At 37.6% G+C, this 123977-nt stretch overlaps 1 protein-coding gene and 1 long non-coding RNA gene across 3 annotated transcripts; one reads left to right on the top strand and one right to left on the bottom strand.

Moving 5' to 3' along the window:
- Nucleotides 1–2906: 2906 nt before the first annotated feature.
- Nucleotides 2907–72349, bottom strand: ACVR2A (activin A receptor type 2A). Of its 2 annotated transcripts, XM_061445421.1 has the most exons (12): nt 70510–72349; nt 32372–32579; nt 29927–30036; nt 28399–28553; nt 19191–19214; nt 13035–13178; nt 11643–11786; nt 9865–10010; nt 8695–8809; nt 7274–7412; nt 4745–4875; nt 2907–3763 (listed from the first exon to the last, which is right to left on the bottom strand). In XM_061445421.1, the coding sequence occupies exons 1-12, from the start codon at nt 70562–70564 to the stop codon at nt 3569–3571; spliced, it is 1566 nt and encodes a 521-aa protein (XP_061301405.1). In that variant the 5' UTR covers nt 70565–72349; the 3' UTR covers nt 2907–3568. The 2 variants fall into 2 exon arrangements, with proteins under 2 accessions (XP_061301405.1, XP_061301414.1); XM_061445430.1 differs by lacking the exon at nt 19191–19214 and having other exon boundaries at nt 70510–72348.
- Nucleotides 72350–72537: 188 nt separating this feature from the next.
- On the top strand, nt 72538–76329 carry LOC133265043 (uncharacterized). The gene is made up of 2 exons (XR_009741855.1): nt 72538–73600; nt 74964–76329. It is a non-coding gene; the product is annotated as an uncharacterized LOC133265043 (long non-coding RNA).
- Nucleotides 76330–123977: the final 47648 nt, after the last annotated feature.

The following is a 123977-nucleotide window of genomic DNA, read 5'->3' as shown; positions in this document are numbered from 1 at the left end:
TCTGTCCTCCCTGTGTCACAATATGAGAAAAGGCATATGCAAGTCATAGTAGTCACATTTTTTATTTTAACTTTTTGGGGGAGTGGGGGAGAAAGAGTATACATTTCTATTTGTACAATATTTAACAATCACTTTATTGAGGGGCAAGGGGGGGTTGGTTTGTTTTTAGTACTTGCAGAAAAACAGCAAGTACCTTTTGACAGTAGTACAACAACCTGTGCCCAAAACACTGACAAATACAAAGAGTAAAGTTAAAATAATTGCTTACCAAAATCTCGAGAGGTAACGAATAGTATATGGACTGAAACGGCATTAAAAAAATAAAAACAAACAAAAACCCCAAAAAGAAGTACTGCTGGTTGAGTATCTGAGGTAAATGATGTTCCATCAAGGATGCTACGTCAATCATTTTGCCCAGGAACATATATTGCAGCTTTCTGCACTTTGTACCAAATGTTCCTAATGAAAGGAAATCCATTAAGAAAAGATTAAAGAGAAGCTGGAGAAAGAGCAAACTAGCAACCCTGGCTGTCCTGTTAAACGCCAGTCAGACCAGGAGAAGGCTGGTGACTGGCCACAATTTAGTGTTAGCGCACCCAACATTGGCGTTTAAAAACCACACTAACCTTCTAAAATCTCAACTGGCAGGAGCACAGTGGTGGATTCCAGTCCTCAAGGTGTAGTTTGGAATATCGTCACCAACAACAGCTCTACTTCAACAGCAACTGGGGCATGGGCTCTGCTCTGAAACGCTATAGTACAAATTCATGCAGGGTGCCGTACAGAAGCATCTTGCCCTGTAATGTTACGCGTGGAGTTGTGTACGGTTGAAGCTTCTGGGTAGGCCCGGATGGCAGCAGGTCTGGGTCGGGGTTTCAGGAGATGTGGCTTAATGCTATGCACAAGGCACAAGCTGCTCCTCACCAGCCACAGGACCTGGTGACCCTCAGGAGCTCATGGCCACAGGACCTCAAGGGACAATGGCCACCACCTGCTGGTATATCACAGCAGACACTCCACTGGCACCAGCCTTACCAAACCCTGCCCTCTACCCCTGCACAGTGCCATGAGCTCCTGTGCAAGCAGCTGCACACAGCAGCTCTGAGGACATGGATTATTTTTAGCAATCATGTTAAAAGCACTTACTTACACTATGAACACCCTTTTCATATTGACACTTACTTAAAACCCAGGAACCTGGGAGCAGCACAGCATTTAACTAGGGAGAACCAAAGGCAGCTTTAAAATGCAAAGACAAGTTGTCTCAGTTCTCCTGCTGCCTTGTTTGCCACGTGAGGGAGCACAGACCAGTCCCCACCATGTCTGCTGCAGGCACCTGCAGCTGCTGAAGTTTGAAGGGTGACATCACAATGATGTGTATTCTATACCCAACCAATTTTTCCATTGCATCTTGAGTAACACATTATTAAACAATCTGCATTGACTCCAGTTTTGCTACTGAAGGGTTACAACTCATTAGGAGCACCAGCAATGTATGAATGGGTTCTTACTTGTTCAGAACTCAGCAGCTACGTTCACCTCCTACTGTGTGCATAAAGTAACACCCCTGAATTAAAAATGGAAGCTAAAGGAAAGCATCAATCTAAGAACTGGCCACAAACTAAGTTTCTTTCTTTTTATAGCCAAGCCGAGCACCACCAAGTTGCACCAGAGCATGTTTCCCCTGCTGCAGGACAGCACAGGCCAGGCAGGCAGCACTGCACACACAGGCAGGTGTCACTGCTGCACCCTTCTCCCCTCCCTGCCACCAGCCAACAGTACCTTAGGTCCTTTTCACCCATAAGGTTTCTTACTGTTCCTAGAAGGTCAGTTTGTGTACTTGTAAAACAAAGAACCTGTGGCTGCATGGATCAGTTTTCACACAGCATTCCCAGTGAGCTCCTCACTGCAGCATTAGCAGCTTCTTTCAAAAGACGCTGAACACACGATGTAAAAACAAAGAAAACACTGAGGGAGCACACAGCACGCTATCAGCTCTTGTAGGTTCTGCGCTCTAGAGGTTTATAAAGCTTCTTTTACTTGGAAGTTTGTGTAAGGGATCAAATAGGTGTAAGTCAAACAGAACTTCTGAGAAGCGCTTTGGCACCTACCAACCTACCAGTCGCTTTGCAATTTAAATAAGGCCCAACTTCCTAAACTCAAAAAGAAAGTTAGAGTTGTAAAAGCAATTTCACTGGGTTTTCCTCAGTTTTTGAGAGTCTATGCTATGGACACTGGTATTCGTTACCTCTAAACAGTCACTGTATATTTTAAGTTATAGCTAAATTTTCCCTGAAATTTGTAAGCATTCATAATCTGAAACCTGTGGCTAGCATTTTTCACGTGACTCCAGGACAAACCTGCACCTGCAAATGACATCAAGTCTCACTGATAAGATGGCACCAAGTGTTAAGTAGATCTCAAAGCAGAGGGGTAAAGAATTTGGGGTAACTGAGCTTCCTGAGGTGATCCTGAAACAGCGATACAGAACCCACTGCATACTGTTTAGTGAAACAGAAAACATGCTATGCAGACCTTGTCACAAACATAAATAGGAAAAAGACTTTAAAAAAAAAAGAACAAGAATTCAGAGCTTTCCAGTGTCACAGCTCACAGAAAATTAAAAAAGTCATGCTTAAGTTTTCAAATATTCCTCAGACACAGCAAACCTAAATAGTATTCAGTTAAATAAATGCATGAGATACTCTGGGAAGCGGAGGTAAGAGAAAAGCTTTAAACTAAAAGAGGAAGGAAAATTTTGTTTCAATAAACAGCACTTTTTTTTTTTTTTATACACAACAAGCTAGTACAAGGAAAGGCTAAAACACTGCTTTAGGAATGGCCATTTACTATCGGCACAAAGCATAGCTTACCCTTTTTAAATAACACAGTGAATTTGCAATACATCATTTACAAAACACGGATCGATTTATTCAAATTTTGTTAGTGTTGTCAATCTCATAATTTAGCAGAGGTGGAACTGAGGTATACCTTGTTGAGGGAGGTTAAGTAATACTTGGAAGCCTCTTTGCTATAACCCACTTGATTACTTTTGTTTATGTACACAGAACAGCAGCACACTAAACATTCACAAGCTGTGTCATAGTCGCATTACAATAGTCATTTTTATAAACAACGGCAAATGCAATAAAAACAAGTTACCCTTTTTTTTTTAAATCTGAAATGAAATGTTTGATTTAAAAAAAATAACAGTAGTTCATTTAAGGAATTAGTCTCTTCTGACAGGTATTAAGAAATTGGGCGTCAGTTTTTAAAATGCTTGATTAGCCAGAACAGGTCTGTATTCTTCATGTAAGTTCCTTAACTGCATGTCACCGTTTCTCAGTCACGTGTCCTTCAGGTGTACACAGGGAATGCAGAAAGTCTCAGGGATCCGTGTTTGGGAGGAGGAAGGGAAAAATAAAGGAAAAACACCTCTTAATGCTGTTCCAGAGAGACTTACCATTCTTCTCACGCAGCAAACAGTAATGACGTGAGCAGTCCCCTTAGCTTTAGCAGCTCCAGTGAAGAGTCCGGTGGTCAGTTCCGTGACCAGTGCAACTATCTATCATAGACTGGATTCTTTGGGAGGAAAGTCAACATTTGTCACCATTGTGACCACAGTCACAATATCCTCTGTTGTTATAATGTTAGTTAATTTTTGCATCTGAATAATACGTTCTTCTACGCAGCCTGCTGACAACCTGGCTTCCGCATCATGATCCCAGCATTCCTCTATGGTTTCACAAAGCATTGCCATTCCCTGTGGGCAAACAAAGCGAAGTAAAAAAAGAATGGTATACACAGCTAGCAGCAAGTTTTAAGAAGTGATCAGAATCTAGCAATTTAATAGAAAATTGCATTTCCACAGAACAGTTTCGGTTGGAAGTGACCTTAAATCTCATCTAGTTCCAAACCCTGTCCCATGGGCAGGGACACCTTCCACTGGGCCAGGTTGCTCAGAGCCCCGTTCAGCCTGGCTTTGAACACTGCCAGGGATGGGGCAGCCACAGCTTTGCTGGGCAACCTGTGCCAGGGCCTCACCACCCTCACAGGGAAGAACTTCCTCATACTGAGTTTAAACCACTCCTCTCCAGCTTTCTTGTCGCCCCCTTCAGGCACTGGAAGCTGCTCTAAGGTCTCACTGGAGCCTTCTCTTCTCCAGGCTGAACCAGCCCAGCTCTCTCAGCCTGCCTCCATAGGAGAGGTGCTCCAGCCCTCAGAACATCTTCGTGGCTTCCTCTGGACTTGCTCCAACAGGTCCGCATTCCTCCTGCTCCCCTTGAAGAGTGCTAGGAATCAGCAGTGGTGTTACTGCAAGTCTCCAGCCATGAAGCAGACCTGGGAATCATAGAATTCCTCCCTAACTAATCCCAGATATTTCTCATACAACACTGCTTATCCTATATAGCAGTGTTCAGTTTATAGCATTCCTGTAGTAATCAAGGCTATTAGCTCTTAAATATACTAACTTGTGCATTCAAAAGTAAACCTCAAAAATCTTTCATCAAAATAGTGAAAGATAAGTAAAATTACAAAAAAAAAAAAAAAATCACTCTTTAATCACTCAGAATATTTTAAGATTAAGAACATCCCAGTTTACAGTCCATTTAATTCTTTTACTGGAATTACTAAACTTACATTCTTCCTTAAAGGCAGCAGTATGAACAGAACACCGGATTAACAAAATCTGAAATTCAAATCCTGACAGAACACTGCAGAATGTGGTTGTGTAACGACTTACAGCATGTTTTTGCCAGCATTCTCTTAAAACAGGTCTCTTCTTTTTATGAACTACAACTTCCTGCATGTCTTCGAGGGAGGGATGCTGGCCAATTTCTTCCTCAAATGGCAACATGTACTCATCTACTGGGCCTAAAGACAAAAAAAAAAGAATTTAACCCACAAATTTTGCTTGAAAAAAAGAACAACAACAAAAAACCAAAAACCTGATATCCGAGCAGTGCAGTCCGCAGTGAGACTCTTCGGGAGCAGTTTGCTTCCCACTGCCATTCAAGGCTCGTCCTGTGGCAGATTAGCAGCAAGCAGTGACTAGGATTCTAAGTAAGCACATTTTCAGGAGCCACCAGCCTCTGCTCCCCGGCGTGTGGCAGCCGAGTGCAGCTCCCGGCCCGGCTCCCCTGCAGCTGAAACCTTGGGAGCACACGGGCGGAGGGGGGCGCTCGGATCCGCGGCTTCTCCCCCACCTCCGCCAACAAACCCCAGCCGGGAGAAGAGACATCTTCGTCCCTCATTCAAGCGCGGGCTCCCGCGGTGTCTCATTACCAAGCAGGCGCCCGATCGCCGCTTTTGAGTGTCACCAATACCACAGATGCTACAAAAGACAAGTTTGCAACAGCAACTGCTGCATCCCTCTGCAAAAGAAGCATGCTGCCGCCTCCTTCAATCCACACAGGCCAGGACGTAACTGCTATTGTTGCAAGCTAAGCCTAACGGTCATCATTAACTGGATGAGAGGGACAAGGTTTACAGGCTTTACAGATTTTACGCACTCAGATAAATGTCTGAAAAAAACCTAAAGTGAAGAGAGAAGAAATGAATGTACACTATGGATGAGGCCAGTGAAACAAACCAGGCACCTTCTGAAAAAGACAACAAACCCCAAACACATTTGAAGAGTGAAAACAGCAGCTGCGACTGCAGAGCTACACCAGGCTGTGTTTCAGGAAGGCTGCTCTCCTTAACTGCAGTCTCCTTTACCTTCTGGAGTAATAACTACAATGCCAGAAACCTCTGACACATCTCTAATAGGAGGTATGTACGTATGTTTTACAGTACAGGAAAAAAATCAATACAGAATGTGGGCAGCCTGAGAGATGTGTGCAAGATTGTGTCAATCCTGTTAGTAAACAGGTTAACATTTTAAAAAGGGTAAAATCTCCCCAGTGGCATTTCCTCTCCACGAGGAAATGTCTGAAGCAGAAAAGCACTGCTTGGAGCAGAAAAACACAGTATGGCCATGTACTGATCTGCTGAGGTCTCCAACCCATCTTGGATTTTCACACAGACAGCTGTCAGCTTCACTGGGCTCCATCAAGGGAGCTTATGACAACCATCATAAGCTTGTCTCACTAGCCCAACTGAGTCAGTCACCTTTACTCGGTTGAATTTAGCTGCTTCAGACTGTACTGAAAATGCAACTTTCTCCCAAACAAAAAATGGTTTTGAGCCCTGTCTTTTACCTTGTTCTTGATTAACGCCAACTTATTCTGGGCACCCAAAAAAGATCTCCATTCACAAAATTTAAAGACTATGCATACTTGAAAAGGGTTTTTTTTCTTGGTAGTGCAAAAACTGGATCCAGCAGTCTGCTTTATGAGAAAAACACCTGTGATGGATCCATAGCTAACAAGTATCAGCTGTGGATTTGTCAGACCTTGCTGAATTTTCAATCTTTAAGCTATTGACAATTATCGAGAAGTTCTGACATCATATGAGCTGAACCAATGTTACATCAGTGACAATGAAGACAAAGGGAGGGCAGGGAAGCTCTGAACCTACATGAAACAGGCTCACTCAGGCACCTACGGTTAAACCAGACACAGCAACTTTTCTATGTCCTGCTGCTGACAGCTGACCTCCTGATGCACTGAGGAGCAGTTTCCTAAGATGAAGGGCCAAGGAGGAATCTTGCATATGCTGATGAACAGCTAGAAAATGGTTAACCTCATCAATGCTCTCTGCAATAAAATATATGCCAACCTATGAAAAATGCTTCATGTCTTTCAGCCTTGTAATTCCCTCACTGACAATCTTTGACATTAGGAAGTGTTTATGCCTGTCTTCCACAGGCAGCACTACGAGGTTGTTCTCCAGACGCTAAGGTATACAGCAGGAGACATCAGTTTTTCAGCAGGTGCTGGTGGGATATCTCAGTTACTAAGGTTAATCTCATCTGAGCTTTCGTTTATGAAAAGAAGCAATAATAAACTAACTGGCACTAAAACTGTCAGGCTGAACTTGTAAGAAATCAAACATACTAGGTGGGGCACTCCACAGTAAATCTCCCTCTCCCTTACCATGACCAGCTGGAGAAATGCAACAGGTATCCATGTATCAAGGGACACCAAGTACAGAAGAGACTAAATTATGAAGTGACTACATGATGTCAGTGTTGCCTTCATTTCCCCACAAAACTACCACCCTTATGAAATTTTATTACATACATCTAATCCATCTGCCAGTTTCCTGCTTTAAATACACCTCTCACAAGTTACACAAAATATTTACACAAATTGAATATGTTCCTTACCATCTGAGGCGGTACAGCGTGATGCCAATTCCCAGAGGACTAATCCCATGGCATACATATCTATTCTCAAAAACGCATCCCTTTGGAAGTTTATAGCCCCTTCGAGTACCTCAGGAGCCATATACCTTCGTGTACCAACCTTGAAAGACAATAAAGCACAAAAACTTGTACACCAAGAAATCAAACAAGACCACTACCGCCACACTACCTAGTACTGTTGTAATAATGCTGGTGACCAGCACCATTTTTTGGTCCAAGATTAGAAAACAGCCATGGTTATCCTCACTTAGGACTAAATCTTGGCAGTTCCTTGTATTCTTATATCCAAGTGTAAGTAAAAGGAATTAGAAAAAATCGTACAGAATGGGCCCTATAAAGGATACAAAGCAGGAAAATCTGAACAGATTTAAAAATAAGACATCTGTGTAACAATTCAACGTATTTGCCACTGCCATTCTACAGTTGATCTACTTGAAGATGTGCTTTCTTACTGAAGGCGGGCTGGGCTACACAATCTTTAACGGTCCCTTCTAACCCAAACCATTCTATGGTTCTGTGATTTTTTCATGTCATAAGGACATGAAATGTGCTTATGTTCCTCCTTGTGACAGGAGCAGTAATAAAAGGAAAAGGAAAACTAGCTACTAGAGTGCAACTTATACTGAGAAAGTTACATGAAGTCACTTGCACAAAACTGGCTATTATATTAAAACTTCAGGGATATCCATTCTCTGTGGCTACAGTCAATGATGAAATTATGTCCTCCAAATAAATCAGAACTTGTCTGGTGCCAAAACAGGATTTTCTTCACTATTTAAACCTTCGCAGTAATAGCTATGTTTCTCTTCAGCAGTTTTACTGAGGTTTTATAATCTTACTGTATGGCTTTTTTGTCACTCAACAATGAATTGTGGCCTTCTCCCTAAAATTAAACATACTTTGTTTTCCAGAAACTATAATGCTCTAAGCTCAAGTCTGTTATTTTAAAGGTACATGGTACAAAACCAGCTTCCTTGCATGACCAGTGCTTGATTAGTAGTACTGTTGTCATTTTAGCGAAGTGACTGTTGCTACGTCAGAAAGTTAGAAACTGGCTGCCAGTGTCATTCCTCAGTTTCTGCACAGTGTTTCAGAACAATGAATAAAACATGGCAAATAGACCAAATCCTCTACTAAGAACCAAAACAAGGGGAAAGACAGAGGCCATGTAATAAGATGGGGGGAAGGCTCTGATCTGTAATTATCTAAACTGTTTCATTTGTAGCTTGTGAGAAGAAAACATAAATTACCAGATTCCTTAAAGGTCAACAAAGACAAGGTTGATGATACAGTATCCTGTGCATGAAGAACACCTGAACTACTGATTTCCATTCACATGCAGTTAACGGTTGTAACATTTATGTAAATAAATCAGTGTTTACCTGTCCATGTGTATCCCCTGCAGATTTTCCAGCCTCAAACTTTAAAGCTAGACCGAAATCAGCAATACAAGCTGTAAGATTATTTTTCAGCAGCACATTCTTGCTTTTGATGTCCCTTTCAAGTTAAGGAAAAAAAAATATAAATATTGAGCTCTAGAGCATAAAATACATAAAGTTCTAAGAAAAAAGTAAAACAATAAACCCCAAAAATGTTATAATGCAAAAGGCAATAAAGTTATAGATAAGCATTCCATTTAAACAACAAAATAATAATAACAGAATAATAATAAAACCTAGGAGTACATTTGCACAACTTTATTCTTACGGAAATATATGAGACAGCAACTATCACTTAATGCTTAAAATACACACAGATTTGTAAGCATGTTATAGAACAGAAACAGAATAAAGAGTTACTGCAGGCTTCTATTACAACTACATTTTGTTTGTTTAAATAACACAAGACAAAACACTTTGGAAAAAAAAAAGAATTGTCATTGTTTCTAGCAAGGAGATACATCATCTCCTGAAGAAAGAAAAGGCAATGGACAGGATTGCCATCTGTCCTGTGTGTACCGCTGCCTCCCCTTTTACACCTCTCCCCCCCCCCCCCCCCCCCCCCCCCATTCCTTTACCATCAGTCAAGCAGTTTTGCCATGACATTACAAATTCTGCAAAATCTGTATTTCTCTTACTCTGTATCTCCATCTTTTCATTTGGTTACCACTATCATTTTCAGCTCTAGTGTTCTATATTTACCTCATTTAAAAAAAAACAACTAGCAATTACAATCAACAATAGGCATAACATGCTTACAGTAACAGTTTCTGTTTGAAGCATTCAGTATCATCTAAAGTTATGTATGTTAAGTGTTTCAGTTGTTTCAGATAGCTATAATGCTAATTATTTCATATACCACATAGGGTACTTAATTAACTGTATAGAAAATGAAATTGTGACATTATCACAATCACCACATCAAGGTCTATAAACCATCAGCTAGATTTCTGTTTAGGCTGAGCAGGCTTTTCTTACGAGGCTCTCAACAATTCCGGAAGGAAGGTATCAGGGAGTAATCATGTAAATACTTCCTCTCTATCCATGTTTCACATCCTTTAGCTCAAAGTTGAATACTAACAATCACCTGAAAACATTTTACATATACTATACCTATGTGAGATGGCAGGCTTATGTCCATCTTTTAGCCCTGGTATATCCTCATGAAGATAAGCCAAGCCTCTAGCCATAGTCTGAGCTATGTGACAGAGCTCATTCCAAGAAACCACATTAGCCTTGAGAAAGTCTGTTAATGAACCCTGCATGGAAAAAAAACAGCAAAACCAGAATATCAACAATTACAGGACCGATTTCATTCTCATCTACTCATAAACAAAAATTCTAGTTGGCCTCCATCACTGAGGAACACAATGCACCTGGCTGCCTTTCTCTGTTTTCTGATAAATCATGTAATTATACACATACATACACAAACAACTGCTAGTTTAAACAACAAAAAAATAACATTTGCATTGTCTCTAATCCATGAATAGAATCAAGGTGGCTCTACACATCACCTCTACAAGCAAAAAGTGCAGTGAGCTCAAGTACAGTGGCACACTTGACAATGAACTGCACTCAGCTGTGTCAGAAATGGGAGCTAGACTTTAGACATTTTAACTCTTTATAAAGAGAACCCTTTTTACAAGCATGATTTATCATCTTCCAGGAACAGGAAATTACAGGTTAGATTCACCTTCAAGAATCTTACTGGACTGTGTACAACCATTCTTTAGGAGCTTTAATAGCCTGTCTTTTCTTGTGGATCAACAACAGAAACTCCAGTTTCACAACATAGTTTCAGAGTGAAACATACACTCTGAATAAAGTGATAATATAAAGTAAAATATATTCAATGTAAAGCTCTTCTCTTCAGAGTCACTTCTATAGCGCACTCTATACACACGTTTTCACAGATTTACATATTATCCAGATTGTGAGATGTCACTGTGTCACATGTTGCTGTGTGAAAAGCCAAAAGGGAAAAATTAACAAAGAGCTGTCAAAGTGTAGAGGCTATACTTCAAAAATAAAACTAAAAATCCTATTTTCCATCAGTTATCTCAGATGCCATCTTTCCAACAGAAACAGCATTTTCTTTTAAACTCTTACAGACCTTTCAGAAAGGCAAATTAGTTTATTATCTACTTATCATGGAGATCTGTCAAAAAACGTAAATGGTTGCATAGTTCTAGTCTTCTAAATTATTAGAGCAGAGGCATAAGTGGGACAAAAATGAGAGGATGAAGAATTTAACATTCAGTACTAAAAATATGATCTATGACCTAACCGTAATGCACTAAAATGTCCCTATTTTCTCCAATCTGCTACAGGTAACATCGTCCTAAAGCGTCCCTGCTGTGCCACTGCTAAGTTTAAGTTAGGGTGTCTTGGCTTCCCACCTCTTTTTGTACTTAAAACTCTGTGACAGTTATATGCATTTAAAAAAAAAATCTAGGTGGCTAATATATATTAAATATATTAAGAATATGTTCACTGTTTTATATTTATTAATGTTTCTTACCATGATTATAACGATAGAATGGATACATATTACTTCACTCTTACAGACTCAAATCAACTAACACAAGTAAAATAAAAATAAAAAAACAAAGTCTCTGCAAGATGCAGTTTATTGAATTTATATATATTTAGACGGGAAATATTAAAAAATACATGTTCTAAAAAGCAAAAAGGTAGAATGATTTGTTTCAATAACATTGCCTCTTAAATCCAGCATCTCCTCATAGCCAATGAAAAGAGACAAGCTAAGAGTAAGCAAAAACTCTTTTAAATTTTATTTCTTAACTGTCTCAAGTTCACATTCGTAAGAAATTTCTAAGGCCATAATCACAAAATAAAAGAGCTATTATGCTGAGAATTAAACATACCTTCTCATGAAATGCTGTAATTAACCAGAGATCAACATCAATGCTAGTGCCTCGCTTCTCTGCGCCAATGAACTGCAAAATATTGTCATGTTTCATCCCAGGTAAACTGTAAATTTCATATTCGTTCTGCCATGACTGTTTGTCCTTTAAACAAAGAACACAAACCACATTAATACCACAATAATGAGTACAAGAGGTACTTGAGGTACTTTCCCTGACAGACATTACCATCCACAATTTACCATGCATTTGTAAGTGACCTGTCAAAATAACTAAAACCTTTTTTTTGGGGGGGGGGGGGGGGGGGGGGCAAAGACAGGCTTTACAGGGCAAAGAAAGCAAGCATGCTGTATGGTATTAACAATTACAAATGTTTAGACTAATAACTATGCTACAAACTACTGATCTAACATATAAAGAAATGATAAAAAACTGTCTTTAACATGTATTACATATTCACATTTAGTGGAAAACTGTCTGAAAAAAACTTAACTCGTTGTAAACAAATCATCAGCTGCTGAAAACAACCTTAGCTATCACAGGTATGAACCATGGCAACACAGAAATCTGTAGATCAGGACTGGAGTCTACATAAGGCAAATCATTACAGTATCTTTCATCTTAAGAGCATAGTTCAATTTTTGTATTTTATAAATCTGTAACAACCCCATAAAGAATTAGAAACAGGTTTTCCTTAGTCTTCAATATAGCTTATATTGTTCTGATGGCCAAAACCAGCATAAATACATGCCTTTTCTCCTAGAAGGATAAGAAACTGCAGATGTATTTATTCAGCAAGTCACACTTGGTTAATCATCAGAAAACACAAGCACATTTTTTTCACCTCAAACAGCAGTGAGTATTTTAAGTTGATTTAAAATCTATCCTAATGTAATTGCATATGATCACTTTGTGTTCTTTAACTAGACTGGACCTGAAAATTATGAGCAAAATCTATTCTAAACATAGCTTTTAGAGGGTACTTGCTGGGAAGCAAGTATTTCAATTATATTTAATTTGAGCAATCACCTTATAGGCTTGCATTTCAGGGCAATCCTTCTAAGTACAATTTAATTTGAAAAATATTGTCTAGTTTTTCTCATCTGATGAAAAGATGAGTGAGACTTACTTAAAAATCTTCACACCAAGTAAGTATTTTTATGACTAGAAGTATGAAAGTTCCACTGAGCTTACTTCAGTAATATGCTTGTTGCATTAAAATACTTATTTTAATTCAATAAAGCTCTACCTGCCCATTTTTCAGCTCAACATTTCCATCTAGATTTACATTATATATTGAAAAATGTCTAAAAAGCCTCTTATTGTGACTAAAAAAGCTGTTTAACATTATGATATTACAAGCAACACAGGACATTAAGAACTTCTGCTTACCTGAATAGGGAATATTTTGACTGCAACATACTCGTTTAGTAGTTGAGCTTTCCATACGCAACCAAATCTTCCCCTAGCTTTGATCTCTAGTAACTGCAATGGCTTCAAACCCATCAATGGTGAAGGTGGTGGTGGTCCAGGATCCTGAAATCAGGTTAAACTCATTAATGAATTTAGTTATTATATGTGCTATCTATGATGACAGCCCTAAAAATAAATGCTTGTAAACTGCAAGAGATTTGTATTAGGTACTCAACCCCCTTACATCAAATTATCTCAAAACAAACCAGAAACAACCCAGCAGCCCTTCTCCGCAGGAAAGTAAAATGAAATTGTAAAACATGCTCAGAATTAATGTGTGACAGCATACCAACAGTTACAGTATGAATCTAACCATGTGAAAAAGCAGAGCAGAAATGAAGGAAAAAAGATAATCAAGCTTTACTTGTTACTTTTTTCAAGACAATCAAAATAAGCACCTTTGATACATTTAAGGCTTGGGTTTTTGGTTTGTTTATTGGACATACACATGATCCTTTCAAACCTTCAGTTCAATGATCTGGTGACTTAACTCTACAAAGCCATTAACTCCATTTCTGAGTGACTGACTCTGCAACCCTCAGATATCATCTGGGAAGCAGATGAGGTCTACATCAGCAGATTGGATGGGGGCAGCAGTGCAGAGCTGGAGTGTATCCCCTCACTGTCTGCAGTGACCACATACTGGTTGAGTTCTCACAAGCCATCTGAGCTGACACCAGCACAGCTCTCTAATTCAGTAATTCTACTGTTTATGGGAGACATGAGGTTGCAAACCAAGATGAGGGCAGGCCATGCTACTAACAAGGTCCTCCAGTACATCGCAATTTTTTTTCATTCAGGCCCCACTGAACCACATGCATAGAGCAGGTATTTGGCACAGGAAACCAAGTATCATCACCTCCAGTCAGCCCTCCAAGCTACACTAATGGTGGTGTGAAGAACGACAGCATCAATGCTGCAACCTACCAATCCATTTTAACTGCTCCCAACTTTTGCTAATGTAGATAGCTAATAACTTACTGAAATACAAGTACTTGGCTGTACCCCAGAAACAGAACTAGAATTAAATTTAAGAGATCACCTTGTCATATCTCACAGTGTTTGTACTCTATTGAGGGGCCAGCCCACCAGTTGCTTTTCAAATATGACAGCACAGGCTAGGAAGCACAACTGCAAGTGAGGCAGAGCTTCCACACAGCTATCCATATAACCACCAATATTTCTTCAGATCTAAACAATTTCCCTTTCTGGGAAAGAAAACGTGAAGGCTTAAGGAATACCCTGTATTTTGTATTTTATACATCTCTTACATATCCTGTACCATGCACATCATCTGACTGTAAGAAGTAGATTTTTTAACTTTCTTGCCAAAGGCATGCTTCTATCTGGGCTGTCCTCTTTTCTCCAGCCTTTCATGGTGGATTAGCTGTACTTACGTAAGCTTCTTCCCTACCATGAACAAATGCATCAGACCCATATACAAATGCTTTTGCATGGAAGAATGTCACTCTATGCACAGAACATGATTGTCTTCTGTACGATCCCTGTTTTTTGCAGGAAGGTAAGTCAAGTTCTAGTGTATAGTGGTCACCAAGCAGAATTACCAACACTGTCAACACAAGACACGGCTCCACTTTCCTTTTGCAGTCCCCCAGATACGTTTAAACCACAATTTGTTCTTCAGTCCCAATTTCTACAGAGAAACTGTCGATGTCAGTGGCAGGGGTGATAGATTGGGAGTACACTGCCAGATCACACAGATGGGAAGAGGGTGAATGACTGCTTTTACTGGCAGTGCACGACTATGGAGACCAGAAAACTGCACCACAACTCTCAGTATCACGCATGAAAGAAACAAACATACAAATGAAAGTTAGGTGTTGCTTTTAAATGATATTCCCCCCTGCAAAATACAATTAAAAAAAACCCCAAAAGTCTACTGTTCAAAAAAGTCTCTATAATATATGTTTGGCTTCTCAACTTTTTCCCAAAGCAGTCCCAGCTGTAATACTGGTTTAAAGAGAGAGAATGAAAAAACACTGGAGGAGCTGCTTCTACAAAACAAATGAGAGTACTCTAAAGTTAAGTATTAGAGCACTTCAGTGAACAACAAAAAATCTTGTGCATGTTAAAGACACATCTTCTGAAGAACCTGGTTTTAAGTATACTTTACTATTCTGAGAATGGAGACAAGTACTTCTGTATTGAACATAGAATTTTGAGTAGTTTAAGTGCAGGAATAAAATAACCATTCACTTGTTTCTTATTAAGCAACAAATATATCCTTAAAGGATAACAAGCTTTGAGGACAGAGTTACAGCAATTTAAAGAAGCTGTAACCTAATTCCACAAATTAGTAACTGTAAAAGAAACTATAATGTTTTAAATTCAAATTAATAGACACATTACAATACTGCCTTCAAACAAATATGAAATCCTTTTGCAAATTTGACAGCAACAGATGCTTAAATCTGTTACATCAAAATTGCTGAGTTTAAAGTGGGCAAGTGAAAATATAGAAAATGAAGTTTCAGAGTTAAGTTTTCCCTCCAATGCTGACTTTCATTCAGTACCAAAGCCCTTTATATGAATATTCCACACACCAGGGAAATCACTGTCCTTAATTTGTAATAGTTACAGTTCCAAGGGAAACTGGAAACAAGATGCCCAAATCTACTCACAAAAGCCAACTAACTCTTAACTGTTATTTTAAAGAATCCTGAGCACTGTGCAGCATCTGGGGATTTAACATCCGTTAATTAAACAAGCTTTTAAAGTTTTGAACCTAGCAACTTGCCTAAATTGAGAGAACGATTTATGGGAAGTAACACCTTTGCTTTAGTAGCTAGAACCTCCATTCCTTTCTATATCCTCCACCAAAACATCTGCTGACATTCTGAAGCACACTAGATGATTATTTCTTGACAATCCAGCAAATGATCACTTAATAGTTCTCAAATATTTGGTGAAAAAAATTGCACTATCATGAGAGAAGGCACTAACTCCTCAATAAGAAGAGGCCAGCGATAACTGGTGCTTTTTACTTTCACATTAGACCATGATACTTTTCATATACCTGAATTTCTTATTTCCTAAAAAATGCTGGCATTTCAAAGTATTTTTCCACTACCTTATACAGCAACCTCCTGTGGTTCCCTGCACATTTCCCTTTTGTGTTGAAACACTTCTATGAAGTCAGAACTTTTGGTGTGCTTATGAAGCAGCAACACACACCCACACACATAAATCAAAACAAACCCAGACTTAAAATGTAAAGTGTAATTGCCTTCTGTTAACATAACTAAAAAGAATAGTTTTCCAGTTTATTATTTTAACAACTTTGTTAAAATCAACAGGCATTTACTCTAAATCTATAGGTACTATTTTTGTATAGCAACATTCTTTCACAATATTTTAAACTTGCTCTACTTCTAAGCAAAAATGTTTAATATGCCATAGGCATAATTATTTTTGTATGGCTTTTTAAAATCATCTCTGTGTTGCCAAGGATGATGATATAATGTGAGTATAGCTATAATGTGCACATATTAGTCTAACAGCCTGCCACAGCTGTCAAAAAATCAGCACCCAATTTTCCATTCCTGAACCTTCCCTGCCCCTTTCCTTGGACCGATTCTGGCATTGGTTTGACGATACCACAAATCAAGGCGATACACTATACTGCCAGAAAGCTTTTCTTTTGGGGGGTTTGTTTGTTTGTGTGTGTGTGTGTGTGTGTGTGTGTGTTTTCTGTTTGGGGTTTTGTTGTTTGGTTGTTTTTTTTTTGTTTGTTTGTTTTGGTTTTGTTTTTAAAATCAGGTAGTTTGGCAAATTGAATCAGTTTGCAGCAACATCCAGGTTAAGGCAAAAAGCACTGCAAGGCAGAGGGAAGAGGGGCTCCCTCTTTTGGTAGCAGTGAGTCACTGGCCCATCTCACTTCGTCCACACTATACCTTCTCAAAGCCACTCTGTCCTAACCCCAGGGCAGTTCACAAAGGCAACAGGAGCAGAAACACTCCTGCCACACAATCATCTACTGCTAGGGGGAAAATGAGAAGCAGCTATGTCTGCAAAAAGTACTTCAACTAACAAAGTCATATGATGCATTCTACTTGGACAACTTTGGACAACTCTTCCTATAGGTCAATGCCGTCAATCCTTAACACCGTAAGTTCATGTTGCATGTTCATCTCAAAATCATGGACATCTAGTTATGTTGTACACTCCAAGCTTTTCAAATCTCAAACAAGACTTTTTTGGTTCTGATTTTTATAGCTGGGAATTCCAGTCAGCTGCCAGGTAGTGCATACTAGTCATACCAGAAAAAGAACAGAGGGAAAATATATTCATGGAAGAATGGTAACTTACAGAAATAGGTTTCCTTAAGTGCCTTCAAGAATAGATCTTAAGATCAAAGAGAAGCTTAACAAACATAAAACTACAAATCCCTTCCAAATATGACCAACTAAACAGATTGTTTAAGGACCTGCCCCAACACAGTCTGTCAGCACTTGGGTTTATCTCCAGTTATGTCTTTCATATGGCAACTGAATCAGGTGACTCACCATGTACAACAAAGAGAAAAAAAAAAAAAGACCAATTAGCCAAACAGGGTTGTACACAGACACATTTCCCTTTCCTGGCTCCAAAATATAAACAAGTTCTCAAAATTGCTGACCACACACAATTTTTGTTAAATGGTGCAGTATTTTCCCTTGGTTATATTTATTTTACAGCTTATATTGTGAATAACTTACTGGTTTAAAGCCATGCCCCCCTGTCCTATCCCTACAGGCCCTTGTAAAAAGTCTCCAGCTTTCTTCCCAGCCCACTTAGGTACTAGAAGGGAATAGGGTCAAAAAGTTCTCACTGAAAAACTCTGATGACTGTCTTGGCTGCTTTCTCCCTTTCTCATTTGGGTCTGGTTCATTTTCACCAGCTGATCTGTGAAGTTAAGATCCAAATACTGTAAAAGCAGTCAGAATTCTTAAATTTGTAGTTATTCTAAAATTTACTACAATTTGTATCAAACTACATTTCTTTTAAATAGCATCAATTTTTCTCCTTTCACTCCAAAAAATCCTCTCTTTTATCACAGATTGCAAACATATTCCTTACAGTAATATAAACAAGGTAGTTATTTGTAGTGAAGATACTTCAGCTTCATCCCTAACAAAAATTATGCCAACTGAAGAAAAACAGTAACACAAACAGAAGGAACTCAGCTAACTCTTTACAGATGCAAGATACTCGGGAAAATATCATTTCCATTATATTTTCTTCTAAGTTACAAGACATTACAGCTTTTAGAGAACTAAAGAGACAATGGAAACTGAGCACTCACATTACAACTCAAATCTCGACTTTTTCAATATCCAATTTAGAAGTCTAGCAATAACGACCAGATTTCTGAATTAACAGTTTTCAGTTACTTGCATTTTCATATAAAGTGTCAGTAGTTTAACACAAGTAAAAATAACTTCTGGGCACTGAGAAAGACGAAGCAGAGACTTAATAGTGAAAGAGTATTTTTCTTCAGGTAATCTATTCCTTCAAGCTCCTGAATCAAAAAAAAAAACATCACTCAAATCACAACACAAAGACCACACACCTCAAACAGCTGTTGGCATTTCACAGGTGGGAGATGACAACAGACACCCAAAGACAGGACAGGAGTGGGCAGGATGTGCCATGTACTTTCAGGGCAGCCTACCACAACACAATGTGCAGTCTGTACTGGCTGAACTGCTCCCACAGCCCAAGACTGAGGTTATCAGCACATGCTGGCCCAGTGGAGCCCTCACCGCCACTCATACGAAGTGGCACCAGGGTGGAAGTGACACAAAGGCAAGTGGGTAGCTGAAGAACACAAACTGACTACGCTTCGTGTGTTTCATTATCAGTTCCTGAAGGTGTTTAACTTGATAGCCTGAGACACTACAGTAAATTTTAAGAAAGCTATGAACAGCAGACTAAATCTGTTTTTAAACCATGCATGCTTACAAATTTCTTCTCCAAAACACTGACTGGTGAAAAAAGTAATTAATACCAAAACAACTTCTTACATGTCCACAGAAAGTTCCATAACCATGAACAAATATCAATGCATCTTACCTCAATCATTATATGAAAGGCGTGCTTGTAGAGGGGAAAAAACACAGGCAAAAGAAATTACTATATATACCAATAATGGAATGAAAAACAGCTCATAAGAGACAAAATCAATTGTTTGTGAATTAACAACAAAAATATCCCTGGGGATAGCAATACTTCCTTGCACTAATAATGGACAATTTATATATATATATATATATACACACATAAAAATCCATCATTGATATGTTAGCAAAGTGGGCAATTAAAGTTATTATTCAAACCCTTTGCTGAATTGATCTTATAATTAAAACTACAGTTGTCCATTTTAGGTTTATAAACGTTCATGTTTCTACCAAACAGTATATAAAGACATGCAGAAAGTTCATACAAACACAAGTTACACAAGCTTATTTCTTGTTTCCTCACAAGTGTACAGTAGAGGGCAGGGTTGTACTTTTTAAATTCACTGTAATTAGTCACTAGCTGTGGAAAATGAAAACTTTTTAATGTCTGTGTTATAACTAAACCTTTGAAATAAATAGGTCATCATATACTAGGTCTGTATTACTAAACTTAATCAACAAATCTGGCATGCTAGAGCTGTAACTAGAACAAGTGAACTTGAAAAAAATATATCCAACATCTATAAAGGGAGATTACAGTATTAAAGATTCTTTCAAACAAGTCACACGAGTTCACAGACTGTGGAATGAAATCCATTATAAAAACCTAAGTCCCAGAGCACTGTTGCTGAGACTTAAAACCACATTTTAATGACACACGCTTGTTTGTGTTACTTTCATCTCTTTTTTATTGAACAATTTCATTGCCACTCAAGCAGAGAAGCGCTGAAACACCTTTTTTCCTCCTCCTGTACATCTGCCTCAGCCATTTTCTTTGTCCTTTATAATTTGATCAGATAGATGTTGCAAGAGCATGAAATTCAACACTTGAAGTATTCACCTGCTACGTAACAGCTTTTTCTTCACCCTTTGTCTTTACATTCTTAAGATGCTACAGAGTGGAGGGCCAACAAAAAACTTTTCTCTGCACTTTGAAAACTGTCTAGCACACACTTAAGAATTATCTAAATAATTAATAATAGAAGGGCTGAAGTATTTCTTGAAGGCTAGTTTAGTTGTGAGTCAGATTTATAAATACTATCACAGACCTTGCAGTCACTGACAGAGAGAGCACTGAAGAACACCAGAGCTAAACAGGACCACTCCATCATTCAGCAGACCACTGGAGATGAGGGTAACACCCACACCAAGAGGATGAAGCAGATTCTTGCAGGACCTGTACAGCCTCTGTAAATACTTTGGGGCATTTCATAAGTGAAAAAAAACCCATACTAAACAAAACCACCCAAATTTTTTTTCAGAGAACCTGATGATCTTCACCTTCAAATCTCTCAGAGCTGGTGGTTCCAGTAGAATGACAGCTATTCCACACTTGTTTAGGAGAACTACAAGTAAGATTCTGCAACACTAAGTCCACAAACCACAAGCACAAGTTCCTCCTCCAAGCCCCCCCATATTTCTTTGCCAGAAGCAGCAGCCAAGCAAAATAAAAGTATTAATCTGTGAATGGGATAGGGAATAGCTACTGTATCAGAGTAATAGATCTCTGTGTACTCCTATTTCTCCTAACTCAAGTAAGTCAAAGGATAGACAACTGTTAAAAAAAATGTAAAAAGCATTGCTTGTATGAAATAGTTATTCAATAAATGTCTGGTTTGTGGCTGTAAAAAAAAAAAAAAAAAAAAAAAATTATTTTCCAGGCTTATTTACTATTAAAGTTCTCCAGCTTCTGAGAATTTTTAATTCCTCAGAAATAAGGAAAAGATACACAAAGCCCACCTTTTTGCTCTTACCATAAGGAGGAACTGCAAATATGAAATTGAGAAATGAGTTCTTTTACTGCTCTCTTAAGGGGCTCAACGGCCCCCAAACACTAATAAATTAGACACACATGGAAATTTTGAAAAACGCACATCATAAGCCTCCTGGTTTGAAAATCACTGTCCTTCCCTTTAGACTACAGACCACTGCCTCAGGCTTTTCATCAGAAACGCAAGCATCACCAGTTTAAGCAGTACCAGGTTATTACAGAAACGCAAATAGGTGCAACAACTCTTATAAATTGGCGGTAATCTCCCTCTCCCATTTGTGTAGCTACTATCTATACAAATGTATATAAACACACTAACTTCCTATTTATACCGACTGAAAAATACTTCTAAAGGTTTTATCATGGATTAGGGAAAGTATTATGATATTTATAACCAACTAGAAAAAAAAAACACAAAAAAACAACCCAGCCAAACAAAATGCCCCAAAACCATAAATACCCCAAGCAAAAACACCATCCCAAATAAAAACAAACTCCACAAAAAAATCCAAGCAACGTGGTCTTCTCCAAAGTCTGGGCTACCCACAAATATATCGTGAACTTCAAAAATGTTACAAAAATATTTATAAACATGTGGAATTCTAAAGAAACGCAACTTACTGTATTATAAACTTATTACACTGATTACTTCAGGTGTTCTTAACTACTACCCTAAATATGACATCTGCATCCTCATCCCTCAATCTCTTTGGAGAATACAAGGGTAAAATTAATTATTTTTTTTAGAACTTCTGAAATGTGTAGTTCTCATCCATTTAGTGATATAAAACATTACCTGAAAGACATCAATCTGAAATATTCAGGAAAACGGACTTTATTATGGAAAATTATTAAAAACCTTCTGAAGATAAGAGTACCTGACTGCAGACTTCATCGAGACCAGTACTTTAGCCTTCCTATGATTGTTCCAAAGCACTGTTTTAAGACTATAATCTACATGTGGTCTAATGTAGATTTTGAATATTACTGTTTACAATGAATGAACAGAAGAGAAATCTTCAAGGTAAATTGTATGTAGCACTGTAAAAGCTTCCAGTGTCTTGTCAGTTGTTAAATGCGCATATGCTAAGTCAACATTTACGAGACTAAAACACAAAGTACATAGAGCCTTACCAGATGGATACACATCTTCATGCACCAGTCTCTCAGACCCACTCCATACAGGCCTAATTCTAAAGCTAAACCACCTTTATAATAAGCCAAGAATAAGATACAGTGTAGAAAGCTAAGGTATAGTATTGCAAGTATAGCATACAGGTTAGAATTATTTAGAATTCTGCTTAAATTAATGCAGAAGTAACTTGAAGCTCACACTATAGAAAGACATTTTAAAGCCTCTTTTTTTAACTGTACTTTAGAGTTCCCTTTAGGTTGCTATTCAGGATAAGTCACCTTACACCTGGATTTGTATTTTCTTACCTCTTGAGAAAATAAGAATTTATGGTTTACTTAAATGGAGACAGCTCATTCTGAAGGTGAATGGAAAACACAGGGAAGTAGTTGGGTGGGGTTTTTGGGGGGTTGGGTTTCTGGTTTTTTTTTAACGGATTTTAAAGCTATCAAAGCTTAGAATCAAAGGTCTGGATCTGGTCATACACAGAACATTTAAAAAGCAACACTATAAACTTGGTTTTCAATTGTTTGTCATACAAATTATTCCCCCTGTTAAAAGATTTTAAGGAGCTGCCTGTATTGTAAGAGCCCATAAATTAAACAAAGAAAAAGGGAAAAAGACACAGTTACAAGCTATTTACCTACTACACATTAAGGTCTCTTCATCTATAACAACTTTACTTCTGTATTCTTACGGTGTCCCTATATTTATGGTTTTTTTTTTGGTTTTGGGGTTTCTTTTTTTTTTCCTTTCCTTTATACAACCATATCATGGTTATGCCTCTTGGACCAAAACCAAAGGATAATGCCAGACCTTCCTCCTGTGTCAGTCCAGCTGTTGTTAGCAACTATAAAAGAAATTCTTATTAGCCCTCAAGATACGAAATGCAAAATTAGAGAACGTGAAATCATTCGCAGATCTAACAGTTCAAATCCAGAGGTCATTCAGCTATTCCTTTTAATACTAACACTTTATATGTTAATCATTCATTAACCACCGATATGTACCCAAAAAACAAATCCCTCCTAGCTAGCCACAAGCTCTCAGTCTTTTTTTTTAATTTTTACTCTAAGCTCCAGCTTTTCTTTGTTGATCAATCTTTTTCCCATTTCATGTAAGCATTTGGCTTCTCCTTCATGCATTTTTCAAGTAGCTATTAATCTTCCCAGGTTTGGAATAAGTCCTAAAAACACCTCTCCCTTTCTTATTCTTCATTTTTCAAGTATTATTTTATTAAAATATCTGTAACAACAAGAAAAATAGTATGGCTGGAAAACAAAATCCGGAAAAAATCCCTAACAATTTAATTTCTTCATCCTTTTTCAGCAGCCAACTGTGTGACAAAGGGATAAAGGTTATCTCGGAAATTTTAAGCATACCAGGTATTTGATGTGCTGAAAGTCAATTTAGAGAATGGAAACAACAAATGAAAACCTTTTTCCTATACCAACTACAAAAAATTTACTGTTACTAATTACTTTTTTTTTGAAAACAAACCTCAAGTTACACACACTCACCAAACTTGACACAGGTCTGGTGCCCTAGACCAGATGTATGAGGTTACAAACTACAGCTAAGAGCAGTGCTTGTTCTGTTATTTTGTTCTCATCCTTTTCATTTCCAACACAGAATTTAGTTTTCCACTCCTACATATGCTGTCGGACCTGCAGTCAGTTCAGAATCTGTCTTGCTTCTATTGCTACTAGAGATTTTTCTTCATCATTACTCCCCTTGCACTATGTGATGCCGTTTTCAATTCTAATTTCTTACAGCTTAAACCGAAATACCAAAACCATGACATAGCTACAGAAACCTACTCATACTTGGGTGTCTTCAGAAAGAGATACACTAAAGAAAGACTATCATGGTATAGTAGTGAAGGGAGCCATACCAAAATGGCATCAACTAAAATTAGAAGGGGTTTTTATGTTCAAATAACCCCTCTTCCCCCACAGAAAAAAAATGAGACCTCTTTATATATCTTTTATATATATCTCTTTATACAGATCTCTTTACATTTCACACATGTGCTTCTATACTATTCTTAATTCTTGGTTCATATAGCACGACATTGAAGACCAGGGACATTTTCCATCTATATAGGACCAGTGAGGTTCATCCTCATGGAGGAAGGGAGAAGCAACACATAAAAGATCATTGTACTTAATATTGGGAATGATAGGTGAAAAGCTTAAATGAAGTGATACATAGGGGTTAAAAGCAGAAGACATAGTTGTATTTAACTATGCAATCCTCCACTCTGAGGAGAGAAAGAAATGGTAATTCCTAGCAACTAACCCTGCTTTTATAGGCATGCTAATAGACAGGATCTGTCCATTCTGAGTTTTTAAATTTCTGGTAACACCAAACAGGCCTAGACCAGGGCTTTTTTGTGATTAGTGATTAAAAACATGAAGTATCTTTAACCCAAGTAATTTCAAATGTTCCAGAAGAAAGCACAAAAATAGGTTATGAAGACATTATGTGAATCTGTAAAGCTTTTTTCAACCCTCTCAACATATGACTCTTACTTTAAAAACAACACAAAACAAAAAAAGCAACTCTGTGATCCAGTAAGATATTCATAACTTGAGCACTCAACAGAAAGTACAAGAGGTTAATCTCTCTTTGTACAGTAGGGATGTAAAATGTTGGAAGCCACAGCTCTGTGAACTGATAAAACCCAGAAGTGTTAACTTGTGTCAGTTACACTATAAAATAGGTTAAGGCCCTATCTATCAGTTGACAAAGTGGTAACACCACAGTTGTAATTAGCATTGACTGACAACTCTGGCCCAAGCTCAAGAGATGTAAAAAAATAAATGAGCATAACATATCAACTCCTTGCCATCCACATTTGTATTTCTACCAGGAATATTAGTAGGATGCTGTGGAGATATCCAAACTAATTTAAGAGTGAAAGCCTTTGTCTGCAAAGACAATACTGCTTCATTTTCAGTGTATCTGGAATTCATGAGTGAAAATTAACTGGGTGAGAGTCTTTTTATATGAAAAAACACAAATTCAAATATTTAAAATACTCATCTATTTTTGGTAAGTTTATCAGACATATGAATAGATGTTTGCAGCACGATTAAATCAAATATAAATAAGAAAATGAAATGGTTCTTTCAAACCACTTGACGTATGCACGTATGTATTTAGCAAATTTACACTTGTTAATAACTCATTTAAGGACTGAGAGTGACAGATTTTCTACATTTTGACAGATTTAACTGGATAGCACCCCACACGATAAAGTGAAGCATACAGTTAACAGCACAAACAAGAGAGAGAGTAGTATGGAAGCAAAGACTAATGGGAGCAACAGGAGCAAGGACAGGTCCCTGCACCAACACCTCGAAGCAGTTCTGCTGTGGCTGCTCCTGAAACATGCCTCCGGACCCGGCGAGCGCTCCAGGCTCAGGCACCGGCAAGGAGCATCTCAGCAGTTACCTGCTCTCATAGCCCCCTTGGACTCTCTACCCAAATAACTGAAGGAAAGCAGGACTGAAACATGTAAGGAGCAAACAAAAATATCTGCTGCTTTCCAGTCTGAAACCGAACATATAAACTAACTCTTCCGTATGAAATTTTAAAGTAAGTATGTAGATTCAAAGGGAATATAAAGTTAACGTAAACCACGAGGCTGTGAACTCAGCTCAGTTTGTGTAGGTAATGCCTGCCTGATACATGCATCTACCATGAATTACATTCAAAGGAAAATGAATGTTGTTTGCCTTTACTCAGATGTTTGTCCTTTATATTTCACTACAGGTTCAAAAATAAAATTTCTCCTAGCATTTTTTTTTAACCATTCCAAACCATTTCTTTCCCTTTTGCACACTGATTATTTTCATTTACTTACACCTTGTCTTAATTCTTCAAAAATGTCTTTCTTCAATGCTTCCTCATTTTTATCTTTCACTTACTCATCTATCCTTTAATTTTTACTGAAAGAAAGATTAGTACCAGGGCTTGCTGTACCTAAGTACTCCCACCACCCCACCTTCTGGGAAGAGCGTAGAAGATAACCTTTATCTGCATCTCATACAGAGAAATCCCCATTTTCTAGCAAGTATCTGTTACACATGTGATCTAGCCATTTGCTACAGAAAGATTTAAAAAATAAATCATTTGCCTACAAACTCTAATCATGTCCTAATTATTGATATAATATTATTTTTAATATATTAATCACAAAAATATTTAAATGTTTGTTTCATAGTTATAAAATTACTAACACTTTTCCCTCTCTTCCTGCTTCCTCTGCCTCCTGTTCAAATCAGCTCTAATCAAATTTAAAGTGGGAAATACTGCTCTGCTGCATATAGAAGAATATTTATATAATCTATTTGCATAATAATTTAGTTTTTCAGGCAGAAGCAGCTTTTCCTGACGTTCCACATCAAACCTTAATGCCTATTTACCACAAGATAAGAAAAATGTTATTATACCATAACTAGCTCAAGCACCAACATATACTTATCCCAACAGATACAATCTGAGTATTTTGTTAACAAAACAGGTTATTACCCTATTTATTAAAAATCTATGATGTGTCCACTCCTGTACCAAACAAACCATGCAAGAAAAGAATTGCTGCTGAAAGAAGGAAGATGAAAAAAAATCCAGTTCTTGATCTCTCACACATATTAACATTTGTTTGCTTTTCTATCACTTTATCCTTTACTTATTGAAGTCTAGAAAGGAAACCACCTGCTGAATTTTTCACAGAACTAGCAGTTATGAAGTTATGAATTTGTTCTTACAGTGAAGTTTACCAGGTTGTTATCAAGTCCTGAATACATAAAAACTGAGATGGATGAAGTGATTATGCTAACAGATTGCATGAAGTTTGAGGATTTGCAATACTTTCGCAAGGACAGGAAACATACTTTTTTCCTCTAAATTATGTTCTTTTCATTTGGCAAGAACATATGCGCACTGCTTCCCCCCAAATTTTCCTTATCACTACTAAACTGAAATCAAACCAATTTTATGTATCAACGACATGCAACACTTCTTCCCAAACAACCTGAAATCAAGCAGTTAACACTGAAAATATCACAGAAACCGGGGGTACAGAGCAGATACATATTAATCCTTTTTAAATGCAATCCTACAAAAAAACAGCAAATGTTTTGATTTTATTTATCCCAAATAGCATCACTGTATGAGAGACAATGTATTATAAGTGGTCACTGCCCTGAGCTAGGAAGCTCAAGTTCAAGTCCTGCTGCAAAAACCCAAGTCGTGTGGGATCCTGGGTAAGTTGTTTACCTGTTTCCACTACCACATTTTGTTCATCTTTCCTACTTCGGTCTGAACAATTTACTGCCTTAATTCTTTTCATAAAAGTCTTCTAATCTCAACTGAATCTCTAGACATAACTGAAGGGAGAGGAATTCTGGCATTAATACTAATTACACCTCCAGAATAAGCTGGAGCCATACAACAGCAGGAACTATGCACACACAGCCATAAAGTGTTTGTTTTGATGCTTCAAATTTGGAGACCAGAATCGTAATATTTTCTAAGTAGAACACAAACACTGCTAAAGCTAAAAAATTTAGGACAAAACAGAAAATACATAAACAAGAGGAAAAAGACTATATGAATCACAGTGAGGCCATGAGCTGAGCTAAGCCCTAGAACTATGCTTCAACTGAAGTTTTCCTTTTAGCTGATACCCGTATCCCAGTCATTTGATTTTTAAAAAAATTGCTAAGCTTTTACTAGTTGCTATTTTCTGTTCACTGCAACTTGCCATTATGAATTACCATCTCTCCTTCACTTTTGTTTTAAGCTAGACATTAAATAAAGCTCAACCCTAAGTACCTGAGTGCAGCTGTACACAACTTTAAGACAAGGAGTCCTTTTAACTATGTGGGCGCACAAACTTCCTACATCTCCTGGATCTTTGCCATCTGAAGTTTTGTGTTTAGTTTTTATCCTCCCAAATACACAGATGTGTAAAAACATTTAGTTTCTCAGACATTCAAAGACCAATTAATTAAAGAGATAGGGCTATTTAAGTAAAGCTTAATTTTCTGCTTTTGTGGATAGCAAGCATTAGCACCTTTAAACCAGGAAAGTAACAGAAGACTTCAGCCACGTGGCAGATGCACACCCCTTTCTCCCCTTTTCAGAAAATGGTTTTACTGTTCAAAAAACCAAAATAATGCAGTGACTTACTTGGGTTGGAACGAGTACTGGAGGATATGCCAGCTTGTGATGTCTATACATCCAAAATGAAAAGAGCACAATCACTGCAATTCCCATTATAGGCACCAATGAATAAAGCAAGGTATTGAACAGAGGTGGCTTAGGTGTAACAGGATTGGAAGTTGCTGAAGAAAAAAAACAACACAAAAGGACACAGCTTTTAAGGAACAAAAATCATCCACTGTTTGAGATGTCCAGCGTCCTGATCTTATAAAAATTTTTGCAATCAGCACAACAGGATAACAATACTTGATTAAATACTCTAATAGAAACAGACTCATATTTATTAAAAAGTAGCATCTTGGAAAGAAATAATTTAGGTCCCCAGTACACATCAGCCCATCTAACTCTTCTTGTGCTTTTAAGCTCTGCGTATCTACAGTGTGTAAGAGATGTCTGTATTTTTAAAAGACTGCAAGAATGCCATTGCCTAATGAATAAAAAAAGAACCAATACAGAGGTTTAATCTTTGGAATGTATACAATAATATGGCATTAATAAGAAGAGGCCAGAAGTAATCTGCCAACATCCCTACATGCTACTGACTTGCTGACAGTAAAAGTTCTCTAGCTGAAGACACTTCCATGCAGCCCTGAGAAAGGCTCCAGAGAAACCCTGCCTCAGAGGCAGCTGGGGCAGGGGCAGCCACAGGCAGACCCCTGGGGCAAAAGAGCTTTCATGACAGTGAAGAAGAATGTCAATTATTGCCTTTGCAGTATTACTGACAAAAATGACAAAAATATCTCTTGGGTCAACAAAGGCCATTTTAATCTCACAGACATTTAATTTCAGAAACAACTTCCTCTATTTGGTACACAAGACATCTGCTGTTTTCAGTTCACTTATTAACATTATTCAGTTTTCCAGTAAAGATTAGATTATTGAGTGAGATATGCAAGAATAATCAAATAATTTTTATTTTTTTTTTTAAACAATTATTTTTTAAGTCTGGATATCTGATTTTCTTCATAACCTGGGAGGAAATCCTTTCTCCCTTTCTAAAGGTTATTGTGTCAATTCACAGAGGAACTCAAAGGTCCAATTAGTTCAAAGAAATAGAGCACTGTTTCAAGAAGAAGAGCATTCATAGGCTGGTACATGCATTTAAGGAAGATACAGCTTTTAGCCCAATGATTTATGGGCACTTACAGAAGCTTAACTATACAATTAAAGTAAGATTTGACAGTAACTTCTGTATCATAAAACAGCCAGTAATTTCAGATTATCCTTCCTTCTCACCCTCAGAAAAGAGCTAAAGTATCTTTTATCAATATAAATTACTTCTAGTACAGAGACCATTAAAAATAGAAGACACAAACTGGCAATTTTCTAGGTTCTTTATGTGAATGCACATGGTACTATCATGCAGGAATCGGAAACCTTCTGGCAGGAAAAGAAACATCACAACGGAAAATTCTTATCTCCTCAACATACATGCTATTAAATATTTCTGAACTCAGAAAAGCCGTTCCTTCAAAAATGCATCAAACTAACTTACGTTGTGTGACCTCCATTTCTGGAAAATAGAAAAAGCGTTCATTACACATGTTGCCTTCACAACAACAGAAAAACACTTCAGGGCTGTCTTTCTTCTCTATGCAATCATTCCTATAAAAGATAATAATAAAAATCTTACTAATTTTAATTTGGGAGGGAGGGTAGTGTTTAAGAGAAAACATACACTCGTATTTAAAATTTAAAGAGAACTTCATTAAATAATCCTGGACAACATACTACCCAATTAAGAGTAAAACCTGAAGAAACAGATTAAAATTTTGTTATTTTGTATTGCAGTGAAATATCATTGAAACTGAAATAGCACATTTTTGTAATTCTTAAGATAAAAGTAAAGAAAACCACCAACAGGATACTGAAGAACAGTCTGCAGTCTAGATTTAAATAGGACAAATGATCAAACGGCTAATGCTTAAACATAATCTCACAGTACTGGGTTGTAAGGGCTGGAGATGAGTGAGGAGGAGAATTTTTTAATTTTAGGGAAAAAAAAAAAAGATAACAAAATTTCTAAATTTCTACAATTTCCCCTGCCTACATTATGCACAGGGATAGGGCTTATTCCATCCCATCAGTTAAATGCAGGAAAGGAGTTCTATTAACAAATAAGCTGAAACTATTCAAGTCAGGAAAGAAAAACAGGCATCATGCAGGAGACAACTTGACAGCAGAAAGAAAAGAATCTGAAAATCCTGCAGAAATAATTGAGGATTGTAAATGCAGCTGAAGACTGTCAAAAAAGTTTTCGGTTCAGCTTCAAAAATTAGGGTTATTTTATAGAACCAGCTATTACAATTACACTCTACTGTAACTTCTATGAAACATTTATTCTTTGATGTTCTTAATCTGCAGTTGTTTGGAGTTCATCACACTGTAACTCGCTGTTCACTAAACCACTCTTCACTCCCAGAGATAAGATCTTGTTTATTAATGGATATTTTAGATGAACACTGCAGTATGCATTCCTACAAGATACAGCTAATGATGTCTTAAAGCCAAACAAATTTTTACTCAATTTTTAACTATTTCCTTCCCATCCTTCCTGCATTTTATTTCTTTTTCCATTGTTTTTTAGTTTGCTCAAGGAAGAATTTAATATAATGTGAAACTAATTGGATAACAATAGTACAGAACCAAATTCTTTTTCCAAATAAAAAAATTCTATTTCCATCCTGAAAGTTTTACATTTAGCAGAAATTAACTTAGTTCAGAAACTGTAACATCCCCACTTCTTCTGCAAAGCCACAACTAAGAATGGAATTTTTTATTTTTTTTTAAAAAGAAGGACCCCCAGAAAAAAAAAAGGAACACAAAACCCATGCAAACCAAGAACAAACCAATACTTTCCCATTCTCAGTGTCTTACAGTTACTAGATATTAGTAGCAATGAATAAGGTTTCTTTAAAATTGTCCTTCGCCTTCCAGCATAGCTGAATTTCAATTATGCTGTGCAAGCAAGCTTGCAGATGCTTTACTACTTCTCTGAGAAACGTATAAATCAGTACCACTGTTCAATTTAGCTTTAAACTGTCATTAAAGGACAAAACATCCTAGTGCGTGGTGAAATTTTATTTGGTTGAAATTACTATAATGATTTCTTCTACTCATTCAACATTAAAGAAACACAAGAAGAGAATTTTCTAAAATATTGCTAAAAAACAAATTCTAGGTACATTTTAATGAAGATGCTTTATGCATTTATTTTCTTCTCTCCCTTTCCAAGCAACTATTTTTTGGTCAAATAAAACTTACTACAGTACTTCAGAGAACTATAATACCACTTCTTAAGAGAGTCACGACCTTTATTCAGCCCCTATCTAACAAACCTCAAGTCCTGCTGTTACTGCTCACGGGTACTTGCTACACCATCTGCTATTAAAAAAAAAAGAAAAGACAAAAAAGACCGGAATTCTAGAATATTCAGTGTCTCCCAGTTGCCACTGAGGTGAGCTTTTTAATAAAATCAGCAAAATACTTTATGTAAAGAGCAGACACAAAGCACTGACTTTCCTACGCCAAAGATGTTGGAAAAGTGAACTACAGAATTCTGCATTCTGGTTCAGGAACTACATTTGCACTGTTGGCAATAACAGGCAATAACAAGTCATTAGAAAATCTATTATTAATGGCCAAAAAAAATAAATTAAATACGTGGATTTTAATATTTATTAAGTCAATAAGAAAAGGTAAAGCATGCTATTATGCAAACAAGACAAAGCACTTCAATAAGGTTGGGCCCCTAAACACAGCTATGCAAGGAGAGAAAAAAAAAAAAATGTGCATGCATGTATCTAAAAAGGAAACTATTCAAAATCTACTGTATTATGTCTCAAGTACTGATGGCAGAGAGGAGGATTTAAAAATTACAGACAGGTATAATAGTTTAAAATGAAAAATAAATTTAAAATTTATAGGAAAACTTACTTACCTATCATAACAATTGATGTCATCTAGCCAGCAACCCTGCTTCACAATTTCAATTGATCCAGAAATATTCTTCCATGTAGCAAAACAGTGTCGTCTTTTATCTTTATCACCATAACAAGGTTCAATACCACTGCGATTTGTCTTATCTTTTTCCCAATTAGCATTGTAGTAGATACACTCTTGTGTTTCTGATCTGCCAAGTATGGCACCTTTTAGGAATGAAAAGTAAATCACAATTAAACGGCATTCTGAAGGATAAGCCATATGAACAGTCAAAACCAGGATGTACTAAAATATACAATATGCTTTCTCCCCTCCTTTTTTTTTTTTAATAAAGAAAGAAAATATTTAGCTTTGACAAGCATTCCAAGTAAGTGTTGAAACATAAAACAAAGATCTTCTGTTAAGTCAAACAGTGACTTGGATAACTTAACAAAATTTGAAGAAATAAAGAACAAGTTATGGCAAGATTTTTCCCTGAATAGCAACAGCAGAGAAAATTTAAAATACTCAATTTAGTTATATTAGCTGAACAAGAAATTTTAGCAAGTAGACTTTACCAAAAGGCATTTTTATCTCTTATTACAAGCGCAAAAAAAGCAGGTTGTACATCTTAGAAACCTAAACCTAACCAATGAATTCAGTTTTAAACCATCAACATCTTTTCCCCTAGCTTTCATCTGTGATGTGGTTTCTTAACACAAAGCACTGAAGAATAAGACACACTATGCTAAAACAGTATTTTTTATGCCTTTCTGATTTGCCAAGTGAGCAACTGGATTGAGACTGATAGGTGTGAGGCAACAGCCCCACACTGCCAAGGACAGTGCTGGGTTTCTGTTCCCACCCAGTGAATCAGCTACAACATAAAGACATTAGATCTTGGTCATAACTCAATAACCAAACAAGTGCTGCTGCTCTCAGAAAGCTCAGGCCGTGTCTCCTCTTCCATAGTGTACACCAAACATACATGTAGTGGGATCATGCATGATGGCCAATGTGCATGATTCAGGTAGCAGAAGCACAGTGGTGTTTGGAGACCAAAGCGCTGATGCAGTCTCTATTCAACATGCTGGTGAACCACAATGGAATAGCAGACTAAGCTAACCTATCCTGCTATATCCTGATATAAAAATCACATGATTTTTATTTTTTGTCATCCCAGAATTCTTAAAAGTTTCTGAATTTCTGAAATTAATTTTGTCTTTTAAATTACAAACATAATTGAGTAATTGATGCCTATTGACAACCTACAGCAAAACCCAGCGAACAGTAACATACTGTGGCTCCCCCAGGTAGAGCCAAGTTCATAGTTCTAGCGTAGTATGAAGCACCAGTCTGTTTTTTGCAAAGGTAAACGGTTGTTAGGATGCAAAACTGTTAACAAAATACTGGGTGTAATAACTGGCTTTTATTTCTATTTACTGACAAGAGTATGTCATTAATCTTCATGCAAGCTTCATCATTTAACATGTACTAAATCTATGAAAAAACAGAGAGGGAGATCAAACTCCGAGGACTTATGTCAAAATTGGGGGTCAGGAGGACAACAATGCGCATTTACTTTGTGTACCCTTCTAATATTTTCAAGACAGTTCCATTACACATCTATACTGAAGACTAAACAAGAGGTCTTCCATAGCAGTCAATTCATACATACTTATTCTTATCACTCATTACCTCCTTTATTCACATACTTCCACAGTAATTTTGATACATCAATATTGTCTTCTTGCCATACCTGTACTTCCCTTTCTACACAAGGTTGTAACAAGCAGAGTGACTGTAACCCTGGCTTCCTTTGGGGGATGAAATCATTGTCCACCTCCATGTGGTAGAAGGTGGGGGCTGGGGTGACTGGCACAGTGGTAGAGGCTTCCATCATGTAACACCTCCTCAAACACACACAGCTGACAATAAGGTAATTTTTTCCTCAGTAAAGAGACCTATACTCTACATGGACCAAAAAAGCTGCACCTCTCCGGGTGATGAGAATCGTTTCAAACTGACAAGTGCTGCACCCCTCCTGAAGTGCAGCACACGGCACTGGAGTCGACTGCAGTGCTGACCATACTGGGCATCCCACATAACCACCTTCTGTAACTTTTGACTTTCACACATTCCCAAAATAGGCTGAGGATGCTGCTTACGCTTTTTGGGAAAGAGCCTGGATGTTCAATGGGTGAAATGCACTAGCCAGCTGGTAACACTGCAAGATGCAGCATGTTAACTATTATATTCTTTGTGCTGTGATGGCCTGACCTTTACAACTCCCAGCTATGGCAAGAAACAGATGAGACAACAGATTGAACAATTTGGTTCTGTCAGTGCAATAAAGCAGAAGTCCTGGATTTATCTCATGCGTGCCATTCCTTTCCTCCTGCTGCCAAGCCTAGCTTTGAAGGACCATAGGCAAGCTGAATCTGATAAAATTCAGAAACCACAGTAAAATTAACTTTGCACAAATATACATATCTTCTCTGTAGTCAGGTCTTCTTAACCACAAATGCTCTGAATCAGTTCAGCCTATCAGCTCGCCAGCAATCACACTGTTGGTTTAGTGACTTTGGATCTGACTGGAGCATCTACCTTAAGACCTTCTCTAGGGGTTGAGCAGACACTTGCAATAGGTCTTGCCAGACTAAAGAGATGTATGAACATACTGGGGCAATGCTGGATCAGTCTTCTCAAGCAATAAAACGGGAACCTAGTGGATGCAAGGGAAGAACAGAAGGAACCACACAAAGAAGCAGCCCTTAACCCACTGCACAAAGGCAGCATCTTCTAACCAGCTCTGCCACCCCCTCCACAGGAATCAAACTTTTAGAGAAGGGCAAGCTAGCATTTTCAGTGAAAGCAAATATTACTGGGTGCCAGTTTAGGCATAGTATGTCTATAATGAAACTCCTGTACCAATCTGGAGTGCTGACAAATTGCTTTCATATGCAATTGTCACGTCCTTGGGATACCTATCACTGAATCTCAAAAGACAAAACGCTATTGAAAGAAGCCATGAGCAAAGCACCAGCAGTATCCTATGGATGGAACTTAAAGTCTGAAAGATTCAAGAGGAAAACACGTTAAGAAAGCAAAGAATATTCCAGCACAGAGTTGAGTTTCAGCATGTTAAGACAGATCACATTTAGTATGTGCTGTTATCATATTGCAGTGAGCATGCTGCTGTATCACTATACACTTGTGTTCATCCGCAACAGCTGCAGTAAGAAAACCAACATCTGCTAGTGAACTTCTGCACTGCTGTTAATACGCTGTAATTGTCAGCAGTTACAGAAAGCAACTTACAAGCGTACATGTGCAGTCTGGAAAACCTCACCTTAGTAGGTATTTGAAGAACTGGCTACCATTTTTTTCAAGCAGAAAGACTGTATGAATTCCTGGAAATAAAATCTAGCCTTTATTATTATTAAAAATAAATGTGTCAAACAAGGAAATCGCTGCATAGCTAATAAGAAGGGCAATACCAACATAGCTCTAATTTAGAAAGGGACTACTGGAAAAAAGAAAGACAAATTTTCTATTACAGACACCACCACATTACACTCAGATGCGAAAAAAGAGAACTATAAATTCCTGGGAGTTTATTATCTGGCTTGATTTAGTAGACCTGAAACTGAGGAACACAACCCCGCTGGTTTCTACTGCAGGAATGTTTTTCTGACATTTTAAATAAAATGTCTGAAACATGATCATCTCCCTCATTTGTTGTAAGACCTTAAAACCGACACATCCTCCCCCAATCCCATGCCCTATTCCCATCCCCAAATGCCGCTTTTGCAGCATCCTTGGTTGGGGACACCACATAAAGGCAGACACAAAGGCTTTCAGTCAAAGGGAAGAGGAATCTGTCATTCTTTGCTGGGTTATGAAATCTATGAAAATTTTTAAGCTGAAGTCATAAAACCTTGTCAAAATGCTGCAGAGGTTAGTCTGATGGCACAGAGACCTAAAACTGGAGAAAACAAAACAAAACAAAACAAATCAAAAAAACCCCTCAGGCCTCCTGAAAGCCAGCCTATATATAGGTAGACTGCTCTGTAGGGCACTCCCAACATGCACCCAACACATTCTTAACCGGAAGGGAACCAAAAATAAAATACCAATCTTATTTCTGCATGTCTTCCAGCATTAGACAGAACTACAGACTTTATTTCCATGTGATATGTTTCTGAGATGCAAACAGCAACACTGAAGTCTGGAAATAGTAATCACATCTGTACTTCTTGGCTGCACAACCTACCCAAACAAGTTCACTATGCTACACTTGAACCTCATTGTATTATAAGCACTGACAACAGTATTGGTAAGAATTTATATGCAGAGATACCCATGTGATAGAAAAGGACATTTTATTTTTTTTTTTTTGCTGTTTCCTAGAAAACAGTATATAAAGACTGAAAGGGTTAAGTTCAGTGTGGCAGCTACATCTGTAAGAGTAGAAAGCTTACTTAAATTCTGTTACCTCTGGGATTAACATGAACTCATTCAGAGCACCAAGATTCACCAACACAAGGGATGGAGTAGTTTATTAGAATAAACTTGCTGAGCAGGACAGCCCAAAGCACCACAGGCACTAGACATAGTGACAGAACGGCCTGTTCACTAGAGATCTCAATTGTAACACACTGTCCTAGAGGAACAAAAAGAAAAAAAAAAAGGCAACCCAAACCAACAAAAAAAACAAAAAAAAAAAAACAAACCAACCAACCATTAAAAAAAAAACCAAACACCAAAAAACCAGAAAATCTGGCAAAAACAGAAGCAGCATCTTGCCCATAAACATACATTTGTTTCTGCAGTGGTCTCATACATACTTTTTAGACTCAAATATATCTAAAACCAGACTACAAATATGTACTCTAAAGGCCTAGGTTTGAAGTTCCAACAAGCAGGAAGCAGGTTGTTATAATTTATATACTTTTCCTAACACCCAGGAGAATGTTAGTCAAAGGAAAAATAAAGAGGCTATTTTCAACCTAATACAGAAAACTGAGTTACAACAGAACACCTATTCTGTCCTCTTTATACACACCAGTATGTCCCAGAACGTATTCTTTTGATCTTTAGACAAGTATTAATCCCATTATCACTGTCCCCTATGATGGCAGGCTGAACAAGGACTGCATAAAACAAGCAACAGTGCACTCATTAAATCCAAACACTACCGCAATTAACTTAAGCAATGCAAGAATCAAGAAAAAGATAAAATAGGAAAGTAACAGATCACCTGAACTGCAGTCACACCGCCTTATACAAAAGACGCATATCTTTTCAGACTAGCTTCTCATTATCATTCTCCGTTTCAGCGTGGTCTACCAAGTCTGTATTGCACTTAATCAAAAGTCACTGGGGAAGAACAGCAAAATGCCACCAAAGTGCTGCACCTCTGCACAGAGATCTGTGAGACTCAATATTTTTAATAGGGTAAAAGATTAAATATTTAAAGACCGACTTGATGTTTCAAAAGGTTCTTTTCCTAAAATAATATTTATAAATAAATGAGTTTGCAACTCAACAGGGGTCTTACAGTAAACCTGGAAGTTCTAGTGTAGCTTTTTGTATAACAATGGCTATATTAAACTTTAGTTCTCCGGGATTATAGTATGAAGGGGAGGCAGATATCAGGAAACCTGTATTTGCTTAGATATCTCATCATATACTTAAAAAAGATTTCAGTTTTTTTGCAGTTCACGCCTTGCCGAGATGAAAAACTTGTATGGATGCGCCTGCCATGGAAGTATGAAATTCTCTAGCTAAAATGACACTTCTGAGAAAGAGCTTTCCACAGGAAGAATCCAGTGCTGAAAAACTGAAGAACAATCTACTACACTAAGTCTTAAGAGCATAAGTTCCTAAATATGGTGGAAACTACAGAGGATCATGTCATCTACATGAGAAAGAAATACAATGCCCGGGAGAGGAGGGGGAGGGAGGGAAGAATAATATCACCCCACTACTATACTGTTAAAAGCTCCTTGCAACCACCGTTTGTTTGCTACGCAGACAGCAACAAGAAAACAAACACTTTTCTACCAGGAATGTCTCCTCTGGATTTACAGAATGGAAAGTTATCTAAAAATAGTAATCTGCTATAATTACTTGATGCTACTCTTTTATATAGATCTGTATATATTTTGTTTTCATTAAAAAAATTATAGTGAGTGTGAATACAGATTCTGCTCAGCACAGGCAATATAACAACCTATTCATCTGCTTCTGAAGTTAGGCTACTCAAGAACTGTTAGGTATTGCTCCTGGATCCAAGAGAGCTTCTAGAACAGTGTCAGATAAATACATTTTACTTTTGAAACAAATCATCAGATAGCACACATGGTATTTGATTTCTCTTTCTGTCACAGATCCAAAAGCTGGTGCTCTGGCAATGGATGGTGGAGCTGGACCATTCATTAGCTTTTTTCTGACATTAAACAGCCAACTCACAATGCATCAGTCTCTGAGGTGAGCCACAGCATTAATACATACTTGAAGAACTCTGGATACCACTTGAGTAGATCACTTTTTCTCTTCAGGGTGCAAGCAATGGGCCACTCTGACATTCTTAATCTCATCAACGTCTAGTATTTCCAGTAAGAGAGATTTAGCAGATTTAGGCATCATGCAACTTGTACAATTTTGTGAACAAAACATCACTTTACAGTACAAAATGCTACCTATACCTGACCTGCAACAGGACATTAGATACAATCAAGTGAAAGAACCAGAATTTTGGAATCTGTAGAAAAGGTGTTCTTAAAACTTTAACATCCAAGATAGAAGAAACTCTCTACCTGTGAATCCATATGCAAATTGGCCACTTGACCTTTCAAAGTTCAAGCTTCAGTAATCAGCCATGTTGAAGAAACCTGTGCATCTATAAAACTGTAAACTCATTCTGACAAGTTCTCCAGAAGAATATTTGATCGTAGAATTTAAGAGAGACTATTAAACTTTTTATTAATTTAAACAAAGAGCTACAGTACTCAGAAATGTGAGATTTTAGAAAGGGTGGTGGCAGAACTAATGAAAAGCATCTTTAAAGGCTAAGGCCACAATTCAAAGAAAAGGATGGAAGTAAAGATAAGTCTGATTGTTAGGTTGAAACTATGGTACCACCTAAAGTAACGTCTCTGAGTGTTTAAAGCAGATGGAATGAAGGGGGACAACTGTAAGTCATGGAGTACTCAGAAAGAGGCCACTGCAGGAGGCATAACAGTGGCATCTAAATCTCACTGAATTCTTGCTCAAGGAAAAAAAGATGCTGAAATTGCTTTTGCAACACATGTTCCTCTCTGTATTTTTTCCAAGCAGTTTGTCTTCTTGTTAGAAGAAATCAATAATGTCATAATAAGATTTTGCAGACAACTACCATTTTCTGCCTTGTACTTCCAGATATCTTATTTAAGACTGGATTTAAGGAAGTCGGAAAAAAATATTCCAGGCCTCTGGTCCAAATTTTCCAAAATAATTTCAGAGCAAAGCAAGTGGCAGAAAATGGACAAAAAGGGGCATACAGCAGCTACATTCTCTGGGTAGAAATTAAGATACCATTAATGGCACAACTGGCATCTACAGCATCAGCTACCTACCTCTGAAATAAAAATTGTCATCCTCTGGGAATCTCTAGAAATATAAAGTTAAGTGCTATTTTTCACACATCTTGACTTCAAGGGAACACACAAAAACACAGGCTGATGTTTTCAAGTTCAAACATGCCATTCCTGTCACCGCAAGGTGTGAACAGCACAAAACGGAAATTTTTTCATCTACCATCTAATAATTTCGTAGGGGAAAAGAAGCTTGAAAGATTCTGTCAGTTGTTTGGGATTTTTGAAGCATAGCCTTGGGACTATACTCACCTCATACAGGCTGGTAGCTTTTATAGACATTACTGGTGAAATGTTCTGGCCGCAACAAAACAGAGAATATTATGAGATGGTAAAAATCTACCACAAGGAACACAGGGCTAAATACTCACCGGGAAAGTTTAAATTCTACAGGATTTAAAGGCTGAAAAAATAGACCAAAGCAAAACAGGCACTAATGCTAGAAACAGTTTCCAATCTGGATTACCCTCCTCTCCCCAGCACAAAACCCCAAACACCAACAAAAGGGGGAATAAAAAATTAAAGAAAATAATTCACTATAGAGAACAACCACAGTAGCTGACCTCAAAGGTATAGCCGGTTCAAGTCAGCTAAAATTTAAAAAGGTAAGAGAAAAAAGGGACACACCACAGATGAAAGTGACAACTGCTCACCTTTACATATCCCTTCCCATCACTTCCCCCAGGAATACTGGCCCTCAATACCATATGCAGGTTTAAATGTATAAATAAAAAATAACCAAAACACAAACCTCAAATGAAAACTTAATTCAGTTTCTGAAATGAAAAACTTGGTAACTGGAGTTCTACTGTACCCTGACTAGGTGGTATCCCACTGCACATATGCAAATAATACCAGTTCCACGCAGTCTCAGAATGCTGTTATTAAACTGAAGTAGTAATATACCAGTAGGCATATTCCCAGACTAAAGCCTAAATAAACTACCTAAGGGTATAAAAACTAGATAAGGAAGATATGAACCCTTTTGAAGGATGACTATCATGCTGGTGGTAGCAACTAGGATTTCTATTTTGAGGCCTGACAGTGAATTTTCCAGCAATGATCTCAGATACCCATCATAGCTGCTCATCTGATTTGAAAGATCAGTGGTAAGTGGAATCCTGCAGTGCTTCACTGCCAGCGCATGTGCTGCAAGCACACCAGATACAAGATACCTTTCATTGTAGGGGCCTGCATATCCAGTCAAAGCCTCTGTACAAGCACTCGCCTAATGTAGAGGGCAGCTCTACATTAGATGAGGCTCTTCTTCATACCCTTCTCTATCATGCTAGATTTTCCAAAGATAAGTTGGTGTCAAGGCTGGTATTTGCACAAGTTCTTCTCAGAGCTATGAAACCTTGTAAGAACTTTTGAACCATGAACTATGAAATATTTTTTACAACCTTCTAAAATCAAAGTTTGAAATGCCTGCAACCTCATGAAGATGGGAACAGCTAACATACTGTTCACTTAAACAAAAAAACACACAAAAAACCACACCATCCACAAAACCAAAAGAAACCCCCTAAAAAATAAAACAAAAAACCACCCACCAAAAAAACCCTACCACAAAACAAACAAACAAGTCATCGAAATTCTATTCATCTTTAAATTTCCTCATCTGATTAGACTACATGCCAGACAAGAACAGTCAATGAAATGTTCTCCAACTCTTTTCCTGTACTGTTTCATATATCTTCCCAAATCCTGTTGGGATACAATCAGCATCAACATTTCCCTAGTATATATAATGAGAAATAAGGAGTCTCTCCTCTTCTCTGCAAGGAAAATCCCTTCACATAAGAGTTGAGTAAAGGTAATCACCAAAAAAAAAAAAAAAATATACCTTTTGCCTAGTGAACTTAGTGAAGTTCAGTGTGCATTTTTTAACAGTCTGACTGCAGAAAAACAGAACCACACAGCCAAGCAAAAACATAGTCAAGGCATATATGAGGCAAACATCCAACTTCACATTTCATGTTTCCTCCATGTGATGCATCCTACCCCCACTTCTTTTTCTATCTTTCAGGACCTTATATAACTAAAAGACAACAGGACCAGCGTGATTCTGCCTTAAACTCAGAATCTTAAGCAAGTCTCTCTGTGGGTGTTGTGTCCCACTCTGTGCTATTGCAAGCAAAAACACTACAGTTATTCTTCACATGCTGATCAAGCTTCTTATTTAAAGTAAAATTATCTTGCCTTCACTATGCTTCACTTTTTTCTGTGGTTTACAACCACAGAATCTTTAAGTTACCAGCCTAAAGATTCTCACAATCACTTTTAACTTAAAAAAAAAAACACCCACCCAAAGAAAAAACTCACCTCTGCAAAAAAAACACCAAAAAAAACCCCAACCCAACCACATCAGCTATATTCTTTTGCTTAAAAGTGGCCCAGAAAACTTCTAAACTGCTAAGCTATTTGCCTGGCCTGGCTCAGCCAGCAGCTGACTGGCAGTAGTAGCTGTCTGGCTGTGAGCAGACATACACTGACCAGCAAATCCAGACAAGATACAGCTGCTCTTGTCCAGATGGCAGCTAAACAGTATGAAAGACAGGTTCCAGATTTGTGTAAGCAGGGAGAGGGATTACTTTGGACAAACAGAATAACATGATGAGGAAAAAGCAGGATCAAGTACTGGCCTTTACAGGTTCCCCTATTCAACTGGGCTGAAAACCCTTCTTTACCCCTCCCTTATTTTAACTCTCCAACATGCTCACAGAGAACTGTCAAGTTTCGCTTCAATCTTGACTCCACACAGTCAGCGATCCAGGGGCATTTTCATATTTTCATTTTCATTCCCCTTTTCATTTCACTACCTCTTCACAACAGTAGGCCTTTCCAGGTTCAGCCAGAACTATGTTCAGTACTTAAGATATGTCCAAAGATTTGTCTGGTATCAACACTGGGTTTGTTCACCAACCATATTCTCGGCTGCATCAAAAGAAGCGTGACCAGCAGGTCAAAGGAGGTGTTTCTATCCCTCTGCTCTCATGAAACACCATTTGGGGAACCATGTACAGTGCTGGTGTCCCCAACATAAGGAGGATACAGAACTGTTGGAGCAAGTCCAGAGGACGGCCATGAAGATGATAAAGGGGCTGGAGCACCTCCCATACAAAGACAGGCTGAGAAAATGGGGGCTGCGTGGCAACCTCAGCAGCTTTCCAGTATCTGAATGGGGCCTACAAGAATGCTGGAAAGGGACTTTTCATTAGGGACTGTAGTGACAGGACAAGCGGTAATTAGTTCAAACTTAAAACAGGTGGGGAGACTTAGGTTAAACATAAGGAAGAAATTCTTCACTGTGAGAGTGGTGAGGCACTGGAACAGGTATCCCAATGAAGCTGTGAATGCTCCATCCCTGGCAGTATTCAAGCTCAGGTTTGACAGGGCCTTGAACAACCTGGTCTAGTGGGAAGCGTTCCTTGCCCATGGCAGGGAGATTGGAACTAGGTCACCTTTAAGATCCCTTCCAACCCAAACCATTCTATGATTCTACGAAAATACTCCTTCAGAAGCATTTTAGGATTAGATGCATCACAGCCAAATCACATTAGTAGCTCATGGTATCTGTCACAACGCAAGACCACATTTTGAAATACATTTTTAAGTTCTAGTGCAATCAAAAAAGCAGACTCTGCTATACAGCCTCACAAACAGCTGAACTGGCACAAATGGGTGGAAGTAATTCCTTCCTTCAGCCACTAAACTTAAATAAATGTCAGACTGCAGCATTACACATCCGAGTAAATACATATCATCATAAAAATGCTAATATGTTTCACTGCTGAACCCTCTTCCTAATGCAAAAACAAAAAACACAACACAAAAACAAAAACCTGAAACTTTACTGTATTATTTAAGTCCATTTCTACTGCCCAGTCCTATTTATATAAAATTCCAAACATTTTCTACATTGGAAAAAATTTAAAACTTGTGTCTTTATGCTTTGAAATCAGTACTGATTGTATTAAAAAAAAAAAAAAATCCTGCAAAAACTGCTTCTCTACCTCTAGCTACTTGAAATGATTTTCTGTTTGTCCCTTCTCAGGCTGCTTTATTTTGCCCACTGCATCAGACTGAAATCTGAAGATGAGGATAAAAATCCCATTTACACAGCTTGAAACAACCCACACTTTTAAGGACAAGAACACCATTGGTACTGCAAACACATATTCTATTCCTGCTTTCCAGCTCCTAAGTCAACTTGCTAAGTTTCAAGCTCCAACTCAGTAACAGAGGCAGCTCCAGCCACACTACACCACAGCTCAATTCTCTGTCAGCCCCAAGACTCATCTTCAACGGTGATGATCTGGGAACTGACCAAAGGATGGAAGAGTACAAGAATTTTTTTAAGTACGTAGTTCTGGACTTACTTTCTAGAGAAGATCAGGGAAATCCAGAGTCCAGCTCTTATGGAATCAACATTAAACAAATGTTTTCACCATATATAGAATCACAGAAAGGTTGGAAAGGAACTTAAGATCATCTAGTTCCAATCCCCTGCCATAGCAGGTATGTCATGCTTGTGATTTCAATACTTACTTACTTACTTTCAACCCCCATCATCACCTTTTCATGCTCTAAAGATACTACATCAAAGTAAGCTTTCCCTCAGGAAGTGAGAGCTGACAGAATTTCATCAGAAATCATTAATATGCCAGTTTTCATGCAGAATAAATTCTGATATAAATGACTAGCAAACTGTCAGAAACTTCAGTTATTTTGATTCACAAGATAAAAAAATGGAACAAAGCAATCTCCTAACACAGCTCAATATTAGATTATTCCGCCCTTTTGGGGGGGGGGGGGGAGGCGGTTTGGGATTGAGGTGTGGTGTGGTTTTGTTTTTTTTTTTTGTCTTTCTGGATTCTCATGAAACAGATTTTGCTATTCACTGGTCACTTTATTGATATTATTACTGATTCACCCAGAAGAGCAAGAACAACCACCAGAAGAACAAATCCAAAAAGAAAGTATCTCAAAACCAAAATGAGATCATTAAAGTCAAGATACTACCTTCTCAAACTTAATTCTATATTTGTGGTCAGAGCTTTAAGAATAACTGAATGGAAAAAGAAGCAATTTCATAGTAAGTGCATAACGCTCTTAACAGTGCTCTACAGCTTAATTCTATTGTAGTGACTTTATGAAAATGCTACATACTGGACAACTTAAACAACAGTTAAATGCAACAACTGCTGCAACAGCTGCCTTAAATAAATAAGCACTGATCTAATGTGAGAATCAAATCAATACAAAAGCAACCCAAGATAGTGGCTTTTATTTCTTTTACCTGCCTACAAGCACTTGCAAATAGTTTATGTTTTCACGTTGGGTGCTTTTCTTAAGAGGAAAAAAAAATAGCCTTTTCTAAGGATGTTTCATGTTCAGTTTGAAGCAAGGCAAACAGGTATTTGAAATATCACCAGAGCTCAGCGATACATGAGCCAACTCCCAATAAATACAACAGCACTTCATGTACAACAAGGTAACTGTGCACAGGCTTCTGAAGTTCGCCCCTGATAAAATGGCAAAAGAAACAGTAATATCTCCAGAAAGTTTTCTCAAAAGAAATTTCAAAGTGGATGAAAATTACTGATATTATTCCACTAAAAAAATACTTCTGAGTTGCTGTGTCTTAACCTATACACTGGGAGTAACAGTATGGAAACACCCTTCTCCTTTACTAGAGTAAATAGCAGATCTGTTCTAGTAATATGTAAATCATCTCCCTATTTCCCAAAATGCATAAATAAAATATTTGGAAGATTATGTATATAACCTACCAACATCAAGGTTTTGTGGGGTTTTTTTTGGGGGGGAGGGAGGGAGGGGAATACAGAAGTATTCTTATTTGTGATTGTGTATGAATATCTAAAATCTGATGTAAATCTACAATGTCTGACTTAAAAAAAAAAGTACCAATTATCCTTTAGAAACTCAAGATCATTGCTAGACTTACCTCTAAACACAAAGATACTGAAGGCATGTTTTAAAGGCTTCAAACACCTAAACATTTAGCACTTAATATATCTAATTAGATTCTCATTTAAGAACAAAGCACATATGCTTCGTAAAACTCAATTCAACAGGATCACACTCCCTGCGTGTTTGTTATTAAAAGTATTCAAAACCACACTAAAAACTTACTGCTACTGGATTTCTTTCGTTTTAGTAACTCACATTTGGTAACACGTGATAAAGCTATTGCGGTACTGCATACCCTGACTGCATAGCCCGTATCTGAAATAGCTATCCTGAACTATTTAAAGTTTATAGCATGCAAATCAATGGAAAAAAAAATGCCTTAAGGTGATCAATTAAGCCAGTTTTGCTTCATTTAACTTTGCAAGGAAGCCTTAAAAATCCATTTGTTACAAGATGTATAGAATTTTTAGGGTTAAGTTTTCAATATGCAACTTCAAAGTATTATGATAATTTACCAGAATTTTATTAATAAATTACTCTCAGGAAGCCCAGATCTATATAAGAGAACCCTACACAGTTCTCAACTTCGGAGATAGCTACATTTAGAAAGGCAACTCCGGTTCAGCCAGTACATGAATTAGGTTCTCGGTAATGCTTTTAAAACAGGGAGAATTGCAAATTTGCTGTGTGAGACTTATATTAAAATATTTCAATTAATTTCCTCTGATCACTATGTATATATTCAGACCAGATTACAGATCTCCATAATGAGAACAAAATTACTTATTTTTATATAATACTATGGTTATGGAATTATGGAATTAAAAAAAAAAAACAAACCACCACCCCACACGTCATTGAAAGACAAAACAAAACCAAAAGTTTCAGCACTGTAGTGTTAAAGATCAGAAAAAAGAATAATTAGGTAATAGCAAAGTACAGAGCACACACAAATTGCTGTTTCCTACAATAAATTTACAAGTGTTTTATGACATTCAAATACTATTTTAACTTTTTATCTAGTTATTTCTCCACCTGTTTTGCATACTTGACAAGTACATGGAACCATGTTCCCAAACTTTAAGACAGTACTGCAGTCTGAAAACTATGAATGTTTCATAAACAACTCTAACAGACTTGCACAAAGCACTCAGTTGCAGGAACAACAAAAGTCACAACAGAAAATAAACCCTATCTGCTTTAATACTTAATGCAGCTTCCCAAAATATTTTACTGACTGACCATCAAATCATTTATTAATATTAAAAGGATTACCTTGACTTAAAACTTTCCCATAAAATATATCAAATTCTCAAATCACTCATATACAACTTTCAAGTGATAAATAAGCAAATAAACAGAAAATCTGACTATTTCAAATCTTGAGAAGTTGTACTTAGCGCACACAACTGAGGAACTGATCAACTCCCAAAGTAGTGAAAGATTTAATCCAAAGCCAAAGACTTGAGAAACACTATGCTTTTAGATCTCTTCCTCTGCCATACAGTGGGCACATACCAGTTCCTGATAGATTTTATTCAGTTCAGGTATTCTGTGTGTCACTGCTGTGCTTGACCCTTTTTCACAGCTTAAAGCAGTATGGCTCAATCACCCTGAGCTGCGACAGTGGTGGTCCGGAAGAACAAAACCTTTGTTTAGTAGAAGGAAACAAATATGAACAGATCATTAATATCAGACCTGACAGAAATACAGATGACTGCATCAATAAGATCAAAGAAGCCACCACCTATCTTCAGATGTATATTCAAGGGGGGGGGGGGGAACCAAAACCTAGCCAACCCTTAATGTTAACCTGATGCACTCCCTATGAATTTAACTCGCATTTTGAATAACATTTGCTGTATCTGAAATAAGCCAAATGATAGGCTTCCAACACAGAAAATACCAATTTTTGCTACCTGTAGAACATACAAAAATGTGTAATTTTTGCAGTACTTGAAGAAGACACTTAGTATCTTAGTATATACACATTCAAAATACTAGTTAAGATAATTTTTGGCATTCAAGAAAGGAAGATAAATGTAATACAACCAGTTTTAATCAAGATCAAAGCCGTAGGAGAATGCAGACAGACAGTCTAGACTGCTTTACTTCTGAAAGCCTAAGCATATAAAGCAACATCTGCAAAGAACATTAATCATAGTCTACAATCTTATCACCTCCTAAGCAAGCAAAAAAAACTTTTACTTAAAAATTATATGCATATATATGACAAGCATTTTTAATTACCTTTAACTTAGATATTTATCATTGATTACAAAGCTATTATATTGACTTCAAAATAAGCTAATATAATTTTAAATACACTTGCATAGTTCCCTGGATAAAGGATTTGGGGACACTCAGGACAGAAGAAATTACTCATATGGAAACCTACTGAACAACAATAGAATTACTTCTGAACTGCTGGTATAAAATGCAAAGTCTCTAAATAGTGAATTAAATTCTGATCTGCTCTTCTGCATTTAAGACTAACTCAGCAAGCAGCAATAAAATGTAAGATATTTTCTACACACAGCTTTCTTATACTAACTTTGGAAATTACTTGGGTATATATACACTTATATTCCTTTAGATGTTCTTCCTATAAAATAATTATCTTGCTCCTGCTTTGTTAAGGGGAATTAAAAATTGAAAAGGTGGTGCATATATACAAATAGAGTATTTATGTGATTTAATGTACCTCCTTCAATATAAAAATAATCTATTCCTGTGTACATTTGTCTATTCTCCTGGTCCATTCTCACTTATGATTTTGTCTACCTACTAGCAATCACAATTTCTTTCATTAAAAGTGTCTTGCATTAAAGTTAGCCCTTCTGCAAAAGTTTTCATATGATCTAATCTTCAACAAGACCCTGAGAGAGACATAACCACAAAAAAAACCATCACCTCATAAACCTTAGACAACGACTGTGAAAAATTACATTTTAAACCCATAGGAGCGAAGAACTCCAACCAGTAACTTCTGCACCAAGCTCAAACCTTTTTACACAACCCCACAGCCCCCAGGAAATATTTAATATTCTAACACATTTAAAGTCAGAAATCCCTTTTCACTGTAGATAATTGCCAGCCATTATGCTTTTTCTTAAACTGAACTGGCTGAGATTTCTCAGTCCCTCAGTAACACAGGATTTGCAGACAAAAAGATTCTTGAAAGTTTTTCTGAATCCTTTCCCATTTGTCAACTTCACTTTTAGAAGTCAAAGCTTCAAACCAGACATTTTCAGCAATAATCTCACCTAGCAATATTATCTCTAACTAAAGCTTTCAACACTTCATTGATATATGGCAAGCACCTATGTTTTATTCTTCTTGCACATGCAGCAGTAGCATCTTAAAGCCCTGCAGCATTCCTGTAGTTCATTTGCCTATGAACTATTTAAGGAATTAACCCATCTTTAAACCTACCGACAACAGCTTTTAATTCTTTTTAGGCTAACTTTAACCTCCTAAACCACAGTTTAACAAAGGGATATTCTGCACACTTTTTGAGACCTGTGGGGTGCTCTAAGAAATATCCTAACATACTATGGTTTAAGTTTGTTGCTTCGCAGGAAGACAGAAGTTCACATGCATGTTCTGCAAAGCTGCCAAGGCAGTAGGCTGGCAGCAGAAAGCATCAAACAAAAGCACACTGGACTGGCACATGCAATGAGTGTACGATAACAAAAAGCACGGTGCTGTTATTTAACTGGGCCACCTCATAGTGCCACACCAAGACAATCTGTTTTTTGGCCAACTGTTCAATTTGCTTATCTGATGCATTCCACTACAATATCATAAGTTAAAAAAAAAAAAAAAAAAATCAAACAAACAAAACCCAAACCAAAAACCACCAAAAACTCTCCTTCAAAACCATGGGATTGGTTTTGGCTGCAGAAGTTTTTACTGCGCTTGATTTTAATTAGGTAAATTTGACAGGATAATTAAAACTAGAAAGGCTACTTTAGATTTGTAAAGAAAATTCAATTTCTATCATATTGCAGCTACAGAGATGTAAATTCTTACTATCTGGCCTTTTTTTTTCTTCATGTCAGAATGAATATATGGCTATACTATCCCCAGAAATCTCAAGAACATTCTAACCTTTGAAAGTTTCTGAAAAGAAAGAAAAGCTCACACTTTAAGAGGGCAACTGCATGGCTATTTACTGAAGAATTTATCAACTCAAGTGTATTTGGTAGTAATTCTACCCAACAGCCCACTACCACTACCAACCAGCCTGCCTCTGTAAAACTCATAGATATCCCTCTCTCAGTCATGCCATATTCCAGGCTGTCATTCTGGCTTCTTCCCAGAGACCTACATGACCCCTCTGCTACAGGAACTGCTGCTGCCTTCAGAAGACAAGCTTTGCTGTTTGGAAACTCTAAAGAGTCTACAGACATCTAACACAGAGTACCTGCCCATTTCATCTAAGGAGCCTGACATGAAAAGAACTACCGTTCAGTAGAAGAATCTCATGAGTGCACATTCTGTATCACAAATTTACCTAGCAAAGCTACCCTTGCGAATAAAGGATCAGCCACATAGCCTAGAAGAAATAATACTGCGGCTATATAAAGACAACTCAGGTTCTGACAGTTCACATCAAGTTGTGAGTGGAAAACAGAAATCTGGAAGTCTATGGATGAATCAAGGATGTATGCAATAGAAGAAACACCACCACAAACAAAAGCTTTCACATAAAAGTACTGCACTTGCTACTAGAAGTTAATTTGTCTTCTAAATTTACACGACAATTAAGGAAATCTATTGACCTGAAATCCTGAAGGTGCTTTCAGATTTTGACCTCCTCCTCCTCATTCAAGAACACAGTGAAAGCCAGAACATGCATGCTGTTACTACATTGAACAGTCTCTCCACACTTTAACAGAATAACAGTCTGAAATTTGATTATTAGAACTTGGTAAGCTCCATGCAATAAAACACATTTTCCATTAGCACTCCCCCTGCCCAGAGGCAACAGTACCCATCCCTCCTTACTATCAAAGGTAAGAGGACAAAGACCACTAAACTGACACTCCACTAGTTTCTTCCTGAGGGTACATGCCAGACAGGTTCTCTGCTGTCTTCAACAACACCCACAAGAAATTACAAGAATACAACACATTTTCAGTAGGAGAGGAAAAAGACAATTTTTCAGTTATACTGCACAAAAGATTACAAAAAGAAGTTATAATTCTGCCTATTAATGTCATTCTCTAAGAAGCACAAACTCACCAGAACTTCCCAATCTTAAACCATGTTAGAGGTTACATGGCTGTTTACAATAATGCCAATTTCTTACAGGATTCCTTAGAAATAGTATTCCACCTACTGTACATGAAGGCAGGTAAGTAAGAGGCAAAGAAACCTCTCTTCATAGACTGTACCACGGGCTAATACTAAGTAATTATCCTGAGTTTCTGGTTTCACAGCATTTTGGAAAATCAGACTGGCCTAGACTACTCTGTGTTGACTAAGACTCTGGGAAGGCTCAAAAGAGAACTCCTTGAATATCCACCTCAACAGCTGCACACAGTACAAAGAATAAGGAAACTTTTTAGACCATCAGCAACCCAGGTGGGGTAACTAGAAATCCAGAATTTTTAACCAAAAGTTATAAATGCCTGATTCTTCAGACCATGGAAAAGAAATCTATACTTGGGTACAGGAGCACAAGTCACAGGCTGTGCTACTACACATAAACTAGCTTTGATTATTTCACTCAAGCAACATCAGGTTGCTTGATGCAGAGGATTCAAAACATCAAAGCAACTTGAAAAGAACCCAGGATACTTATTTTGGATTAGCCTGTACCATTTGCAGTGTCTTTATTGCCAGCATGACTAAAGCCATCCAGAATAAGCAAGTTTAAAGCAAGCAGGATGTTATACTGAATATGCTTCAAACATGCAGAATGTGAAGAGAATTCAGACATTGACTAGAAACAGTAAGACAAACTCACAGAAAGAGATTAACTATCCAGTGCTTCCCATGAACCTATTACCACAGACTTAACTGTTCCCAACCTGCCTTATTTGCAATCTCTGATTCCCCTCCATGCCCTAAATACTCTTTTCAAGACTATGGAAACAAACACAGACTCACAACTACATGAGCTACAATTTAACTTTTCAAAAGCATATGGTAAGTGGAAGCAAAGTGAACTTTGCACAAGATTATAACTGCTGATTCAACACCCTCCCTCCTGCCACACAACTGCTGGGGCCAGCAGAAGGCAGGCTGTGCAAACCTGTCCTAGGGAGGGGAAGGACAGCTCCCTTTTCAGAAGGAGTCAGTAGTTACACAACAGACGCCTTAAGTGAAAGGGAATCTCAAGTGCAAGGAATAATCCTTTAATGTTGCCCTCTCAAAGACAGGTCTACACATATAAAAACTCTTAAATACAAACACAGAGGCTAGAACTTCACTCCTGTTTGCAAGAGATAAGAAAACAAATTTTTTCAAACTAGTTATCGTTCATGAACGGTCATAAAGCATTCTGCTATTAAGGTGCCAGCTCAATCTAAGTACACATGCAGGAAAACACAGATTTGCCTAATTTTCATAGAATAGTTACGGTTGGAAAGGACCTTAAGATCAACTAGTTCCAACTGCCCTGACATGGGCAGGGACACCGCACACCAAGGCTCTGTCCAGCCTGGCCTTGAACACCGCCAGGGATGGAGCATTCACAGCTTGCTTGAGCAACCCATTCCAATGCCTCACCACCCTTACAGGAAAGAACTTCTTCCTTATATCCAATCTAAACTTCCCCTGTTTAAGTTTTAACCCGTTACCCCTTGTCCTGTCACTATAGTCCCTAACAAAGAGTCCCTCCCCAGCATCCTTATAGGCTCTCTTCAGATACTGGAAGGCTGCTCTGAGGTCTCCATGCAGCCTTCTCTTCTCCAGGGTGAACAGCCCCAACTTCCTCAGCCTGTCTTCATATGGGAGGTGCTCCAGTCCCCTGATCATCCTCGTGGCCCTTCTCTGGACTTGTTCCAACAGTTCCATGTCCTTTTTATGTTGAAGACACCAGAACTGCACACAATACTCCAAGTGAGGTCTCACGAGAGCAGAGGAGAGGGGCAGGATCACCTCCTTCAACCTGCTGGTCACACTCCTTTTGATGCAGCCCAGGATACGGTTGGCTTTCTGGGCTGCGAGTGCACACTGAAGCCAGCTCATGTTCATTTTCTCATCAACCAACATACCCAAGTCCTTCTCCACAGGGCTGCTCTGAATCTCTTCTCTGCCCAACCTGTAGCTGTGCCTGGGATTGCTCAGGCCCAGGTGTAGGACCTTGCACTTGGCATGGTTAAACTTCATAAGGCTGGCATCTGCCCACCTCACAAGCATGTCAAGGTCCCTCTGGATGGCATCCCTTCCCTCCAGCGTATCAACCAAATCACACAGCTTGGTGTCATCAGCAAACCTGCTGAGGGCGCACTCAATCCCACTGTCCATGTCACCAACAAACATGCTGAACAAGACCGGTCCCAACACCAATCCCTGAGGGACACCACTCGTTACTGGTCTCCAGCTGGATATTGAGCCATTGACCACAACTCTTTTGTGCGGCCATCCAGCCAGTTCTTTATTCACCGAGTGGTCCATCTATCAAATTGATGTCTCTCCAATTTAGAGACAAGGATGTCGTGTGGGACGTGGAGCACTTTACACAAGTCCAGGTAGATGACATCAACTGCTCTACCCCTGTCCATCAGTTCTGTAGCCCCATCACAGAAGGCCACCCAATTGGTCAGGCAGGATTTCCCCTTTGTGAAGCCATGCTGGCTGTCACCAAGCACCTTGTTGTTTTTCATGTGCCTTAGCATGCCTTTCAGGAGAATCTGCTCCAAGATTTTGCCAGGCACAGAAGTGAGACTGACTGGTCTGTAGTTCCCTCGATCATCCATTTTCCCCTCCTTGAAAATGGGGGTTGTATTTCCCTTTTTCCAGTCATCGGGAACTTCCCCTGACTGCCATGATTTTTCAAATATGAAGGACAGCGGCTTCACAACTTCATTTGCCAGCTCCTTCAGGACCCGTGGATGGATTTCATCAGGTTCCATGGACTTGTGCACATTCAGGTTCTTAAGATGGTCTCAAACCAGATCCTCTCCTACACTGGGCCTAAAGTCTTCTTTCTCACAGTCCCTGCATCTGCCTTCCAACACCTGGGTGGTGCGGTGAAAGCATTTGCCAGTGAAGACTGAGGCAAAGAAGCCATTAAGAACCTCAGCCTTCTCCAAATCCAGGGTAGACAGTTCTCCTGATAGCTTCTGGAGAGGGCCCATGTTGTCCCTAGCCCGTCTTTTATTTGCAGTGTAATTATAGAATCCCTTCCTGTGATCTTTCACATCCTTAGCCAAGTTTAATTCTAACTGGGCCTTAGTTTTCCTAACCTGGTCCCTAGCTCCCTGGACAACATCCCTGTATTCTTCCCAGGCCGCCTGTCCTTGCTTCCCCCTTTTATAAGGTTTTTTTTCCTCTGAATTTTCCTCAGATGCTCTTTATCCATCCAAGGTGGTCTCCTGGCCCTCCTGCTGCACTTCTTTCTAGTTGGGATGCAAGACTCCTGAGCTTGTAGCAGGTAATCCTTGAATATCAAACAACAGTCTTGCCCCCCCCTGCCCTCCAGGGCTTTATCATATGGAACCTTACTAAGTAGGCTCCTGAAGAAGCCAAAGTCTGCTCTCTTGAAGTCCAGGGCAGTGAGCGTGCTGCATGCTCTTCTCACTATCTTGAGGATCTCAAACTCGACTTTTTTCATCAGAAATATCTTTTGAGGATAATGTTGTCTGATGCTTTTGAAACATTAACTCAAGATTTAACTAAAAGCTTTTGGCAGGAGTATTGGCAGAAGTATTCAGCAATCAGGAATTACTTACCTAGAAGTTCTACCCAGACCAAATTTAAACCCCTTTGAAGAAGTTATCCTCCCCGATTTTGTCCATCAGGGAGACCATGTTTTATTTTTGCATGTTCCAAAACTGTAAGTTATACATTTACTCATGATGGATCACTGAATTGTACTTTTACTATTTAAAATACCTCATCAATCACTTCACTCAATTCCATGTGAAACAGCTGGCTGATCAAGAGCAAAGACAAATTAGAGGTGCTCAGCCCCAAAACCATGCCTGAAATGCATTTCTGTAGATATCAAGATGAAGGTAGTATGCCTGTGTGGATTGGGATGGAAAAATCATTGGTAAGTACTTGTATCTGGGGTATATCATTGAATTCCCAACCCGATTTAAAAGAGAATGATGCTTAAAAGCCAAATCTTCCAAAGTGATTTTTAGACTTCTCAGGACACTTACAAGAGAAAGAAAACAACTAAACAGATTTCAAGCTGTTTTCATTTAGTTTAGATTGAGTTATATACGTGACCGTATGTAACTTTCTACTCCTAGTTATTGAGAAAAAAAAATAAAAATCTACTACATCCAAGAGAATGCATTTCTTTAATAGTAAAATTAAAGGAAAACCTCTTTAGGTGTTTAGGTTATGAACAGAATGCTGATGTATTTCTAGTGCTGTATGTTCTTTCAGATAGCCAGCAATCCCCACTACACTGATGCTTAGTTTCTCAGGAGAACTTTCAAAGTTGTTTTTGGAGTATCTTACACAGAAAGGGACATCTACTCATAAACAGACATTTAAGGGCTTCTACTGCCAGATGTTGTATTTGATGGAGGAGTGCTTCTGGCTCAGGCAGAAACAGGTATTTCTCTTGTCACAAGTGAGGAATTTTTTCAGCAATACATTCTCTCAGCAGTACAGAAGAGCACCAAAGCTTCACAATTACAAATTTAAAAAAGAGAGAGAGAAAGAAGCTGTGGGAGAAATTTCATGTCTTGCCTGTTCCAAGTGTTTCTTCTGCAGCAGTCAATGAGCATTTAAATGATTACATAAAAAGCTGTATCACTAAAATCAACAGAACAGCCCTTTCAAATAAGAAAAATCGTTTGCTTTTTTGTTTTTGTTTTTTTTTTGTTTTTCCTTTCAGGACAATGATTACCTATAGGTAGTCAACACAGCCAACACATTTGGTAATCAGTGGCCAAACAGCAACAGTGATTCAACTTTCCTGTGTAGCACTCTTAGGAGTGCTTTTTTTTTTTTTTGCTGTCCTATCAGGAGTGGCAAGACTGGTGTTTAAGAAACAATACAGGTAATCCCAGGCTAGTCTGAGCTACCTTTCCTACAACAAAAGCTTTCCTAAAAAACAAATGGAACCACAGACTGACACTTACCTTCATCCCAAATATACTTTAATGTTCTACAGTTAAAGTGGATGTAACATTCCAACTGCCTTTGTTTCTTCTCTTACGCTGTTTATTTGACTATAGCATTACTTATGCAGATAGACCAAGACAGGTAATGGCATGAACTTAAGTACCCAAGTTCCCTGTACAGCCAGTAAGAAAATACAGGACTCCTAACCACTGAGCAGAGAATTTCCCTAAACAAATCAGCACAGAACCCAGAACATGAACCAAAGTTAAAATTTGTAGACTTAATGCCTCCATCCAGTCATCCTTTCCAGGCTTAAGGCCATCCACTTAGATAACCAGCATATTTTTTTTGAAGGAAAACATGTACCAGAGGAGAGCTCACTCTTCAGAAGGCGGCAGTTACTGGAAATCCCATGTAAGAGCGTTTTGTGTAAAAGCTCATCAGTTCGGAAGAGAGGGCCCAGGCTTCAATTACCTTGTCAACCTCAGAGCAGTCAGACTCCACATGGGCTGAAGATCATCTGACCAGAGAATTTTAGTCATTTACTGCTATTTGCCTCAGCCTCTGTGGTTGCAGTTCAGTGGTAGCACACATCAATCCCACTGGGGTTCTTCTTTCTCGTACAAATAAGATGTTCCGTAGTGCCAAGTAGGATGAAGACTAGTCTAACAAAAAGAGGTAATATGCTTTCCGCATGTAATGTTCTCAATCTGTTTGGAAAAGGATACGAAGAGTGTGAGAGCCGGAAGTCTCACTAGTGCTCTGTCTCTCTGCTTCCACTGCCACTTATCCTGTCCTTCCTCCAGACCTTACTAGATAGACTTCTCCGTAAGACGCTTTAGTTCCTAAAATTGTTTGCTGAAAGGTGTGTTAGCAAAGGCAAATACAAAAGGAACATTATGCTCCCTGAAGAAGGATGAATGGCCATACTAGAGGGAACACAGACAGAAAAGGAAACCAATGTATATTTAGACCTCTACTTTCTGGTGGCAGTAAGTCATTGTGCTAACCTAGATGACCTCAGCAGATGCCATCACCTCAGGGAACAAAGGGTTTAAAAATTCTGCTTTGTTTAAGCAGAAAGAAACTTAAATGTCATAGTTCATTGGAAGCAGCCTAAGGAACAGGAAACAGCAGCCTAGGCCTTGGAACATTAGCTTCTTTCTTCCTAAAGGGAAGGCAGGTTTTGGGCTGAGCTGGAAAAAAACATGGCTAGGAAGAAATAATGTAACACCTAAGATGAGAATCCTCTATGCTTCAAAACTAATCTGGATTTTTAGTCATGTATTTTTTGTGGATTCATCCCCTGCCCCAGAATTTCAAAATACTGCTACTAGAGACTAATATATCTCACTTTGGCTGCCCATGCTTGGACTTTAATACAGAAGTTCGCATGTAGAGTTCCAGGGAAGGTTAAAAGCAACATGATGTCTGATGAAAGCCTGAAGCTTACTTCACCCTACGGCATAACAAAAGGCTGAAGAGTTTAGGCAGTTGCCACAAAGACTTGGTTAGCAGCTGAACTGCAAGTGCCACAATCTCCTCACTTGTCAGAGCCACATCTCTCCTTTCGGGAAGTATGCTCTGCTGTTTATAAGGTTTCCCTGGTTTATGGCATTTGTAATTTCAATGAGTCTTTATAACTGCTCTGCATTCCCAACTGCACTGGTTCCACTGGCTTGTTCACCTGGCTTTTTAAATGTGATGACTGATGCTGTGTTGAGTGTTTTGAATTCACTACATTCAGGAATTACTAAGTGACATTCATTATCTTAAGTACCTCACCTACATTTTTTCTAGATCCTTGAGTGCTCTTTATTCTATGGATCTGAATTTTTCCAGAGTTTTTGCATAAAGTTTTATGCCTACCTGCTCAGAGTAAGCTTCTAGGGCAATTTAAGGTTAAAATCCAAGTACCACAAATCAGACACTACTAAAATTATGTTGCAAGTAGTCTTCCCAAGTTGCTTTCTTAAACGTGGGATGTAACTGGATTTTATAGCCCATCGTAGCAGTCTGAACCTCCTATTTAGTTCCTACCTCACTGTTACCAGCAAAGAGATAAAAATTAATTTTACCACCTATTCCTTTGCATCAGGTTCCACAGACGTAGGTTCAAGCCTCTGCCAGTTTGTGTCATCTCTCCATAAATATGGGAACTTCGTCACCTTCTACCTCTGAAATACCCTCAAGTGCAACAGAAGTTCCTCTTTAGTTAATGAGGACAATGAAAACTTTTCACTGCTAGATTCCTGCTCTCTCTCCTATGCGAGCCTCATACATCCATGCATAACAACAGCAGTTCTGTACCAGTGAAATGGAGGATGAGCAAAGGTACACCTCAAGCAATGTTGCTAGAGACAGTGGACTGCCCTTCTGCCTGCAAATGTTTAATCTAGGGCCCTTAGAGATGAATGTGATGTGAAAATATTTAGAAAGCAATGGAAGGGAAGAAATCCTGTGATACAGACATGCACTGAGGTCCTCTGAACAACTCTGAAAAGAGAAGTTATTTTTTAAGATTAAGGTTATTTAAAATGGTAATTAATTTTGTCATTTCCCCTTTCTTATCCAATATGTACACAGAACACCTCTATTCATCAACCTTGATGTGTCATTTTCCCTTGACAATTCGTTCCTAGCTCAATTCACGCAGACTCACTGCCAGCCTCTATTCCACCCATCTCTTTCCTTGCTCCTACCACCTTTTAATCCAACTCCTGTTGAGTTTGGTACTGCTCTCATCCTGTTTTTTCAAGTCACTTTTGCCGGTTCAGGCCAGCACAATGTCAGACAGCCACAAGGGCTGGTGTATGAGGACTGAATCAACAGTGAAGTGTAACTCCACGATACATAAACCTACAGGACGCCAACAATGAAATAATGATTAATATTATATCATAGAATCATGTATAAATAGTAGGTTTTTTTTATACTACATCAAAGAAAGAAGCTCACTTAAAGTTAGAAATGCAATCTCAAATTGACATACAATAGAAATTTTAAGTAACGACACTTCAAAAATGCCTGGGAAAAGACTTAACTTCTTACCATTCGTACCTTTCTATCACACTGAGAAGCAACAAATTCTCAACAGAAGGAAACCCCTTTGGTTTTGATACCAGAAGGACATCACTGATTACATAAACCCAAGAAATATTCTTTGCTCACATATCATTAGAGTAATAGCAATACCATCATTTTTGGTACATTTTCTCATCACTGTTAAACTCAAGATTTAAAAACAACAACCACCACCAAACACAAAAACCAACCAACTAACAAATGAAAAACCCCCACAAAAACAACACCCCAAACAACAAGAACTGAATTTGTTTTATGGCTGAATCCTCATGACAGTTCCTTAAAAGATGGTCCTCCTTAGGATATGCCATAGATGAGACTACTTACAATCATACTTCTGCCTAATTTTAAGAGCTGGATTACCAGTTTATTTTGCAAATCATCTACTATATAGCCTGTGTAGGTGTTCTCAAAAGCACACGTGTGTATCAGTATATTAAAGGGATGCTAGAAAAGAACAAAAGCTTCTGCCCTCACAAAGCCTCGTGGGACACAACGGGGTAAGGGATTTCTTTTAAAAAGCAATAGTTTATAGAAATATTTGCACATCATATGAGAGAAACAAAAGGGGAATTTAAGTTCAATTTGTTAAAAGTACAGTTCCCGGATTCAGAAGGGTCAAAAGCCAACCGAAAGACATTCTGATGGATGGCAAATAAAGCAAAATTTTAAGCCCCTGGAAAAGTACAGCTGAATACAGGAGCAACAAGAATTTTTGTGAGAAATCCACTCCGTTTCCACTCGAGTAAAAAGTGGGACCTGAGCACCTCTGGCTTCTTTGAAGATCTCTGACATTTTTTTCAAGTGAACAGAAACAGAAGATTTCCACGAAACCACCAAGTTGTTTTTTTTTTCATGGGTGGTTTTCCAGTGTTGGTAAGCCACTTCTCACTGAGTCTGGGGCTGTTTTATTTAGGGAGGAGGGAATTTACTTGGCAGCAGGCATGGAGCAAAACAATCCCATTGTTTTAAATAACCTTCTCACAAATTACTCATTGTTCCACATCTTGCCCTTAGAACATACATGGCACATATGAGTTAGGATAAGATCTCATTACTGATTCATTTTACTCCAAATGGTTAGTCGAGGCCTAATTTGTTGCGGTCTGTCCCCTCCAAGTATGTGCCACAACGTGAAGTTAAACAAAATGCAATCAAATTGTAACATTTTAGAAGCCATTTAAGACAACTGTTTTGACAGTCTTTGTGTTAAATTTAACAAAATACAATTATCTCTAGGGGCAACTTGCAAAACAGACCCTTTCCAAAATTAAAGATCAGAGAATTAAAATGAATGTGTTTAACCAGTGATCTTTCCTATGCTACTTTTAAAGTAGCTTTATAAAGATGATGATGAAAAATAGATCATATAATTTATTATTAGAAGTACAGTACGTCAAACAATTGTGTACAATTTACAATTTTTGCGACTTTAACGGCGTAAATATTTTTCAACCCTGAAACATGTAAATATTTTTTAAAAACTCCTCAGTTCTGTAATTACTATGAGCTGAAGAGAACTATATGTACCCTCCACTGACAAACATTATCAAAAATTCCTAAAATTAAGTTACTTACTGCAAAGTTTAATTTTGACTCATGCATTTAACACTGTAACTGAACAACAAAATTAAACCATTTTGTTCTTTATGTGGCTCCTCCCCAAAATTCCTAAAAGTAAACAGTTTTTCAGGTTAGAAGGCCTGATAAAATGATTACTCATATTTAAAAATAACTTTTAAAAGCAGATTAAATTTAAACTTACATATTGATATTGGAAATTCAAGTATTCAAAATATATCTGAGAGAATAAATATCACTGTGATCATTTAGGCAGTATTTAAAGACTAGAGATTAGCATTATCTAGATAAGAACTCTGAACCTGAAAAAAATAAAGGCCATGCTATTACAGATTCAGTTATGAAAAAAAATAAAAATTAGAATCACAAGTTTGTAAGCCATCAAAAGTAAGGAAGCTACTAAAATTAAGTTAAATCACTTATGTGAGCTAGCAAATAAAGCTTGAGATACAGCCAGCACATAATTGGAACAGACCTGCTCACACACAGAACACATCTACAGCAGGATGCAGAGTACCACCAGCAGAGTCTCCCAAGGGCCCACCCTAAGCCCCCTCTTGTTTTCTACGTCTTATCCATGGTTGGAGGAGGTGGTGTAACATACACAAGTGTGTGTGCAGACAAGGCCAGAGGCTGGGGTACTCAAGAGCAGAAGTGTCACTCAAAAGGACCTATACAGTCTAGAGGGGTGGGCCAAGAGGAATCTCACAAAACTCAACAAGGACAAACGTGATGCCCTGAAGCCTGGGAAGGTGCACCCTATGCATCAGTACAACCAGCAACTGTCAGACCTGGCCTGCTGAAAAGAACCTGGGGATTTAGTGGACAATACTCTGCTTTGAGCACAAAGCTGGAGAAGATCGTCTGATGACAAAATGAATTTCTGCTATGATTTAAAAAATTTCAAATAGAAAAGCTACAATTTCTGTTGGGCCATTATTATGAAGTGACATTAGAAAAAGGGTAGAGTGCAAGATTACAGTAACCACCAACTGCAACATTCCTGCCTCAAAACTTTCAATATTAATCTAAAATATAAACAATCTTTAAACACAAAGCAGGCTTTCTTTTTTTTCTTCAAATCATGTAACTATACTGCAGATCACAACAGGTCCAAGAATACTGGAGAGGGACTCCTCATTAGGGACTGTAGTGATAGGACAAGGGGTAACGGGTGCAAACTTAAACCAGGGTAAGTTTAGAAGATAAGGAGGAAGTTCTTTACTGTGAGGATGGCAAGGCACTATAACAGATTGCCCAAGGAAGCTGTGGATGCTCCACCCCTGGCAGTGTTCAAGGCCAGGTTGGAAGGAGTCTTGGGTGAGATGGCTTAGTGTGAAGCGTCCCTGCCCATGGCAGGGGTGTTGGAACTAGATGATCTTAAGGTCCACTGCAACCCATACTGTTCTATGATTCTATGACTGTTCAACCCATACTGTTCTATGATTCTATGACTGTTCACTGGGCCATAGGCTACATCTCACAGACAGAGAACATCCATTCCATATAGCACCTGACTATGGACTTCCTCCTCATTGCTCCGTGTGATGTTGTTCTGGCCCCAAAGAGGTGAGCTGGTTGGTTTCGTTGTTTGGGGGTTTTTGGTTTGGTGTGTTTTGAAGGTTGTTTCTGTTGTTGTTTTGTTTGGGTGGGGGGGTGCCCCTCAACCCTCCCCTTTTTTCCTCTGCATTTTTTTCTGTAAGTGCAACTTTTTTTTGTTTGAACATCCAAAGTACCATAAAAGCTATGCTGTAACCCAGTATAAACCATTATAATGTTTCCACAGTATACTGATGGGTATATACTCCATGCTCTCAAACATGAGATGAGGACATACTGACATGCTGAAGCTGCAGGAATTCTGGTAGTCTTGACTGTGCTGACTCTTGGCACTGACCCCCTTGCCTGCACTATCCCTGAAACCGTGCTTGCATGTCATCTCACTAGACACCAGTTGGCAAAAAACAGTATCAGGACTGCACTAATAGCAAAGCAGTATGTGCATTCACTCTGCAGATTAATTTCACTAAGAAAAAGAGACAAGCCACAGATCAAACATTCTTCAGGCCTACAGTCAATCCTATATATTATTAAAAAAAAAAAAGCCAACCAAAAAAACAACCACAACCAACAACAAGACACATAGAAATCACCAAGTTACCTTCCCCCTTTCCATTTTTTACCCCAGAACAAAACCTGCATATTGATTAACCCATAAAAAGTTTGGTATCTTCCAGAAAATACAGAAACAATATCCTCCATTTCTAGAAAGGATGGATATACCATCCAACTTCAGAAATTGATCTGTTACAAGAAACTTCTCAACTTCAGTTATAAAAACTCACTCTTTTCTGGTGAAATGACAATACATTGAATGCATCCCATTTAAGAATGGAAGCTGCAAGGAGTTAAAGCTACTGAAAAGCAACAAAACTCTAAGCAATATATTCTTATTCCCAGTTTCCAAGATAATTATACAATTTCTGAAAACAAAACCTTTGGATGAAATCAGATGTCTTATGTTCAGATATTAGCTTTAAATTGTGTAAAAGTTAATTAAGACAGTATAACACAACAGCACTAATTATAAAACAATACCTACGATTTGTAGATGCAAAATAGGCTGATTTTCTGAGTTTCAGCTTAGCTGATGACTATCGCAAGTTCAGAAAACAAACGAATCTGAGAAATAGTCTTGGTTTTCATTTTAGCCAAGATCCAGCATTTATAAAACGTTGATTCTTCTCTAGCATCTTGCCTTTCAGTCAGTTCAATTCTCCAACTACAGGCAATGTTTCCCTCGTGTAATTACAGAGTTATAAAGGCAAAAAAAGCATTTTGGCATTTCTTACATACCCATTGCATTTAAGACCATATAGGGGTTTGCTTTTAATTACATTCTGCTTTCAGCATTTTGAACTGAATTACCACCTAATTACAGCTTCATGTAAATCCTTAAAACCAGAAATTATACCTTAACAAAATGAAGAATCTCAAAAGGCAGTATCTCACTATTTAAATTACTTCAACACCACATAGCCATCTTGCCAATGAAAGGTACTCAACATCATACAAAGGCCAAGTCCATGGAGTTTAATAATTACTAACAAGACTTTTCGGTGGATAACAAGAATAACACTGAAATTATTATCATTCTGGATTGATTCTGCATCCTGATTGAAACAGATTATCTTGAACCAATTGATACCAGTAGAATACATGAATACCTGTACTTATACAAGGCAAGTTTTCAGAGTTCAGCAATACTTACTTTACCTTCCAAAAAAATCTCAGTGGAACAGAGATGGCAATATATACAAGTGTTCCTGTTCTTCCACTGCTACACTGTAAAGCCAGCAAGATTTTAGGCTATACAGCTGTCATCCAGACCTTCACTGGCATCTATACAATTCTAAATATGTCACTTGCTCATTTTCTCCATAACAAAGCTCCTGCCTGAAAGCAACAGCAGCACAGTTCATTAAGAGGACCATCAAAGAGAAAGTTCCAGAGACAGAAAGATGAAGACTGCCATCCTGCTCACCCGTCCTTGTCTGTAAGTTTGAAAAAGGGATTCATTTGGGAGAACTGTGGAACAGAAGGGAGGGGGGAAGATAAAAAGAGGTGTATTCTTTCACTGAACTACCTAAAAGGAATTCAGTTCTTTGTGACAGCAGCTAAATGAAGGTGGGTACAAGGAAGTATTTCACAACTCCAATACCCATCCTCCATAGATCCCAGCCTAACAATCCAGCTGCTTCTGACTGCAGGAACAGGTAGTCCTCCCACAAATGCTTCCCTCATTTCCAAGAGTTTTTCCAATACCTCTAACCACATAACCAAAGATTTATTCCTCCAGTTAGAACATGAATTGTCTATTTTTTTTTCCTAGCCAGACTGCTTGCTTCCAGTTACAGCTTTAATTAGGAAATTCAGAAGAAACCCATGAATGTTGACCTTATTCACAGAGGCTTACTTTACTGTGAAACTATTACAATAATTACAGCAGTAGATAAAACCTTCTCTGCTCTTTCCACCAGCAACTGAAGTATTTGATCTATCCAATGTATGTCTGGGTTCCTTAGCCACACAGATATGCAATGTAAACAATACGGCAGTAAATACTCATTTTCTGAGGGATTAATCCTAAATACACTCTGCTGCTTGGCACTGTAGTCAAAAACTGTTTCTAAGAAAACCTCCACCACACAGACATTGCAGAGGAGAGAAGATAAGAGATGCCACATAAAGTCACTGGCATCCAGTAGCACTTCAATTTCCATATGGAAATAACAGGAAATAAGATGTGCTGAATTTTAAGCACCAAGGCAACAAAAGCACATTAAGATTTCATCACACAAGAGCCTGGCTATAAAATTCGTAATTTTCTTGATCTTTTTTAATAGTTCTCATTTTCAGGAACATCAGATAGCTAACAGACCATGTATTCTTCCAACCAGCTAAGGCAGATATTTGCATTAATCTGCTTTCTGTTAATTAAGTGGTGGAAATGCATCTCTCCTTCACCAAGAAAGCTCTTCCACAACCAGATGCCTTGTCAACCTTTATTTTTTACAACCATATTATAATGATTATTCTCCAGATGATTTCCTAAGGATAAGCAGCCAGGAGTTGCAGTATCTTGGCTCAGAATCATGTGAATGATTCTGAACAGCTGAGGGAACTGGGGTTGTTTAGTCTGGAGAAGGCTGGGGGGGGACAGGACCTTATCACTTTCTTTAATTACCTGAAAGTTGTAGTGAGGTGGAGGTTGGTCTCTTCTCCCAGGTAACAAGCAATAGGACAAGAGGAAACAGCCTTAAGATGTGCCAGGGGAGGTTTAGATTTGGTACTAGGAAAAATTTCTTCACAGAAAGAGTGATCAGGTATTGGAACAGGCTTCCCAGGGAAGTAGTGGAATCACCATCCCTGGAAGTGTTCAAGAACTGTGTAGATGAAGCCGTTAGTAACATGGTTTAGTGATAGTCTTGGCAGTCCTGGGGTAATGGCTGGACTTGATGACCTTAAAGGTCTTTTCCAACCTAGCTGATTCTACGGTATCCCGAAACGACGACTTTTGCAGATTGTGTCCACCACATTTGTCTGTGAACAAAGACGACTACTTATCTCTCAAGAGATCCAGACAGCATACCTCTACAGTTAAACGGGGGGGGGGGGGAGGAGTTTATCCTCATTTGCAAATCTCCTGAAGCTATCACCTAAGGAATTTCATCCCCAAATTCAGGGGAGCAGGAGAGTTGAAGTGGGGGAGAAAAGAAGAAAGAAGGGGAAGAAATGGTAGTCAAATACTCTCCATTAAAACTAGCTGAAAACTTTTCATTCTTGATAGCAGTAATTACCTTCTTGCACCCCCATATAACAGAAAGCAGTTTTCCCCTCACAGAGGACACCTCCCCCTGCCAATTTACATAACATCCAGCATTTGAAGACAAATTTAAGCTTTTTCTCTAAGAAAAGAATTGTGACTGAAAATATGCAAATAAACCCATGACAGCAGCATCTCTCCAGAAGCATTTGTCAAGCAGAGTTATACTAGAAGTATGATTACCTGCTCTAGTACTACATTAGCACAAGTACAGCTGTTTTTCATTACCCAGATTTAGGGTTTTCAACTGCTGTTAATATTTAACAGATAACATAGTAACAGAATTCTGATATGTAATCAAAGTTATAACATCAACCTTGAGCCATGATACTTTTGAACTATGTAACATTTACATCTATGTAAACTATCTATGCTTGAGAAAAGCATTAAGTAGGTTTACAAGTCCTGCTCTCAACAGCAACATCAAGAGTGCTGGGGCACTGCCTAATGGTAATACACATAAAAATTGTAGTCTTATAAAAAAGAAATCTTGAGCAGGGGTTTATTTTAACAGCAGTACCAAGTCTGAATAGCTTTACTGCTCTGCCTATGCAATAAAGTGATTAGAGTTCAACCACAATCACGGACAGCTACCAACAATTTCACAAACAATACTCCTAAACCTTTGGTAGGATTTTCAGGTGTTACCAAATTAATAATGAAATTACAGTCAAAAACACATTGCAGTAGTAGAATTAAATACTAACCCCTCACAATTCCTTTAGAACACCTACCTATTCAGCTTCTGAAACCATGGCAGTATCTTGGGCTTTACAGTTGAATCTAGAATTTTTTGTTTTGGGGGGTGGGGGAGGGAGAATTTTCAGTGAAAAAAAAATTAAAAAAAAAAAAAATCACATACTTCCTACTAATAATTGGAGATAGAAGGTTTAAAAAAAATTCAATCAAAGAAAATGTTCTCCATGTAGAGAAAGCTTCAACTACAAAGGTCTTTCTGATGTGCCATTTCCTTTAGCAAAACTACTTAAGACCTTCTGACTGGCTTGAGAATGATCCATCATTAGGAAAGAAAGAGGATTAACACTTTTCTGACGTGCAATCTTTCGCATAGATGATTTTTAGCATGAATTCAGCTTAAGTGAGTTTTAACAGATATAGGTCTCTCCACTGTAAGAGACTTTGAGCTGCAGAACTACTTTGACGATGGACCACCAGGTACCAAAGGCAAAGCAGGTAGCTCAGAAGAAATTATGGTTTGGAAAACATGGAGATTTAAGAGTAACAAAAGGAACCATGAGATGTTAAAAACTATACAGAATCCACAACGTAAGATTTTGGCTGAAAACAATCCACTCTTTCAAACATCTCCCCAATCAGCTGCATGAGGTATATATTCTGAAACATCACAGAAAAGTATGAAAGTATACATTCCCTGTTCCCAAAATTTCCAAGGTGTAACTCAGCAATCACAAAAGCAGAGGACAGAGAAGCACACTTCCTTGAGGAGAACGTAGATAATAGCTAAAGAGAAGTGTTCTTTGATGAACAAGCTATTTTATTTATGATTTTTATTTTTAAGCACCTACAATCTTACCTACAGAAGAGGCACAGGAAGCATATTCAATTGCTCCTAAGCATTCTATTACTGCTTCTGGATCTTCTGTTCTTTATTAAAGAAAGAATACCATGGGTTTACATAAAAAGTATATTAGAGGGCACAGGGAGAACACTGGCCTGGGTACAAGGTTTTAATGTTCAGTTAATACACATTCATCTCATTCTCTTGAATCAGTGCGAATGGGTGCAAACCTACACCCACTCTTATCCAAGCATCTACAAATATTTTAAAGCCTAATAACATAACACAGATGCTGTTTTTCAAATCTCTTAGTTAGAAAAGGGAAATAGCTTTCAATCTCTTAGCAAAAATTACCAGATTCACTGGAAATTCCTATCCATCTGAAGTACATTTACAGAATTTCATACAGCATTTACAGACAGTAAAATAAAATGTCTTCAACCTGAAGACCACTTCCACAACCACCAGGTATGAAAAAACCACAACATTTTCACCTCTTTAAGGAACACCAGTACTAATTGATTATGTAAACAACCGCAGAAAATAGTTCCCTATATAAATAAATTAATAAAGACAGAAAAACAAAACCCCCACTCCCCAACACACACACAGAGTAGTTGGAGACTGCATACTGGAGAAGGACGAACCAGATACTTTTACGCCTGAATTCTAGGATTTATTGAACCATTGGCAATACTTTTAAGTATACAGCCTGGGCAGACATTTTTCAGACTGAAGAGGGGAAAAGAAACTTCTCTTCCAACAACGATATTAGAATCAATTGATCAGATATGATTTTAAACCAAAACAAGTCACAGTTAAAAAAAGAAACACTGCTGTACTGCAAGCTAAAAGCTTACATCATCTTGCCATTATGAACATAAAACAAAAACTTACTGTTAAATTTATTTATTTTTAGACCTATACCAGGACTACAGATACTCTAAAATTTTAGGCAAGTAGAAAATAGTTTAGTAATTGTTAAATACCAGAACAATTCATGTGTACTACTGGAATAACCACCAAAACAATGTCATTAACATGAAAAGCAGTCCGAATTGCAGACAGTTTCCTGCTCGTTTAACAAAGATTAATTCCACCTTCCAAGCAAGAGAAACATTCGTTTTACCTCACCGAGAACAACCCGAGCAAGAAATAAAAAGACGGCCTTTGCTGCTTAACCGTTCTGTTTAATAAGTAGGCTAGGTAATGTCAACAAGATCACTACTCTGTGCTCTAGGCAAAAGGATCTTAATAGGAGGACGTGGAAGAGAGAGACAGACATGAAGAGCAGATGCCACCAAGTCTTTCAGAAACTGTCACTGGGGGGGGGGGAAATTTCCCTACAAAACATATTCCTGAATAAGAGGAATGTTGCTGGAATAACTCAAAAATAAGGCATGAGGAAAAGATGAAAGATGCATTTTCTACTGCAAGAAAAAACTGTTAGAAGAAAACATGTTATGTTTCAAGAGGAATAAATGGTATACCCTGATTAAAAAATAAAATAAAATTAAAAACCCCAACCACCAACCTTCTGCCTGTCCTTAACCTGCTCTGTTGTTTCTCTGGTTAAAACATAAAAGATTTTTTTCTGGTTTATTTCTGGTAGCGCTCGCCATTTCACAGCACATTTAGCATACACGGAATTGATCAATACAGCTACAGACATAAGACTAGACTATCCATTTACTAACCACAAGAAAACGTCCTGTTCAGCAAAATCCCGTACCTTATAACACTGAAATCTTAAAAGGCATTGTTATACGGATCTCAAGATTCCCTCACACCAGCTACACTGAAAAGCTGAGCGCTTGTCTGCTAAACAAGTGTACATTTGCACACGCTGCAAGAACATCAAAAAGTGTAGCTCAAGCTACACAGAGGACTGTACACACATTCCAAATAGAAAGTGCCTGGCTTGCCATGTAGCTACTACTACAGCCGTTAGATAACTCACAATACGGGTGTTTGGGGGGTTTGGTTTTTTTTTGTGAAACTGATGGGAGCTTCAAACAGAAACATACCAACAGTTCTCCCCAACCACTGGTTGCTGCCATAACAATTTTCCTCTTAAAGAAGCATGAGGAAGTCCTCACACACCCTAGTTCCTCAGGACGCTGCTGTTTGAAAAGTAGTAATGGGTTTTTCGCACTACAAGGCAGTGACCTCCTGAGTAGCAAAATACAAAGCGTTACAAATGATTGCTCAGAACCTGAAAGTCTTCCTTTTCAGCCCAATTTTTCGCATGCATCTACACATGCTCACAGCCCTCAACATCATTAAAAGACGAGCTAACACTGAGTATTCTAAACTAATAAGCATTAATTAAGGTTGCCATTTACCAATGAATGGTCCGGAATAAGAGATCTAATTGAAGTTAAGAGTACTTCAGTTGGGTTATTCTTATTTAAAGAAACACCACGAAACGCTAATAATTGCATTGCCGGATTACTGTGTGTGACACCAGGTGGTTATGTCTCCACATTTGTTCAACACAATTGATCTGAAATCCAAACGCTGCACGCGTTTGAAGTGCTCACATTATAAATTCTTAAGAGTAACAATGAAAATAGCTTCTGCCTTTACAGCCACTGACAAAAAAAGAAAAACAAAAAACAACAAACTTCTTCTCGTTTGTACTAATCGATGAGGTTACCTCAAGCTTTCAAGTGCTGACCCAAAACCTTACATATAAAGAGGTAAGACCGGGAACATTCACTTACCTGAAGAACAAGAGATAAGAAAAACAGCGAACGCCAACTTAGTAGCAGCTCCCATTTTCCAAAGCTGTTAAAACATTTAAGTGACACTAAGTATCCAGCTTCCTGGGTCCTGCAAGGTGGGGAGATCACCCTTCTTGCTGAACCGTTATAAAGCAATCTGTAGCAACATAATATTGCTATAACAGCAGATAATGTTCATAAAACGGTAAAATCAGATTTGTTTAGACACTGATGATTTCCCTCCGTTTCTTTCTGGCTAGAATCCGGCTTGAGGGATGGATATATTTGGAACTGTGTTTCAAAACACACGTGTCGTTTGGCTTCTGTACGAACAGTGGCAAAAAAATTCATAAAAGTATTTTACGAAACAACTTAAAAAAAAAGAAAAAATATCAACAGTTAAGCTCCGTGAAGCATCCCTCGTGGGTGCCAAGTGTCGGGAAGTCGTATCGAAGTCAGTAAACACGACGTTTTCGTCCTGGCTCCCCTTATACAACGCGTAGTGTTTGGGAGAAGAGTAGCTTCATCTCAGTTTCAAACCTCAAAAGCCTCCGGGTGAAGGGAAGAGTTTTTGTCAGTTTCTTGATGAAAACTACCTTTAAAACCAGAGAGCCACCAGCTACACCTGGGCAACACTTTGGTTTTCCTTAATAATGCTGAGGGATTTAGCGTAAACAAAAAGAGAAGAAAAGGAAAACCAGCAGTCTCATAACGAACCAACCTTCGGGCTTCCCGAGAAGAGGCAGATCTCCAGTCCTTCGCTAGTCAGTCAGAGCCGCACATCTCTTCTCTCCCCCGTCACCGCGGTCCTATCTCCTGGGCCGTGCAACAGCAGCACTCCCGAATCCCAGCAAGATTTCAGATTCTTCTAAGAGATTTCCATCCCCTCCCCCCCCACCCCCAACCCCCCCACCCCCCCCCACGAGGCTATATTTGGTATTTAAACACAGAAGAGCGACTGGAGAAGAAAAAAAAAAAAAAAAAAACAATTAAAATGCAGTATCCAGCCGCTGGGGAGAAGGATGGTATATTCTTTGTGGCAAATCCTTCCTTCCTTCCTTGCCGTGTTTCCAGGAGAATTCAGCTTCTTTGGAAGCGAGAAGGCGGCGAGTAAGACTGCGGGCACCAGAAGGAAGGATGCAGCGGGCAGCTCTGTGCTGGCCTGGCGGGCGGCGGGTTTCCTCCTCCCGGGAAGCAGGGCTGGGACTCGCCTCCTCTCTGAACTCCTCACGGACACATCGGTTCCTCGCCGCACGCCCGCCCGCACGGAGACCAGCGACGGTCCCGGCCGTCCTTGCAACTCAATCCAGTCCTTGCTTTTTCCTTTTTTTCCTTTTAGGAGAAAGGAATAAGAAATAGCAGGGGTGGGAAGGAAACGCCTGCGGGGCGCCTGCTGCCTCCTCCTCGTGCCTCCCACACGGCGAGCCCGGGCCAGAGGGCGGCGGGGGAAGGAGTCCCCTCGTCACTCTGTCCCCTAACTCTGACCCCGGCTCACTCCCAATTCCGAGGAAGCCACAGCCGAACGCAACTCTCTCGTCTCCCGGACGGCGGAGGCAGCGCGGCTGAGACCAACTTTGTCCCTCCAGGAGTGCAGTTTAGGGGTTGGCGAGGAGAAAAGGCCGAGCCCGGGGATTTTCTCTGGGTGACGGCGGCGGCAAGAGCCGTTTCTAGAGTCTCCCGAGTCCAGCTGGCAGCTCGGCACAGCCTTCCGTACCCTGCTGCTGTTGCTGCTCCCCTGTGGTAATTTCATATCTACCCATTCACTTGCGTGGCGTGGAGAACGGACCCAAGATGGCGGCACCCGGACGATTGTTTTTGTTTCCTCTCCTCCTCCCCCTCCCCCACCCTCCCTTCCTTTCCCACAATCACGGCACCCCGTCGCGCGACGCCGGGCGGCCGCGCGCCGCCCCGGATTGACAGCCTCCCTACCCACTCACGGCCTGGCGGCCGCCGCCTAGACCCGCCCACTTCCACCCCCGGCGGGGCGGGGCGGGCGGCGCGCGCTCCCTGCGCCCCTACCTGCCCGCGAGCGCGCCGCCGCGCAACGCACGCAACAAGCGCGCCCGTTCGTGCGCGCCTGCTCCCGCCTACCCTCCCGCCTCTGGGCGCGGCCCCTCTCGCGTCCTCGCTGGACACCGTCCGCTTGTGTCCTGCCCGCCGTGCGGAGCGAAGGGCGCTGTGGGCCGGTTTCTGTCGCCTCTCGCCTCGGTGACGCCCCGAGGCCACCGTCGTGCAGTGCCGTGAGGGCAGGTGTGAGGGACGGACACAGCCGCACAGTGCCCCGGCACCTGCTCGCTGCGCCTGGCCCTGTCGGCGCCGGAGGGGGAGAGCTGGCGCCTCCCGGTCCCACCCTCCCTGTATTATTAATCCACCTTTGCGGGGCTTGCTTTTGGTGTTCGGGAGCTTTTTTCCCTGAGCGCGGCCGGTCTCAGGTGTCAGATCACTGTGCAGGAAAAATCAAACCACTGTGAGAGCCGGTGTAAAGCTGTGAGTTGTTACCAGTGGTGCGACAGCTGCTTTCCCGGCCCTCCGTCTCCCACCCTCAGCCTGGAGCGGCTCTGGGGAGTCCTGGCGGGAGATGGGCATGTGGTGATCGTACCCGTGGCAGACGTGTTCCTCAGAGTAATGGCCACAACGTCCAGGGTGTGTTTTACAGCCTTGCCTTCAGATGCTGTCATGCCAAGGTTCAACGTTAATAGGTGGTTGTACCAAAGCGCCTCACGTGCAATTAACTATGTTCGCGCTGGTCACTAAGAAGCGCTGGGTGCTCAGCTCGCATGGTGGCCACGCCTCCGGCCTCTGGCACCTTGCCTCAGCCACCGGCCCGATCACAACAAACTTGTGTTTCCTATCATTGTCCTTTGGCTGCTGCGGACCAATGGCTTGCAGTATTTATTTGCAGCGAGATAGCTTTTAGAAGTTACCCGGGCGGGCACAACACCGCATTGTTTTACGTGCTGTGCAAGAGCAGAGCAAACGGTTTGTACTCCAGAAAGGCAGCTATAAAGCAGCACATGTGCTGAGTTTGAAATAGAGGACTGAAGAGAGCAGGATGAATCATTTCCCAGTGTTTTCACCTTTTGGGTAAGATGTGTGTACTTGTGGTACCTCTAGCTAAAACTCTTCTGTACTAAATTACCTCCATTAAGGACAGAGATTCTGCTCCTGTCTGAGTTTGGTGGCACTCCCTACGCTTCTGTGTGTTTTTTTTTAAATGGATGCCATAAAATATTTAATTTGTTTCTGATCAAAAAGGAAGACATGCCTCTTAGAGCACGAGATCCATGCAGGAAAGCATAAGGCCATTAATGCTGGCCTTTAATTTCTGTATTTTATAAAGGCTTGTGTTGTACAAGCAAGAAGTACCAAGTTCTCTGAAAACTCGTTATGTTGTTCACTAGCACCAGATAGGTCTCAAGTGTTTCCAGGTACCTTCCTTTTCAGTCTACTTAATAGCAATGTCTTAGGGTTTTTTTTTGTGATGTGAATACTAGGTGGTACTAGATTGGAAGGAATAGTATGCATAAGATATTTCACATATGTGAATAAACAGCAGTCTGAGCTGTGCTAATTCATCAATTAATAGAGGCATTCAATTTCTAGACCTGAAGAACTAGCACTTGGATTCAGACATGAAGAAATGTAGGTATTTAAGTATATTTATATTGAGGTGGCTGCTCGAGTTCTTAATCAGGATTCGAGCATCCTTGGTGTTTCTCTGCTGTGTTCAAACACCAACACTTAATTCATCCAATGAGGATATTTTTGATGATTTGAACCATCCAGAAAAGCGAAATAAGATGGAAGGGATTGGACGCACCTTGAAGCATCAAGATGTGGCAACACTTTTTATGCCATCTTTTATCCAAGTATTTCAGAATGATTTATAAGCATTAATTAATGTAAGTATTACAACACTCCTACTTAATCTGCAGGTTTTAATATTCTTCAATAGCAGAATATTTAAACATGACCTGTTCTGCAGGTTGTATTTCACTTGGCTCAGCTTCTTCAAAATGCTCGTCATGTTGCCACATGAGTAGGAAATTGTAGCTAAAAATATTGCTATTGTACATGTGTGTGATTATATATATATATACTTCCCATTGTAGGTATCTGGCTTTTTTTTTTAACTGACGGAATATAAGTTATGGTCCATACTCATGTTTTACCAATTATTTTTAATGAAAAATAGATTAAATATGTCACCTATGTAACATAATTTGCCTGAATGTCATAGTAAGGTGTCTCTTATTCAAATAGCTTATTATTCTTAAGCATGGGTGGTTTTTGGCTTGCAGGATTCTTTTAACAGAGTAAAGACTTGTGGCCATCCGGGAAATACTAGAAAGCCAGTAATAGTCTAAGGTTAGTCTTATCAATCACATGTTTATCAAGGCCACAAGAATCACAAATGAACCTATCCTTCTCTTTTTTTCCTTCCCAATTCTGAGGCTGAGTGGGAGCATAGCAAGTGGTATATGAATTAAGATGACTACTGGAAACTAGGATCAGGGACCCTGCTCAGACTTCCGTGCTGCTCCAAAAGCATCAGCCTCCTTTCAACCCCACTGGTGCTGCATATAAGCCTTGCATCCTTCGTAGACCTACATAATGTAGCATGTGAAAAGAAATAAGGAGAGGTACAAATATACTCAATTTTTATACGCAAATAATAGGAAACAGTTCTGGTGCATGGATGTAGCACCTTAATATTGTTTCAGTTATGTCATTATAGGTGCAATATCAATAGAGCTATCTATATCTGCATTAGGGATTTGCTCCTATTTAATTACATTAAAGTAAAACTAGGTAATTCAGTGCTAATGTTGTACAGGCCTCAGCAGAAATTGCCTACCATCTTTTTGTGAGGTACTTGATGCAAAATGCTTAAGGCTTTGGTCTTTCTCCAGGCTTTTGCTTTTATTGCTAGTAAAAGGATAAGTTTTATCCCAAGTAGGCATATTAAATGTCAACAGGGTTGTTGTCTCCTCTTTCTTTTAGCTATCTTTTTGCATGCCTTTCTCATGTGGCTTTTGGGGGTGTTTCCATTTTCTACCTTTTGGCTTCTCATTTCTATTTTCCTTTCGCCTTAAACTCCAGATCTTTTTTCCCTCTTCTCAGATCAATCTGTCTATGCATTTTTAATGAATCATTTACTGTGACATATGAGCACTGCAGCTACAGTGTCAGGGACTTAAGCATCTGCGGAGAGCTTCTGTGCTGGGGTAGCAGCAGCGAGATGAAATGGATGTGATCTTAGTTTCATCCTTTTTTGTTCACGTGGGATGGTACTTTGCCTAGAGGCAGCACAAATATAACTTTCCTTCTAGGGAAGAATAAGAAGAATCAAAACCCAGAGATGTCTCATTTTTCTCTTCAGAGCACTGCTATGAATAGAGGATTTAAACTGTGTCTCTGCTATTCCACACTTAACCACTGAGTCAATGCTCTTCTTGTAGAAACACCATTGTAGGTAAGAGGCTATTGTGCAGCACTCATTCATATTATCTATACGAGCATTTTTAAAATGTAGAATGGGAAACATGGGGTTTGTAATATCAGGAGTAACATTAACAGATATAATCCTTGTCATTATCTCATTTATCTTCCCTTATGGTCCAAGTAATTCTCGCTTTGAAGTTGTGAAGGAAAGAGGACGACCTTTAGACGCTATCTTTACATAACCAAAACAAAAATGACCAAAGAGGCAAGAAATGGATCTCTTTCAGGGATCTCTTCCTTACCAGTCAGCTGGTAGAAAGTGCAAATACTGGAGGGCAACCTAATTAAAAAAAAAAAAAAAAAATAAGTAAATAAGTGAGTTAAAGTTATTTTTAATTTGACAAGAGTATGCATAATTTATGTGAAACTCATGATGTTTTAAAAGATTTTTAATATAAATTTTCAGTTTTATTGCTGTGGACAGATAATAAAATCACTTGCCTCTTTTATGCTTTTGGATTGGGTCAGTATATACGTCAGTCAAAGTTTTCTCCTTTTAAGTTTGTAATTAAACATAAATTTTGCTTGCAGCTGTTGGGTCTAGCTGATATCCACAAAGGCAAAGTAAAGTACATGCTGAAATCATAGCCTGATTTTGGATTTGGGTATTTTAGTGTTTGGCTAAAGTGCGCTCATTTTATTAATATATATTATGTATGTATATTATGTGAGCAGTACTAATAACTACAAATGAATAGGATTTGGCATGTATCATATTATGCAAAGCTATTTCTATAGCGAGTCTGTGTGTGTGACAAATTCCTTTTTAATATAATCACATGGACCTTGTAGACCCACACTAAGTTGAATATTTCCCTGCTTCAAGTTTAAAAACAAACACATAGATATAAAATTTTACAGAAGCTAACACTCAAATATAATCTCCATCAAGTAATTTCCTTTAAAGGCTACATTTATACCAATGATTATTTTTCTTTTTCTGACCTGCTATCCATTTTTTCTTAAAATACTTGTGCAGAGAAGCGAAAATATCTACCCTATTTTCTTGGAGGACAAAGTGATGTTTCTTTCTAGGATTTGCACTGTCTTGTCAGAAACGATCATCTAGCTAGAGCTTCCAGTTGCTTTCAGACACTACATTGTCTCTTAGAGGCAGTTTGTTGTGTCACAGTTTTTTATTACTATGGCATTTATCATGTATGATTTCATACATATTTCACAGTAAAATTAATTTTTCTAGATATTGAGCTATAGTCCTCATTCATACTGTACAATACTTTTTGTGAAGTGCCATGACAAGTCCAAGATGAATTCTTGAATCCCTAGTCTGTATTATCAAAACAAGGTCCATGTAGAGATTTTCCTTCTCAGAATATAGTGTGATAATTTATATACCCCTTTATAAATGTACTCTGTGTTCACAGAAAGCAAATGCTAAAACATTGTCATGTTTCCACCATTATTTTTGATGAATTCTTAAAATGTGGCATTTTCTTTTGCTATAGTGTCCTATCAACAATACTAGAATTTAAAGAATATATCTTTCCCACTTACTTAGAAAGTCTTTATACATGCATTTATTTGTTGATAAAGAATTACATACTTTAGACTGTCAATTTGTACTTAAATAGTCGTAAGAAATGGGCAAAGTGGTCAAGTGAGGAGAGATTTTCAGATATTTAAATTGTGCTCTCTTTAGAATTATGTTGTTAACATGACTTTTGATTCTTTTGAAACAAGGAAAATACATAGATGAAATTACTTACAATGCCATCCCAAGTATACTAGAAGCTTTCTATAGTGACTGAAGAGGGGGACCAAGAGAATTGGCTCATTTTCCAAGCTGTGATGTGTGGTTTAGCTTCAGAATTTAATTACAAATTGTGTGTTTATATATATAAAATATATATAATTATTTTTTGTTCTCTGTTTAGAGAAGCACAAGAAAGTCAAACACACTGTCACAGGTAATGCATATATGTTTTTCATAAGCCAAAAACATTTTATCAAAACTACCTGAAGTGTTCTGTTTCTTACTAGCAGAAACTTTTTATGGGAGCTGATGAAAAGCACAGTACTAGTGTCAGGTAGCCAACCTAGGTTCTAGAGAAAATTAGATCTGTTTTGCTCATTGAATCAAAATGAAACACATTGAAACGTGCCCTGGGGGGTGGGTGGAGAACTTTAAGAGAGTGGGCTAGTTACAGAGCTGTGATGTGCAGTTTGGGTTCAGGGTTTGGCAGAAAATTGCATACATGCATAGGAATTTTTAAAAGAACTGACAACAGATCTTGTCCTCTGACTTTTCAGTCCTGAATCTTAAAATGTTGAGTTCTTCTGTAGCAGTAAAATTCATAGGATGTTAATAGTCGACCAACTGAAATTAAAAAGAAGAAACAAAAGCTGAGGGAAAAGAAACTCTCAGACACTTGACCAGCTATTTGGAAGTCAGAAGGTGGGTGCCATTGTGTCTGGTGTTTCAGTATCAAGGTGGATTAAGAGAATTAGGGAAGCTTAAACGCGCTCAGGAGAGAGATTCCCATGGTTTTGAAGGCTTATTCTACTGGAACAGTTGCTTGGCTGCAATTTGGGTTGAAAGAGCAGGGTTTTTTTCTCATGGAATTGTGCATAGCACTACCTAGTTTTACAATTTTTTTAAGCATACTCAGAGTTTGAATATTCAGATTACACTGTGTGCTTTGCATTTGAGAAAGCTCAGACAGCACTTCTTGCCAAGTTTCATGGACATTGCCAAGGAAGTCTTCAGGTACTGGCTAAGGCAAGTGAAAGGAAAGAGGCGGGGTTTGTTTTGGGTTTTTTATGCTTGTTTGGTTCATGTGTTTCTTTTCACAATGTTACAGCTAATAGTACCAATCTACTTTGGTTTACAAGCTTTACTGTCATTAAAATATCAGGCAATTCACTGAGTCGTGTAGCTCTTGGAGGGAAGGACTATGATGTGGTTGGATGTTTTCAGCTGTATTAGCTAGCATGGAAGAATTTTATCGAACCATGTTGTCTCTTGCAGTAGTGATGAGAGAAGCCAAATTAGAATGTAAGAACAGACTCTCTCCCTCTCATTTTCCAACTAAATAATATGGAAGCATTCAACTAATCACAGTTTCCGAAGCAGGTTTTATGTAGTTAATATAACTGAGCTGCAGTAACTTTGTGCAACTGCTGAGCATTTTTCCGCTCAGTGTGCAGTATGTAGTATGCTGTCAATTGATCAATTGCTGTGGTTTTTCATAATTACATAATGGAAATTATCCAGATATATGTAGGAGCTGGATAAATAACTGCTTTATTTGTAGAGCTTAGGATCATCAGCATTACACTGCATTATCATGCTGCTTAATATCAGTTATGTGTTTCAGTCTCAGGTGCAAGATTTGCTTTCTAGCATACTGACCATAGTGAACTTGTCAAATATTTAGCAAACAAGCTCCAACCATTTGAAAGAACCTTTTTTCAACTATTATTTTAAAATGATAGCGTGCTGTTATCTTTTTTAGCTGATTCCCACCTGAGAAAAACTTAGTGGAATATGCACACTATATAATATATGCCTGTTTACGTATGTTAGCAGGTGATTATTACTCATCTACATTATTGTTTTGCTTAAACTCTGCTTAAGATTTGTATCAGATAAAGATGTGTTTTTTTTTTGGTGAAGGTTTTTTTACTTATTTAAGTAGCATCTAATTACAACCATTTAATCAAAAGATTCTTAAAAACAGGTAGGTAAAAGAAAAATATGTAAAGCAGGTGACAAATGAGTCAGCATGAAATGTTTTTTTTTTTATGCCAGTTCTAATAGATAGCTCCTAATACCTGGAATAGCTGATACTTTTGGTAGAATTTCTATGTCCATATAGCAATGAAGATGAACTGTTCAGACTAGAATATACAGATGCAGTAAGCTTGTGGCTCCAGAAAAAGACAGCACTTACTGATATATATGCACATGTCCAGTCCGGTGTTCGTAAATCATACAAGAGCATCCAGTTTGTCTGTGGCTAGTGTTACAGTGAAGCAGTAATGGTAAAAGCGGAATGTCATTTCCATCTTGATTCTTTTGATGCGCGTGCTGTTACTTCAGTTTGATTCTCTGTAACCTGTGGAGCTTACTGGAAATTTTTAGCAGAGGCTGAAAGGCTTAAAAGTGGCTTTGTTACTGGGTTGGAAACTTGCAGACTCCAGGCAGTTTCAAAGAGGATCAAATGATGGCAGGACAGGTAAGGGTTAGGGATGTGGGAAGAATGCACTGTTTCATCAGCTTTCTCACAGAAACTGCGTTGTGAGAGGTCTGGTAAGTACATTTATCTTGTTCTCATCAATCACACTGTGATGCAAGTGACTTGGGAATCAGATTTTTGTCCTTGCTGTTGGAACATACAGTTACCTCAAAACTCACATATTTTTTCAAGTTGTTACAGCAATTTTTTAAGGTCTCCTCTGTTAGGTCTCTATGCGGAGCACATGGCAAGGCCATTTATGTGCTTTAACTATTCTTGTGTTCTGGAATGGCATTTGTGGATTATTAGCAGTGTTAGACTATAGCAGATCTATAGTTACACTCATGCTGCACTTCCACAAACACTTTAAGCCAGTATAAGCCAAGAGATGCTGCCCTGCCCTGCCCAAATGTTCATGCAGCTGCAGACTTCATTGCTGGGGAACTGATTTTTGTTAAAACTAGCCCAGTGAACAAACCAAACCAAACCAAACAAAAAAATTAGCTGTAAACTGGTTTCTGAACTCATTCATTCCTATTCTCTTATGTTGGCTGGAAGGTCTTCACTTTCCTGGTGTTAAGACCACAAGTCTTTTAGTGTGAGGTGTCCCTGCCCATGGCAGGGGGGTTGGAACTAGATGATCTTAAGGTCCCTTCCAACTCTATTCTATGATTCTAAGTGTGTGAAGAAATTCAGAAGCCACTCTTTGGATACAAAGGCTGGTTTAAAGGGCTCATGGAATTCTGGCTTAAATTGTGGCTCCTTGCTAACCAGCCAGACATTCCAAAGGAGTTTTGATGGTCATCTTCTTGCACCCTTACTCCCCAGATGCACTTTGGATACAACTCAGGGTGTGGCCTTGGACTTATTTTGTCTATATCACCTGCCTGCTTTAACCATTTTTCTCTAAAGAACTTCAAGTTATATCTACTGGGATCCAAACTGTGTCTATCCAAAACATGTTTCACACCCATTACAATATTTTTCTATCCTCTAACAACCTCTCGCAACAGATACTTTCTGTTAGGCAGTTATGTTTAGTATATATACAACAATTGGAGAAAAATGCGAGACTTGCATGAATTGTGCTTGTCAGTATTGCAATCTGTTTCTAAGTAGCTCATTCCTTTTCTCCAAAACTATGCTAAGATAATTTATATGTTTCATAAGTGTTTTATGAGTTCAGATTACAAAGAATTACAGAGTTTTATCCCAAATTACATACTTGAAAATGCATTTGTATCCCATTTATTACATTGTTGCACATCAGAATAAAATTATGGATGATGGTTGGTTGCAATGATTCCTTTCATTAGTTTTACAGGTCTCAGTAGTACTTTTGCATACACCACTATTGCTTGGAATTCCTGAGATAATTACAGCTAGTTCAATAAAAATTAAATGCCCTTTTTGGGGAGATAAATTCTCCTTAATTTAAATAACCTTTTAGTACAATGCAAATACTAGTTGTGTTATTTTCCCCCTCCATCTTTCCAGTATAAGCCTGCCAAATCTAATGAATTATGTGTAAGAGTTATTCATGTAAGTCCCAGTTTGTATTTGTCTCCTTGGAACTTTTATCTAGTGCATTGCGAGGCTGCACCACACCTGCTGTTTCTTTCTGACCTCAGATACTTGAAGTGATGGAAAGAGGCTGTGATGCTGCCTGAAGTCTGCTGCAGCTACAAAAGGCATCCCTTTGCTCAGTGGAGCTCCACTGGAAGAGTTTCTCTTCCCAGATGCATTTTCTCTTTGGAGGTCCCTTAAGGTGACCTCAGCAGCACAGATCTGTCTTTACAGGAGTTAGGCAGCAGTTCTGTCATAGGCAGCGCGTGGGCATGCTCACGGAAAAGTTTTACTGTGCCACTGATTGGAGGGTTGGTTTGTGGGGGCTTTTTTAACCGTTAACGTAAACATCTGGCCAAAGATTGAGACATTATTCTGAGTTGCATTGAGTAAAGCGTATCACCTCTGGAACTGCAAGGCCACTACAAAATCATTAATTTCTTCATCTAACATTGGAAGAATTAACTCCTACCATCTGCAAAGCAAAATTCAAGAATGTAGCTTGCCGTGTGATATCTAGAAGGTATGGAAAAGATAAGGATCTACTTATAAAGGTCGACTGCCAATTCTGTTTAAACTGTAAGTTTCCTCCTCTTCTGAAAAGTAGCTAGGACACTGTGTTATAAAAATAGGCTTACAAAATTCCATGGTGGAATGGATGTTAGTAAGCTCTTAACATGTTTCCTAGGTTATTGCTGTTTGTGTCAGTCACTGATTTATTTCTAATATCATTTTATATTTGAACAACCAAGTTATTTTTTAAATCTCCTTAAATGTTTTTTATTACAATGTAGTAGAAGATGAATAATAGTGAAAAGATTTTAATCTTGAAAATATTTGAAAGAAAAAAATGTTTTGAACTGTGTGAATTTCCAACTTATCCTGATTATTCAAGAGTTCTGGATTTTCTTTCACAAAGAGGTTACAACCCAATAGTCGTTTTCAGGTACGAAAGCCCCCCAAAATAACTGACTGGCTTACAGGTTTAATTCCTTAAAAAAAAAAAAAACTAACTAAAAATATCCAGAAGGGTGCTGCTGAAAAAACAGTTCAGCAGACTTTGAGACAATACAGATTAATATTCTAACTTTTATTTCTTAGCCCTCTTCTCTGTAATTTTCTCTAGTCTGTTATAATATCTATGTTATTTTATCTTAAAGTTTAACAGGGATATTTAAATAAGAGATTAAAAAACAACTGACCTTTCCAGGTAAATACTGAAATCACTGTTTAACTGAAGCTCCTTAATCTAAATCAATTAAGAAAAATCCTCTTAAAATACAGAATAGAGTATTTCATGTTGAAATAGTGGAATTAACATACCTGAGAGGTCAGCAGTTTTCAGAAGGGAGGACTGTGTGCCATTGCTGTTGATATGTGGGACAGAACCTGTTAGTCTGGACCTGCCAGCCAAGATACTGTGAGCCTGGAAGCCTGGTCTCCTCTATAACAGTAGTCCTTTGACTAAGGGAAGGAAAAAAAAAGCCTTCTTACATTGAGTTATCTAATGGTATTTCATTTTCAAGGTGTGAAAAACTAGAGGAGCAGATAGGTTGCTAACAGAGTACTGGGCTGAGTCAAAATTATTGGAAAGAGTTAAGATTTACTTCTCCGTGCAACATCATATATGAAAACGGAAGTTGCAAACACACCATTCTGCACCATAAACATTATAGGCAATTCAAATAAGGTACAGGAGGCAGAAGGAGCCAGAGATACAAAAACTGTTTCTTTAGATAAGCTAGGAAAGTTCAAATGAAAATTTTATATCTGATTTATTGAAGCTAATTTTTTAATATTTCTATTAAAGGAAATTTCTTAACCCCAGAATTTCAGTGCAGACTAATTTCAGTTCGTTTCTAATGTAAAAATGTTCAGTACTGTGGAAATTCAACCAGCTGCAGTTTAGAATCCCTTTAAAGCATAAGGAATATTTATTATCTTAAACAAACTTAAAGTCAAGGTGGAGGGTTTGTTTTTTCTTTATTTTAACTCATGTGAAATAGTATGAAACAAAACCTGGATGCTTAGGCTATTTTGTGATGTAGTTCTTAATTATCAGAACCTACAGTTTCAAGAAAAAATTACTACAAGCTAAGTTGCATTAAGTGTTTAAAAATAGCGGGTTGGAAAAAAAAATGCAATTCTTTCATACATGCAGTGGTAAACACTTCTTGGTGTTTAGTTTTTAACTAGTATTCAAGTGATGTTTGGAAGCAGTACGTGGAGTTAAATGCTGATATTGGGTTTTAGTAACTTAGATACTACTTTGATGTAAGAGGCAGTCTATCACAGAAATTACTTTCTCTCCCGTGTTGCAATCTGTAGCTGTAGGGTTCTGTAGGTTTTTTGCACTGTGAATGCTTTTCTGTGTCTGTCATGTACCCGCCTACCTCTCTGAGTGGTGTGTCATGAGTTACTGTTGATCTACTTGCTTTACCAGGATCTTGTATTATGGTTTTCTCAGAGTTGGCATTTTATCTTTGTAGATGCCCAAGAATTAATATCTCATAATGATCTGAAGTTTGCTACTTTGAGGTCAGAATTTTTAAACAGGAGACTTGGAAATAGATGTGATGTAGCTGCTCTTAACAGTTTAATTAATGCTGTGTTATTTATGCACTTTTTTTAACATATATTATTTTGAAACAGTACTTGATATATAGAATGAAAAAAGTGTGCATACTCCCTAAGTGATGCATGTTGTTGTGTCTGTGAACTCTGTACATGTGTAATGTTAAATTTGCCAAAGTTAATGTGTTGAAAAGTAACAAGTTACTTAAGTTAGTTAAATGTCTCTTTCTAGAGGAAAATTACCATAATGGTTACTTTTACTAAAATGCAATTACTGTCATTGTAACAATCAATCATATTTTCTTGTGGAAAGAACTTTACCTAGTTCTGAATGCATTAAAATGTGAGATTGCTCTTCTCAGTGTTAAAATTTGCTGCAGAGACAATATACTTTTGGGAGAATCTAGTGGAAGTTCCAGCCATATGGTTGTCTTTAAGAGTATTTAAAAATAGAAATTAACTTCTTAAATGAAATTGAGCCTGGTGTCTTGTAAAACACCAACTGAAGCATTATAAATTCTGAAAGGCTTTCAAAATAATTGAAAAAAGTTTTTTTACAGCTGAGCTTGATTAAGCCTTAAGCAACAAGTTCCCATATCTATTTACTGCTTGGCTGTCAAGAGCCTATGAGGTTCTCCCCAGCAATCTGTAGAACAGGGTTGGTTTGCCTACTATGGCATCCTCTTGCTTTCTTTGTGGCCTCTTCTCTTGGTCTTATTAAACCTGCAACTTGCACTTTTCATTTTCCTAGAATGTCTTTTCTCTAATCTTCTTCCCTTCCTGATTGTGTATTTCCACTATCTCTGCTCTCCTAACTCCCATGAAAAATTCCTGAGGAAATAAAATCTTCTGCCGAAAGTAGAAGCAAGATAAAGAAACTATGAATTTTCTACTAGATTGATTCCCAAACAGGTCTTTGAGAGGTTTGGGTGTACCAGAGGTGGTTGAGCTTCTTGACCTCTTATGGTGTGTATAGATGTAAGAGACAGGCCTTTAGCAAGAACTGACAAAATTGCCAGGAGGCCCATTGGAAATGGCTTGCTTTGATTTTCTGGTAGTACTGCAAGCAGCTGCTCCATATTCTCGTGACTTCTTATTTCTCACTGAAGTGTATGAGGACCAGTGCTAAGAGGGAAGGATTTCAATGCTTCTTTCTGCTTATTTATTACAGTACACCCCTTGTCTTGCGGTATTCATTTCCAAAACAACAAAGTAACTTTTTAAAGTATAGCACTATACTGTTGAATATGAAGTAGGAGAACCTCTACCAATCATTAAATAGAGAGGTGACACTGTAATGATACTTGATAATAATGTCTTTTGTAGTATTAGAATAAAGGAACCATATTACTGTCTTATGTTGCTAACTACAAATTTCTATTTTGGCTTTTTTTTTTCTGTTTGGGTTTTGTGTTTTTTTTTTTATTTTTAATTTTTTAATTTTTTATATTTTTTTAAGTAAAAATGTGTCAGGTATCCTTATGTTTTGTATAAACAATTGCATAGAAGAGTTGTTATTGTTATATAAATGAGTTTATGTTATAAAAGAAATTATATGGAAGACAAATGAGTTCATATAATACTCAAAGATATTTACATGACTTTTTTATAGGAAGTGTCATTCCAAAATACTGTAACTATTCTTTCTGCAAAGAATATACGTACTTAAATTCTCATAGGTGATAAATAATTTTGGTGCTCAGCTTGAGATGTTGCATGAAGAGTTTTTTATTTTTTCCAGACTATATTGATCACTACAAAATATGATTCAAACTGTACACTCGTAAGTTCAGGCACAATTAGTAATTTCTTGAAAGTTTCAACCTGTCATTTTAGCCATTTAGCTGATTTGTTGTGAGGTGATGGACCTAAAAGTTTTTTTATAATTTGTTGTGGTTTTTTTTGTCTGCCTTTATATAGATGCAAAAATAGCATATTAATTGAAAAACAACTGTTTTCACACTTCAAGATTCAAGTCAATATGATTCTGATGTGGTAAATGTATTACAAATACATTATGAATCCCATACATCCCTAGTTTTTGTTAGGTTTGTGTTAGGTTTATTTTACACGCAGAGTGACATAGGTATACATACCCATTGATAATACACATATTTAGGTAATTTTCTGTTTAAAATGTTATTTTAACTTCACTGGTTGTAGTTCAGTAAATCATAGAATCATAGAATAGTTAGGGTTGGAAAGGACCTTAAGATCATCTAGTTCCAACCCACCTGCCGTGGGCAGGGACATCTTTCAGTAGATGTGATAAATCGTATCAGTAGATGTGATAAATCACCCAAGGCCTCGTCCAACCTGGCCTTGAACACTGCCAGGGATGGAGCATTCACAGCTTGCCTGGGCAACCTATTCCAGTGCCTCACCACCCTAACAGGAAAGAATTTCCTCCTTACATCCAATCTAAACTTCCCCTGTTTAAGTTTTAACCCATTACCCCTTGTCCTATCACTACAGTCCCTAATGAAGAGTCCCTCCCCAGCATCCTTATACACCACTTCAGATACTGGAAGGCTGCTATGAGGTCTCCCCACAGACTTCTCTTCTCCAGGCTGAACAGCCCCAACTTTCTCAGCCTGTCTTCATATGGGAGGTGCTCCAGTCCCCTGATCATTCTCTGGACTTGTTTCAACAGTTCCATGTCCTTTTTATGTTGAGGACACCAGAACTACACACAATACTCCAAGTGAGGTCTCACGAGAGCAGAGTAGAGGGGCAGGATCACCTCCTTCAACCTGCTGGTCACACTCCTTTTGATGCAGCCCAGGATACGGTTGGCTTTCTGGGCTGCAAGCGCACACTGAAGCCAGCTCATGTTCAGTTTCTCATCGACCAACACCCCCAAGTCCTTCTCCACAGGGCTGCTCTGAATCTCTTCTCTGCCCAACCTGTAGCTGTGCCTGGGATTGCTCCGACCCAGGTGTAAGACCTTGCACTTGTCATGGTTAAACTTCATGAGGCTGGCATCATCATTGCTATAAGTGTATTTTTAATATTAATTTAAATGCATGTGTTTCAAGCTTTCTTCAGTCCAAGAGTGTGATAATAGTATCAGTGATTTAAGTCACAGAATTTTGTCATTCCATAAAGGTATTGCATTTTTGCATTAAAATCCTGCTTGGTTTTGGTTTAAACATTTATTCTTTTATACGAATAGTGTTCTGGCTGGTATTCTGTAGGACTTTTTTTGATTTTGAAGAGATCACTCACCAAATAACATCCTTCTGCAAAATTTACCATTTACTAGAAATACTTAATGTCTCAGTGTTACGGTTCACAAGGTAATACAAAATATCCTTAGGTTCGACCAAATGCCAGAGTGGTCCCTTCCAAGACAAATTAATCGCAAACATATTGGGTAAGCAGTCTTAAAACAGCTTATAAGGCTAACACAGAAAGTACAATAGTGAAAACACAGGAGTGTGGAGAGGTGCATGTCAGGTATGAAGGAATCTGAATTGTGCAGAATAGTTGAGGTTGCAGGGGCCTCTGGAGACCTTCCCAGTAAAGGGGAAACAGAGGTTAGAGGAGGCGTCTTGACACCTAGGCTGATCCTGAAATGTTAGAAAAAGAGTACTTCATAGAATAACATGCAAAGTGACAGGAGAGAGTAGCATTGCCAGCCTTAGAACAGAGATTGTGTACTTGAGCTAATGAAAGGAAAGCACTTTTAAGCATTAAATGCATTTAGTTGGTAGCTAAACAGATTTTTGGGTTTTAGAGGATTTAGATACAACATATATCTAACAGACTTTCCATTTCTAGACTGTGTTTCTAATCTATGTATGTGTGGTTTTAATGAAAATGTTTTAAATTTTATTTTGTTAATGAAAGATGTTTAATGTCTTATTAAAACAAAATAAGACAAAATGTAAATTAAGTAACCTGATTCATACTAAAAATTGAATAATAATAATTAAAAAAAAATAATGATTGTCATTGTTAATTCAGAGCCTAAACCAAAATATTTTTCAAAGCTGGCTAAAAAAGCTACCTTCTCTTTAAAGTTAGTTATGCTACAGATGGTTAAGCTACTCAGAAAAGGTGAAAACAGCAATTCGTTGCCCAGCTAGGGAGATTTTTCACTAGATTAGGACAGTAATATTCTTGTATGTACTGTTATTTATCATAGTCTTTTTGACTATGAATGGTTGCCTTCGTATTGCATTTCTATTAAACATTTTTAGATTAATATATATTTTTCTGGAATAATTGCCTATTAATAACTTCCTACAGGTTGTTCTATTAGTATTACATTTAATTGTTTCTATTTTGTAATATATTCCTGGAATAGATAATTACTTCATTGACAGAATCATAGAAATAATACTATTGTCCTGAAGTTCGAAAATAGAGGTTAATACAAATTATGTTCTAATTAGAATTCAGGCGCCTGGTTGGCACAGTTGATTTTGTTGGCTCTCAGCCTAATCTTGTTACCTTGTTTTTAACTATGAAGAGAGTGGGTTTAAAGATCTCCAGGAGTGCAAATGAGATGAGGGAGTTATAAAATGCCTAAAGAATCACAAAAATATAACTCCCTAAAAAAAAAAAAAATCATGTATTAAATACAGTGCTTAAAAACTTGGCCTAAACATCCTTTCATTAATATGGACACTTGTGAAAATTCAAATTGCTGGTATCATTAAATGGAAAGAATCAAAGTCTCAAACTACTCAACTACTTACAGTACTACTCTCTAAATGTATAACTTTCTGTTTAGGTGTTTCTGTTTACAGGTGTAAAATGTTAGTAGTATGCTACGTTTTATTTTTAAGTATAATTGTACTTTAAGAACTAAAGAATCACTTTATTTTGATAAATACATGTAAAATTCATGTTACATGAACTTTCTAGCTCTTCTTCTTGGGACTGTTTATAGCATTAGTTTCCGTGAGTTCCAAGACATTTATGTCAAATTTTATTGATATGGTTGACTACTGACACACGTGATTCAGACCTTCTAGGTTGGGTTTTGTATTTCTTGGTTGGTGTAGTGTTTTTATTGTGTTGTTGGTGGTTTCTTGGTTTTTTTTTTGTTTGGGTTATTTGTTGTCTTGGGTTATTTTTTTGCATCTAATGTAAAATTTACTTTCAGATAAAACTAGACACAGATGAGCCTGTGAAGTTCCATTAACTTCAATGGAGGAAACCTGTACTGGGGTACTTGTAGGGCGAACCTATTGCAGTAGAATAGGACTTTGACACCCACCTCATGTATTCTATCAATACATAATGACACATACTTTATATAAAAAAAGATGCTTTTAGATAGGTCCTTTCTGTGAGCTGGCTCATCAAAGACCTTTTTAACTAGATTGCTACTGGCACATCTGAGACTTCTGACCCTCAGCTATGTTCTTTACCCACTGGCTTTGTGGCCATGTGTGGCCATGAGCCTTTACTTCAAAGATCTTTCAATTTTCTCTCACCCTGATGTTAAGAATAATGTTTTCTGATCTTATAGTAGATCTACTATTCCTTTAATTACAAGTTTTATTCAATATCTGTAGCTATGTTAAGAAGTAAGGAAGTTTTATAAAATAAGATACCTCTGTGAAAATTCAGAAGGTAAACTGTGACCTACCCAGTGCACACATCTTTTATTCAGGTATTTCCCAGAAAGACCCCAGTAGACCTGCTTATCAAAATAAATAAGAGGGTTAATGATTCCCTATGTAGTTCTCCACTGTTATACCTATTAACTCATAAGATTTCAAGTCAGGTCAAATTAGCATAGGAAAATCAAAAACTGTAAAATGCTTCATCATCACTCTGTTTCTCCCTTTTTGTCTATTGGTGTGTATGAAACACATAGATATATATTTAGAACAGATATGTATTTAATATTTTCAGTAATGTTTTATTTAGAGATGTGATATAGTAAAGTTTCAACCACTTTACAATTGTTATGTGGTGGGTGGAGAATGGTGACTTTGTACACTCATTTTGTACTATTTGATGTAAAGAGGGAAAATCAATCCACTTGATGCAGATATCAACAAATGCTTTCTTTGTTTGAGGGTATCTTACAGTATTTTATATTCATGAGAAGTTGCAAGTGAGACAAAGATGAATGGCAGTGGTACAAACATAAGTGGGAGTTTGCAATGGTAACAATCCAGGTGCTTTAAAATGAATGCCCTATGAATATTGGTATATTAAGTTTAGGCCTAAGAAGCAGTGTTCTGTTCAGAAGTATTATGGCTCTTTTGACCATTAAAGATAAAAACTAGCCCAGCTAGCAGTGAGACCCAGTACTTTTTAGATGTATGTGCACTACAGGCAGTCTTGCGGAGAAGTAGCAGCATGGAAGGTGGGGTGTATTTTCTTAGCTTTAAGAAAAGCTGAAGGGCTGGACAGTTCACTTTTCAAGGTTTCATTTTGTTGAAATATGTAACTCTGAAGTATGAAGCTTCACTTCAGCCTGTATGCATATATATGCACTTTATCATTGTACCTCAAAGGATATACTGCCCCTCATATACAATAAAATGGTATATATAAAATAAAACATAGGGAAACAAATGGTAGTGAGGACTTTTCCCAGCTTTATGAAATCTAGTTCACATCTCTTTTGAATAACAGAAATTTTGCTTTTGTGAGTTACTAATTTCTGCATAGTAGGCTTTTTATGTATGTATGTGTGTGTGTGTTGAGGTGTATAAAATGTGAAAGTCATCAGCATTTTAAAATATTTTTTCCTCTGATTATATTGTATTTTTTGTCTTTAGGTTAGGTATGATTCATTACTAGATACAAAACTATATTTTTTATTTGATCCTTTTTGTTTTAAGACATATTCATATTAATGGTTTTATTTCAGTTCCAATCATTTATCTTGATTAAAAATGAAGGATAGAGCTCTGCTGCAGTTCTGCTTTTTTCCAATATAGTAAACCAGTTTTAATGCTGGAAAGCATGTTATTTCTATAGGCAGAATTCTGTTCTGTGTGGGGAAGGAAAAAAAAAAAAAGAAGAAAATGTTGCAATCAGTTCTGTTGCTATCTGCAGGAGTTTTGGTGATACTTTTTGTTCAACTCCTTGACTTTACATCTTAGAGTGTCTTTACTTTAAGTGGGAAGTAATGTTCAAGATAGATATTCTTTACTAGGTGTGATTATTTCACTCATAAACCCGAGCATCTAGATGGGGTCAGTTCTCTAGTCATATGATTGCCTTGGTGCTGGCTGTGTGACTTCCTGCCTGTAAGCTCTTTTGCCTTTTATTAAAGTGTTTTTATTTTGTAAGATTTTAGGCATTCCCACACATTGGTAAAACATCCTATTCTCCTTTTTTTTTTTTTTTTAATTCTCTTGAAGTTATTCCACCTTTCAGCAGTCACTCATTTGAATTACTTTGGTTCTTCTGATACAATTTTCACTTAATGCTGATTCTATGGTTATGTGCAATACTGTTGCCAATTCACTGAGCTAATTAAATTTGCCTTGCAACCAAACAAAACCATCTTATCATTACAAATTTTTCAGATTGCCATACACTATTTCTTTATATCTCTCTGGAAAGATCAACATTTCCTGGTACATATATTTAGAGAGGACTAAGTAAATCTATGTCCTTGAGTGGGCATGTATCTTTCTGGGAATTCCCTGCAGAATTACATCAAATACATCAGAGTAAGATACCATGAAACATGAGTTTCAAGAAGGAGGAAAACTAGGTCAATTGAAATGATCACTGAGACTGTTCAAGGAGGACTGTGAAGGAGTATTCTGATTTCATACCTGAGCACTTCAGAGTGGATAACCTTGGAAAATAAGCCAGGCAGGGTAAAAATACTTTTACTTGTGTGTTGCAGTTCAGGAGGCTGTGGTACTATTCCCATGAGCTAAGCAAAATGGGCTGAGCTCCTAAAATTTTAAACTTTGAAACAGTAGAATAAACCTATTTCCTCTTCATTGTTTAGTACAGATACTAATTCAGCATAGTGCAGATTATTTTCCATGTCACTACCTTTGGCAATTAGGAACTATTTTCTGCTGAATATACTTCTTTTTTTCACATGAGCAGTGTCTTGCAGTGCTGATGCTTTTGTTATCTAAGGAGACTGCCAAGAACGTGAGATCTGTTTGTTCATGCTGATGCTACTAGTATGTACAGGATGCACATACCCATTTCTCTATCAAAATACAGATCTTTTTCTCTGCCTGCTTTTTTACCTTTTCCTTCTGTCACTCCTACAGTTTATTTTAAACTTTAATTTATACTGAGCTTCTGCTTTCTCTATCAATATCACATCATTATTCTTATCTGATTCTCTTGATAATTTGTTTGCACTGGAATTCTTGGCAGTGAACTAAGAATTTCATTGTCTACCTACTCTCTTTTCTCTTGGAGGGTATAATAGAGTGGGAGGGAGAAGCCTCATGGTAATATTTTTGTATTTGAAATGTAGCCACATATATGCTCCTACACATTGTGCTACTTATAGATAGTGAAACAAGTCTCATCTTGTGGTCTACTGCTTTTCTATTTTGGACTATTGTGTGCTAATTCTACTTATTGAATTTCAAAAAATCTTATTAATGCCGCTTCTCTTTTCTTAACCTTCCTCTGGTATTATTTAGGAAGGGGGTATTATCACTAACTGGGAAAGCAGAGCCACAGTCCTTACCCCAAGAAATGAGAAAACGTCTCATGAAATTAATAGGATGGTGCCACAGATGTAGTCATCTCGGTCTCCCATTGAGTTAGAAACACAAATTACTTCTTCCATGCCCAAGTGTTTCAGGTATAAGGTGACACAGAACATCACTTTTTCCTCCTCTCCCATCATTTTGAAGGGCTCTTGTGACCTCACAGATCCCACGGTCTTTCCTGTAACAAATAAATAAAGTAATATAGCTGTATCTTGTTGAAGGTCAATGGTAAATTGAGGAAAAGAAAATGCAGTGCATCTACTGAACAAATACTGATTTAGTACTACAATGCTGTTTTTCTTGTTATGCATCTTTATAAGCTACTTCAAGTAAACGATAGAACTGTAGGAAGTAAATAGAATTTAGTTTAAAAATAGGTTATCATTGGCAGGACAGATAATTTTTAATCCCAGTTTCTTTTAAACCAGAAAAAAGTATTCCTACATATTTTTAACAGATACAGAATTTATTATAAGAAAGAGCTTTTCTAATGGCAGAACATCCTTTTTCGCATCCATAATCTCATGCATAAGAGGCTATTTGTTCTGCTAGATAGTTCCTATTTTGAAATAAGTTTATTATGCCCTTTTCTCTTGCAGGAATTCTTTTGGGTTATTTTTAGGTTGCTTAGATTTCAAATTGAACTGGGAGTGCTTTGATAACGTTTAAGGATTCAGCCTCACCTCAATTCAGAAGACACAGCAGCAAGAGACCCTGCTGTGCTGCTAATCTTTCTCAGTCATTTTTGATAGTTAACACCTGATATAAAAGATAATGTCATGTGATTCACGTAAATATTGAAAAATCAACTTGAAATTCAGAAGTCTAATTACACGGTACTTTATTATGAACATTTAGTTAAGCATTTAAAAACACTCATTACAGACCAAATAAAATATATGTGGAGGATCATTTCTTGTAGTTGATTTAGTTAATTTCAACTATGTTCTCTGCTCAGAATGAGTTAAAAGGAGAAGATAATTTCAGTTCTGAAATGTCATGCTGGTACACAAAAATTCTTAGTTTGATTCCCCCCCCCCCCCCCCCCCCATGTGTTAATACTTAACAGCCTTTTAGATGCATTAAAATATTTTTTAATGGCTGAACTAGAGAAGATTTTGAAATTTATTTAAGCTGATTCATTTGAATCCCTTTCCAAATTATAACTGCAAGTGAGTAAACTGTTTTTAAACATTTTATGTTCAATTTTAATGTTTATGTGACTCTACATGCTGTCTCAGAGACTCATTGAATACTTGATATTGCTTTGGAGAAATGTGGAAATCAATACTATTTTTGTGTTTAAATGTAGTTATGCTCATCATCAGATCAGTTCCAGTGCAACTGATTGAAACTTAATGGCCTTTTTAGATTATGTTAAATAGATGAAATAATGGCTATTTTTGCCTTAAATATTAGGATAATGTTTAATAAGGGAGGAGCATGTCTAGATGTGGATTAACAAAATAGGTGTCAGTTTATACTTTCGAGGGTGAAACTAAGCACTTTTTTTCTAAAACCACATGAACATTAATGCCATCCATGTTACTGTCTGTTGTTGTTCTTTCCTGGTGGTTCCACGGCATGCTTGTTCATGTTGATGATCAAACTTTGAGCACATCCCAAGCCTTACCAAGCATAGATGATGGGTTGAATATCAACTACTTTACTGTGTAGCTATGCTTTCTAGCAGGAAACATCTTTAAAACAGAAAAAATACATAAAGTAGTGAATGTGTGTCTCTCTTGAATTGTAGAGGTGAGACAATTGTAATAGTCAGCACAGTTCAGTTTCTGCCTCCTTTTGGGGACTGGTCCTAAGCCAGTTGTGTTACCAGTTTTTGTTAAGACACCTGCTTGTTCTTTCACACAGGCTGTAACACACCTAATTGACATGTAATGGCTCTTAAAGACTGTAGATCTCATTTGGGTTTGACTTGTCATGGACCAATCCAAGGATTTGTGTAGCATTAATTCTGCTAATGAAGAGGAGAATGATGGTGTTCAGCAGTACTTAGAATTTTTTGAGAATGATATCCAATACTAGTTAGATATTTTTCAGGGGAGTATTTTTGGTGGATTGTTTCCTACTGCAGATGGTGGCAGAGAAGACAGCATTCCTTTCTAACTTGAGTTTCTTTGTTTGTTGTTAATAAACAATTCTGGGAGCATAATGCCTGGGAGAGGCAATATTCTTCTTACGTGCCACAGAACTCTCATGTTTTAGTAAACATAGTCCTTAGTACTAAATTATTTTTCCCCCCCTTCTCTAGCTAATTTTTTCAGGACAAATGCTTGTCATATCGATTTCATTATTATGAATAAATCTTCATTTCCTGTAATGTATGCGCCAATCTGGATTAAATCCTCATGTACATTTTTGGAATTTAGATCGGTTTGTTAATTTGAACTGTTTGTTCAGGGTCTTTTGAGCCATGTCATGTCATGATTTAAAAATACCATTTTATATTTTTCTAACTTTTATATTTTCCCAAGCTTTCCAAGAAAGCTTTTGTTTCTTGGTAGATTTTCAGGAAAAATCTTCCTTGAAATAAAAAGTAATTCTAACTTAGCAAAAAATAATGACAGTTTGGGCCTTGTATGTGTATATGTAGGCGCACAGTAACCCTGTGTCATTAACAACTGAAAATTGCACAGTTAATTACAGTTTTTGAAATATACTATGTAGTATCTTGGCCATTTTTGTAGTAAGATCACAGAGGCTGTGATCTTTTAACCCAGTCATCTGGATCCAAAATATATCTTCTTATAGGCTGTGGATTTATACAGTTGGTCTGAATTAAGACTCCAGTTCTGCTTATTGCACAGTTCCAGACTGAATTTGCCAAGTGTTATGGGATGTGCACTGGCTGTGTTCAGCTAGTCATTCTGGTGGAAATGCCAGAATGTTCTGCTTCAGCATCTCTCACCTTTAAATTACCTGAAAAAGGACCGTTTTATCTATTTTATAGTACAGAAATTATTAAGAGGAAAGAATGTGTCATGGTGTGCTCATATTGTGCAATGCAGTGCCAAGCTGAGCTACCCAGATGGATGTTAAACTCCTCTCCAGTGCTCAGAGCAGTGTAGCTGCATTAGGATTATCGTGTTTCTCATGAACTAGCTTGAGTTACACTGAGGCAGCTGTGCTACATTGAAGACCTGCTGGTGTCTGCACACAGCAATGCTCTTTGCCACATAAAAATACGACCTCATTCAGAGCTTGTCTTGTCTCTCAGAGTTGCACTGCACTGTTTAGTGTAAACAGAGCTACAGAAAGGCAGCTACTTTTGTCTTTGCTTTGACTGGTTAGTGCTGTGTAACGTAAGCTCGTGTGAAGCATCGCACCCAATTTTCTGTGTCTGATATCAGAGTTATCCTGTTAATGTTAGCCATCTGTATCTTCTGTTCTGAGCAAAATACAATGTTAAATACTAAAATAAAGTAGCGTTTTGCATATTTATGATTTGTTTATCAAATAAGTTGACTTACAGTTTCCAGTTTCCTTTATTTGCCCTGCTGTTCTTTACAGAGGTCTCAGGATCCCTGTAGTCAGGAGGTAGTAAATACATTCGTTCTGCTGTTTCCAGGAGCACAGCTGTTTCAGCTTGCTGTGTTTTTTTGCCTGTCTGAGATCTTCTTAGGGCCACTGGCTGATTTACTGCCCCATATGTTCTTTTTGGTATTTCTCCACAGTGTATCTCTACCCAGAGTGACAGTCTTATATTGCCAAGGGTTTACCTGTATATAACTGCTGCTTTTCTCTACAGATACGGTTAGCATCATTCTTATACAGTCTCTGTGTGATAGATAGAATATGTCTTTTTATAACTGTTAAATTATCTGTTCCTCTGTGGTGGTGGTAGTAAAAGTTTTCATTATGCTCCTCTTGGGTACTGCGAGAGGACCAGAGAAGAGATTTATGTGGCAGCCAGAACAGTATTTTTACTTTCTCTCTGTCATGCAGCAGGAAATCATCAGCTTCCAGTTCCAATGCTCCAATGCTGACTTTGGGCTAATGGGGTATTTTCATGGCGAGGTTGACTGCCACAAATTTAAAGTTGAAATCTTTGTATGTGCTATGAAACATTAATTATGATTTTTCATGTTAAGGCAATGCCCCAAGGTCTAAAACTTTTATATGAAAGATCTTTGGACTAATGTATAAGTGATATAGTGCTGTTAGTCACCTGTGAGTGCTCGTTTCCCCCTGTAATTATGAATGAGAGAACTTTTAGCTGTGTTTTTTTTAAACTGATTATGATTTGATTTTTAACTGTGACTGTGATTTTTTTAACTGTGACTAGCAAAACAAGGATTCATTTAAAATAGCACCATTGTCTTACAAAGACTAGACAGTAACTTGAGAAGGTACAGTAAGGAGATGTAGTGATCAAAATTATGAAACAACTGCTCTGTGAAGAGAGATTGAGTTGCTTAGGGTTTTATCACTTTGCAAAGAGAACACTAAATGGAGAGTAATAGAGGAGCCTATGAATTTCTGTATAGTGTGGGAAAGGTGCAAAGAATGTAATTTTTCAACATTTTTCATAATACAAGAAATAGGCAGTATAGAAATGTGTTCAGTATAGAAATGTGTTCTTAAATAGCACCAAATTAAATCTGGGAATGTGCTACTACAGAAGATTGTGGAGGCCAAAAGCATGAATAGATTTTTAAGTTGTCATCAGCAGCTATTGAAGTGAAACAAAAAGCTTAAAACCACACTCAAAAAACTGCTCAGGGTACAAACTTCTGTTCAGGAAGATCCTAAATAGCTGATTGCAGAAGGCAGAGGTGCTACAGGCCTTGGTGACACCCAGAGCCAGGAGAATGTATTAGATGAAAGTTATTCAGACCCAAGTAGTTGTTCCTCAGGGACATGATTTTATGGTTTATCTTTGCTGGCATCACTAGTACCATTAAAAAAAATATACTTTTTTTTTTTTTTGATATAAGTCCATATTGTAAAAATCTACCCAAAGTCCTTGGTCTTCAGCTCAGTGTTTTTATTCTCCATTTAAGCTGTTCTTTGCCTACCAATAGCAAAAGGGAAATGACTACAGAGTAGCAGCAGAACTGGGAGAAATGAGAGAATACAAATAGTATGGGCGCACTGCAGAATTCACCCCACTGTTTACTTACTTTAGTGTTATACATCATCCTGAGAGGGAGTGTCATACCTGAGGCTTACGGCTTCAATTTTCCTGTGTTTTTTGTTTGTTTGTTTGTTTGTTTTTTATTGCACTTCACTTCGCTCTGACACCAGCATGGAGAACCCTGCTTGATTGAGTTTGCCAACAGGTTGAGCACTGTACTGTAGCTGTAGTGAAATCTACACTTAAACTGGACTCCTCCACCACTGTTGCCAGAAATAACAAAGATAACAGCTGTAAGTAGATATAGGATGTATAGCCAAACACTTGACAGTCATGCTTTGTTTTTTAAGTGAGTGGGAGTGGTTTTGTGCATGTAACCAATTTCAGTATTTGAACAATAGTGATAATATGAATGACTTGTACAGTACTTTTCATCCCAAGAGTTTTTCCGGTTGTGCAAACTGTGATTCACTCTCTCGCTGCTGAAATGCAGCCACCTTTGGCATTGAGTGCAGCAATTGTGTAATAGCCCATGACAGTTCAAATGGATGGTTTGCTGTATTTGAATTATTGGGTACTTTCTCAATATATGTGTTAATGCTGAAGTCTGCTGTTGCTTAGCTGGTGAGAATTTATTAACTCATAAACTCTCTAGAACCCCCAGTTACTATTTAGAAGTTACTATGCCTAAATATTATACAAAATTTATCAGTGTTTGTTTTAAACTTTTGTGGAAAACTTCATCTTTTTATGTCGGGTTTAATAGTGCTTCTGTTGTTGAGATTGACATCCTTCAGGCTAACGATAGATTGGCAGAAACGTTTGCATAGTGTCTGCATATGATCTGATTTCTTTCTTGTGTCTGAGTGTGACAGCAAACATATCAGTTGATGTAACATGTATTCTGTTCCTTGCAAATTCTGTCTAGCTTTGTTTTTTTAATGAGGAACCTAGAGTCCCTAAAATTGATACTTAGTAGATACAGGATACAAATAGTTAAATAAGAAATGAATCATGGAGAATTAGCATAATTAATATGAATTATTATTTAATATAATTATTCGGAATTATTAAATAAGGGTTAAAAGTAGAATATGAAGTCAGCACTGTCTTATAGGAAGAAAACTTAAGTCCACAACATCTTTTTTTTTTTTCTTTTATTAGATGTAAAGAAGAGTACTGTGGAAATCTACATTGTCAGTAAGCTTTAGAAGGCGGCAGATAAATTCTGTGATAACTATGTAACAAAGCTTTTCTCTTTGTCATAGCTTTTCCTGTTTTGATAGAGTTAACCTTCTGTGAGAACATTTTTCATGAGTCCACTATGCAGTGTTGTAGTTAGTGTAGAAATTAATCAGTATTCCACCTTTGCTGGGAAAGAAAGATCTGCCAAGGGAAAAGTGAAGTACTTGTACAGATGCTGCTGCCTGCTGAGTGTTTTACAAAAGTGTCACTTGATCTTGCATTTCATTTTCTGTTAGATATTGCAGATTTTTAAAAGACTATGTCTATAGGAAGGGTTCACTTTAAAAAAGGGTTGGGGGGAAAAGAGATTACATCAGGGTCACACAGCAGAGGAAGCTACCCTGTACCTTTTCCACTAGCAGACATTGTCAGTGTTGGCACAGGAAACAGTAGTGGAGAGGAGCAGCACTCGTGAGGTGTAGTGCATGCCAATCATCTGCTGTGCATTGAGTATGCCTGAAAGAAATGCACCTTGTGTTAATGACCAAGTGTTTTTATCTTATTGTTGTGACATTCCTTATGCGCTATTGAGTTAGTGAAGTATGACAGGTACTCACATTACGTTTCCAAAATGTATAGTTTGGAAAACCCATTATAGTCAACAAAAACTCTAGTTGTGGTCATGCAGCTATGAATATTTTCTGAGGTGTCAATTACAAAATAGGGGAAACTTTAGCTATGTGGACCCTGTTATGTAATTGATAGTATCTATAATCTGTTGGCAATATGGTAAACAAACAAACAAAAAGCAACAGGTTGCCAGAAGTAGGATTCTCTGAGATGCTTTGGGATAATTCATTTTTCAAACATTCCTCTTATAAAACTAGATCATGATACAGGCAGTTTTCCCTTGTGTAGTGCAAAAGTTGCATTAACTCAGTAAGTACAAAAGGCCCCGTCCTCTGAGCTGTCTTAAGCATCATCAGCTGGCAGTTTCTTGTGTGCATCACAGCCAGAAGTGGGTTTTGAGGGGGAATTTTTGAATTAATAAAAGCTTTCAGGTTACAAATAAGGTGTTTTATCTGTGACAATGGGGGTATGGAACAAAGTGAGAAAACATTTATATGAATAATTGAGGAGCGGACACTATTGCCCTACAGAAATCTAGCAGAGAAGGAAGAATATGAAAAAATGAAAATGCAGGTGTTTGTCCCTTGTCTTCTTAAGTATGACTTAAATGTGAGAAACCAACTGAGCAGGTTTGCTATAACTCTGAAGTCTAGGCTTTGCATCAAACATTTAATTTTTTTTTATTTCATTTTAGAATTGTTCAGTCCTGTCTGAGGGTACAGCTGTAACTTGGGAACAGATATTATGACAATAAAAATAATACTTTACTGATGCTGTGCTGTTCGAGTTGTCTTTGAGGGATGATTTGTCAAAGTGTGAAAGGAGTTCCTGAGTGAGGGACACAGACCCAATTTCTATATCCTCATCCATCCTGTATGTAGGTGAAATGAAAGTAGGATAGAGGGTCTGTATCCCAAGGATCCCTGCAGGTGCATATAATAAATATTTTGTGTAACTTATGTATATTACAGTATACCTGAGTCAGTATTATGGTGGCATTTGCCTTGACCAGAGCAAGGGAGGTGTAAATTCCCTTACCTAGCTCCATACTGCTGAACTACAGCAAGCCCAGCTTAAGATACAGTTCACAATACATGTACAAATAAAATACTTGACAGTTTTTGTAATAAAAAATATTATTGTGAAGGCACTGCCTTGGTGAAAAATTTTAGCTAATGATACTTTAAAATGACAGATAGTGTGTTTGTATAGGAGGGACTGAGAACTATGAACATAGCTGCTCTTCAAAATATTTTGAAATCTTTCTGTGGTTTCATTGTAATGAGTTCCAGGTAAGAATGTTGTCAGTTGGCATGATCATCTGTCTGAAACTGGACTCCTGAATGAGTGCTTTTATTTGCTTGCCATGATACAGTTTCACTTCAAAAACTGTGTAGCCATTTTTAAAGAACAGTATTTCTCTTTAGACAGCTAACTGATCATCTGCGCATAGCTGAAGCCAAAATAGTCCTAATATTCCCTTTACTGCTACTACAGTATCTCTTAAAATGAGGGATGAGATCATAGTAGCATTTTGGTTATTGGTTCAGTTTCCTATTTCTTTCTAGATCTTTTTTAAGCTCACACTGTCCTTACAGAATGACCTCTTGAGCTGCTGTGTGTAGCCATGTGACCAGCTGTTTACTGTGCTTCCCTGTGCTAGTTTGAGTCATTCTGATAACCTAGGACAACATTTTTAGCTTTATAGTGAATCAGAAGGTTCAAGAGTGATTTGTTCACATCCTTGGGAGGAATCCAGTACTGCGATAAGAATGAAGTGTGGCAGAAAGCACTTCCATGAGGGTTGATTATCAACTAATAAACTAAAACCAGTACTGTTTGTTTTCCTTCTAGTGCTGTAAGTTTGCTCTAACGAAATACCATGGGTGAGTTCTTTTGTACTGCACCAGGAGCAAAATTTTATTTTATTTTGCACTGAGGAGCTAAACAATATCCTGCAATTAAGAGAGCTTGAAGTAGTTCACTGGCAGGTCTCAATAAAGAGCTAATGGAACAGTTTATTTACGCTGATGAATGCCTCATAGTGGTAAACAGTACACTTCATACTATGTTAATTGTCTGATAGTATGTTTTTATTTGCTACTATAAATCAACTTGTTGCAGTATGTTTAATATTTATAATCCCACATCATTGTAATGTGCTTCTTTGCTTACCAAGAATTTTGAGGAATATAAGGTGCATTTTGTTATGTTCAGTGGTGTGAGATTTCCAGCTGATTTTTCATGTCCTTGAGTTGCAAATGCCTGGGCGTCATGAGATCTTTTATTTAAAAAAGTGTAACACACTGTTCTTATGCCAGATATTCTTCTGGAAAGCTATTTTTGCTCCCACCCCCAATAGTAACAAGAAAATACTGCACTATGAGTTATTTTTAAGTGGATGGAAATAGCATCCATATTATTTCAAGCCATGATATATAAAATCTTTGTAAGAAAAGAAGTGACACTTGTTTATTGCATGGGGTTTTTTCCTCACACTTGTTTATTCTTAAATTTTAGAAAAGTGTCACATGAACAAAAATTACTATTCAAGATAATTTGTAAGCATCTAATTTGTAAGCATCATGCATTCTCATGTACCAAAAAGTTCTGATTGTGTACGTAGATGAGAATGACTACTATTCTTCCCTTCTATATTGTGATGAAACTAAACAACAAAGCTCTGCATCCTTGACTCTTGTGAGTTGTGAGTTGCCTGCTAGAACAGGGGAGTTCTCAAAACCCTGCAGAATTAATCCCGCAGAATAATGTGTTTAATAACAGAAAGAAACAAGGATGGTAGAACTCAGTGGAAGCAATGGAAATGTATGCACATTATTTTCTGTCCATTAAGATTTACAGGTGCATAAAATATTACATCAGAAAAGGTTTTGTTGATTGTGGAAAGTCAGAATGTGTAGATTGCATCACAGATAGCTCTTAAATAAAATGGGTCTGAATTTTCAACTACATCATAAGGGATCTAACATAATTTTTCCTAATATACAATTGTGATAGTTGTGTAGGAATTGAATCTGGTGTTTACAGAAGTAGTAGTTGAGAATTTTATTCCAGTGACACAATTAATTACTTATTTGCTGTTCAAACACATTAAATAGGTACGAATAAATAACTAAAGTCTAAGTAACCAGTATTTTCTAGTATTTTATGTAGACAGAACTAAAATTGAACTGAATTCTCTGTACACTTCCACTGTTATAGTCAGCTTATGACTTCAAAGACAGCATAATTTGTACCATATGTGTCAGTAGTAGCTTGAAAACTTGTCAGATAACATCTTGAATGCAGTCACTATGTGTATTTCACTTTTAAAAATTATATTCTTAAAAAGAAATTTTTGCTAGATGCTCTTATGCTCTTCATTTCAAGAGTAGATGCTTCTAAATAATTAAAAAGAAATGGTCAACTGCTTTTATAATGTTTTCTTGTAAATTTTAATCATTTTATAGGTAATTTTTGTATGTAATCAGCTTCTTTCCCTATTCTGTAGACAGAATTAGTTACTTCTGTAATAATTAGTGAAGTAGTTTTTGGAATTACCTGATTACATTTGAAATATAGGAAAGAAAAAGTGTTAGGCTGTACATAAAGAAGTTAACTTCTAAAATAGCAGGCTGTTTATTTGATGGGTAACATTTTTTCTTACCAAACTGTATCTAATCAAATCCTTACAAAGCAATGCCATGCATTCAATGCATGTCCCATAATTCTCTTTGGAGACAGTGCACAGCTGCTGTAGTTAGTATTAGCTGCTTCTTATGGCTTGGTATTTTCTTTCAATAAAAATCACAGATGGCAGGGTGTCTTTCACACCATGATTGTAAATATGAGCTTGGTTCAGGTGAAGAGGTGATGTAAGTACATGTAATTCTACTTTAAGTATAAAAATCCCACATTGAGCTCAACTGCTGTCTGTTTTTCTGTAGTCCCTGAAATGTCCAGACTTGATCCAATGACAGTAGTGGCATGAAACATGTCTCTGCATCTCAGAAGGGACATTGGTGTCCTATTCCTATAAAACTAATAACATAGCTCTGTGGGGTTTAGCTTCTTGAGAGTTTAGCTCTGGGTATGTTTGTAAGTGTAATTGTTACAGGTTTTGTTTTCTGTTCAGTTAAGTGCATGAGACTTCTTAAAACCTCCCACTTTTCTCAAGTTTCCTTTTGCAGATAGCTTATTTCCCTTCTACTCGCACTGACACATCCTCTTTTGAGTGGGAGGGGGAGACTTGTAAATTATTTTCATAGAGCTTATGGACTGCTGTTTTATGAGTTGTTTTTTTTGTTGCTAATTTTAGGGTGGTACCAAGCATCATCATAGATATCTCAGATTCTAATTTTGTTTCTGTGTTGGAAAAGAGTAATTAGAGCACATCTGCTCTGAAGAGTAGGGTATGCCGAGGACTTGAGTCCCACTTGAGTTAGTTCCAGAGGTGGAAACAAGGTACCTATGCCTTCTTGCCTTTGTAGCAAGAGCTTCTTGCAGAGCATGTTACCTTGAACACAACCCTGTCCTAGTAAAAGGCTGAGATTTTATAGAAGTCTGTTGCAGAACTAACAAGCATTTAAGAGTTTCCATCAGATTTTACCATGTGTTGCTGTCTAATACCAGCTCAATCTACATCCAAGTTAAGCAGGAGGATATAGAAACAGAATCTGATGGTGACTCAGAGTCAGAGGAATATAGAATAGGGACTGACACAAACACAGCCTATTATGGAACTATGATTATTATTAGAATTAGTGATGGTGGATACAAACTTTCTTTGTCTCTTGGCAGTCTCTCTGTTGACTTTTAAATTATTGCAGCAGTGTTGGTGAATTTGCAAGCCACAGAAATTTGCTGAGAACATTTAATTCAGTTGACAGTATAGAACTATACCTGATACGTGTTTTCCAGACTATTTTAAGAACCACATGTGAAGAAGTTTCCATCATTTTATGTAGCTTTCTCAGTTCAAAATACCCTACTTTCAACAAATTTAACGAGTCTAACTCGAAGGTATTTTCTGATTCCATCTTACATTTCTCTCTTCTACTTCTAAGTCAACTCGTTGCTCCCATAAAGACAATGGTAAGACTCCCATTGAGTTAATACATCAATTTCAGCACTGTATTTATACCATTTAAAAATGTGTAGGCAGTACTCATTTCCTCCCTTTTTTTTTTTATAATTGTGTTAAACTGTGGTGTCTATATCTGAGTTTTGTTTTTTTTTTTTCCCCAAAGTTCTAATGATTTTTCATTTGTCTCTGTTCACTTAAAATTTATATTATTCTTCCATGAATCTTCTGTCATTAATTTGCATCTTGCTGGTGGTGAAAAGCCTCAGTTGGAATCTCAGCACTGCAAGTGTGTATCACTTCAGCTTTTATTTTTACTGTCAAATTCAATTGCTAACTCATAAAGCTACTATTCACCGTCACCTTGCTAAATGCATTTTATTTTTTTTTCTACTGCAAAAGCATTTCAGATAATTTTCTCTGCTTTTGAATTTCTGCAAATTTTCTAAGCTGAAGGGTTTTTTTTGGCCTTTTTTTTAATCCTCTTCTGACAGTTTGCCTTCTCTCTGATTCCTTTAAAAAGTATTTTTATCATTCTTTCTTAAAACTGCAACATCTTCTGAGGGATTTTTTTCCTCAGTGTTCATTTTCTTGTTACTTACTTTTTATTCTAGGACACGTAATAAAAGAGCTAAAAATCCAGCCGATTGCCAGTCTTTGTGGAATAGTCTAGACGTAACAGTTCATTACATTTGCTTTTAATTACTGTATTTTTACATTCTGTTTATTAGCACCATGTATTTACTTTCAGTCTGTATGCCTGTGGACTTTTTAAGGATGTGCAGACTATGAACTTGGTATTGGTTGGGTATTCATCCAGTGGTATGGATGGGATTTCTCTAATGCAGCTGAGATTGGAGGTGTTTAACTGTGCGGCACTGGAGAGCTCTTCATTTCTATTCCGGGGTATAGAGGGGTTGTTGCATTTTAGTTATAAAGTTAGCAAAGATGATGCATGTCTGTGAGACTTTCTGTTCATCAGTGGAAAATTTTAATTCTTGGCAAATTTATTGATTTGTTATCAAGCAAAGATGGTATCAAGGAAGTTTTCAAGTCTGCTCACTGCTTAGGAACAGGTAAGTACCCATTTATCAAATTGCTTTCTGTTCTCTACTGGCATATTAAACAGGTAGGCAGGATCCATCTGCTTATGCCTAGATGCGTGGTAAGCTGAACACCAGCAAGATGTGCTTTTTAATGAGAAAAACTGTCGCTGTGCATTTCCGACCTCTTATAAACATGTAAGTTTGTAACATCTCACAATCACGCTTAATGTTCTGGTGACACATAATCTACATGAGAAAGGTAACATAGATATTTTGATAAACATGTAATATTTGCTGCAGTATGCCAGAATGGTGCTTTAATTTCTTGCCTCAAAGTTACATTTTTTGTTTGTGGTAGGAAAATGGTTAGGGGAGGTTGAGGACATAGAAACTTCTTGGCCTATGCAGATGAACTGTTTTGTGTGCAGGGAGCCAGTGCTGATGTAGCGTATTCCTTGCTGACGCTTACAACAGTTACTGAAGAGAACTGTGGCCAGAGTTGTGATCTGGGTTTGTCTTGGAGAAATCTAGTTGGATTGCTTCAGAAGTAGATTTGGATGAGTATTAAGTGGTGTGGATGAACAAGGTACAGTGCTTGTACTTGCAGTCTGTAATATGGCAGTGCATGTAAATCCCTAAAACTATGTCTTATGTCAACAGTATGTATTTAATAAGATATAAAACACTTAATTGCAACTGCTGACTTTTCTTTAGCCCCTCTTTCTGCAATCCCATGGATGGCTTTTTGCATAAGACCATGGGTTGAACTTCAAGTGATAGCTCATCCTTGTTTGTGTAGATCCCTTAGCACCCATTAGAATGTTTATTTCAAAATCAACTGATGCAGCATCAAGTTTTATTGAATATCATCAATGGCCTTTCTAGCACATACATGCGAGGGAGGGCTTTGCCTGTGTGTTTTGTATTGTGGAAACTGACCTAGGAGGAAAGAGAGCAAGTGGAAGGTATCCTGTAACTCTGCATTTTTTGGCAACCTGTAGATGTCAGAATTCTTGTCCATCTTTGTTTTTTTAACCACAGCCCTCATTACTTGAAGGGAAATGTAGGCTGCAGAACCATAGTCTGCACTTAATAGCTCTGGAAGAGTAGATGTTTAAAGGAAAACCTCAGCTACATGATTAAATACCATCTTACATGGAAGATTCTCTTATTATGCATAATAGTAAGTTATGATACTAAATTTGATGGCTCAGTTATTGGCTTTTTCTGAATCACCTTCTCTTAGAAAATAATTTCTAATCCATTCTCCCATATTTTCATTCATATTCTTTCAAGATATTTACTATTTATATCATGGCTTAAGAGCTAAGCAAATAACTTTAAAATAAACCAAACCCAAACCCATGCATTAGTTCTCTCTTCTTGGAAGGAAATATTGATATTACCTGAGGGATGTAACAATAAGCCTTAAAATTAATTTTACAATTCAAAGAAGAATAAGCAGAAATATTCCATCAGTTCTGTGTATGGGGAGATTTAGATTTTGAATCTTCACTTTATATGTGGATGAAATTTAATCTACCACAACTTTTGTTTGGCTTGCTTTGTCAGTGCTATTGTTCTGTCATTTTGAACTGAAATTTAGAAATTAATAGTTGTAGACCTCTTTTAAAAATAAATTTACTTTTGAAACAAATCTTTATTTTGGGAAAATAAATGCATTGCTTGAATTTTTGAGGTTTTGTGCTATCTTAAGAGGTTTTTTTGTAAGTGTGATAATTTCACCTGAGTTTATAGTATGGGAAATCAGTTTGTCCATGTGATGCTGGTCTGTTTTTCATATGCATTTTTCATTTTGATAAGCTAAACTCCTCTGCATCTGATAAATTTTCCAGGAAGATATTTCTTACTGGGGGATTTTTAGTATGGAGTTTTCCCTTTCTCTTTCCCTAAGCTCCATACATCTCTAAATAGGGTTGTTTATGAAAGAAGAAGTTTGGCAGATTCACTAGGGTGGAGTGCAGTTTAGATATCTGTCTTGTGAAACAGGAGTTTACATAAATCTTCCTTAGCTAAATTGCTGGGTAAGAGCCAATTATGTATAGTAGAACTGCTTTTTTTAAATCTTAAGCTGTATGCCTAAACTTGTCAGGCCTCATGGAAATTGTGTAATTCTCTTTCCTTTTCTTCCATGTTCATCATGCTTTTGCATATTCTCTGCAAAAATTCTGTTGTGCCTGTAAGCAGGAAACCTCTGACAAGTAAGATCACTTAAACTTCCAATCAACTAATGAATTTATGCTGCAGAGTAATTTTTCTCTGTAATGCTTTGGAGGATGCCTTCTTTGGTCAAATTTTGACCAAGTTCAATGAGTCTTTGTATAATGCAATGCAAATAGCTTTTTTTCAATTGTTTGTTTGCTTGGTTGGTTCCCCACCCCCTTGCCTCCCTTTACTTATGTCCACTCTAAATTTCCTTTATCTTTCCGGAGTCACGCATAGCTTTTTGTGTTTGTTCTGCACTGGCTTCTTAACAATTTTATTCTTTTTCACTTCCTGCTCTTTTTCATGTAAGCTACCTCAGGGAAAAAAAAAAACAACAACAAACCAACAACAGATTATTAGCAATCATTTTGCCAATTGCCAGTAAAGCCAATTCTTATGACTCTTGACAACTAGGTCTTAATTTTGGTGTCTACATAGAAATTTTGGGCTTCATACTTGCATGTGGTATTGTATACCACTGAAATCACAGTCTTGGAAGACTTTGATACCTGTTTCCTTCTTGGATGGTGTGAACAGTGGACAACATGCTAGGTTTGACTGTTACAAAATTTAGTGAGAAGGAGCCCCAGGTCTTTGATATATCCAAGAAGGAAGGCATGATCATAAAAAATAATTATCTAGTACCTGATACTTCTTACTTACTTATAAATTCATCATTTTCGACTATAGTCAATGTATATCCTGCCAGGAGAGTAGCCTACAGGTCCTGAATATAATTTTATTAGCTTATTTGAAGCAGTCTATTACCTATTTAAAAATACTTCAAAATGTAATTATTTTAATTATTTTTAATCCTACAGGTTATATTGCTAATTATTACTGATATTATAAATTTATTTTATTATATGGGATGGATTTTATCTGACTAGTTTTGGGGTTTTAATTAAAAGTTCTAATGGATTTATTATTAATAGCTTTGAGCTCTATTAACTGGAATGCTAATCACCTTTTCTCTCTGGTATTTTCTGTGGGAGACGTGGGTGATTAGAAGAATGATTCAGTCCCTCTCAGCTAGCTGTTGAAGTGGGATGATTTGCAGTCTTCCACAGAAGGCTGTGGCTTGTGCTGGCTGCTGCAAAAGAAAGTAACATTAAAAGTTGGACTTGATGATATCCTCCAACCTGGTATTATATGGTATTCTATGAAGTACTGTTTGACAATCAAGGCTGTCATACAGAAGGACTCGTCTAATAGTTCTACTAGTAGTTCTACTAGTACTAGTTCTACTAGTAGTTTTTCTACTACTTCTTCTAATAGTTCTACTATGCAGGGTATTGCAATCTGGTGTGACTTCACAAGCAATTATATTTATGAATATTATTTTACTCCAAAAGTAGCTAGACTTGCAGGCAAGCTCTGGCCAATGTAGAGTCTGGAAACAGAAGGAATGGAGAAGTCTGGAGTGCAGGCATAACCAGAAGGCAGCAGGGATCAGCTGCAGTGCAGAGCCCACTAATGATGCCCCAAAGCAAACCCAAGTGCTGTGTGTTTTTTGGACAGGAACAGCAGTTGATGTTCTGCATGGTTTGGAGTGTGGGAGGGAACAGCAGATAGCGGAGGAGTTATGGCTCTGGTAAGGCAGCAGCTCTCAGGCAGAGGGTCAGGCAGTTGTGAAACACTCCAGAACTGTTGACAGTGCATAACCCAGGGCTGCAGTGCACACCAGAAGGGACAGACCATTAGGACATTAGAGCATTGACTTCTTTGTAGGCCTGCCTGTGCATGTTGGACACCAAAAACTTTTCATATCTTACAGTATTATTTGATAGGCTGTTGTAATGGTCATAAAATGCCTTTGCTATGGGCCAGTTAATGACAAAGATTCCATGGTTTTAAGGCTGTACAAATCTTCTTTTTTTTTTTGAGTCCTTACATTGCTGTGCTACATTTCCATACAAGTAGACTAAGATGAAGCCTTAATTATGTGATTTTCTACTAGTAAAAATGTGCTCATTCTAGGGTTTATAATCAAGTGGGCAAAAGGCTTGAAACAGTGGTTGAGGTGTGAAGGGCAGAAAGTGATAACTATAAGGCTTACTTACAAAAGATTGGAAGCCACTGTGCAGCCTTGTTTAAGACAAAACTAGGGGGCACAGACTAAGCTGTATAATGCCTCTGAGAAAGGCTAGAGTTACTAAAATGTTATTTGTGCTGGAGTTGCGAACAGTTTGGCAACCTGCAGCCATCTGGTTAATAGTCAAAATGTCCACCACTGAGGCCTTTAGATTATACAATGACCAGAGATAGTACAGTTCTTTCCATTCTTTCACCTCTTAGGTACCCATGAAGAAAATACTTTGAAAGAAATACTGGGAAGTCTGGCATTTTGCCACATTGATTAAAAAAAAACAACCCACCCACCCCCCCACCCCCCCCAAATCCAGCTCCCCAACAACTTTACCTTATTAAGATATATTTTAAAGTCTTATAATTTTGTGATTTGAAGGAGCCCAAGGGAGATTTAGATGTCCAGATCATATTGGATATGTGTAGTAAAAAGATGCATAAGCACTCCCATTGCCTATTTTGAAAATTACCAAAGGGGTTGGACTGCCTGGTCTGGACACCTTAATGTGACACTATATGCTAGCCTGTCTCTTCACTGTTTAAATGCAGTTGTAGTGTTTTCTTATAACTTTGTATTTGAGATAAAGCCCAGAACATGGTCACCTATGTATCTGTATTCAGGGAAAAAGCCCAACCACAGTCCTACATAAGGTATATTCTTTATGAATAGAAAAAAAAATCTGTGGTAGAAGCATATTTGTTATATATTGTTTTAATGTTGAAAGCCATTTTAACAGAAAGTTTGCTTTTCTAAAACAATTTACTGATTAAAAATTGCATACTCCACCTGTCACCTACATTACAGTGTATTTAACTCCTTTCTTGATTTCTCTAGACAAATGCAAAGTGACATCTTAAAAGAAGAGCGGCTATAACTAGCACTCAGGACTTAATAATTGACCTGGTGTGCCCTCTGTGACCTGCAGCATAAGGCAGATTAGTAGTTCGATGCTTCTTTCTGTTCATGTTTATTTCATCAGAGGTAAAGATGTTGTGTTCACACACCTTGCAATCTGAAGTTAAATTTAAACAATTTGCCATCATGTCTTGCAGCAAGAAACTGAAAATCACACTTCTGTGTCTGTGTACCAGACAATGTTATGTCTTTGGTAAAAAGATATTAATAAGAAAGAGAAAGGTGCTATTTAAGAAGAGACTGAGTAAATGTGGGGAACTAAGTTTATATATTTTGAAACAACATGATCCTAAGTATCAAAGGAATTATTAGAAAATAAGGTAGTGTTCACATGACTTCGAAATCTCAGTACAAATATTTCTGAAACTCTTCACTGAAATGCTGCTGTACCATATAATGTTCTGATTGGAACAGTCTCCTGTGTGAGTCTCTTTCCAGTAATAAGTATAAATTTCTTTTAAAGCCAGTGGGAGAAGTGAATTTATAGTCATTCCCTGACAACCGCTTAAAAAGCTGCCAGCTAATCTGTTTCCCTTCTTTTTGTGTCAAAGTTGAAATCTATCTTGACTTGAGCCGAATTCTTTGTGTAATAGCATGATGATTGCTGGTGTTTTCCTGTTGTAAAAATGCCCTCAGCTGAAAACTTCTGAAACCAGTTTTTATAATTACATGATCTGTAGTGGAGCCTGAAAGTGTTAAAAGAGATACAGTAGGGCAATTTCTAAGAATTCAGGCTGTCAGGCCCAATAACTACTGTGTTTTGTTGATTTCAATGTAAAAAATTAATTTTTGTTTAATGGACTTTTGACCTGTACTGTTATACTTGGTATGTACTTGGTGTGTATACAATATATATTGCCTATCTGTGAATGGGTAGGCAGATGCAGAATATGAATTCCAACAGTGGAGCTCTGTCAGTATTGCCTTTGCTTAATAATGTGATGATCTCTGCTTGCCAGAGAATTTCTTCCCTTCAGTCAGAGCTTTATTTAGGCTCTTGGTCCTTCTCTTTCACTTCTTGTACAACTTTGCCTGTATTTCTGCATGTTCTGGCCCACATTCTTGAATTTTCTTCTGTCCTCACGTTATTATCGTCGATTTTTTTATGAATCATGTTTTCTGTTATTGATCCAGCTATCTTGTGTGTCAGTCAGTCAATTTCTTCTTATTGCTTTTTAAGGTAGAAAAAATGAATGTGGGACAAATTAATAGAATCATAGAGTCATAGAATGGTTTGGGTTAGGAGGGCTCCTAACATCCATCTTGTTCCAGCCAAAGGTAGGGACACCTTCCTCTAGGTTGCTCCAAGCCCCATCCAACATAGCCTTGATCACTTCCAGTGATGGGGCAGCCACAGCTTCTCTGAGCCACCTGTGCCAGTGTCTCACCACCCTCACAGAGAACAACTTAATATCTAATACAAATTTCCCCTCCCTCAGTTTCAAATTCTGGATATATTGATACTTGACATATTCAGCAAATACCTATTATCTTTGCAGTTTTTCAAAGACTTTCTTTATAATTTAAGTAAAAGCTATGTTCTGGTATATAACAGAGAGAAATGTAAAGGTGTTTTTCATAGTACCTCTTAGAGTATTTAGGTTCAATTATTTCAGATATGTAAATAAAAGGAAGGCAAGAATGGTTAGAAGCCATGGCTTTATCTTTCATTCCAGTGAACAGCACTGGTAAGGAGTATTGCAAGAAAGGGTAAAGCATTGTGGCATAATAAATAATATCATAGCATAATATTTCTTCAACCTCCATAAATCCATCTGTTTTTTTCCTGTATGTTCTACACATCTGAACACCATTGCAATGAAAGGGCAGCTTGTATAGTTCCAGCCCTTGCAACTGATTGCTCCCCTGAGAGCACTCTTCGGTGTTGGTCTTGGCATAGGCTTATCCTAATGGGCATAATTTTCATCAGAATTTTTTTCAACATTCATTTTCAGTGTCTTTATCATTCACTAATATCTTCCTCCTAAAAATGTGTCTTTAAAAAATTAAGTTAAAATATCCCAGTCAAACTAATATTTCTCAAACATCTGTTCAAACTTTTGCCTCTACCTTTTTAAGCAAGTTTAACATAATACATGGTAAAGTCAATAGCAGGATCATAATCACTGTTTTAGTCTTTGCATTTGAAGTTCAAGATACAGAGTAATCCACACAGCATGTCTCAGGATCAGGTGTGTCTTCTTTTTGAGACTGTTACCTGAATACGTCAATGTTCCTACTTTTGAGAGAGATGTCAGTGTATCGATTCATCAGGGACTGTAGCAATAGGACAAGGAGTAATAAATTCAAACTTAAACGGGAGATTTAGGTTGGACTTAAGGAAGAAATTCTTTTCTGTTTGAGCCGTGAGGCACTGGATTAGGCTGCCCAAGGAAGCTGTGAATGCTCCATCCCTGGCCGTGTTCAAGGCCAGGTTTGACAGGCCCTTGAGTAACCTGGTCTAGTGGGAAACCGTCCCTGCCCATGGCAGGCGGGTTGGAACTGGATGATTTTTAAGGTCTCTTCCAATCCAAACCACTCTGTGATTCTGTGAATCACATGCAGGTGTACTGTGCTTACATGAACTACTGTCTGTAGGTGACATAATTTGGAGTAATGGTTGAAAGACTATTTTGAATTTGAGCTGAAAGAGGTAGTTCGGGAGGTTTGGTTTGCTCTGTATCTTAAAACCAGAAGACCAGTCTGCTTCTTATTTATGCAAAATCCTCTCAAAGAACTGTGCTCTGTTATTTCAAGAGTGTATTAGCAACCCTAATTTCTTCAAATATCAGTCCTCTTCACACAGTGCTGAACTAAATATGGACATAGTTTCACAAGTTATTAAACAGAAAATTTTAGAATTGTTAGTGTATGAAAAATGTGATTACCTTACCTGATAAATTGTGCCTGATGTGACTAATTTCAGTAACAAAACTTTATATTAAAAAATACTTTGATCATTGATTGCAGCATCCAGCAACACTCTATGGGGCAAAAGCCATTATTTGAATAACTGTTTAGAAACAATGGTGCTCAATATTTTGGAAATCTGTTCCCACCCACAAATACATCCTGATCTAACCTGTTGGTTATGATATCATAGTTTAGCCTTGGCTGAAGCATATTGTTCAACTTTTTGCTTCTAACAGTAAAGGAACTTAACCTTTCTCAACCTTTTCTGGCCAGCGAGTTTGCATATCCCATCACATACTTATCATTAATAACACACATTTATTCCTCAGCTGACAATTTTTCATAGCAGTCAAATTCTGAGTAGTAGCAGATGGTTTCAAGGCAGCATTCTTTTTGTTAAAAGCCTCAATCATATCTGGTGTTATTAGGATAATAATTACCTTTGGAGTGTTAGAATAGTGCTACTCTTTCAGAAATTTAAGGTGTGTTTTGCTACTTCATTTCTGATTTTATTGTTAGCTGTTTAGATTCAAGATGCAAGTGTGAAAGTGGGATTAAAGCTGTAGTGACCTAATTATAGTTTTGAGCTGTTAAGCACCAGTAATTTAAAGATAGGCATTTTTTATCTGGGAAAAGGAATAAAATCTTTTTGTTGACAATTCATCATTGCAATCTCCAGTGGTCTTCATAAAAATCAACATTTGTCAGTCTTTTAAAAACGCTTGAGATTGTTAATTTTCTGGTCGGCCAACCACTGCAGTTCTGTTTGCTGTGGATGCAATATTTCTCATTAATTGCTAAAGAATATGTGGAATCTTATTCTTGTTTATCTTGGCCATATGTACATGCCACAGACATCTCCTTCAATATTTTAATTTAATTGGCCTCTTGAATTTAAGTGGACATTTTGTAATCATACTGTATATGGATACAACCCAAAGTAATAAATGTTCCTGTGCTTCTCAATGGAGTGTTAGCTTTGTGAACACACTGTGGAGATTTAAATGTCAGCAGAGTTATTTTACTTCTGATCATTTTAGTAAAAGCATCCAGTTAATGTGCTTATCCAGCATGGTTGGATATCCCATTCATCTGAAAGGACATTCCAGTTGAATAAGGCCGCAAGTTTTAAATTGGGGATGGTTTCATCATCTAAGCAGCAAGTGGATTTCCTAGACTAATATCTAGACACTCTGGAACCACAGGTTCAAGTCCTGGCAGACAGCCCTGCCAAGTGTCACACTTGACACTTATTTGGTCCCCAGTGTGCTGCTCCATGACAGCTCTTTGTAATCTCATACATACCGCAGCAAATAAACAGTGTGTTTCATCCCCTTCTAGTGAGGTAGACATTGACAGCTACTTCGTAAGGCTGTGGAATTGCCCCTGTTCCTGGAAATAAACTCCTGGAATTGCCTCTCACTCTGTCCGAGAGACACGCTTGGCATGTTAGGGTGTGGGAAATGTGCATTCAGGAAATGCTGAACTTCCCTCCTCTTCCAAAAAATATGAAAAATGTTGAGAGAAAATAGAGATATCCAGAACTGAATATCTTTGGGTTTGGAAGAAGAATGTGAAAGTCCAGGTGCTCCCTGAACTCAGGCTAGTCATCAAGGTGACTGTTGACCTGCACCTTATTGTTTGGTGGTCTCTCTGATTATAGATGCCATATACAGAGGTTAAACAAAAAAATAACCATCCCAGTTGAAAAAGTGTTTGGAAATTGGAACAAAAATTTTGAACTATGCTGACACCTTTGCAGATGACCCTTTTTGGAGTAAACATTTTGACAGAGAAATTAAGTATCATCTTTGATGAATAAAGTGAAATTCCTAGACTGCCCAAGTGACATGTCATAAAGAGCTCATGTATTGATTATGATCTCGCTTGCCTCATAGTTTTGAAAGAAAATATGGGGAGCTGTGGAGAAGCATAAGGACAGTGTTGTTCTGCATACTTAAGTGAAAATGGGCAGTGTAGGCCAGGTATAAACATGCGTCTGCTGCTGTCTCATTACTCTTTAATTCCATTCATTCATAAGTTGATTGACATCCAGGAAGAATTTGACTATACTTATCAGTTCTGTGCTTGAGTGCTGAACAGACAGATTTCACATAAATATTTTAATGCTTCAGATATGTTAGTTTCAATGAGTATTTTGACAGACTAAAACAAGAAAATACTTTAACCTTGCCCCATCCCTGGTATTGTTGCTACTAAAATACTATTTAAGTAGGAACTGCAATATAAGAGCACTTTAAATCATCAAGCATCATCTGTCTAAGAATAAAGAAGATTGAAATATAGCTATCTTCAAGACTGGGGTCAATTATTAAGCATACTGGAGAACAGTGAGTGAAAAAAAGCCCCAGGCACTGAAGACTGCTTAATATTTCCACAGAAGAGATAGATAGAATTTACATTTTTTTTAGCTTTTGGGTTTTTTTTTTATCACAGAGCAGGTCCCTAATCATGCTGACGAGCAGAGTACTTTATGTATATACTAGAGACAGTTGAAGGGCTGAATGAACATTGATGAGTCCGAAACCGTGAACTTAATAACGAGACTAGGAAACCTCATACTATGTCTTCACATGGTTTGAAATAAGCAATGAGTAAAGGATTAAAAAAAATGCATGTGTGTGACAGCAGCAACTTTTTAGAGGAGCATCATTTTAAGAACCATTGTTCTTAACCATTTTAAGAACCATTGTTGTTATACATGTGGTATTAATTTCTCCTTAAAGTGCTCTCCAAGAGGTATGGCTGTTCTCCAAAAGGTTTGGGAAGGTCCTGCAGGTTTGCTCAATTTGGCCACTTCTTTTTCATTAGATTTCTGTTTGAATATTGGAAGGAAAATGACAGAAATCAGTTATGCTGTAGTTTGATTGTTGTTGGCTGGTGTGCTGTGAGGTTGTGACTCACCTCTGCAGCACTCTGAGCATGGAGCTGACATGATGTGGAAGCAAACCACTGCATACAGGGAGCACTGTGTCTGCTGCACAGTGCTTTGTGCAGGCCAGGATGAGCACACATCAGCTCTCAATGGAGCCTCTGCAACGAATAGGATCTTACAGTGCTGCAGTATCAACCTCCAGTGTGCATCCAACCTCTCCACAGCTGTGAAGACAAGTACCAGAGAGGGGCTGGTGTGGGAGGGAAATGAGCAGGGTATCTGGAGTTGGAATGTGGGCAAAGAGGTGAAGCAAGTACACATTTCTAGTTAAATAAACAATAGAATAAAAATAAGTCTGGAATAAAAGAATGGTCATATTCTATTGTAAGAGGTGTTTAGCAGTACAATGTAAGTCATTCCCAGACTTTGTGCTCTACGATAATGTTAGAAATTTAGCTGTGATACCCAGTTGTGCGTACCTGAGTGATCCTCACGCATAATCATGTATAAGTTCTTGCATGTCTTCTTGGATTCTGAAAAGTTTATTTTATTTCTATAGATACATTTTTGAGAGTTTCATGCTTGGGGAAAAAAGTAATTTTTTAGAAAAAGCAATTTTGTCTTTCTATTAATACAGCAATAATTCAGGCTTTTAGATTAGTGCTTCTGCACTTCACTAAAATGAAATTTAAACAAACTTCATCCTAACTGGAATCAGTTGCCACAAAAGTAAAAACCTAAGGAGAAGAAAAAGCTATTAAGAGATTTAAGCACACAACGAACAAGACCTTTTAGAGGAGATTAAAGTATGTGACAAGCATTAGTATTTCAAGGTGCTGCAATCTACTCATGGATTGATGTGCCTAAGAATGAGATGAGGCACATTAAAAGCTGAAATCATTCAAGCTGGCATGAGACTGAATATGAGCAATTACCAAATAGTTAGGCATTAAATAAAATGGACAATTTTGTGAACTTCCAGTACAGAAGACTTTTTTTTGTGTGATCAAGCACTCGATCTTTGAACCTTTCCCTTGAAAGACAAATTTTATGAGACAAACAGTTATTGTGGAAACTGGGGAGTTTGAAAGGAACAGTTCCAATTTTAACGTTGCCGTCTAGCACTTTGTGTGGTGAGAAAGTATTACTCACTAACTAAAAAAACATTAAAGTGTTTAACTTCAGCATTTCCGTACGCATTAACTGTTTTAAAAGTCACGGCCATTAGCATTTGCAGGTTAGGACTGACTGCTGGCATAAAAAATTGTCAGGTACCTCTGTTGTGCTGGTGTAGTGAAGACTTATATGCAGACTCCATTAGGAGGCTTTTTCTGCATTAAAGAGCCTTATTCCTTCTGCATATTAAAGCAGAATCCTCTTAGGTCCCATTCAAACAGTTTGTCTGGACTGTAAATCAGATATAGCAGTTTTACAAAGGGTTTTAGTCTAAAGCATGTATAACTGTGATTAAACAGCAAACACAGATTTCCACTTGTATGGCTGTAGCCTTAATTGGGATCCAGCCCTGGGGCAGCCTCCAAAATGGGATGATAGAGTGTTCAATTGAAAAGAAAAACAATAATTGAAAAGTACTTGTGAATAGTTGTAAATTAAGTACTAAGGAAGTGACAATGAGGGAAACAATTTTTCTTAGCTTTGTTTCTATGTTTTCTGCTAATCAAGGAGAAAGCAGATCCTTAGAAGTATGATTTTTCTTGTCAGTGGATTGATTTGCATTCACTGAATTCAGCCAAAGGTTTGACACTGACTAAGTAGAAGCAAGATTCAAACACCGTAAAATCCTATAAACTCATTAAAAAGATACAAATGTGCATGTGTATTGAAATGTTAAAAAGAATAATTTGTCTGATTAAAGCTGCTTGAAACTTAACTTGTTAAATCAGAGTGAATGTTGTTCACCAAATTTGGTGAATATAACATTTATACAAGCTTTGAAACATCAAAACTGAATTCATAATTAATGGTTTGGTTTCAAAATGAAGTGTTTTCTGTAGTTTCAGTTTGTGTTTCAAAAGCAGGTAAGTTATGTAGTGAACTGAAGGATGGATGAAACTTCTTTCTTGAGTCTTTCCCCTTATAACTATCTGTGTGCCATTCACTGTGGGCAATGTGCCAAAGTTCCTTGTCTTGGTCATAATATTTGTGTGCTATTTGACCACCTGATGTGTTCACATTGCTGCTTCTCTGTATGTGTAGGGGCCTGAACTTTACTGCCTATTCTTTGGTTACTCAGACCTAGCTTCCAATTTTTAAGCAATCTGTTATAAACCTCCTCTATTTGAGGCCCTATTACCCTCATTCAAATCTGGCAGAAATTTGTTCAGCCAAGTGTGTTCTTTACTTGTTTCATCTGAATTAGTAACTTGTACATTAAAGTCCACAGCTAATCATGAATTCCTTTAGAAGCTAATGAGCAACTAAGAAAAGAAAAAAGAAAAAATAAAAATCCTTACAGACTTTTTGCTAGTTCAGACTCAGTAAAGTGATTATTTCTACTCATTATTATTAACCAATTCTAGTGTTTATTGGCATCCCCAAAATTAGATCTGCATGGCTGAATGGTGTTTGCTAAATAAATACCAGTTTTATTCTGAACTTCATAAATGTTTTAATTGCATTAGGTACCAGTTTGACCAGTTTGCAGCACTGAGACTTTATCAGATCAGTATGTTGTCTGTGCTGGTTGGTATGGGCTTTCTGTGTGAAAATCTCTCTTGGTCTTTCACATTAATTTTTTGGCAGGTCTTTGGACTTACCAAGTTGTACCTTTTTGTTCTAAAATCTGCTAACAAGTTACATGGTTTCTCCTAATGTATTTATTCAGTTGACATTCTACAGTTCACACATGCTCAACATACTTATAACCTGAAAAACAAAGTTCCATTGGTGGCTGCAGATCTTCAGCTTTCATGATCTTGATCTGGAAATTGAGGGCTAGTGTCATGTATTGACTGTGTTTTGTGAGCTAGACTAGGCGCAACAGCTGTTACTATGATGGAGAAAGCTAGAATAGCATAAAATTAACTATAACCATTGATTCTGATTTTACAAATAGCTCTTTGGGTGAGCCAAATAGAAAATTTAACTTGTGTATCTCATTGAACATTTATATATTTTTCTTGCTTACAGGGATGTGTAGTTAGGTTAGTGTAGTAGGTTGAATGCATATTTTTTGATTATTGCAGCCTGGTGTATTCCCTGGGGAGCCAAAATGAGTACAAGCTCTCAGTGACATCTTAGAGTTCACTGTATATCCTGTTAATGAGAATCATGCCCTACAACTATGTTAGTTTTGTGGCTAAAATTAAAAATACCGGAGTGGGTCTCGGGACGTTCATGTGGCTTTAATCTCAACATAATTATCATACTTGAGTAATCTCAGTGTAGTTTAGAAGCAATAAGAAATTCAGGGTTGCTCAGAGCCCACTCAGATCATCAGTTTTGCTAGAAATTACTTATTGTGCAACCAGACTTGAACGTATGAAAAATTTTGCTGCAAGGGCTTTCTGTTGTTTTTGAATACAGTTGATACATTGATTGTAGTCCATCAAGTTGGCCCAATAGCACATGGAATTATTGAACTTCCTGTTCTTTGGCAATAGTTTGAAAGTTATAAATTGTCATCCCTAAGACAAACAATTGATGAAGAAGATGCGCTTATGTTTTTGACACTGATTTTTAAAGGCTGTTTACAGAAACCCATGACAAAGTTTGTTTTGAAATTGAAAATTAAGAATTTGTATTTTTTAAATAATGCTGGTTTTACTAACCTTTTCTGAATAGTGTATTGATGCTAGGTTTGGCATTGTGTTAAAATCAAATCCAGATTCAAATGTTGATACTTTATTGGACAGGTGGCCCAGATTAATATTTTAGTTATATTTTCTTCTAGAAAGCATAGGAGATTTGTTCAGACTAAAATTTCTTGCTGGCATCTGTGCATTCCTATTTCTGCAGAACAGATGTTTAATATTTCGCTTGCAGAGTACCACTGCCAGGGGAAGGACATCCTTTAAGACTATAATCCATGGGGAAGATTTCAAAACATCAGAGATCGATTTTTAGCAAACTGATTTATGATAATTTCCTTTTTTATATTTTTATGAGATAACAAACTTAACAAACTTTAAAATTTTATGTTAAAAAGTTAACTCTTGCCATTTCCTCCTAGAGTACACATGCAATATTTTCAGTTGTTGCTTTCCTATTGCTGTCTCTTGGATAGGCCTTAATAAATAGGGGTGGGTCAAGGAGACCTACTGGTGTAGGTGGGTGTCAGTAGCTGTGAATTTTGGTGTTAGCAGAAAATATTTGCAATATGTAACTGTTTTTTTGATGAGCTGCTGGGTCAGACTCATGTAGATGAGTGCTATCCAGCCTTCAGTTTTGCTGATTATATTTCACTACCTTTATCAGACCATACAATCACAGAATGGTTTGGGTTGGAAGGGAACGTAAAGACCAACCAGTTCTGACCCCCTGCCACGGGCAGAGACACCTTCCACTAGACCAGCTTGCTCAAAGCCCCGTCCAACCTGGCCTTGAAGACTTCCAGGGATGGGGCAGCCACAGCTTCTCTGGGCAACCTGTGCCAGTGCCTCACCATCCCCAAAGAGAAGAACTTCTTAACATCTTATCTGCATCTCTCCTCTGTCAGTTTAAAGCCATTTCCTCTTGTCCTGTCCTTACAGGCCCTTGTAAAAAGTCCCTCTCCAGCCTTCTTGTCTGCTCCTTTAGGCAACAGAAGGCTGCTCTAAGGTGTCCCCAGAGCATCCTCTTCTCCAGGCTGAACAAGCCCAGCTCTCTCACCCTGGCTCCATAGGAGAGGTTCTCCAGCCCTCAGTGCATCTTTGATAGTTTTGAATGATATAGAACTTTATAGAATAGGTCTACAGTTACACTAAAAGCTTTTTTTTGCACACTAACCCCCCCCCCCCCTTTTTTTTTTGTATTATGTTGAAATACAGAAACTTACTTAAGTTATTTTGAAGTTCATGAAAATACTACTGCTGTACACTGGTAAGTGTCATTGCTGTGGAATTCAAGAGCAGATTGTTGTTGTATCTTTAGTCTTGTATTTTATGTAAAGATAAAGATAAAACATTAAAGATAAAACATTATTAATCATAGACAGAGAAGTTCTGATAGGTCCTACTTCCAAGCATCAGCATTACTTCTGGCAGTGTTGATATTTTCACATATGACCCTTTAAACAGGCAGGGTATTCTTGTTTGTTTTCTTGGAAGCTGACTTCTTTAAAAGCAAATATTACATTTTGATTATTCTGTGCCAGCAGGTTGTATTCTTTATACAGTATGGTATAGGAGCATTTAATAATATGATATTGATATATTAGTGCTTTATATTTCACAAATCAGCTTATTTGTAGATGGTATTAAAGTTTTGCACACCATTATAAAAAAAAAATAGACCTCTACGTGAGCTTCCATTGCAGCAGAAGTTAGAAGTGACAGAGTAGAAAAAGCTTTTTAAGTAAAAAAAAAAAAAATCCTGTACATTTATTCTGACTTATTTATTTATGGGTTCATTTCTGAACTCAAAAAGAAAGAAAAAGGGTGCTTGTTATTTGTGATCCAAATCATAATTTCTTTGGCAATTTCTATAGAGTTCTTGAAAAGTGGAAATGAACATGTCTGAATTCTGTCTTGAAGCTTTGACCTAACATGAAGTTAATAGAAAAGCTCTTACAGACATTATGGAAGTAGGTTGAACCTGTTAAAGAAATATGAGAGAAAACCCGTTTTATAATATATTAACTCTAGAGGTGTTCCCAAAATTTATGGCATTCAAAGAGTAAATAAAAAGAAATAGGTAAAATTCCCATTGCCCCTCAGTTTGATCACATCATTTAAGTCGGTATTAACCTGACTGTTAAGTTCTTGACTTGAGAGAGAATACCTTTAAAGTTATAGGTACAATAATCTGAATTTTGAAAGTATACCTAAAAGTGACCAGTATAAAATGGATGTTTATGTTTAAAATACCATAATTATCTGAAAAGTTAAAGTGAAGACTTTTGTCTGTTTTGAGAGACTATAATGTGTAATTTAATTTTTATGGAAGTATGGCAATATCTTACACCAAGACTGTAACGGTACTTCATTAATATTTTTAAAAATTGTTGTTCCAGTATATTCTCACCTAGAAAGTGTCTGCTTTGAAACCAGAAGACTTCAAATGTAACATGGATTCTATACAATTGATTGTCTATAGTTAATAGTATCAATATACTATTGATTAATGACTTGGATTAGTTTTTTGGAAATCTCTGATGTTGCTGTTTGAGTGAAAATTTATTAATGGGCCCCTCTTGCTCCTGTTAAACCCCTCCTGATTTATGCACTAGATAGATAGTTTAAAACATAGTCACTGCTGAGCAGTCTAGCAAGGCTAATTAGGATTGTGTGAGCAAAGGAGTTCATCGGGTATTTCTAGTTAAAGCTGCATAGTTTGGAGGGTATTTTAAGGAGAAGAGGGAGGAAGCAGAAAGGAGCTGCAGACCCAGACACTTTGGTAGCGTGAGCAGCCTGGGAAGGGAACTGCAAGCAGAGAAACCAGCTCTGATGTTAAATTCTTTTTGTGCTCAGGAAAAAAGGTGTTCCTGTGTTCGTGTAAACAAACCAGGCTGCATCAAAGCAATACTTGCCTCCATCAGCAGCTTTCTCCCAGGATCAGAAAAAAACCTAAAGACTCATAAATCTTAGTGTAACCATTACAACTAAAAGGGTAAGAGTGACTTTCAGGTATGCTCATCTGATTTTGGATATTTATCCTTTACTAACATTATGATTTTTACTGTGCTGTATACGTCCAAAAAGGTTGC

Source organism: Pezoporus flaviventris, unplaced genomic scaffold, assembly GCF_033815535.1.
Source record: "Pezoporus flaviventris isolate CSIRO_AGI_PZ_B2104156 unplaced genomic scaffold, CSIRO_AGI_Pfla_v1 ptg000001l, whole genome shotgun sequence".
NCBI classification, from domain to species: Eukaryota; Metazoa; Chordata; class Aves; order Psittaciformes; family Psittacidae; genus Pezoporus; species Pezoporus flaviventris.
The sequence above is the reverse complement of the archived record's forward strand: the minus strand, read 5'-3'. Positions and strand labels throughout refer to the sequence as shown.

What these genes read in the sequence shown, in the direction of transcription:
- ACVR2A (XM_061445421.1), bottom strand. Translation starts at nt 70,564, where the DNA reads ATGGGAGCTGCTACTAAGTTGGCGTTCGCTGTTTTTCTTATCTCTTGT. An exon ending in CAGTACTCGTTCCAACCCAA is followed by an intron (nt 19,215 to 28,398) that starts GTAAGTCACTGC and finishes CCCCTCTACAAG; the next exon opens with CACGCCTTTCATATAATGAT. An exon ending in CAGGGGATACACATGGACAG is followed by an intron (nt 7,413 to 8,694) that starts GTAAACACTGAT and finishes TTGTCTTTCAAG; the next exon opens with GTTGGTACACGAAGGTATAT.